Raw genomic sequence first — 144,179 nt, forward strand, 5'->3', positions numbered from 1 at the left:
AAAAAATCACTAAATTTGCATTTAAGCTGAAAAAAATATAAAAAATTGAAACAAAATATATATAAAAAAATTAAAAAAAAATAATAAAAATTGTAAAAAATCACTAAATGTGCATCTAAGCTGAAAAGAAAGAACTAAAAAAAAATGAAAAAATATGTTAAAATAATTAAAAAAAAAATTGTAAAAAATCACTAAATTTGCATTAAAGCTTCACAAATATTTTTTTGCTATCACATGACAACTACTTTGTTAACAAATTTTCAAAAACCTTGTTTTTTTTTGCTTTTTACAATTCTTGCAACAAGCAAAACTTGCTAAATACTTGCATAACAGCAACATGCCACACATCACTCAGTCGTTGCTTGAAGTATTGGCTTACTGATTTTTTCAGCCGAATTTTTGTTTTTCGTCACATTTGTCGCTGTGAAAGTCATTTCTGTTTATTTCATCAAAATCATACAAGAGATTTTCTTCCTGAAGTTTTGCTAAATCTTGCAATATGTTGACATGTCCAGCAACGTGATGGGATTTCTGTCTTGTGCCACTTCTATTTTTGTTTGACACATGCCCTCTACACCGTCATTTGTTGCATAAGTGTTGAGAGGCAAGTAGTTGCAAAATGTGCTAAAGTATTTGCAAACATCAAACATGGGAAATCAATGAAGTGAAAATGCAGCAAGAGAATGTTTAATGTATTATTGTAAATAAAAAAAGTAGTTGCCCCATATTTAATTTACACGATTTACCACCTAAATAGTTTTCTGGTATTGCATTTATTTGTATGTTTCATTGCATGAGTACATTCATGTATGTATGTGTGTAAGCAGTCAAATGCCTCAACTGGGTTTGATTTTTCATTATGTCAAATAGGTTTTTGGACGCTAGGTGGTTTGGGCACTTGGATATTTCGCCATTTACCAGCGGCTTGTTATTGTTGGGATGGTGTGCCGCTCAGAAAGTGACGAACTAACAAGCTTCATTTTTGTTCCAGTGATATGCCATTTGATGCAAGTAAGTTATGGTAATCGCAAAAGCGAAAGGACTTCAGAAAAGTGTTATAAACCAAAAGTAGGTATTTCTTTTTCTATACTTTGCGATAAACTCAAACTGTGTGATCGAATACCACTTTTTTCTAGACGCGCTAAATTATTTTCTTATAAATTAAAGTGGCCTATATGCGTGTATGTATGCAATTGTGAATATAAGTGCTTTGAAGTACTTCAAACTGTACTGACAAGAAAAAATTAAAAAAAAAATGATTGTAAAAGAGATTTAAAAAAAAAATTTTGTTTGTTTGTTAAAAACTTTTCTTTTGTTAAAATGTTTTTTGGCAAAAATTTTTGTTTCGTAATTTTGTTTTTTTCGTACACATTTTTTTTTGTAAATTTTTTATTTTTGTAAAAAATTTTTTTTCGTAAAAATTTTTTTTGGAAAATTGTTTTTTTTTATGTAAAAATTTTTTCGTTAAAATTGTTAAAAGTAAGAAAAAATTCTGAGGGTGGTGTTTTTTAAAAATTACCAAAAACATTGCTTATCCCAAAATACATTTTAACAAAAACAAAAATTTTAAGAAAAAAAGATTTTAAATAAAAAGAAAAAATTAAAAAAAAAAAAAAATTAAAAAAAAAAATTTAATAAAAAAAAATTTAAAAAAAAAAAAATTTTTTTTTTTTTTTTTTTTATTACAAACATAGATACAATATAAAATACATAACAATGTTTGTTGGCACTGCAACTAGTTACAGATAAACTAACGAGCAGTACAATTTTGGTAACATAAATAAAATTTTGTGAAGAGATTTTCATAGTCCCTTCCTTAAGTTAACAGCCATCATGCCAGATCATGTGGTTTAATTCGATGCAGTCGTCGAGTTAGGCCTGAGGTGTTGAGCAGATTGCTAGCTTCCTCGTTCACGTGCCTTTGAAGCCTATGGGAGTGGGCTTCTGCTTGTTTTTTAATTTCTTCAGCGACCGTAGGGATATTGAGGTCACGATGAATATCCTTATTGCGAACGAACCAAGGTGCGTTGAGAATATCTCGAAGGATTTTATTCTGGAGTCGTTGAAGTATATTTATATTACTTTGACTGGCGCAACCCCATAATTGCGCGCCATAGGACCACACTGGTTTTATAATTTGTTTATATATCGCTATTTTGTTATATATGGATAGCTTTGATCTTCGTCCAATTAGCCATTTAATTTGTATTACCTTCAGATGGATTTCATGCCGTTTAAGTTTTATATGCTCCTTCCATCGAAGCTTAGCATCAAGCGTCATGCCAAGGTATTTTGCAGTGTTTGCATGTGGTATTGCGGCACCTAGCAGCATTATTGGATAATGATTCACTTTTTTGTTGGTGAAGTTTACATGTATTGACTTGGTATTTTTTGCGCCAAGTCTTCGTCCATTCTTCAATAGCGTTTGTTGCAATTTGAAGTTTGGTTGCAGCTTCTTCAGCACTTTTTCCAATTGCTAGGATGGCAGTGTCGTCGGCGAAAGTGGCGATCAAGCTATTCGAGGGTATCGGCAAGTCTCTGGTGTATAAAAGGTATAAGAGCGGACCAAGAATGCTTCCTTGCGGCACACCAGCATTTATTTCTTCAAGGTCAGAGTATTCATTTCCTTGTTTAACGCGAAAGTAGCGTTCACTCAGATACGACTTTAGGAGGGCGCAAAAACCGCTTGGAAGGCAGGTATTTAGTTTGTTATTTAAACCGTCATGCCAAACCTTGTCGAAAGCTTGTGCGACGTCCAAGAATACTGCTGAACACACGTTATTCTGTTCAAAAGAGTTTTCAATTTCGGCTGTGATTCTATGCACCTGATCGATGGTTGAGTGCTTACACCGAAAGCCAAATTGATGCGAAGGTAACAAATCTTTAGAGTCGATAATTGGCGTCAACCGATTGAGGATGAGCTTTTCAAATAGCTTACCAATTTGAGGCAGCAACGAGATTGGTCTGTACGAGGAAACAAGATGTAGATCTTTTCCCGGTTTCGGAATCATTATCATTTCCGCAACTTTCCACAGGGTTGGAACATAGTGAAGTTGAATTGAATGATTAAATAACTTTACTAATTTAACCAAACTTATGTAGGGTAACTTTTTTAAAACCTCAGCTGTAATTAAATCGAATCCGGGCGCTTTTTTATCTTTTAGTTGTTTTATTTCCCTTTTGAGTTCTTTTATAGTAATGAATGAAATAGGAGTGTTTTCATCTACAGTATGAGTATACAAATTGTCAGATTGATTTTCGTTGGGTTGGAAAGTTTCTGTTAAGTGTTTTGCAAAAGCTACTGCCTTGTCTTTGTCACTTTTTGCCCATGTATTATTATCTCTTTTGATTGGAGGAACATGACAATTTGGTCTTTTCAAATATTTAGTACACTTCCAAAGTGAGTAGTCACCTTTTTTATGAGATCTCAAGCTTGAAAGGTATTGATTTATTGATTCATTTTTAATACAATTTATTTCATTATTTAATTCTTGTGATGCTTTGTTGAGCTTGGTTTTGTCACTAGGGGAACGAGTATGTTGCCATTTTCGCCGTAATTTTCTTTTGTTTGTGATGAGCTGCTTAATTTCTTTGGGGTAGTTAGCTCCATTTGTTACCCTTTTGAAATTGGGTGTACTCATCCAGGCAGCTTTCTGGATTTCTTGGACAAACCTTTGAACTTCTTCTTCTAGTTGATCTTTGGTGGTTACTAAGAAGTCATTTTGTTGAATGTTTTGAAGAATTTTTGCAAAGGATTTCCAGTCAGTATTTTTATTATTGAGCGTCGGTTTACTTTCTTTCTCGATTATTGTTTCACTGATAGTTAAGAATATTGGTGAATGATCAGAATTGAGATCAGAACCTTCGGCTATTTGAATAAAATTCGTTGACAGTTTTTTTACAATGAAAAAGTCGATCAGGTCCGGAGTTTTATTGACATCAGTTGGCCAATATGTTGGTTTCGCCGTAGAAATGAAGTCACATCCAGTTTCTCGCGCTGCTTTGTACAACTCACGTCCTTTCACTGTGGTTAAACGTGATCCCCAATAAACATTTTTTGCGTTAAAATCTCCACCAATTACGAACTTAAATTTGTGCATGTTGATGAGTTTCTTGTATTCTTCTGAAGATATATTGTATCTTGGTGGACAATATATGGCAGTGATTGAAAGTGGTTGGTTTTTTGTTTGGATTGTTACAGTTGTGGCTTGGAATATTTCTGTACTTAAATTGAAATCTTCGTACTGCTCAATATTTTTCTTAATAATTACGGCACTACCACCCCTTGGACAGTTGCTTGGGTGTGTAGTGTGGTAGATATTATAATGCTTGAATTCAATGTGCGATTGTTTGCTAAAGTGCGTTTCAGAAATAAGACAGACGTCAATATGTTCTAATTCTAATAAAATTTGTAATTCATTTTTGTGATTTTTTAAGCCGTTCGCATTCCATGCCATAATTCTCAGCATATCAGTCATTGTGTTTGTTACCTTTGGACAGTATTTGTTTTTCAAGATCATTTAACCGTTTATGGAGGCTTTTGTTGAAATCTTCTTGATTATTCAATTTGAGAAGTATTTGGGCAAGAATCTGGTCATTGTTTGTTATTTTGTTTGATATCGCAATCTTCTTATCTTCTTTGAGAATTTCAGCAAAAGATGGTTTTTTTGTTTTCACAGCATTTATTTTAGTAACTTTATTTATAGTATCGATAACTTTATTACTATGATTTGGCATTTGTTGTTTATTCCTGTTCTTATCACGGATTTTTTGCAATTCTTTCGCGACTATACATCCCCTGTAATTAGCGGGATGGTTTTCCCCGCAGTTGCAACACTTTGGGTTTTGGTCTGACGGTTTTTTACATTCAAATGTACTATGTTTTCCACTGCACTTTACACATCTTGGAGTTTTGTTACAGTAGTTCTTGGTATGACCAAATGCTTGACAACTTTTGCATTGGGGAATCAGATTTGATGCTTTGACAGGTTCAATAACAACGATTGAGTGGAGGACATGGTTTATTTTGTAAATCTTGTTGATATCTTCACTGGGATCAAAAGTAACCATAAACATATTTAAAGGTTCTTTACTTTTCCATTTTAGCTTGTTCACAGCATTTAAAACGTTAAAGCCTTGATCATTTAGGTCAGCTATAATTGCTTCAGGTTCACAAGTGTGATGCAGGTTTTTTATCATCACTTTAATTGGTCGCGTTTGCTTATTTTGGTACGAAAACCAGGATATTTCTGATTCTGTTAGCAAAAAAAAAATAATAAAAAAAAATTTACAAAAAAATGTTTTTTCTTAAACCTTTTTCCCAAACAATTCTTTTAATGTTTGTTTTTTCAAACAATTTTTTTAAGTATATTTTATTGAAAAATATAAAAAAATTATAAAAATGTTAAAAAAAATTGACAAACCATTTTTCCAATGTGACAAAGGCAATTCAAGCAAAAATAGTCAAAGGTGCTGAAACTTCAAACCGTAGTGGGAAAAGTCTACGCTTTAAATAAAAAACATACGAAAAAAAATTCTGAGGGTGGTGCTTTTCAAAAATTACCAAAAACATTACTTTTCCCAAAAAAAAGTTTTAACAAAAAATATTTTAATAAAAACAAAAATTAAAAAAAAATTGTAATAAAAAGAAATAAAAAAAAATTTACAAAAAAAAAAATTTTACAAACAAAAATTTTAATAAAAAAATATTAAAAAAAATGTTTACCAAAATAAAATTTTCCAAAAAAAATTTTTTACAAATTTTCCCAAACAATTTTTTTAATGTTTTTCTTTCAAACAAGTTTTAAGTACATTTTATGAAAACATATTTAAAAAAATTGTAAAAATGTTAAAAAAAATCTGACAAACGATTTCCCCATATGACAAAGGCAATTCAAGCAAAAATAGTCAAAGGTGCTGAAACTTCAACTACTGGGCAAAGTCTGCGCTTTAAATAAAAAACAATAAAAATATCTGATCGGGGTGTTTTGAAAAATTACCGAAAACATTGCTTTTCCAAAAAAACTTTTAGGAAAAAAATGTTTATAAAAAAATTCTAAAAAAAGCAAAAAAAATATGTTAACTTTTTTTAAAACAAGTTTTTTAATGTTTTGGGGTTTCAAACAATTTTTTGTAAGCTTATTTTATTTAAAAAATTCAAAAAATTATAAAAATGTTTAAAAAAATCAGACAAGCCATTTTCCACATATGACAGACATTTGAACAAACAAAAATTAAAAAAAAAATTGACAAAAAAAAATGTTTCCAAAAAAAAAATTTTATCAAAAAAAATTTTTATTTTAATTTTTTATTTTTAATTTTTTTTTAACTTTTTTTTTCAAACAATTTTTTTAAGCTTTCGTTTTTCAAACATTTGTATACAACAATTTTGAAGTATATTTTATTAAAAAACTTACAAAATAAAAAAATTATAAAAATGCTAAAAAAATCTGACAAACCATTTTCCCCATAAGAAAAAGGCATTGCCATCAAATTTTCCCAAAGGTGCTCAAAATGTCAAAGTGCTATACGTTTTTTGTGAGCTGTAGTCTAGCAGTGAGTTTAAATATAATACTAAATATGGCTTTAACAGTTTTACTTGCTTAACAGCTGGGGTAATGGCGTCATAAGTTGCGCAAACGTTTGATTCTAAAAGCAACTACATAAATGCAATCCCTCGATCATCATAAATTAGCAATGGCAGAGATACAAAAAAATGTACCTGTGTAAGTACTTATATTTATGGAAAATTAATTAGTCACCTTTTTAGTAGCAGCACTTAGCGGCAGGCGATTTCCCACGCCGCCAACGCCAACACCAACACTAAATGGCAGTTAGTTGTCGCGTGTCACTTAACATAATTACTAAGCATGGGTGGCAAAATCGAAATCACGCTAATTTTACACACAATTTCAACACTCAACAACATCAAAAACGTCAAAAGCAATAAATCCCAAAAAAGCAATAAATGCATATTTTCGTTTAAGAGCCATTGTGACACATATCAATTTCGATGCGACCACGCGACGACTGACTCATTAGCTGGGCGTTCTTTTTCTTCATTTTCATTCTATGCAAACACCTATGTATGCGTGCATGTGTGTGTGTGATTGAGTAAATTCAAAAACGGTACGAAAGACTTAAGCAACAAACCTACTAATTAGTTGAGCCAAAAATACTTTTTGTTGTAGGCAAAGAGTTGTTGCAAATGGTGACGCCGAAAAACCTTGACGTCACCTCCGCTGGTTGGGCATAGGCTGCTTGCTGCCTAAGATTTTTTTGCTAAGTTTTTCCTTTTGTTTTTGTTTGTGATTTTATTTATTTTTTCTGGGTTGCCTAAGTTTTGTCCCTCACCTGTAGCCCAAAAACTGCTTTTTTGATCCGATTGAGCTAAAGTTAAGATAGCTGTTTATTGCTTGTTGCTGTTTTTGCATATAGCAATTGCTGCCACGTCATAGCTCTTGCAATGCTGCTGCCCTCCACCGCTCGCTCGCCTTTGTTTGTGTGTTGGAAATTTTTGTTTTTTGTTGCTTGCTTAGTAATGCCACACTTTTGCAGTCAATTTGTTGCAGGCAATGCCAGCAACAAATGTTTCAAACAAATTTAAAAGTAAAAATAATGCAAAAAAAAACCACAACAGTCAAACGTAAATTGCCAACAAATTTTCGTTGCAACTTGCAATTAATGCCACCTGCTGCCGCGCCTGCTGACAGCTATGACTGTGCTGCCCGTTTCTGTTTTCATTGTTGTTATTGCAGTTTCTATGGCAGCAGCTGCCATGAATTGCGTCTCCTAGTGCGGTTAGAGATTTTTCAGCATTGTTTTTGTTATTGTTGCTGGTGCTCCCAACTGACAACCAACAAAATTGTACGCTTAATTATTGACACCTACAGGCGCACACAGCAGGTTAAAGTCGAACAAAAAGCCGATGCTGATGGCAGCAGCAATAACAGTAAAAACCAATGCCTCACCAACAACAACTGCTGCAACGCTGCTGCTGAGTTAAACGCCACACAATTTGCGTCGGTCCAAAATGAGCGCTCACCCAAATGTCGAAGCTCTCGACAGTCGACTTCAACGGCAGCAACGGCATACCTTCAAGTGTAACTTGTACTCCAGCCACTCTTAGTGCTGTACAGTGCTACTACTGGCTGAGCAACAAAAACATTTATATGTATGTTGTTGTTATTGTTATGGATTTAATATAATTTGGACTGCGTTATTTTTTCTATTTTTTTTAAATATTTTCTCTATTTTTTTTTTTTAATATTTTTTCTTTCTATTTTTCCAAACATTTCTGTCTATCACCTAGATAACGGTAAGCGACTACTAAAAGTGTAACTAAGGAAAAAAAACAGAAGAAAAAATACCAATAAAAATAACAACTTCATTGTTTATATTATATTTGGTTTTTTTTTTTTTACATTTTAAACGCGATAATCGCAACATTTCAACTGCCACAATTATCACATCGCGAAACGAAACAATTGTGCGGCGATTAAGTTTTATATGCCCAGAAGGGCACACATCAACGATGCACTGTAGGCCAACTCAGAGTTACCAACTCAACATTTTGGGTTTGGGGCGAGGTACTGGGCGGCGCTGATTATAGCAGCGTCTAATTTTCATTCGCCTTTGTGGCACACATGCTCACTAACACTACGCTCCTGGTTCAGTGTTTCTGTCCTCTTGGTATGCTAATGGAGACCTCGACTTCGATTTAATTGCTGTTTGGTTGATCAACAACTTGCCGATGAATATTTGAGTGTAGATTTTTGTAGTTTGCCTATTTGCGAGCGCAGATTCGAGGACTGATGAAATGAGCAAAAAATTGTGTACTCTAATTGAAGATGTGGAACCAGAAAGCTATGCAGGCATCTGGAGGAGTTTAATAAAAGGCTGCAAATTCATTCATTTTGACCAAAAATTAGTCAAAATTAATTTTTTGAGCACAATAGAAAAAATCAGGAAGGTTAATTTAGGCTGCACTAATGAGGGCCCACTTGAACAAGGAATCAAATTCGCGCAATGTGTTGCCATAAAGAGGCAAAAAAAAATTCATTTATTTACTTAGTTTACAATATTCTTGAGTAGCATTCAACTTTCATGGAAATGGAGCACCTTATTTTTTGCTAGTCTGGAAAATCGTAAATCGTAAAAGACAGCGCAAGCAAAACGAATGCGGAAAACCAATTTAGCAATTATCTAAATTCATGGCTTAGTAAATATTCTGTTGCGCTATATTGAAAATCACCCAATTTACGCTGTCAATAAATTAAGTATTTACAAAACTAAATACTGATAAAAAAAAAATTTTTTAAAATAGTAAAATGCACAAACGACATCCTATTAGTGATATCCAATTATGTGCTCGTAAATTAACGAGTGAATGTGCTTTTAATGCTGCCGCGCCTGCGCGATAGTGACCACTGGCACATATTTACTTATACTACATACACCGATGAAGGCAAGCAAGTGATATTCGTGTATATATGGACGTAGTTTTGTTGTTATTTTGCCAACATTTTTTCAACGCTTTGTTGTTGCCTTTCCTTTTATGCTATTACAAATGTTGCACAAACGCTACAAATCACCGAATGGCGCTAATGAAGCCAAAAATAGGTGACACTGCGCATACATCAAAGTCAACATAGAAAACTATACATATCGACATGCACAGGAGTAAAAATGCTAAACCTTATAGTTATATATGTAACGACATGCCTACACATGTAAATGTATCGGTAAATATATTTCTTTAAAAATAACGATTGTAAAGGGTGGTTAAATTTCAAGGGCCGATATTGAATGTGAACCACACCTAAATGTCAAGCTTTTTCTGCATTTCATTCCACATTTTTCAATTTCAGACTAACTCAATTTGAACCATGGAAAGGTACACACTTGAGCAATGCGTTCAAGTTATTCAGGAAATAGCAACGGTGAATGACCAATTTTCGAAGAAAATCATCTTCAGTGATGAGGCACATTTTCACCTCAGTGGATTCGACAATAAGCAGAATTGCCACATTTGGGCGAATGATAACCCAAGAGTGATTGCCGAAAAACCAATGCACCCACAAAGAGTGACTGTTTGGTGCGGTTTATGGGCCGGCGGCTTCATTCGGCCGTATTTTTCGCAAAATGAGGCCGGTTAGGCAGTTACTGTGAATAGTGTTCGCTATCGTGAGATGATAACGAACCTTTTATGGCCCGAATTGGAAGATATGGGTGTGGACGATATGTGGTTTCCACTTGTCACACAGCTAACGAAACAATGGCTCTATTGCGCGAAAAATTTGTTGGCCGAATAATCTCACGTCGCGGCGATGTCAATTGGCCGCTAAGATCATGTGATTTGACACCGCTGGACTTCTTTCTTTGGAGTTATTTGAAAGAAAAGATGTACGTCGATAAGCCAGCAACAATTCAAGAGCTAAAGGATGAGACAATTCGGCACATTAACGGCATAGAACCTCAATTATGCCTCAGGGTCATCGAAAATTTGGACCATCAGATGGAAGTGTGCCGCTGAGGCCGTGGCGGCCAGTTGGCCAATATTTTGTTCCATGCGTAATTGAGCCATACCAATATTATCATAATAAAGAGAAATGACAATAATTTTTTAAAAAAATTCTATTTTATTTAAAATCAACACCGGCCCTTGAAACTTAACCACCCTTTATATTTCTTTCAAAGATTGTATAATCAGAACAATCGTCAGTTGGCTGTTACAATATTTCCAAAAGAACAAGGAACTGGCACTGCCTGCCACATGTTTAGCGCTCTAGTTATAGTCCCCGGTTAGTGCTCGAACGTGGACGCGATAAATAAAGCAAATTGCAATACATGAAATTGTGTGTGTCTGTGAGTTTGTGTGCCACTCGGTCAGAGTGCAACGCCGAAAATGAATGATCGGCGGCGAATTTCGTAACAAAATATTACGGTTACAAGAAAATGCAAAATGACAATAAATATACACGAGCCGTACAATAATTGTTTAGCGCGCACGTTTAGCGTAAAGAAAAGAAGGTGTGTGTGTGTATGCATATGTGTGTGACATTGTTTGAGTTTTCGAAAAAATAAGACAAAACAAAGTCAACGCGCGTCAACGAAACACAAACTGAGCAAAGTTCAAATACCTATGCGCTAACAGTGATTGTTGTTGGTGGCTTGTAGGAGTGGGCCAATATAAGAAATGTCACAAAACAGCTGTCAACTCAACCAACTGTCAATGTGCGTTTGCCGCATTCCCAATTCGCTGCCGCTGCCGCTGCTCGCCGCAACCACAGTCGCTTGACAATTGTATGCCAGTTGACAATTGACGCCTGTGGCAATACAATAACAGCCACATCTACACACACATACACACACACACACACACAGGCGAAACGCTTAAAAATGAAAGTTTATTGTTATTGTCAATTTGGCGTTTTGTTTTTCGGCTGTCATGTTGACGTTTTGTCGCCGCTAGACGCTTTGTACATTAATTTTTATGAAAAAAAAAACACACACACAACTCATATAATTCAGCACCAATAATATAAAAATTGTTCATGAATGACATATTTTATTTCATAATCCAATTATAGTGCAGGAAAAAATGAATTATTTGACAGTAGACAGTCGCTAAGAGCAAAAAGGGGGGAAAGCTTGAGGATCGTTAGGCGCACTAGCGAGTAATTTACGCAATAATTTGATCGTCAAAACCGAACTGTCAAATGTAGTTCGAAGTAGTGTGGCAACCACGCCTGAGAACGTAATAAATCTCAAATATATTCGAATAATGTGGGTGTGTACGCCGGGATGAAGAAGTATGGCAAGAATAGCTTTAGTGAGAATGAATTTGAAAATGATTTCGAAAGATTGTTTCAGGTCAGTGACCGGAATGTCCTTCAGGATGTCGATACAGGCCTTCTGGATGCCCTCTATCGACGCAAAACGTTTTGCTTTCATGACCAAATGCAATTTCCCGAAAAGGTAGAAGTCACAGGGAGACATATCAGGCGAATACGGTGAGTGATTGGTGGTTAAAGTGTGATTTCTAGTCAAAAAATCCGTCACAACAGTGGATCGATGAGATGGTGCATTATCATGCAATAATCGCCAGCTTCCTCCTTCGCGGTATTCAGGGCGAATTCGAAGAATGCTTCAAAATGCCAAGATAGAAAATTACATTGACGGTCAGGCCCATTGGCGCGAACTCCTTGTGGACAATTCCCTAGGAATCGAGACTTCTTCAAACCTGATTTTTTGGGTGGTGGCTCGTCTGTGGCCTGGAGCGGTTCAACCAATTTTCGAAAAGGAAAAGCCAAGTATTCAATTCAGTATGAAAATAATATAAGTAATACGGAGAAGCTACTTTGGACCAAATCAGCGTTTATCGGTGGTACAAAATGTTCTCAGAAGGCCGAGAAGATGTGAACGACGAAAAGCCTGCCGGACGCCCGAGCACTTCAACAACGGACGAAAAAATAGATGAAGTGAGGAAAATGGTCAATTGGCTAATCGTCGAATCACCGTTAGAGAAGTTGCTGGGGATCTAGACATATCGATTGGCTCGTGCCATTCGATTTTTTTCAATGATTTAGGCATGAGACGAGTCGCCGCAAAATTCGTACCAAAACTGCTCAATTTCGACCAAACGCAGCATCGCATGAACATTGCTAATGAGATGCTGGTAGTGCTAATATCTCATGGGGATTGCTTTGAAGGCGACAAAATAGATATTAATGAGTAAATAAATAATTTTTGAAACAAACACAAAATTCGCGATACTTTTTGAACACACCTCATATGAACATTGAAAGCAAGATAAGAATATATAAGACATGTTTTCGACTGATTCTAACGTATGTGGCGGTAACAAGAGCGAAGTGTCTGTCATAACCCAGTATTGTTGAAATGAAAAAAAAAATACGAACAATAACAGGTTACCCATTACATGACAGAACACCAAATGACAAAATTAGAGATATCTGTGATGTAACAGACGTAAGCCGATGGATAAGAGGAAGGAAGAAAATGTGAAGAGATTATGTTTGTAGAATGTCGAGCGAACGCTTGACAGCTATGGTGATGGATGCTAGAATAATCCAGACTGAACCACACGAGCGGCCACCGAAGAGATGGTACGAATGCATCCGAATCCACTGAACTACAGTAAAAGTTATCCAAATGTATTGTTGTAAATAGCGATTTTGCTAAATAAACGAAGAGCAAGAAGAAGTAACTTAATAAATTTATAAATTGAGCGCTGATGTTGCTATGACAAGGCATTCCTGACCAAACAGTCGCGCACCCTTCGCCACAAATCATCGCAAAGGTTTCAAATTCATGAAACTCAAAGCCACTCTTTAAGCTACCACAACGTAATTGTCATTATTACTCGTTTCTAATAGTTCCCCTTCGTGTTATAAAAGTTGAGTTTAACTTTACCGACCACATATTCATACATACATACATACATACTTACATACATACATACATACATACATACATACATACATACATACATACATGCATGCATACATACATACAAACACAGATGCAAGTAAGTACGTGTGAGCATTGCTCTTATTATTGGGCTTCTGAAATCAACAATCATTGTTCAAGTTAATGTTGATGTTGCTACTGTACGCGCCCATGAGCTCAGCAAGCGCATACTTATGCACATATTTACAAACACATATACCCTATGCATGTAGGCATGTCAATACCACTCAACTACTTTAAAAAGATCGACAGGGTGGTGGCTACTATTGCGGCACTGGCTTGACTGGCGACGACTCGGTGAATTGGCGAATTGGCGGCATTCATGGCTTTGACTATTTTAATTGGTAATTTGATTTCAATCGGTTTCTATTTCGCGCGCAAAGAACCAAAACCAAGCGCAAGTTCAAACACATACACACACACACACATATATATACATATGCCTCAAGCGTGACAAAAATAGGCGGGCCGCAGGGTTTAGTAAGAAATAATCACAAATCAAGCCTGCTTTGATTTAATGAAAAAAATTTAAAAATAAAAAATCCACATAACCGGCAATATTTAGTTGGCAGAGAAGAGGTCAAGGCTAAGCATTAAGTAAAAGGAAAACTGAAAAAAAAATTTTATACGACAAATAGCACAAATACTGTCGAAGAAGTAGCAGCAAAGGCAGCAGGAATAGAATTTGCGCCAAGAGCTAAGTCACCGCGCTACCCGCACATTCCACTTCAGGTTAAGGAAAAATACACCGATTAACGTCATTCAAACGTAGATGCCAGTTGACGACTTCTGGAGGATGATGACTGCGTTGTTTCTATTTTAGTGTTTTTTTTCCATAATCATCGGTGACTTTGATTGATTAAGTAATCATCACCACTAATGGAGATTAATTCCAATCACTCGATTTGGCTAAGCCCAACGGAGCATTTGAAGCAGTTGAATGTATTAGACGCAAAGGCTTACACGTCTGGATCAGTGTAAGTAGGCAAAGCCAATAATATCCCTGTAGGAAAAATCTGAACTAATGAACACAATTGTGATGCAGCACTAGCGCTTACAGTCATGTTCAAAATAATAAATGCAAGATATTTTGACCAGCTTCCACTACTTTTATTTTATTTTATTTTATTTTATTTTATGACCGAACAATTTTAACAAATGCCACAAGAGACCACAATAGGCCAGATATTTTCCTTATTGATAAATCTCAAGCGACTGGTTATATAGTTGATATTGCTGTTCCTCTAAACAGAAACATGCAAAAAACATATGCAGAAAAAATATCCAAATATTCTGACTTAGGCATTGATGTCAAACGCCAGTGGAAGCTAAGGAAGTTGCACATACTACCAATTATCATCTCAGCCCATGGACTAGTGCATAAAAACTTAGCAGACAATGTCAAAACTCTTCAACTCCCAGAATATTTAATTTTCGACATGCAGAAAGCAGCTTTACTCAATTCTTGTCATATAGTCCGAAACTTTTTACAGTAAACGTTTTTCTTGTTAGTAAATTTGTTAACTATATTGTATAATATTTATATATATATTTAATTGTAATATTTTGTACCTGTTATAAATTATTGGCTTGCAGCTAAGCTGTCGCCAATTAATGTAAAACACTCCTTTTTTGGGATGCAATAAAATATTTTTTTTTTTTTTTTGCATCCCAAAAAAGGAGTGTTTTACAAAATATTTTATTTTATTTTATTGTATTTTTTAATTTCCATAATTTTTAAAAATATTGTTCACTCTACGGCAAATATCGTACGATGTAAAATTTAAACTTAGTACCAGATTTATAAAAAATAAAAAAAAATTCTTTCAAAACTTCAAACTTTTTAATGAGCATAAAAAAGAAATTAGGTTAAATTGGCTCCAAATTAGTTTGAGTTTTGATAATTTTCCCCGCTGACGGTATTGCAGATTTTGTCCTTACAGGATTACCGCCAAAGTCGGCCGCGCTACTTAAGGACATTATTATTTAGGTAACTTCTGATTCGAAGGGCCTGAATTCAAAAAATCGATTCAAATGAGTTTTTAACCAACAATTTTACCGGAAGAAATACACGCCATTGAAATAGGTTTCTACGTAGAAAAATAAGAGGAACCCACATTTACATACTTTCAGATAGTCAGGTGGCCCTTGAACGCCCTTCTATCAGCTATAGTCACCTCAAAAATGGTATATGACTGCCTGAACGATCTCAGCATATTAGAGAACTTCAACACAGTATTATGAGGTTGGGTACCTCGACATGAGGAAAACGAAATAGCCGACCATACAGAGCCTTTCTTTGGACTTACAAAGCGCCACATTAACAAACATCTCAGCAGGTGGGAGGAGTAGAAATTGAAACAATTACGTTCTGGATATTGTAGCAGGTTAAACTCCTACTTATCCAGAATTGACCTCGTCATACCAAACTTATGTCCGGTATGTGAAGGTACCCCGCACGACACTAACCCTACGATATACCCTAAACTGACGGGGCTTCTATTACTGTTAAAACAGCAACAACAAGTAGAAAATCGTTAAACACCTGCGAAATTTTATACGTCAGCGACAAACGAAAGAAGAGGACAGATGACAGAGGAATTTCTGATAAGCAACTTTCACTCAGCAGAGTAGACTTAAGACTTTTAAATGGTTACTTATTTATATCCGGCACTTTAGTGGCATTCCCCATTTTTGTATGGAGAATGTTTATGCTGCTTACAGCAATAACAACAGCATACCACTTAAACAAAATTTGTCTCTCATCTGCCGAGTTATCAAATTCACAGACTTGTGACCAAATAATTCATTCAAAGTCACTTTTTACAATATTCGAAATATTTATTTATTTATTTTTATTTTATTATTATTTTGTTATTTTTTATTTTTATTTGAATTTATTTTTCAAAAATTAAAATTCAAAATTGTTTACGAAATTTACAAAAATTTAACAAATTAAAAAAAATAATAATCAAAATTTTGAATTAGAATCTTTCGAAAACTGTAAACTGTAAGTGTAAGCGGCCGCCGTAGTCGAATGCGTGACTAGCATTTGACAGTGCGTATGGTCGAACCCCCGCGTATGAAACGGCCAAATGATAGGAAAAGTTTTTTTCTAATAGCGGTCATCTCTCAGCAGGCAATGTATCTGAGTATATTTCTGCCCTGAAAAAGTTCCTCATAAAAAAATATTCTCCGTTCGGAGTCCGCTTGAAACGGTATGTCCCTCCATTTGTGGAACAACATCAAGACGCACACCACAAATAGGAGGAGCAGCTTGGCCAAACACGAGCTCTGAGGCCAGCTTCCTTGCCCCGGAGCCCGTTCAAACTAAAACTTAGCTGGAACAACATTAAGACGCACGTCTCAAATGGGAAGAAGACCTTAGTTCAACACCTAACAGAAGTGTACGCGCCAATTGCTTATTTTATTTTTAAATTTGAAGTTACTCAAAGATTGCGTTGAGTTTTGACAATTTTTTTTTTGTCACTATGTTGAGAATTTTCAAATGTGCGAAATTTTTTTTTATGAAAAATATTGCGAATATTGGAAAAAGCTGCAGTTACTTAAGTAAGTGAGCACAAGTGTATCAACTACAATAACTTAAAAAAAAGTTAAAAAAAAATAATAGTTAAATTTTTTTTTTCAAAAATTTAAACTTGGATCACCCGACTGTTTTGAGTAACGCCAGCGATATTGGCGAGTTTGGCTATTCTGTTTGACTGCCAACAAAATAACCTAACGCTAGTGATCTACCTTATCGAATATTGCTCCAAAAAAATACAATCACGTGAGCTGGAATCCTATTTTATTTCCCTTAGAAATAATTCATATGTCGCATTTAGAAGCAGTTCCACACCATCGATAATGAAACGCAGTGGAACACTATTGACACTCCCTTTTTATGCATGATTCACTAGTTGCTTACCATACAGAAAGAATATAGAGAAGCGCGAACTATTCGTGGTCTTCACTAAACTGCAGCAGAATCGAATTTTTTCGCTACTAATGAGTTTCTCTGCAGGGAAGCTTGATGATTACATGTACAACCATGCCTACATACACACACAGGCAGACGCATTAAACGAGTCGTGTACCTTCATACGTGGATAAATTTAAAATGTAAGAAATCTTAGTTGGATTGCGGAGAATTTAATGCGGCTCTTCGTCTATGCCAGAGATTTACGTCAGTGGAGTAGTTGGTGATTGAATTTGTATGCTTACGAACGACCTTATATGTCTAGGCGTCTTCAAGCTTGCCCCACTTACTACTCACTTACTTAAATGAAGTTCATTTACTTAAGTGAAAAGGCGTCAGCAAAGGTATTTGGCCTATATGAAACTTTTCAAATGGGTTATTGGAGCAACTGAAGGCTGGTAGAAAAATGCATTATTCATGCAATGTATGAGGTCTCGTGTCTATTATTAATTAAAAAATTGTGGGCATATGAGATATATGAGTCACTTGTTTAATTCCAAAATCTGAAAGTAAATACAGGCTCAAGTTTTTTTTTTTTAATTTTTAAAGTTGATGATGCATATGCCGTTACGTGGATCTAATTAGCAATGCAGGATTTTGATCAGTTTTGACAAATTTTCTTGTGTATTTTTATTTTCATTAATTTTGTATAAAAGTATAATTCATTCGACAACAAATAACTTATAAATAAAAGTTTTAAACTTTGTGCAAAAAATAATAAAATAAAAATAAAAAATAAAAAAATAAAAATAATATAAAAATTCGACAAATTAATACATCAAAATTTCTAACTTTTTGATAAGAGTTTCAAACCAAATTTGGGTACATTAGTTTTAAGACGCATTCATTAAAGGTAGTGGCACTAGACCAACAACACTATTCTGTACGTTTGATTGCCAAAGCAAAGTAGTGGGAAACTAGAAAAAAAATAATGAATTCGCCTTGTTTCATTCCGAGCTGACAGCCACATGGAAAAGGCGAAAGAAAAAAAGAACTCAGCTGATTTACCAACACCACCTTTATTAGATTCGCCTTGATGATTTTACAGCCCATTGAGTTTTGAAGTTTTGCCTTGGATTAGTTACAGCTAACGAGGTCTATTTTCATTCGACAACCATACTTTCTGCTTTCGGTCTTCTGAAAATCCAAGAACGTGGTTTGGAGGTGCGATTGGGCTATTTTTTCGAATATTTGTTAGTAATTGCGATTGGGTCAATGAATTACGCTAACTTATGATTTAGCTGTTAATTGGCCGCCCTCTTATGCGATTTAACATCATTGGATTATTTTTTGTGGCGCTACGTTAAAACTCAAAATCCGTCAAGGCGAAAGTGATTGAAAATTTTTGGGAACGATGTGACATCTGTAATCGCCATCGTGGTTGGGTTTAATAATAATTAAATTCGCCTTGGTGGTTGGCTTCTGTTCGACATAATTCTTCACTTGAAATTGTCAAAGTAACTTAGTTTTTCTAATAGCGGGTGTTTTTTTTTGCTGCATGAGATATATTGATATTGTTAACTATGGTTTGACAGCTGAGAATGCCATTTCTGTTCAGTAAGGTTTGGCAAGTCATCATGAATCGCTTCCAAATTGTGGAAATCTACTTTAAAAAATGTATCTGTTCATGAGGTTCATACCGTGAAGTGTTGAAGAAGACGTCGAAATGTTGATTCGTCGTCGTTCTCAACTTGTTGGTATTTGTTCTTTGACCAGGTGATACATTTTACTTAAGGATCTAGGCTTACGTACCCGTAAAATGCAACTCGTGGAAAAAGTGAAGCCATTTTGCGGATTGGATTCATTTAGATTTATTGAAAAAATGAGTCAATAATTGGGCTGATCGAATGGTCGCGGCGGACATATGCCGGATATAAAATTCCAAAAACAAATAACCTGCAATTTATTACCAGTTCATAATAAATAAAAAAGTAATAATTCCAATAATATTTCTGTTTTGTATATTAATATATTATTATTTTAAGTTCTCAAACTCTGAATAGCCGATAAAAAAATTTTTTTTTGAATCATTTTAAATTCTTTACTTTATTTTGTTTTAAAAAACAAAGCTTCATATCACTTTTCTGATGCTGGCACTAGACCAACAACAATGTTCTGTAAGTATTGGCAAAGTAGAAAATAAATAATGAATTCGCCTTGTTTAATTCTTTGCTGACCGCCACATGGACACGGCGAAAGAAAAAAAAAAACAAATCAGCTGATTTACCAACGCCACCTTTAATAGATTCGCCTTGAAATTTTCTGAGCATCAATTTCGGAATTTGAAATGAACATTTTTTGAATTTGAATTATAACTTTTAGTATTAATTGCACATGGAACGATTTTATGCGATTTAACATCATTGGATTATTTTTTGTGGCGCTACGTTAAAACTCAAAATCCGTCAAGGCGAAAGTGATTGAAAGTTTTTGGGAACGATGTGACATCTGTAATCGCCATCGTGGTTGGGTTTAATAATAATTAAATTCGCCTTGGTGGTTGGCTTCTGTTCGACATAATTCTTCACTTGAAATTGTCAAAGTAACTTAGTTTTTCTAATAGCGGGTGTTTTTTTTTGCTGCATGAGATATATTGATATTGTTAACTATGGTTTGACAGCTGAGAATGCCATTTCTGTTCAGTAAGGTTTGGCAAGTCATCATGAATCGCTTCCAAATTGTGGAAATCTACTTTAAAAAATGTATCTGTTCATGAGGTTCATACCGTGAAGTGTTGAAGAAGACGTCGAAATGTTGATTCGTCGTCGTTCTCAACTTGTTGGTATTTGTTCTTTGACCAGGTGATACATTTTACTTAAGGATCTAGGCTTACGTACCCGTAAAATGCAACTCGTGGAAAAAGTGAAGCCATTTTGCGGATTGGATTCATTTAGATTTATTGAAAAAATGAGTCAATAATTGGGCTGATCGAATGGTCGCGGCGGACATATGCCGGATATAAAATTCCAAAAACAAATAACCTGCAATTTATTACCAGTTCATAATAAATAAAAAAGTAATAATTCCAATAATATTTCTGTTTTGTATATTAATATATTATTATTTTAAGTTCTCAAACTCTGAATAGCCGATAAAAAAATTTTTTTTTGAATCATTTTAAATTCTTTACTTTATTTTGTTTTAAAATACAAAGCTTCATATCACTTTTCTGATGCTGGCACTAGACCAACAACAATGTTCTGTAAGTATTGGCAAAGTAGAAAATAAATAATGAATTCGCCTTGTTTAATTCTTTGCTGACCGCCACATGGACACGGCGAAAGAAAAAAAAAACAAATCAGCTGATTTACCAACGCCACCTTTAATAGATTCGCCTTGAAATTTTCTGAGCATCAATTTCGGAATTTGAAATGAACATTTTTTGAATTTGAATTATAACTTTTAGTATTAATTGCACATGGAACGATTTTGTAGCAAATCCATTCATTGCATTAAAATCAAAATGGAAGTTGTTCCATGCGGTATGCAGAGCGATACAAACCTACGCAGCGCAAGTTTGGGGATATGCCTTATTCGATGAGGTAAATAAACTTCAACGTTACTTTATTAAAAGATTCCTCAAACTACCCGAGTTCACTCCAAATTATGCAATAACATTAGAAACTAATATAGAAGATAGCCACATGTATTCTCTAGAACTACACATGAAGTATATCTGGAAAACTATTTATAAATATAATTGCAACAGACTCCCACACAAACTAACACAAGGCATCTTAAGTAAAAATGTGTTTTGGCTTAAGCATCTGAACGACATGGGAATGGAATTCACTCTGAAGTTTGAAGAAAACATCACCGCTACAGACTGGCAAGATCGCTGTGTGCAACTTCTTACCAAAATGAAAATAAAAGATCTCAACAGGGCAAGGCAAAAAACACAGTCAAGCGCGACGCGAATTTATGAACATTTTGACTACTCAAAAGGGGAATCATATATTAAAGAAGATATGCGGCTAGCTGATATTACGACAATTTTTAAAGCAAAATGTGGTTTACTGAAGCTAAATGCAACTACGTATGGAAATGCTCAGAAAATATGCACCCTTTGCAATTTAAACGAGGAAGAAGATATGCAGCACTTCTTAGGAATATGTCCGGTACTGAAGGAGATCAGAACAAAATACCTAAACGCAGCGAAGCTAAATGAAGCAGAAGTAATAGATATACTTAATGGCCATAATTCGAAAAGACTAACTTGCTTTATACACTCAGCCTTACGCTATAGAAATTTTCTTATTGCAGAGTTTAAGTTTTGATTAATTTTTGAGTTGTGACAGACAAAATTGTTATTGCCACAAATTTATTATTTCTTTCTTTATGTATTTATGTATTTAAACGAATTATTGTAAAAATTATTGAATTGTAAGATGAAATATTTATTTAAATAAAGAATTACTACTACTACTACTACTTATAACTTTTAGAATTCGATGACAATTTTGAACTTGAATTGCAATTTTCTAAATTTGTGTTGCAGTTTCCAACAAAATTCTGAACTTTAAGTTCCAAAGGTGTGGAATCGATCGCAACCTGAGGGTTGTTCGTACCTCTAAGCCTATTGGAGTGAACTCGTCTTTGAACAATAAATATTTATTAATGTGACAATTCACTTGCAACCCGAATCTTCATTGACGATTGGAAAGTGACAACTGTTACTAAAATCTTTAAAGGTAGCAACAGGAATGACGTGCGTAAGTATAGAACAATTTCAAAGCTACCCACTACTTCGAAATTACTCGAAATTATTATTAAAGAAAAATTCCACTTTGCTACGAAATGTCTAATTTCTTTCAACCAGCATGGTTTTATAACAGGAGTAAGTCCACTGTTTTCAACCTGGCTGTTTTCTGTGAATATTTCTTTCAATCATTTTTGTGTGGATTTCATGTTGTTGAAATTCAAGCCATTTACTCTAAATCTTTGCAGCCTCGGTAGTCCAGCGTAAGTGCATTAGCCTGCCATCCCAGAGGTTGTGGGTTCCAATCAAACGTAAAGCACGGTCCTCGCACTTTTCCAAATTTACCTACTTTCCCTGTTTCTAAAAAAAAACAAAAAATCTCATTCCTCAACCCCAAAACCTTACCCTTTTCATCCTTACTCCCGTAGAATAGTCTGCGCATTATTTGCATTGGACGGCTAAAACAAGCAAAAACAAAGAAAAAGACACAGCTACACATTGCATCAGTGGCGCCAGCAAGAGAAAGCGGGCAATCGCGGTAATAGCGCAGACACAACAAATTTAGCGAAGTACTCAACCATCTGTGCGATTCTTCTGGCAGAAAAATGTGAAACACAGATGGCGCTTCAAGCAGTAAAGAAGGCGTTTTTCCTAAGCAACGGCAGGTATGCATTCCCCCTATTTAGGACTGGTAGCGCAGGCTAATCACCTACCCTAACAGAAAGCAAAATAGATTAACGAAACCAAGACTGATAGATTAACGAAACCAAGACTGAGTCTTGTCGAGGCCCTAGCTCCCGGGAGGAGTGAACAAGGAAAAAAAATACTCTAAATCTCGTGATGTTCTACGATCATCGTATCATCAGAAGAATAGAATGAGTACTAAAGATGTTTCTTAAATATGCCCTGGGATCTCTACAATTTCTGTCCAATATTTCTCTTATAGCTCTCGCTTGTTATTAATTGGATTTAAGTCGCTTGAGTGCAGAAAGACGATTCTATTGCTTTTTTTTTGTGTGTTTAATTTAACATATCGCAGACGATGTCACAATGAGCTGTATGAGCTCTACGGCGACATAGACATAGCGCAGCGAATAAACGAAGGCCTCCTCCTCTGCTTTCGAAGGATCTGGTTGAGAAGGACTTGGCTTTACTTGGTGTGTCCAACTGACGGCGGTTAATATGAGAAAGAAACGACTGGCGCGCTTTGTTAAACTCGGCCAAAATCGCGTAAGCGATTATCGCGCCAATTAAGAAGTAGAGAAGAATTTCATTCAAGGTGACATTGATTGTGCGTTTATTTTGCAACGCATTAACTTTCTTATTCCGGCGAGAACTTTATCTCAAGATATTCAAAACGAGTTTTGAGTTCATTGCACCTATTAGTCGAACTCTGCGGGAATTTCAAGACATCCCGAATACCATATCGTTAGATTTTTCAATAGCTAGGTAGGTGAAATGGTTGAAGTGCCGGTCTGTCACTCCTCAAGTAGGACTGAAGCGCCGTTTTGATACCATTTTGAGACCTCAAACAGGCAGTTATCTACAGCCAGCCATGGAGCTCCACCTTTTCTGCGCTTTCCTGAGAAATTATTTGCGCAGTTCCCCTTTAACAACTGTCAGAGGGATGCCGATGACCGGGTAGGAGGTCTCTGAGGCCAATTCAGTCCCCTTCCTGTCAAGCTCATCAGGAATTTCATTTTCCTCTATGCTCCTATGTCCTCGAGCCCAGCTCAGAGAAATGTTACTAGCGCACCCAAGGGATTTGATCTCCTCCTTACAGGAGTTTAATAATTTCGTTCTGCACTATGGCGTCGTCAGAGCCTTACTCACTCGCTCCCGCGTTCCCTAAGCATTCTGCATGTCTTCAGGATCGCAAAGACTTATGCCTGAAAAACACTCGTCAGTTTTAAGGAAATAGATTAATTGGCTGATTTAGAGACTCCCGATTCCAGTCGAAGAAAGATTCAGCATTCCTAGCAAATGGCAGCGAACGGATCTGAATGAATCGTGATAACTTTGTTCAAATTTAAAAAGTGAATATGGGTCTCTTATGAGATTGGAAAAGGGTACTAGGTTGTTGGCTATAGAGCGAAAGATTTTAAGCGCTTCATAATCATTACTCTAAGAGTAGTTAATGCCGATGAATTGGCCAACTATGGATCAGCGGTTCCTCCACAAGAGCCAGAGCCAAAAATCGAAATCAGTTCCGCAGGAATCATGAATTGGATCAGCCTTTATGTAGGTAATCTACATAAAGAGCGATGGTCCAGTCTAGAGAGCTGCAGAACTGCAAAGGGTTCTGTGACAAATCCGAACAGAATACTGTCAAACTTTCTACTAAAACTTGGATGGAAAGACATTCGGTTGATGGTCGGTACTATTACGGGACACAGCCCGTATTCAGCATATGACCTCGATTGGAATCATTGAGAACCCGATGTGCCTGTCTTGCTTAGAGGAGGCGGATAGCAGTGGGCTCTTTCTCTGTGAGTGTCCAGCCTTTGCTTGAGCAAGGCTGCGAGTTTCGGGTTCCAATGTCATGAGAATGAGTAATATTTCATGAGAATGAGTAATAGTTCTCTAAAACTGCAGGGCACTTACAGATTTACCAAAGAATCGGGAAAATTTTCAGAGGACTAACTACCTTTATCTCTGTCTCTATTCTTTCCTATCTCTTTCTCTGATACTTTTCTCGTTTCCTCCTTGACTATCCTCTTACAATGCGCTTTTTAGCCTGAGCAAATTTCTTGGTGCTCCTTGGCTCGACCAATTCAAATTTCAATTTCAAGAGTAGTTAAGATGGAAAACTTAACGCCTCTTTATTGAGGCGCCTGTTTGACACGGCCTAAATCTGTTGAAATAATTAACCGCCGATAACTTAATATTTTATATTTGATTACTGACTTTCTTCTTTTCTTTTATAAATCTTCGAAAGCCTTCAGTAAATCAATTTGCCAGCGCAAAGAAATATCTACAAGTGCAGCTCAAGCGCCAGGTTCTTTCTCATATCTTCGCTCCTTTTTCATGCTTACTCATCCCACAGTTCCCCGCCAGAATTCTTATCAGGCAAATTGAATTCTTCGGCATAGCCGCTTGACCTCAAAAAATCCCAGCAAAAGTAACAGCTACTTTTCAGGTAAATTTACAAATGTTCCCGTTAAATCGGATTGAATGACAGCTTACAAGCTGAGTCACTAACTCGTTGGCACAGGCTGGAAAGACCTTGCGCGACAGCACATGTGGATGTGACTATGTGACTACCTACACACATTCGTATTGACACCTACTTAAATTTCGCAAGTATTCCGTTACGAGGCACTTCATCAAAAATACCAAAATGTAACAATAAATTCAAATGCAGCATTAAATAAAAAAAGGATCAATAAAATCCGTATGACAAACGGTAAACAAACAAACGGATGTGAAGTTGAAGAAATCGAAGCCAGAAGGAGAAGCAGAGAGAAACCGCGAGTGAGTGAATACGAAAACGTAAAGAGGCCTGAATTTGCATTTCGTGTATTTGTAGCATGGAATGCAATAAAAAAGAAAGCATATAAAGTTCGCTTTACATACAACAACAACAACAACACTGCAGTCAAATGTGTGAGCCAATAATTACAACGCCACACAACATTTAACACCAACGCGCAGGCGGACGAAGGCGGAATGTGATTGTGAACGCTGCGCGCGATATTGGCAGCCTGGTGGTGGGTCTTTGGCAGCCAATCACTGCTGCTGGCCTGAGCCGGTGTGCTACGGCTTGAACTGGACCAAATTCCAGGCAGTCGAGCTGTGAGCAAACACGTAGGGGAGTGTTGCCCGAAATGGTTGGCACTGGTAAAGAGGCACTGAAGGCTATTCGTGTGGTGGGATGTTGGTGATCGCGAGCGCGCACATTCCTGTCAATAAAATGCGATTGCATTGCAATGTGTCCGCATTGCTGCGAGCTATTAGTTGACTTACATAACCGATGGAAAAGCAAGAAAGAAATAGGCGAAAAAAAAATAACAACAACTTTAAGGCAGAAACAGCGAGAACAGCACACAATGCGTTTTGATAGCAGTGACGTTTGTGCGGCTATGCAGCCACCAACTGCCACTTTGACCTCAAACAGCACGAGGAACTGGAAAAACGCCAATGTCGACCGCCTAGCTGGCTGTCTCAAGCGCACAAATCAGTTCTGTTGCGCATTTGTGTGCAACTCTGATAACCTGCGAATATTCTGAATCACGCCGGCGGTCAGTGAAATGCACACCGCCATACAGCGGCTATCGCGTGGCAGCGCTAACAGTATTCGCATTGCAGCCAGCCAACGCGCACACTTTAAATGCCACCCAACATTTTTGACAGCGAGTTGATAGCACAGCGCGTGCATTTCTATACTTTTTCACATATAACTTTTTCACACAGCTTTCAAAACTTAGCCAAAAGAAATTTATATTTTTTATGCTAGCCCACTTACCTTGCTTTACCGCTGATGTTATTCTGGCTGTTGTTATTCACTGACGTCTGATTTGGCATGCAGCGCGGCATTAATGGAGGCGGCGGTGGCGGTGGCGAAGACTTCAGTATAGCGTTCGTGCTTGCCGGCGATTTGCTGCTGCCCAACTGCTGTGGCGGCTGCTGCACATTCTCCATAATCGGCGGCGGCACATTGAAGCTGCTCACCGCGGGATTGTGCGGTCGTTTACGATTGGCTGACAGCTTTGGATTTGCTGCGCTCGCCATTGCAGACTGCGTTGATGGCGGTGGTGGCGAATGTTGCTGCGTCTGCGGCATGCCACCGTTCAATAGCAGCTTGGCGGTCAGCTGTTGTGCGTGTTGGTGCTGCTGCTGCTGCTGTTGACGCACTGCATGCAGCGCGTCAATGTTATTTGGCTTCTTCGGTATGAGCGGCGGCACTTTTGCGGCTGATTGTGATGATGACATCTCGGAACCAGTGCGATTGAAGTACGCTTTACGCGATGAAGAACCGGCGAAGCTATTGCGCCGATTGGGCGAGGGTGCTTTCGGTAGCAATTCACAACTGGTGTTCATCGACGCATTCAGGTCATAGTACTGCTGCAGCTGTTGCTGCTGCTGTTGTTGTTGTTGTTGTTGTTGGTATTGATGGCGTTGTTGTTGCAGCAGCTCAGGTGGTGGCGGTGGCAATGGCTCGTCAGCGAGTTGCGTATCCAAGTCCGCACTGGGTGGCAATGGCGGCAAATCAGGTGAAGGCACACGCAGGTTCGGATTCTTTGGCGGTCGTTCGGGCACCCAACCGGGTTCAATGGCGGCCGCCGGCAAAGGCAGCGCTGGATTGTAGTATTGTGGCGCATAGTTGGGTGGTCGCGCATGTTGATGTGGATGATGTTGCTGATGCGCCAAAGCAGCCGCTTGCTGTAGCAGCGCTTTCTCACGCATAGCAGCCGCATACTCGGCGGCGGAGGAAGTGCGACGAGTGGGTAGTAGATTGGTGGGACGTGCACCACGTGGTGGTGGTGGTGGCGGTGGCATGCCACAGTCATTGAAGGAGGACTTTTCAGAGCTAGAAATGTTCTTCACGGATTGCGCGGCGAGTTTCTCTTGCGTTGCGCGCGTATACTGATCACGAAATTCTGCATAATCTGAGGCGGAAGAGGAGCGTCGCAACAGTGTGTGTGGCATGAGTGAGCGCGAACGTGGCGGCGGCGGCGGTGGCGCAGGCGAGGGCGGCTTTGTAACCAGGGCGCTGTAACTGCTAGCTGTGCCGACGGTACCGCCTAATGGCACTGAGGTGAATGCGGTGCGCTCGCTATTGCTGCCATGGCTACTGGTGTGCTTCTCTGGTGGTGGTGGCGGCGGCGGTGCGCACAAACGCATAGGCAGCTGTTGTGAGGATGTTTGTTGCTGAAAAACGCCGCCAGTCATGTGATTGTGCTGCGCACCATAGGAGTTTGGCAGCGAGCTGCGCATGATTTGATGTTGCGTGGCAGATTCTTTCATGTTCGACTGATAGGAATGCGGACGTAAAAGTGCTTGATGTGCTGCGGACGATGTGTGATGCGATGACTGTGACGGCGAATGTTGCTGTTGTTGCAGTTGTTGTTGTTGCGGTGGTGAATGTTGCTGTTGTTGTTGCTGATGGTGGTGCTGCGCATGCGCACTAAGTGGCTGATATATTTTTTGCGACTGACCATGTTCTTTGGCATGTTGCTGTTGTTGTTGTTGTTGTCGCTCAAAATACGATTGCACGGCATTCTTTTGGAATGCTTTCAGCGCTGGATTTGAGACGCGATGCGTTTTGCTTGGATCCATATAGGTGTACTTCTGTGGCTGTGGTTCATTGTTAGTGCGCTCGAAATCGTTAATCAGCTCAGCGACAGATTGCCAACTCGGCTGGGGTGGGCTGGTTGGCGATGCCAAGTACCTTAAACGAGGAGCAGAGATAGAGAAAGAAAAAATGGAGTATTAACTTTGAACTCTACAACAAAAAAGAGACATATTGAAACTTACTTTGCTGCTAATGTCGCTGACCCTGGCGGCTGCGGCGCCTGTTTTAGCGGCAGCTGTGGCTTCTGTTGCTGTTGCTGTGACGGTTTCGGCAAGCCCGCGCTATACTGCGGTTTGGGATGCAGCACAAATTGCGAGGTGTTGTTGTGCACCTTCTCAGTGTAGGTGCTCACCGGAAAAAGCCGATGATTGCTACGATAGGATTGTGGCAGCAACGCGGATGCCGAAGACACTGCCGACGCTAACGAAGTCGTGGATGCGTTGAGCTGAGAATTGGTGCTGCCAGGCGAATGCGCCGAGCCAACCGCGCCAACAGCAATAACTTCCACAATTGAATTGGATACACCGCTGCTGCTGCTGCTGCCGCTGGCGTTTGGACTTGTTGCTAAGGCAGACATTTGTGACGCAGGCGCGGTGTGCGTTTCCGCTTCCGGCTCCTCTTGCGTCATTGTCACAGATATGCTTGTGTTTTGTGTTAGTGATGGCGCTGAATTTGGCGCATCAGCCAGCGTTGCCGCCAGCGGCGACGTCTTCGCACTGAGCGCGCTAAGTTGGCCACTATCGGCACTGCTCGCACTCAAGGAACTATTTAACGCCTCCATTTGTGGTGAAACGGCCAGTAATTTATGCGACAATGATTGTGGTTGCTGGCGCACCGCATACTGGGGATGTGGCTGATAGGGATGCATGGCAGCGGTGGCGTGTACAGGCGGGTAGCTGGGGCTATGACGATGATTGGGTAGCAACGCGGCTCTTTGAGGCGCCAGTCGTGTGGGCGAATGTGTGCATTCTGACGCGGACAACGTTGGACTGATCTGTTTGGACGCGCTGGGCGAGTGCTGTTGCGGCGACGACAACAACGACTGTTGCTGCTGCTGCTGTTGGTGCTCGTCATGCAGATACAATACGCTTTCGCTATGATGCCGTTTCGGGGTCAACACGCGCGAACTATGCACAATCAGCTGGGACGAGGAAACTGCAAAGAACCAAAAAAAAAAAAAAAATAAAGATAGATTAACTTTAAAAGAAAACCAACAAAAAAAATTCAAATGAGTGCAACTGAGATAAATCAAAGAACGCTTGCAGCGGCGTGCGCCCCTCAAAAAAGGTGAATGAAAATGAATTGCAAATCTATAAAATGATCCTTGAACCAACTGCGCAAATCAACAACATATAAATCACATATACAGCCTGCAGCGGCGCGTTCGACAATCGCCTTCATTACCGGCATCCAGTCAATCGCCTCATTGCCGGTCGTCGCTGCCACTGCCGCTAGTGGCCACTGGCTGTGGTCATTGAGGAGCCGCTTAGCGGCCAATATTCGTCGAAAGCCTGTGGTAGACGTTAGCGGTGCGAGGGGTGTGTGGCTTGTAGCGCGTATGATTAAGCGGTTGCAAGTGGTGGACAAGCAGCTATCCATACGCTTGCATGCCGCTCACATTTGCAACCTTCCCTTAACGGCCTACTCGTCGAGCTCCTGTGCAAACAAGGTGTCAAATCAGGCGCACCAGCAGCTCGGAAAAGAAATATCGCTGTTGCTATTGTCGCATTGCTAGTCAAGTAGCCGGGGAAACTGTAACCAACCAACCAGCTAGCCTGCCAGCCAGCCAGCAGCACATGTATGCATGTGTGTTTGCTAGTTGTCATAGATAAATGGCCACTACATGACACAGTGGCAATGCTGCAATGTGGCAACGCGGCCGCTCTTGCAGTTGCGCTTGTGGCGTTCGCCGTGATTGTGTAATCTAATAGCCAATTCATTTAACGGTTTTGTACTTGATTTTGTTGTCGCCGCCGCCGTTGCTTAGCACATTTTTCCTGTCTCTGTTAGCGGCAGCCCGAGTTCGTGCTTATATTGCAATTATAAAAGATTGCCAAGCAGGCATGGCTGGGTATTAATTTTTTAGAATCTCGTTTTTTTTTTGCATATTTTTTTTGCAATTTATTTTTCTTGTTTTTGTGTTCTTACGCTCGTATGTGCTACTATGCTACATGCCGCACAATCCAAGTACGAGCATAGCATTTTTCGTCGCCTTCGGGCGTGGTGGGAGTTGCTTTGCTGTTGGCCGTCAGCCAGGCTGATACGATTAAATTTGCACCTACTAACTACCCACTTTAGTATGACAAATATCTTGCGGCCAAGCGAAAAAATAAGAAGGTAAACTAAACTTAACTTAGGTTCTGACGTTTTCGAAAGGAAATATAAAGGTTAGAATAATTTTGAACCCAATTAAGGAAACGCAAAAGCTGTAGGCCATGGATTATGTAACTACATATGATTATGGCTTGAAAAAGTTCTGCCAATGCTAAAGTTGAAAAATGAGCGGAAAATCGCAAGTATGTTGAAATTGTTAATTGGTTAAATAGGCCGTTCTAGAAGAATGCGCATGAAAATTTCAATGTGGGCATAGAAACTTGACATTTTCGTAGAGAATTCGCTACTCGGTGCTGGAAAGTTTGCTATAGGTAAAAATAAAAGACAGTCCCAATATCAAAAATGTTTAGTTTTTCTAGAAAAAAGTCTAACGTAAGGTATCGATGGCGGTGAAGAAGCTCAACGCGCCAGTGGTAACCAAGTCAAAACTAACTTTTTTATTTTATTTTATTTACTTTTTCCTCGTTCACTCATCTCGGGACCATAAGGCATCGGCAAGACTCAGTCTTGCTTGGTTTCGTTAATCGGTTTTGATTTCTGACAGGATAGGTGATTAGCCTACCAGTCCGAAGTGGTGAAAATGCCCACCTGTCGTTGTGTCGTTGCTTAGGAACAACGCCTTCTTACTCTTTGAAGCGCCATCTGTGTTTCACATTTTACTGGCAGAAGGATCGGACAGATAGTTGTGGACTTCCCTAAATTTCGTCTGTCTGCGCTATTACCGCGGTAGCCCGCTTCTTTTTGCTGGCGCCACTGATGCAATATGTAACTGTGTGTTTTTCTTTGGAATGGAATTGGAGGATTTTGTTTTTCCAGAATCAGAGAAAGTAGGTAAATTTGGAAAAAGGCAAGGGCCGTTTTTTACGTGGGATTCGAACCCACAACCTCTGGGATGGCAGACTAGTGCACTTACGCTAGACTACCGAGGCCGGTCAACTTTTTTATTTTATATAAATAAAGGGTGGTTAAGTTTCAAGAGCCGGTGTTGATTTTAAATAAAATACAATGTTTTTAGGAAATTATTGTCATTTCTCTTTATTATGGTAATATTGGTATAGCTCAATTACGAATGGAACAAAATATCGGACAAATGGTCGCCGCGGCCTTGGCGGCACACCTCCATCCGATGGTCCAAATTTTCGATGACGTTGAGGCATAATTGAGGTTCTATGCCGTTAATGTGCCGAATTAACTCTTGAATTGTTGCTGCTTTATCGACGTACACCTTTTCTTTCAAATAACCCTAAAGAAAGAAGTTCAACGGAGTCGTTGACGTTTACTTGTGGTTCACATTCAACATCGGCCCTTGAAATTTAACCACCCTTTATTATAAAGTAGATAAAATTGAGAATACTGTGAAGGCCGGACGTGAACAAATTCTGTATAAAATTGTTCTCAATCACTTCCAGAGTTTAGGTGTGGGGCACTCGGCCATAATAATCGTTCGGGGTCCAAATAACCCTGTTGACTATCGTTTGAATGAACCAAAATTAGAAGGTTATTTAGAACTAGAATTCCAACCAGATGTGAATGGGTCGAAAATAAACTTAGTAGGAAAAGCTGCTTACGGTTCTGTACAGATGGCTCAAAGCTTGACGATAAAGTTGGCTTTGGTGTTCACGGTGTAAGAAGACAAAAGTAAGAGTTTCGGTTCGTATTTATAATTACTATGGCGTATTTCAGGCTGAAATTCTAGCCATTAACCATTAACCATCTACCTCTGTCTGGTTGGGCGAAAATGTGACTATATTTGAAGAAGTTTCCGCATCCATTTCATATGGGTGCCAGCGCATAGTGACACACCAGGGAATTTTAAGGCAGAGTAATTAGCGAGAGAGGGCATGACCACTCGCCTCCCCTTGATATGGATATTGTAAGTATACACCTTTCAATTTACATGAGTAGCCATTAACGAAATAAGCTGTTGTCAGAGCTTCTACACCTTATCGGAGTGACTGGTGCGTTGCCAGATCTGTGGTGAATGAAGCCACCATTCGATTTGCCATTGAATCTTTTGGCGGCTACAAGTCCCTCGGACTAAATGGCATTTATCCAGCCATGCTGAAGGAAGACATAGAGTTAGTGACTGCAGCCCTGAAGAAAATCTTCACTGCATGCCTGGAACTGGCTTATATACCATGCTCGTGGAGGATGGTGAGGGTCGCCTTCATCCCTACGGTTGGAAGAGATGACTACACCAGCTCCAAAAGCTTTAGACCTATCAGCATGACCCTTTCATGCTGAAAAGTCTCGAACGGTTAGTGGAGTTGCATATGCGTCAGAAGTCGCTGAAGGTTCACCACCTCTCTCCATTTCAGTATTCCTATCAAAGCAGAAAATCCTGCGAGTCGGCACTGCAAAACCTTGTTGCTAGGATAGAGCAGGCCATCGACAGGAGGGACTAAGCTATGGGCATCTGTTTGGATATAGAGGGGGATTTGACAATGCCACTTTCGACAGTATGTGCAGCTCTGCTAGTAGACACGGCGTAGACCGGGTGCTAGTGAATTGGATTCGTTCCGAAGAATCGTCACGGTGCGGGCGGAGGAGGATTTGCCGGTTAATAGAGGCTGCCGCCAAGGTGGTGAGCTGTCTTCATTGCTCTGGTGCATGGTGATCGGTCCTCTACTCACCACCTTAAATGATGCTGGAGTCTACGCACAAGCATATGCGGACGACGTTACCTGCTTCCTAACGGGCCCTTCGCTTATGAACATCTGGAAAAGTGGAGAAAGCTCTGGATATGATTGACACTTGGTGTTGTGCTAATGAACTATCGGCAAACTCCACCAAAACTGGTATTGCCCTCTTTACCAGAGGGAGGAAGCTTGATGGACTCGTCTTGCCTAAGCTAAAAGGAGTCACAATCCAGTCAAGACTACAATGCACTGTGGCCATCTGTTGCACCGGTGCTTTTCCGACAACTTCAGGCCTCTCACTAAATGTTCTGGTTGGTCTACCACCACTTGATGCTTTCATTCAAGGAGACGCCTTGAAGGTCACCTGTAGGCTGAAATACAATGGGAACTGGTTCGGCCGCTCTTCGGCATTAGAAAACAGAGAAGGCATGGACTTCAATCCAACGATTCTCTACGTGCTCCTTGACTCTATGCCATCAAGAGTAGTCCTTGAAAAGAGATACAGTGTGGTGCTGCCAGAGGCTCAATTATGATCAAACTCTGAAAATGAGCCCGGCAAACACTGTTTTCGCATTTTCACAGATGGCTCCAGGATCGAGCACGGCTCCGCGTTCCTTTAATTGGGGGCTTCTAAAGAAGACAAGAAAGACTGGGTTTTTTGTGCTCTGGCGTTCTGTCATCCAGCTCGCAAAAACGTTAGATGCTTTTTTGTACTAATTCCAATTACCTGAAATGATAACGAATACTGTAATGTCTCGTATAGTAGGCAGTAAGAGCTCGTAAGTCCTATCTATCTGGGTTTAGGAGCCTATTTATTGCTCTTCTAGAAGAAAGGATAAACTGTTTTGCTTGCGTCTGTCCATGACTTCCCATCCGGTCTCTTATGAATGTCTTGCTTTCCTCTCGTTGATAATTTTCTTGATGTGAGCTTTGTTAAGTTCGCAAAAGGGTTTGGCCTATAGGATTTCGATGTAGTGCCCAGTTTCATCTAGGTTATGCCCTGGCATCCATCACAGTAAGACGGCATTCTTTGCTTCCAGGGAATTGAGGACAGTGAAAAATCAGTGGAAAATATCGCTGCAGTGATGCGCTAGCAAAATTAATCGTATATTACGATACGTCAATTTGCAAATCGATCGAAGCGTCGCTAAGCGCATTAATAAGCAGTTACACAGAATTTTTCACTGGCTTGCTGTACCTATTAGATTATAAAACGAAACTGTATGGGGATCCTACTATGAAACTGTCAGGGATTACTGAGCTTAATCTGAGCTGCTAATGACAAAAGTGAGGTTGGAAAAACAGCCTTTTTTTCAAAAATTACAAAAAAAACTGTGATTAAAAATTTTACAAATTTTACATCAAACGGCTTATGAGTTACCCTTTATTCTCCACAAACCCCTACCGCTCTTCTACCTAAACTCAGACCCCTACTCTACCTAAGCAAAATATTCCTATCGTTCTATGTACTTCTAATCCTACACTTTCTCTTTGAGAATTTTGCTATGCAACAACAAAATTTACACAGCAAATGAAGCACAAATGCCCTTAACCATTGCGAACACTCCCAAGAATTTAGATATCCCCTAGTAATCTTCTACCTGCAAATAGTTTCCCACAGTGCCAGCAAAAATAGTCAATTAGAATTTACGTTACTCTGTAAAACAAAGTAAAAGACTAATCGAAACTGTAGCACTTGGTCAGACAAATGAACGAAAACGATTATTGCACGAGCAATGGCTTGCGTCTAATCAAAGAATACCCATTAAAAAACCGTTATTTTAACTTAACAAACTTATCAACAGACCGAATGGTTATACGTTTAGTTATTCTTTTTTTCTCGGCAATTGCTGGTATAATTTTTGCTAAGTAATTTTGAACTTTGTTTAGCGAAATTGGTTTAAGGCGCGGCAGCCGCTTGGTCGGCCTGCAAAGTGGCAAAGAAGGCAAAAATAGTAATTATAGGTATGTAGACGTGTGTGAGTGCCGTGAATGCCGTGATTGCTATGAGAAATGACAAACTCTATTCTGGGCAAACGTAATACGTGATGTAATATCATTGACCTGTGCGAGCGGTTGGAAGTTGTCGAAAAACGTCCAATCATCCTATCGATCAATTTAACGCGGGCGATCGGTGATGGCGATACTTTTAGCTGCTGCAAAAGAGAGTAGGGAAAAAAATCACAGAAAAAAGTGCTAACTTAAAGCAACAAAATTAATTTACAAAATGTTTCAGATTCAATGGATAATAAAATGGAATGTTTGCTTCAGCAAAAAGTTCTTCCCATTTGGTTTTTTTTTGTGTGGTTGTGTTACAAGTTTTTTTGCGCTTCTTCGTGTTGGCGTTCGTATTGGCGCATTCATTCGAGGAGATCATTAATCATGGCGGTCGGCTGGCCGCTGGCAAAAAATATTAGTAAATGAAGAAAATAAGAATTATTGTAAATCTAAACCGTTAAACGATTGAAAAATTGTTTCGACAATCGCCAATAGCTGACGCCGGGGTTGTTGAACACATGTTGATACCATCATAACCTCAAATAAGCGCACGCTTTATTGGTTAATAGGATTTGGCTAAAACGTAAAGGGATTATTCAGATGAAGGGGAAGTGTAAAACCTGGTAGAGTATAACTCTCCTAAGCTTTGGTTATCCATTGAGAGGGAGAGAGAGAGAGAAAGAGAGAGAGAGAGAAAGAGAGAGAGAGAAAGAGAGAGAAAGAGAGAGAGAAAGAAAGAGAGAGAGAGAAAGAGAGAGAAAGAGAGAGAGAGAAAGAGAGAGAGAGAGAGAGGAAGAGTGAGAGAGAGAGCAAAGCAAGTTTCATTTCGATTAATAGGTTAGGTTAGGTTGACCTGGCTGGTTGAAAGCCACCATCCCATGACCTTTAGTGCTACTAGATGGAGATTAACCCTTACGTTTCCCTGTTGTAGGCTTCTTGTAATAAGCCTGCGTCTTTTGCGAATCTAAGTAGGTTATGAAGCTCTAACCCCGAGAGACATTCTAACCTCTCAAATTATAGAGCTCCTAAGCATTTGATTCGGGTTCTAGATAATGCAGGGCAAGAACATAGAAGGTGTCCAAGAGTTCCCCTCTCTTTTCATTGCAAAATCTGCAGCTGTCATTGTTTGTAATTCCCTGATTTTAGATGAAATTTCATATGAGTTTATTGCCTTTATAACCCCTTGACTGTCAACGCATATATTTATGTTGGAGTTGCGCGATGTCCCTGCTAATGCTATTTCTGCAGTCTTTCCTACTGCTAAGACTTCTGCTAGAAAAATACTGCAATGGTCAGGGAGCTTAATTGACCGTCTGATGTCCAGTTCTGCGCAATAAATCGCTGCATCTACTCCGTCCATCATTTTCAAGCCGTATTGGGGCTAGATTTCATACCTCTTTCCAACCCCTCTTCTGCTATTGTTGTTCGGAATCTCTTCACCCAATTGTATTTCGGGATCATATAGTCCGCAATGGACCGATAAGTCATACCTAAACCGGGCACTGCGAAACCCCGGGCACTGAATGCAGTTGATAGAAAAAGTTTTTTCTAATAACGTTTTTTTTCTTACTGTGCGTCTGCCCTTCGCTCGAATCAGGCTTGAGATCTTTGGCACTGATGTGTTAAGAAGCGACCACCTTGGCGCCACAAGATCTACTCAGATTTCAAGTTTTTACCCTCATGACAAGAAAATTAACTAACCGACATTCGGAGGTAATAGAAAAACTCCTATCCGCTGATATAATTTTAGCGGTAACTTTTCTAAAACTGCAGCATTTGTCTTTAATTTCCCCACCCCAATCATCTTACCCTCCACCCTACTCTTAACTTACCCGACTCCGAGATGGCTGAATAGCCAGTAGCATGACTGGCCTCGGACACGTCGCTCATGGACCCCAGCCATTTGAGCGTCTCCGTGGATGAGGTGCTCTCCGAACTATTATTGTGTTGCTGCTGATTGCCGCCGCTGTTGCTACTGCTGCTCCCTGTGACCGTTGCGTCACGACCAATTGTGGAGAGCAGTAGCGGTGTGGGTGAAGGTGCCATCGAGGCGCATGACACAGAGGACAAGTCATTTTGCGACCAATGGTGGGAGGATTGGCGTGACAGCATTTCGCTTTCCTGGCGTAGCCTGTGCAAAAGAAACAAGAAGAGGAAAATCAAATAGAGGGAATAATTAAAAACTTAGAAGTAAAATAAAAAATAAAAAAGAATTAAAAGTAAAATAGCAAATAATACTTAATGCACAAAATTGGCTTTATGAATAATCATGCGAAATTAAAATTAATTAAAATACGAAGATATAATAAAGTGAATGAAATAGAGTGAAAACAAAATGAGCGCGAGAAAAATATAACAGAGGTACAGTGAGTGTCACTGCATATCGTACAACTGTGTTTGTTTGCAATTTTCTATATTTGCTTATTTCGGATAGTTAATTATAAAAGTGCAAGCATTAATCTGCATAAAAATTCAATTTTTTTTTTTAGAAAAATTAAAAAAAAAAAATAAAATTTTTTGGAGTTAAAATTTTTTGAATTTGAAAAAAAAAATTAAAATTTTTTGAATTTGAAAAAAAAAAAATTTAAATTTTTTGAATTTGAAAAAAAAGAATAATTTTTTGGTATTAAAATTTTTTGAATTTGAAAAAAAAAATTAAAATTTTTTGAATTTGAAAAAAAATTAAAATTTCTTGGAATTAAAAGTTTTTTAATTTGAAAAAAAAAATTAAAATTTTTTGAATTTGAAAAAAAAATTAAAATTTTTTGGAATTAAAAATTTTTGAATTTGAAAAAAAAATTAAAATTTTTTGAAATTTTTGTTTGTATTTTTGTGGGTCTATTGTTTTAATGTTGTTTTTGTTTTTTTTTTTTTTGTTTTTGTAAGTCCAGTGTACTATACGCAACATAAAAAAACTCGTTTTATTAAGGGGAGAGCCTCATGTAGAAGCCTAAAAAAATCGCCGTTTTTTTTTGATAATCTGAAAATAGTATCTTAAGAATATACTGTGAAATTTTCATGCCGAAATTCCCAATACTATAGCTTCTACAGGCCACTAACTAGGTAGACAGCGGTCCGCGCGCTCCTGTACCTCAAACTTTAAACTCAATTATCTCGAAACGACTTTTTTAAAAACTGCTCGTGTTGAACTCAAAAAGTTATCGACCGATTTGTTTGAAGTTTGGTGAGGCCTTTCTGTACATAACTATCGAAAGGATAAACCTAAAATTTCAGATATTTCACGTTGATAAATTACTTTTTGGGGGTTAAAAATGTCAATAAAAAAAATAAAATAAATAATTGGCGCGTACACTTCTGTTAGGTATTTGGCCGAGCTCCTCCTCTTATTTGTGGTGTGCGTCTTGATGTTGTTCCACAAATGGAGGGACCTACAGTTTCAAGCCGACTCCGAACGGCAGATATTTTTATGAGGAGCTTTTTCATGGCAGAAATACACTCAGAGGTTTGCCATTGCCTGCCGAGCGACAAAAAATGTTTTTCTTGATTTTGGTGTTTCACCGAGATTCGAACCAACGACCTCTCTGTGAATTCCGAATGGTAATCACGCACCAACCCATTCAGACAAAAATGTCAATAAAGTAGCCCTAAATTCTGACTTTTTTTTTAAAGTCTTATTTTAAAATTAATTTCAGACTCGTTTTTTAATTTTATAGGTTCATCCTTTCCGGTAATATGTTATAAAAAAAACCAATTTCATTTTTTCGTTTCAGATCGATAGAATAAGAGTAATAAATAGAGCAGTTTGGGACCTCGCGCCGTAGGCAGCCGACAAGAAATGATCCTTAGCCGCCATTTTGGAAAAATGAAAAATTTTGATTTTGTACTCTCGAAAGGTTAAATAAAGTTGTGTTAAAACTTCAAAATAATATAATTATTTTATCACCTTTAAAAATATGTTTAAAAAAGACCGATTTTGTAGAAGAGGCTCCCCCCTTAAAAAAAACCGCATTAATTTGTTTTTTTTGTGTGCCCATTTAAGTTTAGCGCGATAGGCGCAAGGTTTAAGTTTCAGTAGGTAGGTAACTGGGTAGATAGAAATGCCGGTCGGTCTCTAGACCAACACACTTAGACCGTTGCCGATCCATTGTGATACCGAACTAGCAGTTAATGTGCTACTCCTCGTGAAACCATCTGGCGTCATTTATATCCCCAAAATCATCAGTATCATTTAAGAACGATGAGTCAAAGTACCTACCATAAACCTAGTGACATACCATGCGTGACAGTAACAGAGAAGGTATCTAACGGACTCTTCTTCATGCTCTTTCTGATATTAGAAATTTAGAAAAAGAATTTCCAAAGCTCCTAACAAAAATTGAGCTTACGTACTTCGAGTTTGTGCCATATTATTATATTAAGGGGACAGATACCTGTAAAATTTCGAAAAAAAAAGTTTTTATAAAATGTTAATATAATTTAAGAATATTTAAAAAAAATTTTAGAAAGTATATTTAAGTATTTCTTATATTATAGATCGTCAACCGTGACGACTCTATTCTTTGCGCTGGGAGAGGTATAGTTACGTTGCCGACCTTTTACTCGTCTCTTGAATCTCTTCACCTTTCCACCTGTCCATTATTGAAAATTTGTATGAGCAGAAGTTTTAAAATATTTTTATTGACAAATTTCAGTGCGAGAAAATTATCCAGTGCTATTAGTGCCGACATTCATTATAATAATATGCATTGTTATAAATTTATTGAGTTTTTTACGGCAAACACCGTTGTTGAACTTTTTGTGTGTCGCGAGTGTAAACAAATAGTGAAATTCGAGGAGGTCGGCAATCGTGAATTGGGTTTCAAAATAGTTTTACTGTGTCGTTGCGGTCGTACTCGAAGGAAGAGGAAAACTCACTCAAGCTCTCATCAACAAATTATCAGTATACTACGGGTTAGTTATTCGTAGAAATGTTGACAGCGTCGAGAATATGAAAAAAGCTGTAATGGCCACCTATTATCATTTGTGCTCCACGCATGAGAAGCCAAGCTATGAGTACTGTCCACCTAGTTCTGACAGCTGATGCAAATGGCAAAAAGCTAAAGCCTCTGGAGAAAATTTTAATCACCCTGCATCACTACATCCAGATATTCAGCAGCACGTAGAGCCAATATTTTTAGATTTATCACGAGATGAATTGCTCGAAAGATGCTAGGGTGGTCACACGCAAAACGCAAATGAGAGTTTCAACTCTACCGTTTGGCGTCTCGCTCCAAATCACCTACCTCCGGGGACAAAAATTATTGAAATGGTCTCATACATTGCTGTTGGGTTATTCAATGAAGGATATACATCGATTTTAGAAACAATGAACTCCTCAAGTATAATAATTGGCCGAAAAACTGGATGAAAAGAGAGTGATTCAAGGGAATCGGCTCAGCTCATTAGCCACTAAAGGAGCTCGTAAAGCACGTCAACAGACACTAATTGAACAGAATGAGTTCTACGAGGTTTCAGGAGGACAATTATATGGCGCTGGAATTGCTGATTAATCGGTAAGTCACAACAATCATTGAATTTTCATGTATTCAAACTTTAGAAGCGTTTTTCTCAAAACTATATTTTTCGAATAGGCCTACACGATAACTCGAAAAGTTATTGACCGATCTCCGGGAAATTTTGTGCACATCTTTTTTATGATATTACTTTCTATGTGAAAATTTTTCGAAAAAATAATTTTTTCGTAGCAAAAATAGTAGGAAAACTCGCCCCAAAATTCATATTTTTTAAAGCATTTTATTCCGCAATTTTTTCCCCCATTTTTGTTTAATTATGACATTAATAAACAAAAACAATTTTTGGTTTTTTTGTATTCAGGTCACTGACGCCGATGCTACAGTGCCCCCCAATTGAGAAGCCCCGCTGCGACCTTCCTGGAACAATTGAGTGTAAATCCGTCATTTTAAGTGATACAAATAGAAAAAAGTTGATTATATTATTTTAATATATAAATAAACTGTGTGCCAATTATGAAAAAAATATATTGACTTCTTCATTTTAAATAATTTTAATGAAAATCAGGGAAAATATGGCCGTTTACAGGTATCTGTCCCCTTAAAATTGAAGGATATAAAAAATGGCACATACAAAAAAATTCTAACAACTTTTGAGGAATTTTTCCTATACTTTTTTTACTCCGTGGCTCTGGTGTAAAATATTTTTGTTATAAAACAAACCATATTTTCGTTATAAATGAAGAAAAAAAATAAACCTTGAAAACTAATTCATGTGCGATTTTCAGTGTCACTCAGTGTAGAGCTAAACAAATTTCACATACACACGAACCCGACGAGCTCTTTTGCGCGCGCACACATTCAACGCTCACATGCAGCCACGGGCAATTGAGTTTTATAATCCAAAGTAAAAAGTAGAGTATAACAATATTTTAACGATTTTTTAAGCAGTCAACGCGGAACTGAACAAATGTCTAGCCAAAAAATAAGTTGAAAAAAACAAACAAAAAAAATTTTATTGAAAATAAAAGGAAACAACTGATGTATTTTTTAAGAACGAGCCATTAAAATGGTTTTAGTTTATATGTGTTTTGACGGCAACATAATAAAATCACATAAGTAGTAAATCACATAGCCACTTTGTCAGCTATTCAGTCTGTCAGTCAGTCAGCCAGTCCGTTTGTTAGTCAGTCAGCAACCAGTCAACCAGTTAGTGACTTAAGCTGTGTGTATCGGCTGTTCGATCTGCTTCCACATGATTTGATTGGTTTTAACCCCAAGGCGTCGTCAGTGCCAATAATCAATTGTGGTTTAAAACATACGTCATATTTATATAAATAAATAAATACATACATACATGCAAACTCATATACTTGTAAAGTAGTGCCAGACATGCATAGCTACGCTCGCATTAAAAAAATGTATTTATTATGTTTGCCACTGCGCCAATAATCGCATGTGTTGATGTTTAGATATGGGCTTGTTCAAGTGTATTTGCTCTGAAGGCTGCTCACGAATATAATTTTTGCCCCAATTGACAGGCGCGCAAACCTATTGACATAAAGACAGCTGGTTAGACAGGCGACCAGCTTAACATAAAATTTAATGAAGTGTGTTTATGTAGCGCTGACTTTTGACAGGACTCCGGTACATACAAACAGCGCGAATAAATAATAATTTCCAGAGGCAAATCTATCGACTATGGAATGGAAGTGGAAACTACGAAATTTTTAAATAGATTAACATAATACATACAGTCACTCACAGCTTATTTGATACAGATATATATTATTTTTTTGTAAAGTGTTCTATATCTCATACCAAGTTGGGTTTGGTATTCACGCAAAACTAATACGGCTGTGTAAGATGACGTTGCGCGCTACCACAAGCGCCGTCAGAATTGGAAGTAACCTCTGCGAGCCGTTCGATACGAAGCGAGGTTTCAGACAAGGCGAATCTCTACTCTAATCTCTTGCTGGAAAAAATCTTTTGCGCTGAAGAGCTGATATGCAATGGTACTATCTTCCACAAGAGTAGTATGCTGCTAGCTTACGGATATGCCGTTGACATCATTGCATCGTCATTATCGGCGAAACCAATCGCGCTGTATTGCGGCATACTCCAGTTTAAAGAGAGAGGCGAGCAATGTGGGTCTTGCGGTGAATGAGGGTAAAACAAAGTACCTGCTGTCAACACACAGTGAGTCTTCACGTCTTGGACAATATTTCAGTGTTGACGACCAACAATTCGAAGTTGTGAAGGACTTTGTCTACCTTGGGACCAGTATTAATAACAGTAATGACGTCAGCCTGGAGATCAAATGGAGAATAAGTCTTGCCAGTGATACTTTGGGCTCAGTAGGCAACTGAGAAGTAGAGCTCGCTCTCGAAGGACTAAGCTGGCACTCTGCAAAACGCTCAACATTCCCGTCCTAATATATGGCGCAGAAGCATGGACGATGTTAGCAGCGGATGAAAAAGTTCTGGGAGCCTTCAAGAGAAAAATTCTACGTAAGATCTTTGACCCCCTCCGTGTTAGTGAGGAGTACCGCGTACAGTGAAACAGCGAGTTGTATGAGCTATATAGGGACATGTACATAGTTAAGTGTGTAAAAATACGGCAGCTACGCTGGTTTGGACATGCCACCCGTATGAAAGAGGTCGCTCCAGCGAATCCGGCGAATTTACGACACAGTACCCTAAAAAGGAAGGCGTGGAAGAGGAAGGCCACATCTCCGTTGGAAAGACCAAGCGCTGCAAGACCTGTCTTCATTTCCAACTGGCACCAACGAGCGCAGGACAGAAACAGCTGGCGCGTCATTTTGGATTCGATTGTAGCGCGACATAAGTAAGTAATTAAGTTATATATTATATTATATTTCATAATATTATATTTTTCGAATATGGAAAAGCAGAGCAAGCAGATATTTTCTTTATTTTATTTTATTTTTCAATTTAAAATACAAGAAAGTGACCACCCATTTCAGTGTAATGCAAAATAAATAAAAAATCACAGAGAATTCACGCCGTAGCTTAAATGATGCAGTTAGAGCTCCCTTGAGCTTTTTATTTCTAACTTTTAAAATTTGAAGGTATTTAACACTTTGTTGGACATTCTTTATTATGAATTACAAGTCTTTATTATCAATTGAAGTCTACATGGCATATATTAGGTTAGGTTTGGCAGCCGTATCGCACATTGAGACAGCGATGCCACTTAGACCACGAAATGGGTCCGTTGTGCGTCGCAAGGGCTGGGCTACATTTCCCCTTCCCATATTGGACGGTCCTGAGCTTTGGACAATGCGTAAAAGGTTGTTGATATCTAAAGGGCATAGATTATCTATATTCATCAAGAAGTAGCATCTAAAATATGGGTTCCTGCTTCTGGCTAGAGCCGGGCATATGTACAAAAGGTGTTGAATTTTTTTCCAACTCCTTCCCATTCCTGCAGCTGCGACGGAAATCATGCACGTTACTGACTAAGCTCCTTGCATGATTTCCTATGAGGGCCCCTACTAAGGTCCTAATTTGAAATCTATTCAATCTTGTAATATTCTTGGACAGACGTAGATTTAGCCTTGCCCATGTTTGCCTAGCAATTTCACAGGTATTGACACTCATCCAGCTTTGATTTACAGAACTGATTAGTGCGTCCATAACAAGAAGCTTACAAGTTGCGAGAGGTACCCCCATAAAATTACTTATGTTTGGCTTATAGGTACCTTCTCTTGCAAGTTGGTCAGCCCTACGGTTCTCTGGTATATCTTTGTGGCGCGAAACCCAGCATAAGATTATACGATATTGTTTGGTCATCTCATTAAGCGATTGGCGACAATGTAAGACACCCCTTGATGTTATTTGAAATGCATCCAGCGTCCGCAGGGCAACTTGGTTGTCTGAAAGTGGCATGGAGTCAATCAATTTTTTTGTGCGTTCACTCTTCAGGTAACGCCTTTTTAAGATCAGATTTGTTATGGATGCCATATTTTCTTCTGGCTGTTTTCAAAACCGACCACAAATGTTTGATGACGTTCAAATTCGGTGATTGTGCAGGAGTTTCAACAGTTGTGCCTTGTGCATTGGCTGGTTATACTTAAATAATCATATTTAATAAAGTATTGATTATTAATATTTCAATTTATCCCGAGTATAGTAGAATTTCAGCAAACTCCGTAGTTGAGTGCTTTGTACGTGACTATTATTCGGTTATTCTCTGTTATTCTCTTTCAAAAAAGACGCCTAGATGTCAGTAGTGAATAATTCCTAGACGGTACTTTTTTTTTGTGTCATTTTTGATATTTGATAAAATTATTAAAACTTAATATGAAAAAGAAAAGCATATCGCAAAATCCGTGACTTTATTGGTGGAAATAATCATCCAAATGAGTCGACAATTCAGAGATTGGTGAAAAAATTTGAGGAAACTGGTTCTATCAAAGATAAAAAAAGGACTGGCAGACCAAAAACTCGACGTTTTCTTGAGAATATTGCTGCTGTAGCGCAAAGTGTTGCTAAGCAACCTTCAACATCGACGATATGTTGACGTTCTCAACAATTAGATATTCATGAAGCGACTGTTTGACGGATCTTACAATATTTAATTAACACACGAATCTATGGCAATAGATCACCATCAGCAGAGAAATTTCGTGAGTTGGTTCAATGACTATGATGCTGGTTTTCCGCGCAAACTCATTTATAGTGATGAAGCTCATTTCATTATGGCTGAATTTGTTAACACACAAAATTGCTGCATCTGGCTACCCTCAAGTAATTTCAACAAAAATAACTACATCCACTAAAAAGTACTGTTTGATGTGAAATAATACACCCGTTTTGCTCGAAGATGAAAACGAAAGAGCTCAATAGGCTTTCGCTATAGACAACTGGTTGAAGACAAACCGGAGCTTGAAAAAGACACAGCCATAGACGAACTTTACATACAACAGATTGGAGTCACAAGACACATGACACTGGAAACTCGTGCATTACGAGCTAAGTTCCCGGTCGATTAATTTCACGTAATTGTGACATAAACTGGCCACCTCAATAAACTACTTTTTGTGAGGTTTTTTGAAAAGTAAGGTCTATAAGAATAAGCCAACAACAATTCCAGAGTTCAAACACAACATTCGGGTCGAGATTGCTGAGCTCAATGCGATAAATTATGAGTGAGTCTTTCAAAGTTTTAGTTCTCAGATAACAGCCTGTAGGCGTGCCATGGTGGACATTTGTTCCAATTGTTCTTCTTCTTTTTTTTACTTGCTATTCGTAAGGAATGTAAGCGTTTATACAATTTAAAAGCTATACAATTTTTTTTTTGTTTTTTTTTTTTTTAATTTAAATTTTAAACTTTATGTTCCTCAACCAAGAAAACTGCTTACGCCTGAAACCTCTTCTTCCTTCAGTCTTGGCCTGCAATATGAGTTGTAACAGTTCATATTTCGGCTTTCTCTTCGCAGCACTTCTTCTTTAGAAACGCGGTCGGTCCATGGTATCTTGAGCAATCTCCGGAGCAGCTGCATTTCAAATGCTTCCAGTCTATTCATGTCGGAGAGTTTTATGACCATACATCGCATTTTATGAAGCACATTTTTAGTTGAAGATTGAAAGTCGCGATATTTTAGGACATTGAAATATTTAAAAAATGCGTATCGTGCCATTTCGATGTGACATCTTATTTCTGTTGAGGCATTCCAGTTTTCGTTGAGAAGGCAACTAAGGTATCTACATTTATTTACTCTTTCTACAGGAGCATTGTTGATTGCTAAATAAGTGTTGTTGTATTCATTTTATTTATTATTATTTTATTTATTTTTGTTTGCTGTTGTTGATTTTGAGGCCGTTTAGTTGACTGTGCATTTCAACTTTGTCGATCAGTTTTTTGAAGTTTTTGTAACATAGTAGAGGTGTATCGTCGGCGTACCTGATGTTGTTTATAATGACGCCATTTACTTTGATACCATCCTCAATGTTTTCTAATGATTCCTGAAATATTCTTTCGGAGTAAATATTAAAGAGCACTGAAGAGAGTATGCAGCCTTGTCGAACACCTTTCGAAATCGGTATGTCTTCAGTGTGGTCACCATCAACTACAATATACGCTATTTGGTGGTAATATTCAATTGCTTGGATATCCTTTTCATCGATATTCAGACAAACTTAAAATATTGAACAATTTGTCATGCTGCACAGTGCCAAATACTTTTTCGTGGTCTATGAAACATATAAAGAAATCTTTTTGTACATCTCTACAATATAATTGTTAAGAGCCGTATTTTGGGTATAAACCTGAAAGGATCTAAATTTGTATGTGTTTTATTCTAAAACAACATTCAGGCCCATCTCTTGAAAGGTTCCAGGTTCATCCTTTACTTATACCTGAAATAAAACAATTATGCTTTTCTAAAGCTGTAACCCCTAAGCATGTGTTGGGGGACGTCCAAGCGCAATTGTGAAGTGAAAAAACATCTTTCTTTGAGGTTATTTGAAAGAAAAGGTGTACGATAAGCCAGCAATAATTCAAGAGCTAAAGAATGAGATAATTCGACACATTAACGGCATAGAACCTCAATTATGTCTCAGCGTCATCGAAAATTTTGACCATCGGATGGAGGTGTGCCGCCGAGACCGCGGCGGCCATTTGGCCGATATTTTGTTCCATACGTAATTGAACCATACCAATATTATCGTAATAAAGAGAAATGACAATAATTTCCTAAAAAAATTGTATTTTATTCAAAATCAACACCCGCCCTTGAAACTTAACCACCAGAAACCAGCTCGAACGCGTTCGAAGTGCAGCAAAACAAACTTGAATTTTACGCTTTTAAGCAAAAAATGTGGCATGCGATTTCCAAGCATGAGAAAGTGTTAATAAATACTTTAATACGAAAATTGAGTCCACTTAATTTGCGGAAGAATTTCAATTGCAAACATCACAATACATTTTTTTTTGGTGTTTTCTTTTGTAAATTTATATAAATATGGGTTTCAATTATTATTTTTTTTTTCCGGTTTCTTTCAATTCAGTTTTTATATTACAATACACAATAAGTATGTTAACAACTATAATTACAGCGCATTGTTTGCGCAGAAGAGGCCAGCAAAACGCCAAGAAGGCAAACAGTAAAAATCAATAAATGGAAAGACGGAAAAAATTTATAAAAATATTATTGTATATTGCGCAAAAATAGCAAAAATAATAATATAAAATATAAATGAAAAAAAAAAGCCATTAACTAGACTTCAATAACGCACACTCGACATCATCGAGTGTGGTGAACACTCAGCGCAGTTTGTGGTGGCTTGGGTGAGTTGCTGTGGAATGATCGGTAGCCGCTAAGACTCTATTAAATATAGCAGCACATTTAAATATCATTTACGTACATAAATAAAATGTATAATATTAAAGCAATTATTACTCAGTGTGAATAAGAGAAATCAGTGTAGGTTTGCTTTGTTGTTGTATGAGGTGTGAAAAATGCGAAATAGCTGACATTAGTGGCCGGTTGTGGCGAGACTTAATGACTTGCTGATTAACTCGCTGCGTTCTTTATTCTATTCTACTATTTTTATTAAGTTATTTCCTTAGATATTATTTTTTTTTTTGGATTTTTTTTTAAATTTACTTTGCTCATACAACTGATCGATATTAAGCGCTTTATGTTAGTTTATTTGACAGGTTGCAAGGAAAAAACGCTATCAAAATTAAACAAAGCGTCTTATAAACAAGAGAAATGAATACACAGGGCGTGCCATTGGCTGGTTTCCGTTCACATCACACATTATTTTGACATTAACAGCCAATTTGCGCTGACAGAAATTTAATATCACATTTCCGCGACGCGAAATGGATCACCTAACGCTTGAAAAAATCACTTCTAACTTGTATGCAGTTACTTCTAACTTACATGCTGTGCTGCCGTAGCTTTGCGAATTTAAAAACCATATTTCTGTGAAGGTAATGCACCTACTACGTAAAGTTAATATACGAGGAGTCTTCAGGAAATAAGGTTAATTTTCATTTTTCTCAAAAAATATTTATTTATTCATCAATTTCTGTGTTATCTCCTTCAAAGTAGTCCCCCTCAGATACAATGCACTTGTGCCAGCGTTTCTTCCAATCCTCGAAGTGGTACTGATATGCACTTTTTGGTATGTCCTTGAGCTCTCTCAGCGATTCGGGTTTTATATACTCAATCGTCGCAAAACGTCTTCCTTTCATGCGTCTCTTCAATCTTGGGAACAGGAAAGAGTTGCAGGGGGCCAAATCTGGTAAATACGGTGGTTGAGGCATGATAACGGTGTTGTTTTTGGCCAAATAATCTCTCACAAGCAAAGGCCACGTGTGGACCGGAAGGCCTTGGGCGAGCTTCTGAGACTGACAAAATATCAGCTCTCTAATCTCGTGGGTTCTCTCAGAGGTCACGATGCGCGCAAGGAATGCATGCTGTGAGACTTGGAATCACCTCGAGTCCTTTTTGCGCTGGATGTATGGAGGATGAGGTGGAATCATCTCAGCACCTTCTCCTTAGCTACTCTGCTCTGGCGGGGCTAAGATCCAGGCATCTTGGCTCTTACTTCTTTGCCACACCTGCTGATATAGCTGGCGCTGACATTAAAAATCTGATGAATTTCATCAGCAGCACAAAGCGGTTGACGCAAACATAGTCTTCGCTCGTACCACCTCTCCCAACCCTCTCCCTACATCCCATCGGTCTTTCTCTTTCACCTCACCTCCTTCATAATGGTATCACAAAGGACGAATCTTTCTTCGTCCAAGTGTGCTCATTCCCTAGGCAACCATGCCAACTTAACCTGCTGCAAAAGCCATGCACATAGTTATCGAGGAAATAATTCAAAAAAATCACGATATAGGTGTGTCGACCGGAATGGAAATTAACATTTTACATTATAAGTTGGCGATGAAAAAACTGCCGGTCCGATGGGTGCCGCGATTGCTCACGATCTGAAGGAATTTTTGCCACGAGTTGTCATCCTTGATGAAACCTGAATTCATCATTACACACCAGAGACTAAGCAACAATCAAAACAATGGATTTTTCTCGGCGAATCTGCTCCAAGAAAGGCGAAAACAGTCCTATCGGCTGGAAACTCATGGTGACGATGTTTTAGGATGCGAAAAACGTCATCTGTATGAATTTTTTAGAAAAAGGAAGAACGATCACTGGATAGTACTACAGTGAATTATTGGACCGCTTCCACAAAAACTTGAAGGAGACTCGGCCGCATTTGGCGCAAAAGAAGGTGCTGTTTCACCACGATAAGTGCTTCCGATCTGGCTCCCTCCGACTTTTCCTTCTTCCCTAAAATGAAGAAATGTCTCGCGGGGAAAAATTTAGTTCAAACGAGATATGAGATGTGAGATTTTAAAATTTAAACTCCTCATCTTAATTCCTGAAATCCATGAAAATCCACTATTAATCTGCATTGAAAGCTGTGAAGAAATCACATTTTGGCACTCATTCTAAATACATAGATTTTTCTTTTGTTCTACTTTTGTGTGCCTTAAAATTTTTTCACCCGATTAATTTGATGAACGCATTTTCAAGCGATCTTCACAGCGTTCGACAAACCAGAAGCAACGTGAATGGAAATTCCTTTCTCTGTACGCACCACCAGTGTTTTCACCTATTTCTAGCGAACACGCATCCGGTTTACTTAATGCAAAGCGCAAATTAATAATGCGTTGTATGTATGTAGTTGACACTATACACTCGACAAATTATCTACGAATGTACCATTTCACACCCACTCGGCCGCGAGCCTTATTATTCAAATCCAAGTGCGATATTTTATAGCAGACAAGTCATAGGTAGATAAATGAGTGGCAACATATTGAAGTACCCACATTCATACATATCTAATTGGTGTTACATATGTGTGTATGGACGAATTTACGTATATAAAGGGTGATCGGATTGGAGGTAATTTTTCTAAGAGGATTTTTTTTGGCAGTCCGCGCGTGACTACTGACAAACTAAGTACATTTTATTCAACATTCATTGGCATTTTCATCATGGCAAGACTTACGCCTCAACAACGTTTACAAATCGTAGCATTGTATTACGAAAATCGACGCTCTGTGAAAAGTGTTCAACGCGCGCTCAGGCCAACGTATGGTGTGCATAACCGCCCCATTGAACGCAGTGTTCGGCAAACAATCGGCAAAATTGAGAACGAGTTTACACTATTGGTTGATATTCGACCGCATAGGCCATTTACAGCTCGAAGTGAAGAGAATATTGCGGCTGTAAATGAGAGTTTTGCCAAAGACCCGAAATAAAATTAGACGCCGAACTCAATTGGCCTAATTTGTAGTACTCATTGGCAATTTTACGCAAAAAATTTGGTTTGAAAGCGCATAAGAATTCATTTCAGAAGCTGTGGAGACCTATCAGAGAAGGAGGAAATCTTGGTTTGAGAGCGTATAAGAATCCATTTTAGAAGCTGTGGAGACCTATCAGAGAAGGAGATTGTTACGCACTTTCTTTGTAAATGCCGTGTTTGGCAGTTACCTTACTTTGACACCCAATATAAATGCCATCAGTCTTCTCTATTACACCAACAGCTCTGGCTGGCTGTAGATATCTGCCTGTCGGATGTCTCAAAATGGTATTAAAACGGTGATATAGCCCTACTTGGCGACTGCCATTTCCCCAACCTACCTACACTTTGTCCTATAAATATGATAAACTCAGAACGATCATTTGGTTGCCTCTTTGTTCTAATAAAAATTTTGACTTTTTGTATTCCGCTATTAAACTGGAGTTATTCGACCTTTTATGGTCAAACATTCAACTGTTTTACGTGTAATATCATTTCACGAAATATAGGTTGTCAGAAAAATCTTGCGATATTTTATTGAATTTTCAATTGTTCATAAAATTGGTTATAATAATGCGATTTAAGTCAAATATGCGCCGTTTTGTTCGATGACGAGTTCTCGACGAGATGCCAACTTCATAATGCCCCTCTTATAGAAGCTCGCTTCCCTATTGTCAAAAAACTCGGAGAGCCAATTTTCACAGGACTCTCTTGTGGACAACTTCCGACTACCAAGCTCGTTCGTCATGGACAGAAATAGGTGGTAATCACTTGGTGCGAGATCCGGACTATACGGTGGATGCAAAAGAACCTCCCATCCGAGCTCCCGGAGCTTCTGGCGCGTCACTAAAGATGTGTGTGGCCTGGCGTTGTCCTGATGGAAGACAATTCGGCCTCTGTTGATCAAAGATGGCCTCTTCTGCATGAGTGCTGCATTCAAGCGGTCCAGTTGTTGGCAGTACAGGTCCGAATTGAGCGTTTGGCCATAGAGGAGCAGCTCATAGTGGATGATTCCCTGCCAATCCCACCAAACACACAGAAGAACCTTCCTGGCCGTCAATCCAGGCTTGGCCACCGTTGTCGGTCACGTTGTCGTAAGTGACCCACTTTTCATCGCCAGTCACCATCCGCTTCAAAAACGGGTCGATTTTGTTGCGATTCAGAAGCGATTCGCATGCATCCATACGGGCAAAAATGTTTTTTTGCGTCAAGTCGTGTGGCACCCATACATCTAGCTTCTTTTTGAATCAAAGCTTCTTCAAATGGTTTATAACGGTTTGATGACTCATGCCCAGCTCTTGGCCGATGCTACGGCTGCTACTATGCCGGTCTCTTTCGATCAATTCAGCGATTTTATCGCAATTTTCGACGACAGGCCTTCCGGACCGTGGCGCATCTTCGATCACCTCTGCACCAGAACGAAAACGTTGAAACCATCGTTGTGCGGTGGAAATGGAAACTGTATCGGGTCCATAAACTGCACAAATTTTATTGGCAGCATGAGATGCATTTTTGCCTTTATCGTAGTAGTACTGTAAAATATGCCGTATTTTCTCTTTATTTTGCTCCATGTTTGCGACGCTATAACTCACGAACGACTAAAAGCAAACAACAATTAATCAAACACGTGTTAGCACGTGAAAAGACCTTTCCAAAAAGCTCTAGCGTGAACCGATGCGACGAATACAATTAGAACTACGCGCTTGCAAAGACAAGCTTGCGGAAATACCGCAAGACTTTTCTAACAACCTTTATTAAGCATTGAATCTTCCATGCACTTTCCAGTTTATAACGTTTTTAAATAACGAAAATATATATTCAGCAATCGGGTTCTCGTCTCGTCCAGATCCTCTTTTCATATTCTTACAAAAAATTATGGAAAATAAATATGAAACTTATAATCATGAACATATGCAATATATGAAACAAGATTAGCACTAAGCATTGCTTTCGGTAAAAATTTTCATTTTTACAAAAAAAAATCGAATAGAAAATTCTACTTCACTAAAGTGCAAATTGTTTGGTGAAACTCATTGCCTCAATTGCTGCAAATATTTAAGTGAGCATTCCTTGCCGGCGGATTCGAAGCCGGCCGATCTTCCGAAGCGTCATAATTTCAGTCATTTGACTCTTGAAAAACTCGCTAAAGATGCGCATTTTGGGATCCGATTTTTGTTCAGCGATGAGGCCCATTTTGGCTTTATGGCTACGTTAATAAGCAAAATTGCCCTTTTTGGGCTGAAGAGCAACCCGAAGTCATTCAAGAACAGCCATTTGGTACGGCCTTTGAGCTGTAGGAATCATCGGAATCATCTTCTAAGACGAGGCTGGCGCCGGTGTAACAGTGATTGCCGAAAACTATCGCACCATGATAAACGAGTTTTTGACCCCAAATGCCGGAAATTGAAGCGCGTTATAACCACAACAAGGTTAACTTTTGGTTCCAACAAGACCGCGGACGGCGCTACTTGCCCGTGAAACGATGGATTTCTTGGGTCGTCGATTCGGAGCGCAATTTATCTCTCATCTCGGGCCAGTGGATTGTCCACCAAGACTTTTTTTCCTTGCTCACTCCTCTCGGGAGCATAGGGTCTCGACAAGACTTGTCTTGCGTTGGTTTCGTTAATCTATTTTGATTTCTGACAGGGTAGGTGATTAAGCCTGACGCTACCTGTGAGGATGTAAAGTCTAAATGCTTTGTGAATAAACCAGCTTCAGTTATATACGCGAGATACCGACCGACCGATCGCAGTCCTCCAGCGAGTCACTCAAAATGGGTGTTTACGGATGACCGAACTACGACCAACATTTGAAAGGGATTATCTTTAAAAAATAAATGTCATGAATGGTTCCACACAAAAATAATAAAGATGGCTTAATAAATTACAATTTTCGTTATTTTATTTCAATTTAAATTGCGTTAACTCCAAACTGATCACCCTTTGCACATGCATACATATGTCACATGCTGCATAAGCTTGTAAAGAGCTTTACTGCACGGTAAAATACCAGACAGGTAAACAAACAGACAGACAACAATAATAATCGGCGCAGTTGCAACAACAACAGCAACAACAACAATTAAGTGCAAGCAATATTCATAAGCATGTTTGGAATGCGGCTGCTTTGGGCGGCAATCTTGTTGCGCTGGTCGACAAGCAGACACACAAATAGACAAACGTACAGAGTGGCTGTGAACTGCAGATCAGTCGGCCGATCGGACGTTGCTTATCCAAAGTCCAACTAAATGTGAATGTATATGTATGTGTGGATACGCATGTGCATGTATGTATGTACACATATGCACGTAACAGTATTTATGTAAAATAAGTGTAGAAATCTATGTAATAAACATTGCAAGGCGCTTAACATTAGAATGAAATTTGTTGTGCGGTGTTGCAAGCACACAATACGTAGCGAGTACTTAGACATTTATTGATGCCGGGGTATTTGGTTGATTTGAATTTATTTTTATGACTACAGTTTATTTGCAAATTATGGCCATAGGTTGGACGACCGAATCACCGACTAACTGGCCCGACATTTTCGCGCCACTTGTGGCATAAATGCTTATATAAAAATTAATCTGTGCCGAGCTATAGATGTGGCTGCAAGGGGGAAAAAAATAAGTACGCTATAAAAATATTTATGTATTTTAAAGAGATTATGTCACAGCGTTTGAGCGAAAAAATTTACGTCATTAAAATATATTTGCATCCCTTTGAGTGTTTTAAGGAAGTTAACGGTGTTGCTAACGTTAAAATTATAATGGAATGTTAGGCTGGCTGTTGCGTCCAATTTAGTATTCGTTTAAAATACTTTATTGTTTTTCAACTTCTGTTATTCGTTATAATTTTCTGTGAAAATAAGTAGGTTTGTTTGAAATTAAATGTAGGGAATATTTTGTAATAAATTGTGTTAGAAAAATTGTAATTTTGAATGTAAAATAACGAGTTTTTAAATTTGGAATTTTGTCGCAACATCATCGTTTCAATAACCAACAGAATTTTTGTGTTCATCATTTTTGGTCCTTCGAGCCGGATAATTTATTGCTTCTATGAACTGGATCCTCTTGCAACATATTTCGGAATCTCCCCGCAACATTTTTTGTAAAATTCAATCGGACGACCCAACGCTTTAAGCTCGCGAATATGCTGTTGGAACGCATCTTTACACCTTTGATTGCGTCAGCATTGTCATGCGTAGCCCTTTTAATATCAGCCAACGCTCGAAGATGGCATTCCACAATTACACGAATAACCTTACACCGCGATGTTAATAGACCTCAAGCTTCAACGTAATTTGCGTCACATATTTTAAAACCACTGATAATATTCTACGCGTCACGTTTCAAGCAGCTTCGGAGATAGTGCAACTTTTGTCCACCCTGCTTTATCGACTGCTTTACTATCGAGTAACGAGGAAAACGCGAAACGAAAAAACCAATCCATTCTGTAGAGTCACCGGAGAATGTGGGCAACTCCATTTTCGGTAATCGTATAACCGTGGATACAGGTGCCTTTGTGGAGCTATCTTGCTATTTAGTACGACAATTTTTCACGGGGCTAAAGTTAGCTGAAGCTGTAGAGTACCAAGTTTCGGCTTGGATAGGCACATTTTCTTCAATTTCAGTAACATCGGCACTACAAGTAATTTCTACAGCGTCTTGAGCAACGTTAAAACTAACCCACTGTTCACTCAATAACTGAAGGTAGCTTGCAATATTTTCTGCATCCATAGTGAATGCCTCATCAATACTTTTTGCCGCTGGCTATTGAGAGAATGATGACGTTAAGGCGAGTGGAGTGAAGTGGAGACCCGTACGGCCTACAGAAAAAAATATATGACGCAGACACAGCGAGTCGCCTAGATTTAAATCCCTAAAAGTTGTCTAAGTTTAGGTTTAAATTGAGCTTAGTTTTTTTTATTTATTGTGTCAGAAGAAAATAACAGCTTTTTTCTCGTAACTTCAAGATATATATCGTTCTGTTTTTTGCTGCGTAATAGTCCCACTCCAGAGCTACGACGCCAGTGCGAACTCAGGTAGAGTCGTTCGGAAGCTTTCCCGTAAACGCAACCAAACAAAAATGAGTGAAAAGTACGAGAAGCGTTTCGAGGCGGTATTTTTGTGCATGGAAATTATCTTACGCCGCGGTTACAAAAGTACTTAAAAAATTAAAAAAGTTTGCTGTGATGTGGCATCAGCGGTATAAGGTGCACATTGCGGTATAATGTTGATGACTTTTCCGAGCGCGGCTTGAAGCGAGTGACGACAAAAAAGCAGGATAAAGTGATCGTCCAACTTTTTAAGCGGGACCCTTCTTGTGACTACGCCAAACACACACAATTCTTGCTAAAAAGGGAATAGAAGTGAGCATCAACACCATCGAACGTCGACTGAAGAGGGCGAACATATCCTACCGTCTTACTTCATCAAAACTATTGCTCTCAGAAAAATACATTGAAAAACGCAGGGTTTGGGATACCGAACACATGGAGCGCGATTGGAGTAAGGTTGTTTTCTCGGATGAATCAACTTTCTCGGCTTGGGTTCCAATTAAGCGAGTTTAGTCCACGAGCCATACTAAAATCGTAGAGCGCATAGTGAAAGTGAATGTTTCGGGTTGCTTCACCGAGTGCGGTTTCGGATGTTTGGAACTCTTCGCGCAAAATTTGAACGCCAAAAAAATTATCAAAATTTACGATCGAGAATTTTTAAAGTCGGTGAAAAAGACCCAAAACACAAAAGACTGCCCTGTAAAAAACATGTCTAAAACAAAACAATGGCGTCACAGTAATGGACTGGCTTTGCTAGTTCCCAGACGCCAATCCCATTGAAAGCCAGTCCACGACTTAAACAGCTCGTGCGTTAAGTTCGCAAAATCAGGTCCTCTTTGCCGACGAGCTACGCAAAAAAGCTGGTTTAAAGCATGCCGAGAAGATGCTAGGCTATACTCGACAACGATGGAGACTTATTGAATAATTGCGACTCGTAGTTTTGTACATACTTTCATGTAAAAAAAAAATTTATTATAGATGGTATTTTCGAAATTCTCCGTGCCCTGAAAGCAATTGTGTTAGGTGGAAGTTTGTTTCCCTATGGTTCGTTTCTAACTACGTCGTAAGAATGGGTATTAGCCCATACGCCCATCTACCTTTCGGTGATCTGTTTCACCGGTCTTGCCAGTGGACGATCGAACAACGCCTTTCATCTTCTGCAATAGTTTTACGACTTGCTCTACTGTAGTGTTCAGATAGCCTTATATACACTCTCTGCATTTCTTTCGCCAAAATGTCTACGGCGACTAGACCGGCTATAACGAAGGAAGCATCGTCCGAAATTGTACGGAAGCCGCAGATAGTCGGCAAAGCACTTGGCCGATAGACGGCTGTCAGTTGTTTGTGCATCAGCTCAGATCGCTGCGGCATACAAAAGAACCGGGCTGATTAGCCTGCTACATAGTATTATTTTGCTGTGGCTAGGTTCGTCATTATTTGGCATTATTAGCGACAAATAGGATTGCTCACTCGATGCCATCTTCACAGCACATTCCAGGTGCGTTTTGAATTTTAATCGACTGTCAACCGTCACTCCTAGGTATTTTATAGCGGATTTTAAATTAATAGCTGCAGTCCCAACATTTAAACTTATAGTTTCTACAATCTTTCAGTTGCTTATTAGGAACACATCGGTTTTATGCTCAGCTAATTCCAGCTTCACAAACCTTAACCAAGACTTGCTCCTGCTTACTGATTCGCTGGCGATCCTCACAAGTTCATGGATATGTTTTGCTACCATTACCACCGCGATGCCATCCGCGAATCCAATGTCTTTAGTTCTAGGTGGATTATCCAGTCTTAGAATCCCGTCATACATTAGGTTCCATTGCAGTGGGCCCATAACTGATCCTTGAGGAACCCCTGCTGACACGATATACTCTTCAACGTCTTTCTAAACCTCAGTTTACGGTCCGTGAAATAGCTCTCAATTATTCTGATAATATAACTAGGCGACCCTATTTTTGCGACGGTTTCCAGTATACCCTGCCAGATAGCTGTGTTAAAAGCATTTCTAACGTCCAGGGGTACCAAAGCGCAGTGATCTCTTTTCCCGCCGCGCCATCTCTTGCCTTCAATGGCTTCTGATGCTAAATCTACCACGCATTTGATAGCATCCACTGTTAAGCGAGATTTTCTGAAGCCAAACTAGTATGTGGATAGAATACCTTTATCTTCAGCGAAAGACGACAACCTGTTGCAAATAATTCTCTCCAGAAGTTTCCCTATTGTGTCTAGTAGACATATTGGTCAGTAAGACTAGGGCTTTTTGTTACCCTTGGGTAAAAACACAAGTGTTTGGTTCTTCCACCTCATTGGGAAAGTGCCTTCGTTAAGGCAGGATTGGAATACTGATAGAAATATGTCTGGACGTTTGGAAATTCCTAATTTCAGGGCCCTATTTCATATACCAACTGGACCTGGAGCTTTTTTAGACTTTATTTTATTACACGCCGATTGAAGTTCTTGTTCGATGACACGAGGGATTCACCTGCTCTGTGTTGTATGTAGGATGACAACGAGTGTGCGAATACGTGTGAAGTAAGCGGGCAGAGAACTGTTGCCGAATCGCCGGTGACGTAGCAGCCGAAGTTACTCTCACAATTTTGCTTCAGATGGCGAAACCCGGGAATCGGTAATCCTTAATTGGAAGGTCATCAAAAAAGCGCATCGAGAGCTACAAAAAGTTTATTGGAGATGCTGCTTTAAGTGAAACAACGTGCCGAGATTGGTTCTGTCGCTCAAAGACGGTGGTTTTAATGTTGACGACCGTCCGCGTGAAGGAGGGCCAAAAACCTTCGAAGACGCTGAATTGGAGGCATTGTTCAATGAGGATCCGTGTCAAACGCAAGAAGAGCTTGCTTCAGTATTAGGAGTTACCCGCCAATCCATTTCCAAACGATTGTATGCTTTGGGAGCGATTCAGAAACAGGGGACTTGGGTTCATTATGAGTTAAAACCAAGGAATGGTGAACGTCGTTTTTTCGACTTTCGCATGTGGACAACTGCTCCAGCGGCCAGCAAGGAAGGGGTTTCTTCATCGCATCGTAAAATGTGATGAAAAATGGATTGATTACAGCAATCCAAAGAAAAGAAAGTCAAGGGGACTGCCCGGTCATGCCGCCGTCACCTCGTCCGAATATTCACGCTGCGAAGGTTATGATATGTATTTGGTGGGACCAAGTTTGTGTTATTTATTATGAACTGTTAAAACCAATCGAAACCATCACTGGGGATCGGTATCGACTTCAATTGATACGATTGAGCCGAGCACTGCTCGAGAAGCGGCCGCAATACGCGGAGAGGCATGAAAAAGTGATTCTACAGCAAGACAACGCTCGGTCTCACGTTGCCAAAACCGTTAAAACCTACCTGGAAACACTGAAATGGGAAATCCTACCTAAATTTGCGTGTATCTATTAACTCGACCTTCAAGTTGCTGCGTCTTCAAGTTGCTGCTATAGCAGAATGACAATTTCGGGGCCTTGCTTAAGGACTTTTCCTTCATTATCGCTATAGCTGAGTATTTGGCCATGTGCGAGTACCTGACTTCTTTTGCGGGCATCTGCTCTTGCTGTCCTTTGAACTGCACTGCCTAAGGGCACTCGCTAATCAATGACACACTCCGTACCTGTGTACAATGAATTTTCCATGTGAGGCCTTACAAGTCATTTCGTTTGAGAATCAAATTAATAACATTCAACGTAATTTGAATATTTAACACAAAAAGAAGGAGAAGAAAGTTTCACAATATTTCCTAAGAATGCCTGGTATTTACTCGGTTTAGCTGAAACTTGCTCTGCTAGCCACATTTCAAGTCCAAGTCTTCGTTGCTTCGAATTAAAACAAGGAAAAATGCGTACAAATGCGGACAAACGGGTGTTGTGAGGTGCAACGCACAAATTACAAAATCGAGGTATTTAGTTTAGTGGCAACAAAAAAGACATGCAACACAGATAATATTGCAAGCAATTTGAACGTGTTGAACGACAAAAACATTACATTAATTACACAAACGCTATTAAATACATATTTATGAGCAACATTGTTGTTACTGTTGCTTGGTGCTGTTGCTGCTACAGCCGCATACTGTTGCCATGGTCAAGCGCCAAACGGAGTGCAACCATGACACTGAGAAAATATATTGTAATTTTTTATAAATTTACACCAACCGCTTGTTTGATGAGCTAACTTGAAGGAGTAAAAACAAAACAAAAAAAAAAAAAAACAAAAAAAGAAACAATAACAAAAAAACTAGTCACATGGAGTGTCTTTGGCGTTTGCGCCACTGACCACTAAAACCATAAACCTTTGACGCTGTCACATCGGTACATTTACACACGCAAGCCAGAAGCAACATATTTCCGAACACCACCTCATCATGCCAAGAGCAAGCGCTCGGCCGGCCACCAGTTTGTCTGCGAGTCATTACTTGTACGTGCCTCATAGAAACTTGAGTGCCGCCTAAGTGCGTTAGACACAATATGACTGGTATTTGCATATTAAAGTGTGTGTATGTATGCATACATGTACATATGTTGTATGCTTGTAGAAGTGTGTATGTACGCCTGAAACATATTCATTTAAGGTGAATGGTACTTGTGGTACGTGAGCTTTTGTTTGTGGTCATATGGTTAGTAATCATGCAGAGCGTATACAAAGTATGTGTGTATGTGTGTATGCGTGCACGCATGCGCCTAAGTGCTCTGCTAAGTGCAAGGCAATTGACTAGAGTGACAGAGGAGTCACAGCTGCAAGGCTGGCTCAACAAATCATTGAAGTGAGCTTTGTAACACTATCTGGAACAATTAAATGCAAAAATGTGTGTATTTGCGTAGAATTTATGTACCAGTGGCGTCAAGAATTTCAAAAGAACCAACACTTTTCTCAGAGAAAATTCTCTTAATATAAGCATAACTATCTACTATGAGCGATTTTCCATGTATTTTGGACATGGTGTTGAATTTTTCTGAAATTTGTTTGGAAAAGGTATAATAAGAAGTAAAATGAAAAAAAAAAAATAGAAATAAATTTATGCAATGTTGAAAATTTTAGTATGGAATTTTTACTATTGAAAAAATGTGGTTTTTTTTTTAATTTTTAGGACTTTTTTGCATTTTTTAGCATAAAATATTCTTTCAAAGATTTGCTTGTTTTTTGATAAAGTATATCTACTTTTTAAAAAAAAATTGATTTTTTTAATTTTTAGAATAAATTTTTTTTACACTTTTTTTGTATTTTTTAGCATAAAATATTCTTTCAAAGATTTGTTTGTATCATGTTTTGATAAATTACACTTTTTAAAAAAAGTCAATTTTTTATTTAAGTTTTCTGATGAAATTTTTCGAATTTTGGTATTGAATTTTTCTGAAATTTATTTAGAAAAGGTATAATAAGAAGTAACTTGAAAAAAAAATTTAAATAAATTTTTCCAATGTTGCAAATTTTGGTATAGAATTTTTAATATTGAACAAATTTCGTTTTTTTTTCTAATTCTTAAAATTAAATTTTGTTGCAAATTTTGGTATGGAATTTTTAATATTGAACAAATTTTGGTTTTTTTTTTTAATTCTTAAAATAAATTTTTTTTAGACTTTTTTGTATTTTTTAGCATAAAATATTCTTTCAAAGATTTGTTGGTTTTTTTGATAAATTATATATTACTTTTTAAAAAAAGTTTATTTCTTTATTTAAGTTTTTTGGTGAAATTTTTTGAATTTTGGTATTGACTTTTTCTGAAATTTGTTTGGAAAAGCTGTAATAAGGAGTAGAATGAAAAAAAAAACAAATAGAAATAAATTTATCCAATGTTGAAAATTTTGGTGTGGAATTTTTAATACTGAAAAAAATTTTTTTTTTAATTTTTAGAATAAAATTTTTTTTAAACTTTTTTTTGTATTTTTTTAAATAAAATATTCTTTGAAAGATTTGTTTGTTTTTTGATAAATTATACTTTTTAAAGAAAGTTTATTTTTTATTTAAGTTTTTCGACGAAATTTTTTGTGAAAAAACTTTTTTTGTCATAAGCCATTTTTTCATTTTTGGTTTTTCAACACAACCTGTACTTTATATATTCCTATATATTTTATGAGCGATTTTCCAAACCATTTGGATATAGTCTCGAATTTTCCTCAAAATAGGTTCTTAACCAAATGTCAATTAAAAAAACTTTAATAATTTTGATGCAGTTTAACAAAATTTATAATAAATCATATAATAAGAAATAAACATTTTTTATATGTAATGTTAAAAACTGCATACCAAAATTTTCCAAATTCAATAATTTCAAAATTATTAAATTTTTTCTAATTTTTTTCATTTGACATTTGTCTAAGATAATAAAAAAAAAATATAGATAAAAAAAATTTTTTAAATTCTTTAAATTTTTTTGTTTGTATTTTTTAGAATAAAATAAACTTTTAAACTTTTGATCCTTTTTTGATAAAATATCATCAAGAACGGATAATGAAATTCGTTGAACTAATAACTAACTGTGTTTATAGATGATGAAGCGTCCCGAAATTCAACATCCAACTTTCCTTTTATCTCCTCGCATTTTTCAACATCCAAAAGGATAAAGTGATTTGCCGAACGACCCTGCACTTTTTCCATCTAAGCGAAAATCACGAAACACGTCTCACTCGAATAGCTGCCAAATTTAAACTAACCCATCAATCAGTCTGAAATTTGTTTTGCCGTCCTTTGAAAGATGTCAACATACGATGCTAACACCAACTTCTTTCATGGACGCCCTCTGTCATCAAACACGGGTACTTATTCAGTCACCCTCGTAAACATCCATGATCAGAAGTGAATGCCTAGTGGGTTTAGTTTTTTATTCCTTTTTACCAGCGAATGTTCAGAAACTATTTTTTTCATTGGCGAATCTAGCAGCTCTCAACACCCGACTTCGGTCAAGTAGCAATAAGTTTAGCTATTAAGCACTTGTTTAACGGCAAGTTTGTCAGAGATTCTAGCCCTATTGGAAAGCCCCTTTCAACATATTCGACTAAAGTGATTAGGAGGGTTTGCCGCGTATGTGCACTAATAGGTTTGGAGTGGTGGTATATCTTGGGACAAGTGACCACGGTCCACTACAAAAACGTGAATCTAAAAACATCCTAGGCTCTTGCTGTGCTTCGGGCTTCGAATCTTTCTCGTAAATACTTTTTTGATGAATGCATAAAGCCTCGAATGAACCCTATCGTTTTTGAGGTCAAAAAAGCTACATATCAGCAGATAATGCCAAAGCAGCATATGCAGTTCCGCCATAAGAAAACTGCTGCCAGAACCAAAATTATGCTGCAAGGTTCTCTATTAATAAGAGAAAGTTCAATAAGCATAGATTGATTTGAGGTTGGCACTTCGGCCTCATAGTCTTTTGTGCATACCAAACATTCAAGGAGAAAATTTCTGTCTAAAATCTGACTTTTAGGAGGGCTGATATTACACTGGACTAAAAAATCTTATGACCTTTATCTCAGGCATCTGCAAGAGCGCCATTTGCCAGGGACAAAATGTATAAGATGTTGTGAACGGGAGTGCAGACAACTGACAACGAAGCTTGCAATTTTACTTGATCATTACAGATGCTTCTACAAAGGGCTAACAAGCAGTTCTTAATTACTTGAGCCCTCTGTGTTAGCAGAGAAAAAAATATCTTAAATGATTTATAGCTGGCGAACATCACAAAGTCATCACCCAAAAGAATATCATTAGTTTCAGAGCAACCGTCAGAAGTTTCGCTCAACTATCAGATCTTCGGATATATTCACAAGTTGGCCTATTACAAATATATTTTATATTATGTTACATACAACATCTGGCTGATACTTGCAATGCTCAGAATGATAGAATTTGAAGGCAATTAAAATATAAATTTGGGGAGAACGTTGATTTGAAACTACCTTTTGCAAGCCCAAGAAAGGCTCTTCTAGTGCAGATTAGTGTAAAGGAAATCACTGTCACGTTCAGGTTTCTTTTTGCCTGCTATACGAGATACGTAGATGGTATATAGAATGCTCATTGGACAAAGTCGGTCTCTATATAATAGAAACAGCTTTGGAAGTAGCCTACTCTGAAAGCTTGAAATGAAATTTGAAAAGTCGAGCCAAGAAGCACCGAGAGATTTGGTAACTCTTAAAACACTCAGATTAAAAAGCCCATTATATTTGAAGCGCTGTAAAGGGAAAGGTAGATGGACAAGGAAGAAAGGAGAGAAGCACCAGAAGGAAAAAGTTTGGATATAATAGTGAAATAGGGGGTGGTTCGACCTGTGAGAAATTTCCAGATTCTTTGGCAAATCTGAAAATATCCTCCAGTTTGAGCGAACGAAAATTACTCGTTCTCATGACATCGGGACTCAAATTCGGCGCCTTGCTCTAGCAAATGCAGGACATTCACAGAGAAGTCGCCTTCTTAAAAATAATTACTTCAAGAAGTTTAAATCTACGAAGAATCATTTGTACTTCGTTAAATATAAGCAAGCGTTAAAGGATTTCAACGATTTAAATAAATCTCTCTATAACAGCTATATTACCAATATAGAGTTAAACATTAAAGCGAATCCCAAAATCTTCTGGAAATACATAAAATCTAGAAGGAGTAGTGCCAGTGTTCCCACTGGTATGTTTTTCGATAATAGCCAAGCGCGAACCCCAACTGAAACGGCAAACTTGTTTGCTGAATTTTTTAAATCTAATTTTGCTGACGACGAACTTGATTGCCCATCCGACTTTTCTTCTGACTTAGATTATGCCCTGAACTTTGGAGGTCTTTGCCTCTCTTCTGAGGATATTAGTAATGCTTTAACTAAATTGAAATCATCCTCTCAAACTGATGCTGATGGACTTTCAGCAGTTTTGATAAAAAACTGTCCGGCCTTCGTCTATCCCCTGAAAATTATTTTCAACAAATCTTTATCGTCGGGTGTTTCATTGACGCATGGAAACTCTCTTTCATTACGCCCTTCTTTAAGAGTGGCAATAAAAATGACGTTAGAAATTATAGACCTATCTCTAAGCTGTCGACTATCTCCAAAATTTTTGAGCATGCGGTCTATGCAAAGCTGAGTTTTGCCGTTAAATCTTTAATTTGCCCTAATCAGCATGGGTTTATTGCTAACAGATCTACAGTATCTAATCTGGCCGTTTTTAGTGAATACTGCATTGATTCTTTCTCCGCTGGCTTCCAGGTCGACTGTATTTACACCGACTTTTCGAAAGCCTTCGACAAAGTTTCTCATAGAATCTTAGTTAAAAAATTAGCTAGTCTTGGCTTTCATTCTACATTTCTGCAATGGATAAACTCTTATTTGAGCAATAGACGCTGTGTTGTAACAATCGATGGTATTTCATCTACTTCCTTTGCTGCCATCTCAGGTGTTCCGCAAGGAAGTATCTTGGGACCGCTTTTATTTGTGTTATTTATTAATGACATCAAAAGTTGTTTCACATTTGCTAAATTTTTACTTTATGCTGATGACCTTAAGATCTTCTCAGCGATCAAGACGCAAGAGGATGCCATTAAACTTCAAGCCGATATGAATAGGCTTTATTTCTGGTGCCAGAATTCACGACTTTCGCTGAACTTATCTAAGTGCTTCCAAATATCTTACTCTAAAACATCTAACATTTTGTGCACTAAGTACAGGATCTCGGCATGTGTCCTGCAGTGTGTTAGTGAGTTTAAGGACCTTGGCGTCATCTTCGATAACAAATTCTCTTTTAATAACCATATAAATTATATTACTTCTAAATCTTTTTCGATGCTGGGCTTCGTCAGACGGAACGCCACTAAGTTCTCTGATCCCTATACCATTAAGTTACTGTATACATCTTTTGTTAGATCTCACTTAGAATATGCTGCTTTTATATGGAGACCTTGTAGTCAGCAAGCTATTAATAGAATCGAACGTGTGCAAAAAATATTTCTCAAATATGCCCTTCGGTCCCTGAATTTTACTGATCCCATGCCATCATATTCTGCTCGTCTCATGCTTATAAGTCTCAAGTCCTTAGAGATTCGTAGGACTATACTGTGTCTGTCTTTTACTCATAATATTATTACTGGAGTAATTGATTGTCCCTACTTATTGGAAAGAATTCGATTTAATGTTCCCCAGCGATCTCTTAGGAACTTCTACCCTTATTATGGGGGTAACTTTAAAACTACGTATGCCAGCAATGCTCCCATTACTCGTGCTTTACGGGAATTAAATGCCGTTCATAATGATGTTCTTCTTGATTTCTCGCTTTCAAGAACAGCACTTTTAAATCTTTTGAATTCTATATTATAGTTAGTTAGTAGCTAGTATAGTTTTTAAATACATATAATATATTTGTAGCTTAATCTAAGCAACTTTTGTATCATAGTCTGTAAGGATTGTAATTCATAGACTTAAATAAATAAATAAATAAATAAATAAAAATAAACAAGACAAGCAAATCCGGTTCTCAACGATTCCAACGGTGGTCATGTGTTAAAAGTTGAAAGCTTACTTTGAGAGGACTTTAGCGTAGGAAAAATTTACGTCCGTGGGGAGATCTAAACACAGATATTTATAATTATTTTATTTATTACTTTATTCGAAGGTATAATATTTGACTGAAAAGATAATTTTAAGTACTAATAAAGGGTTTTCCAATAACCGGTGTTATTTTGAATATCCGGCTATTTCGGTAGATGTGACTTTTGAAGCTGTAATTTTTTGACATTTGACTAGTAGAAACTACGCCATTAATAAAAATGGAAAATATTGCTGTTGTAGCCGAAAGTGTTGAAGAAAACCCAGGTTTGTCCATTCCTCGTCGTTCTTTGTCATTTGAATTAGGCATTCCAAAAGCGTCATAATACGTCGTGTTTTTGCTGATTGGGCCGTTGAAATGCATGAAAATGATCCGGAATTCCATGGAAAAATCATCTTGAGTGATGAGGCCCATTTCTACCTCGGTGACTTCGTCAACAAGCAAAATTGTCAGATGTGGGGCTCAGAAAATCCAATAGTTATTGTTGAAAAGCCTCTCTATCCTCAACGTGTGACTGTTTAATGCGGTTTATGGTCCGGCGGAGTCATTGGACCTTACTTTTTCGATAATGAAGCTGGAGCAACAGTTACGGTGAATGGATTGCGCTGGAATTGTATGGTATTGCTCTGGAAAACGTTTATTTTCAACAAGACGGCGCCACGTGCCACACAAGCAACGAAACCATTGATCTTTTACGGGAATAACGCCTCTTATTGGAAAACCCTTTATATAGAGCTCTTGCTTCTGAAGACAGAACTGATGCTAAATGCTTAAACTTATGGAGAGTCAAGTTGCAGGAAGGAGTAGAGGAAATTTGAATTTGGTTAACTTTAGAACTCTCCAAGCACACAATTTTCTATGATCCTAAAATCCGCTCAAATCCCCTTGTATGATCTTGGCATACGGCTGTGAAATGTGGACGATGAAGATGAGTGACGAGAACCATATAGCAACGTTCTAAAGGAAAATACTTCGAAAAATTTATGATGCAATTAGGCTGGAAGATCACATATATCATATCAGATACAGCGCTGAACTTGAGCACCTCATCCAAGGGCAGAACATCATAAAATACATTAAAGCCCAACGAATTTGCTGACTTGGACATGGAGGAAGAATGTAAAGCGCAACAAATGAATGAATGAGTCTTGAAGAAACTACCAGCGTTACATCCAGAACTGTCATGCTAAGGGAGAAGAAGAAGAAGACGAAAATTCTCTCAAGGTACGTGTTTTCAAACTTGTTGCTGTAATTGCTAGCTTATTTTAGCAACTCAGCCCAATGCACATTTCCATAAGCAGCAATGGCCTGATGATTGGTTTTTTGGTTGAGGGCTCCAAAACTGTGATCCAACAATTCTAGTGAGCGTTGAAAACATATCCAACGTTTTGCAAATATTTCATAAGCGATGCTACTTGTGAACACTTTTTAAAAAAAAGAGTAGTTTCTGAAAAATATAAAAAATATAATTGCAATCAAAAACCAGCTGTATGACAAACATTTCGTGACAGAAAAAAGCGATTGTCACATTCCATGCAGCCAATGTCTGTCTCAATTGACCATAACTTGTTGCGACTAGTGCGTTGTACATTAGCAGCCGCTTGGCATGTACGGCTGCGAACGTGCAACAAATCACTAAACAAGCAACTAAACAACGTCAATGATCCTAAAATAAACTCAAATGCCCAAACGACAAATGACAAACGGCCTGCAGCCAACAGCCAACAGCCAACAGCCAACAGCCAACAGGCAACGGACAACAGACGATAGATGGCCAACGGCCAGTTAACAACGTGTATCGCCCAACAGGCATCAGGCAATGGGTAACGGGCAACGTGCAACGGGCAATGGGCAACGCGCAATCGGCTATCAGACGCTCCAAATGTAGCAACATCTATTCACATGTAGTGCATTGAACGTGGCATGAAAACTCACCTGTCCAGGAATGGTGTGGCCGAACTGGAATCTGAACTGGAGACATAACTGTGATACCCCTCCGATTGTGCATACGACGATTGCTTCTGATGATGGAACAACATCGCTGGCTGATCGTAATAGGATGAGGCGCGTATGTTGTACTCTTCGAGGCCGGCCTGTGTGAGGCTGCACTGATCGCTCATGTCATCCTGTAAATGGGCAGAGCAAAATAAGAGAAAAACGAATCAGTATAAGATGTTGCTAAGTGCATGCACGAGGGTTAAAGATTGATTGAGTTGGTGGAAAGTTGTTGGGTATGAATACGCGCAATATGTATGTGTATGTGTGTGTGTGTGTGTATGTATATGTTTATGTGTATGTTATGTTGCATGTGGCACTTATAAACTAAAGTGGCAGAAACAAGCAGTTAACCGGCTAACTGAATCGTTATTATTTGTCTGTGCGTATGCCGCAGTCACCGTCGTTGTGGAGAATGTCGCTGCAACAACAAAAATTAATAAAATGCGTGTTAGAAAATAAACAAAATAAATTGGAAAAATGATGCTTGCAACAGCAATCGCAGCAGCAGCAGCAGCAGATGGAACGGTTGTAGCTAAACCATTTACAACAACAATTATAACACACTGCTACAACCGCCACAACAGCTACAGATAATGAAGCGGAAGGAGTGGCAACGTGCGATGAATTGAGGAAATTGCGCGCATCACTGGCAACGCCAATACTTATTGGGTTAGTTTAGCTGCAATAACAGACAACACACATACCAACAACAACGACAGCAATAAGAACAATTACGCAACACTACGCTGGCTGCAGGCTGCGCGACGACAATGATGACATTGCCAATATTGATGCTGATTCAAGTGTCAGCGTCGCTTAGACTTCTCAACGTGGTTGTTGTTATTGTGATTTCTGTTTCTTCTGCCCATCCACCGCAGGCAACTTGATTAAGGTGGCCTCCACCAGCGTTGCACGGGCGACAGTGGCTTCCGTTGTACAAAATGTGGCTGCCCGCAACCGTAGCCGGTCAGTAGTGCGTAATCGTGCTTTTGTTGTTGGTTTTGCTTCTGTGGCTACAGTGCGTATGTGTTTGTTGGTGCATAAACGGTTATAGGCACACTTGGAATTCTTGGCAGCATACCTCAAACCATAGGCAGCTAGAACAACGTAGAGCAACAGCTACTTGCAACAAAGCTGCAGCAACAGCAACAACAAAATGCTCTAACTTGAAAGGTGAGTGCGTGCTTTAGACTGTGCTTTGTTACTATTATTATCATTGTTATTCTTACAATCACTGCCTTTGTTGTTCTTCTATCTTTTACTGCCTTAGCATAATAGCCAGTGTTGCCGCTTTCTGTGTATTTTTCAAGGTGGCAACAGCCGTTAGAAATAAATTGCTACATTGCTGCGCATTTGGTTGGAGACACTAAGCACTTGTCTTTGTTGTTGCATACAAACACAGCGACGTGTGTTAGCAGTAGACCAGCGCTCTTAATTACACCACTGCCACATAAATACGGGGTTGAATTTTGGAGATGACTTAATACAGGGTGTTTCTGAGTACTTGTATGTGAGGGGAGGGAGTGTGGCTTGAAATGATATTTTTTATTTACGATAATAGAGTTTCGGACTAGGTGAGCTAGTGAGCTAGGTGAGCGCTTCAAGGGAGAGATACAGGGTTTGGTTGAAAAGTAATGAGCCTTATATTTTTTAAGCAGTTTTATTAAACCTTTTGGCTTATACAACTAATATTCTTCAAAATAGGACCCTTGAGCGTCAATACACCACTGGTAGCGGTCCTTCCACTGCAGGAAACCCTTTTTTAAACTCATCCGCCGGAGTCGCGTTCAATTCGGCTGTCACAGTTTTTTGGATCGCCTCGATGGAGTCGAAACGCCTCCCCTTCAGCTTTCTTTTCAGGCGCGGGAACAAGAAGAAGTCCGGAGGGGACAGGTCTGGGCTGTAGGGAGGGTGGGGAAGCACCGAAACCCCCATCTTGGTCAAAGCAGAGGAGCAGAGGAAGGCGGTGTGCGCCGGCGCATTGTCGTGATGAAGGGTCCAATTGTTGACGAGGTCGGGCCGAACCCGGACGACGCGGTTTTTCAGCCGAAGTAGCACTTCTTTGTAAAATGTCTCGTTTACAGTGCTTTCTGGAGGTACAGACTCCTTGTGGACGATGCCTCGAGAGTCGAAAAAGTTGATTTGCGTCGTCGAAGGCCTTCCAGATCGCTGTTCGTCTTCGACGTCCTCCCGGCCTTCCTTCAACGACTTGTGCCACCGTTTTACCTGGGCACTGGACAGAGATTGGTCCCCGTAAGCCTCCTTGAGTAGCCCAATGGTTTCGGTACTCGATTTGTTTAGCTTTACGCAAATTTTGATCGAGTAACGTTGCTCCAACGATCGCTGCATTTTCGTCACTGCAGAATCCTAACACACTTTTAAAACAGCTTTCACGCGCGGAGCAATGTTGACTGCACCGCTGTCGTCAGCGAACTGGGACCGGTTTCTAGTGGAAGGGGAAGGTCCAACGATCATTTTCCCCCGCCAGCCGATTCGGTTGATCGCTTAGCAGACGCGCGGGAAGGCTCATTACTTTTCAATCAAATCAGGTAGGCCAGTCAACGAATACCTGTACGCCGTGTGGTTCTTGATGTGAAATTTGTAATTTTTTTTTTAATTTTAACAAATTTTGAAACTTGGATTTATATAGTTTTTGTATAAAAATGTACTACATTTTCATATAAATTCTTGAGAAATCCTTCCATTTTCCTGTGTGGAAGGAATGAAGCAGCTCGATTTGACGATATTGACGACCGAGACGGCCAATAAAACGACCAACCAAAAATCATGCTTACAGTCTTTCGTTCTACATGACACAAATCAAGTTGTATATATTCCAGAGTTGTCATTTCAGTAGTATTTCGCAAAGGTTTACAGGGTATATTTTATGATATTGCAATAAGAATAAGAAAACCCAGTTGGTATACAACTTCATCTGCCTGCACTTGATCACTATTGATTTGTTATGTTTAACCATCGCTTCAATAGTTAAGAAAGGTGGGGTGTGGGGTGTACAAAACCGCGAAAATGTCAAAAAACTGACGCAAAAGTGTACCAAAAGGCATGTCTTATAGGCGGAGTGAAGAATTTAAAAATTATCTTCTTTAATGAGGAACGCTGGGACTTCCCACAAGGCTATGCACCAGCACATAAACCTAGGTAAGTAGGTAGGTAGGGTGGCTGTCGGAATGACCACCTAGACCTTTTGTAGGTCAATTGTGATACCACTAGAACTTATCCTTACCTAATGGTTTCTTTTTCAAACCATGCAGTATCTTTAATAAACAAACAAAGCTGCGTTAGTTTTAGATGCGCTATGTCCGCTACATCGTGTCCGTATCAAGAGTGCCCAGCCTCCTCATAGCTAAGCTTTTACACTCACTTTTCACTTGTCAGACAAGCCAAATTTTAATTTAATCAAATACAACATATGGTCGGATTAAGAGGGCATGACGCGCACATTTTGTCACCTATATTTGTAGTATATCAAGCGAGTACTTATTGCAACAGCGCCTCCCATATCTATGGAGACCACACGAGCTGCTGTAGTGGGATGATTAAAGAGCCTGCATCAAAGCAAAAGGTGGTTCGAATAGATTAGGTTATGGTGGTAATCGGTGGGGTAACGATGAACTCACTTAGACCTTACAGGTCCGTTATGACAGCAATCTGCGACACGGGAACCTTATTTATTTTTCCTCGTGGAACCATTTACTGGCTCTTATGAAGCGCAGGATTGGTCCCATTCCCACGTTAAATAGTTCCGTGATTGAAAAAGTATCTACCTGGAAAACATGTTAAGATTTTAGCTAAAGTCGGACAAATACCCGAATTTTAGAGTGTCAAATTCAAAACCGCGCCATTTAATAAATTTTTTTTTATGGTTTTTTTTTGGTTTTCGTGTGTCAGATAAAAAGAAGAGCCAAAATGGACAACACCCTCCAGATCCAATTTTTCATGAGGGCCAAATTCAGCACCATTTTTTAAATTATTAAAATTAAAAAAAGAATTTTCTTTTTTGTATGTAAAAGAAGTAAAATAAAAAGCCTAAACAATTTAAAAATCGTTTTTCATTTTTTCTATTGTAAAAAAGAATTCCTGAAAATACTCTTAATTTTCCAGCTCTAGCCCACCGGGACCCCTTAAGCAAATTTATTTTTGATTTGCTTACATTTTAAATATTCATAGCTAAAATTTTTTGTTAAGAAACGAAGTTAGGAATTCCCTCTTTGCATACGCGCGGCGTTTGAGTCTCCGGCTCAGTGGTTGTCTGACTATCAACACTAAATATTTTTTTATAAACTGAGATATTTAAATTGCAATCAATTTAAGTACGCATTACTCTAATTAGTTGTGTTCCAGTTTTGCTCGAAGGTATTTTGTAACTCTACTCACTGCGCACCCAATATCTTGCCTGAAGCATCTGCGCCATACAGTCCGCCTTACCATCGTTACCAATCATACTTAAATACAGCTTTACTTTTTTTGGAAGACACCGTGTGCGGAAACTCCACTCCCCTCCACACCTAGCCGATTAATCACTAATGAGTAGCGTCCGCGAATGATTTCTTGATTGGTTGATGATGATTACAACCGTTGGCCACACGAAGTGCGTAGCCAAAGCGGATTAACGCAGTTGCAACAAAAACTTAAAGTGCTCCTCATAAACTTCAACTATTGCTGCGCTCTTCCTGCGACTGTGGCTGCGACTGTGGCTGGCTGCTTGCATTACATTACATCATACTGATGCAACAAATTAACGCCAAATCATAAACAACAAAAATGTGGAACAACAGCAACAGTCACTTCCTCAGTAAATGATGAATGATGACTACAAAAGCAACAACAACAACAACAATTCAACAACTACGAAAACAATAACATTCTCTGACAGCCCAATGACCTAGCAAAGAAAAGCAATAGTGCAACGAAGTGGCAAATAAGCAATAACAACGACAACAGTAAAATGACTATGGGAGAAAAAAAGGAGTATTGAAATAAAATCTATAATAGTGTTGAAACGGACGATGAACATGGCAAAGAGTGCATACATACATACAATTTGTCATGCACTTCAGCCCATTGCCAGCTGCTGTCGAATCGTCAACTATGACGACTATAGAAACGGCAACGTCGGTAGCAGTCGAAGAGGCTACAGCAACATCGCTTACCGCAAAGCAAGACGGACATTAGTGATGGCCAACGGTCAGCTTTTCCAGCTGCTGCACAAACTACTCGGCCGCATACAAAGCCCCAGACCCCCATAGTCTGAGCAACGATACCGCAATCAAGCAATGAAGTGTGAAAAAATATCGGAAAACTTGTGATTGTAATAATAAAAACGAAGAAGTAAAACTATGAAAATCAGCAAAGTAAGCTACACTGCGTTGAATAATTATAGCACCTGGACTTAGTGAAAAGTTCTGAGAATTTGTTTGTTTCTTATATCAATTTTTTTATGAAAATATTATATAATATAAATCCGCATAAATACAAGTTTCCAAGTGCATGACTGGCATAAAGTAAAACAAAAAACAATAAATTTTCATCAAAATTTTGAAATTTTTAATCAGAATTTTTAGAAAAAAAATCGGGTATGCAGTTTTATAGTTCATTTGCACTAGTTGATACTAATCGGGCGGATGACATGCGCAGATTTGGGAGAAAGATCCATTAAGAAATTTCCGTTCAGGGGTACACCACAGGGTGGGGTAATATCTCCACTTCTGTGGAACCTGACCGTCAATAATTTTCTTAAGAAACTTGAAAAATGGTAGGTAGGATAATTTCATATGCCGATGATATTGTAATAGCAATCTCGGGCAAACTCCTTCCAACACTGTGTGATCTTCAACAAAGAGCTCTCAACAGACTATCACTTTGGTACAAAAGTCGAGGACTAGAAGTAAATCCAGAAAAAAACGGAACTGATACTGTTCAGCAGAAAACATAAAACACCTGCTCTTCAACAAATATTTTTAGAGGGAAAACCCCTTAAAGTAACAGAAAGCGCTAAATATCTAGGACTCGTACTGGATGCGAAGCTAAATTGGAGGCTCACAGTCGCAGATAGGGTACACAAAGCTACGACGGCGTTATACTCCTGCGGAATGCTCATTGGGTAAAAATGAGGTTTGAAACCCAGAATGATACACTAGTTGTACACAGCAGTAATTGGGACTAATTCTCTACTACAGTATTGCAATATGGTGGAATGACCTTGATAAGGACGTGAACATTAACAGAGTTGACAAAGTCCAAAGACTTGAATCTGTTCTTATAACCGGCGCAATGTCCACCACACCATCGAAAGCACTGTTCGCGATATTAAACTTCCTTCCGGCACCCCTCCAGGCAAAGTACATTGTGCGCAGTGCACTTTAAGTAAGTGGTCAAACACAGACTATAGCCACGATAAAATCCTGAATGACAAATTGGGGCTTTCCGGACAGGTGGACTATGCAGTCCCGCCTACACTTACCATTACAACGTTCACGACTCTCCTACCCCCCAGGGAAGAGTGGGAACGGGACGAGGTAAGACAGGGCGAGGGCATCCATGTATACACAGATGGCTCAAGGCTCGAGGGCAGGGTGGGCAGAGGTGTATATTCCGAGCATCTGAGGATTTCCTTCAGTTTTCAGCTTCCCGACTACTGTAGTGTCTTTCAGGCTGAACTGATGGCAATAATGAAAGCCGTGACACACCTCTACATTTTCGCTGACAGCCAGACGGCGATAAAATCCTTCACAAAACAGTCGACAACCGCCTTGGTAGCCATGAAATACCGCACATCTTTAACGAGCTGGCTGAGTCATTTCACCTAAAGGTAACATGGGTCCCAGGCCATCGCGACATTGGGGGTAATTGTAGAGCCGATGGACTAGCGAGACTCGGCACTAAATTGACTGATGAGTATATAGACAATGACATAGGGATACCCTTATAAACATGTAAACTACTCATCCTTGAAGAAACTGTAAGAAAGCAAACGAAAGATGGCGCAATGAAGCCACCTGCAAAATCGCCCGTCAAATGTGGCCGACTCTAAATTTTAAACGCAAAGAATCTCAGCTAAGCCAAAATAAACAAAGTCTTAGCACACTGATTTCAGTTATTGCGGGGCACTGCCTAATCGGTAGGCACGCCCAAAGGATGGGTGTGCAAACACATAACTTCTGTAGAAGTTGTCTAGATGAGAAAGAGGAAGAGACGATCCCACACCTTCTGCGTCACTGTCCTGCTCTAACGCGACGTAGACTCGCCATTTTGGGTAGACAATCCTGTAATGAATTAGAAGATCTCGGCTCTGTCGAAATTAAGAATTTTAAAAAATGTTTGATAAGTATATATTGGTTTTAGGAGGGATAAGGACTAGTTCCCTACCGTCATCGCAATGGGCCATTAGCCTGAGTGCGTCCCACAGTGGGCAACCGCTTCAACCTAACCTCACTTAAACTAGTTGATGGGTTCAAAAATTGCGTTGATTTTTGACATTTTTTCTTTGCTGCCTGTCTTAGGTATTGGGTGTTTTCTTCTAAAGGGTGATTAGATTGGAGATACTTTTTTCAATTGGGGTGTTTTGACAGATCACGCGTGACTACTGTCAAACTAAATACATAATTTTATTCAGTATTCAAAGACATTTTGCCATGGAAAGGCTTACGCCTCAAAAAACATTTACAAATCGTAGACTTGAATTAGACAAATCGACGCTCTGTAAAAAGTTTGCAACTTGTGGTGTTCAGCGATGAGGGCCTTTTTTGGCTTATTGGCTACGTCAGTAAGCAAAATTGCCGTATTTGGGTTGAAGCGCAACTCGAAGCCTTTCAAGAGGAGTCAGAGTTTTGAACTTGTGCACTTCCTAATGGTACGAGTGCACTAAATGTACTCAATGCACTAAAATGCAAAATGCTGTAAAACTGCATACTGAAATTTTTTTAATAGTTCTGATTCAAAAGTGGGAAATGTGGGATGAAAATTTGTTGATTCTTTTTAGGTTTGCATAAAATTTGAAACCTAGATTTAAATGTTTTTTATATGAAAATTATTTATATTTTCATAAAAAAAATTTTCAAAATTAAATGAGAGACAAATAAATTGATAAAACTTGTCAATAAGTGCTAGTGCTGTAATTTTCTCACGCACTGTATGAAGTCTATGAATAATTTCATGCGATGTGTATGTGTGTCTGTATGCGCAGCTGCCTCTTTGTAGGTACACAAAAGAATATGCAGTTATTTATTTTCGTTTTTTTATTTTTTATGCAAGTAATCTTGTTTTTTTTTTTTGATTTGTTGGCTTATGCAACTTCATGGCAAAGGCAATAAATAATCAGTTATGATCGATATTCAACGCAAATTGTCCGACCGTTCATTAGCGGACCTTGACCTCACTGCCATAGATGTGTACTAAATGCAAGTCTTTACTGGCTGCCAACAAATTAATTTATCAATGATTGTCCGAGTTTTTATACCCGCTGCATAATAATATATAGCAAGAGGCGTGGTTGCACACACTAGTGCATATGCAAAAGAGCTTTCAATGGGAACATGAAAATTTTGTATTTGAATATTTATTAAAGTTTTTTTCTTTTTACGATCTAGAATATTTATTAAAGTTTTTTTCTTTTTACGATCTAGCAAGGCCGTAATTTCAAGCCAAAGTTCCAAATAAGCCAAATCAGTCCATTCTAAGCCGTTCACAGGAGTTCAGAATAGCTCAGCCTACGTGGAAGAAGTGAACCTATTGAGCTCTTGAGGCGCCAAAACTTCCACGATCGCGTTGTTTAAAAATCATTTTACATCTTTCCTGAAAATTCCTATATTTGTAAAAATCATAGAAACTGCCTTAACAGTTTCAAACGCGGTATAGTTTCCCATGCTCTGTTGCATATAAAATTTTTTGGAATTTTTTTCTTTTGTTTAATTCAGACACTTATCAATTGCTAATTATTTTGGGCCCATCTCTTTCAGAACAGCCTCCTTGGGAAGTGAAAGAATAGAAGGAAATATTTAAACTAAAGGTCAAAAGTGCTTTTACTTCTTTGCTCCTCATCCGATCGCTTTTTAGTTTTGTCATCAATGAACAGCAAATATCTAAACAATATCGCTGCATTGGGTGCAAAAAGTTCTATTCCGCCCAAAAATTTAGATACTCTTATTTGCATTAACTTTTTATCAATCGCTTCTCAACTTGCATTCAACCTTTGATTTGTGTATACAGCAAAGAGCATTTTACGATTGCATTTGACTATTGTTTTAAGGTTTTTATATTTAGTAATCTTAGTTTCAATTCATATAACGGTCGTTATTTTACGACTCAAATAAAATCGGTGTTAAAGTTCAGTTCTAATGGAAGCTGCTGTTACCCGCCCGAGAATATTTTATGATATCAGAATACTGTGTGTATATTTATTATATAGCTACGAATATATATAGCATAAAAATTGTGGTATATAAGTTTGTATGTATGTAAGTACAAGTAGGTTTGATGCATTTATGGCATTTGCTTTTTGGATGCGCACTTTAGTGCCCCTCGAAATGGTTGTGCAAAAGGTCGTAAAATCGTATGAATCAGCTGCAATTGTTTATTAAATTTAGCAATGCGATTACAAAACTGTGGCAATTAGCATAAATAAATGCAAAAAGTGATTTAACGAACACATAAAAATGCGTATGTATTAAAAAAAATAAATAGTACCTAATTGTGGAATTTGGAAAATTGGAATAAATGCCATAAATGCCATAAATAAATATTGCCACATATTTGGAGATTCTACATTTCCACGGCCATAGAGTTTGGCATCAAGATAATGAAGCAATCCTAAAAATAACAAAACTGAAGCCCCCATAGGAGAGTCCAGCAGTAGTAACCGCTAGCTGTTTAAGCTTGAATGTAGTGGCTATCGGTTCTCTAAACAGCCTTTGTGTAGTCATAGCCTTCTATCGCATTAGAGCTGAGTGTTTTTTTGTTTCGCCGACAAGAGCTGGCTCATTCCGCACTATACATGTATGTATGTCTAGAGGTTTCTATTCAAAGACATGCAGCATCCCAACGTTATACGAGTCGCATTATTAGCTACATCTAAGCGGCGCTCCGTTGGTGCTTACTGACAAGGTTCAACACCTACCCTTAATACTGCACAGAGAGCTAACGTGGAAGGATAAGGAAGCCAGTAATCGCCTTGAATGGGTGTAACGGCGCTATTGGCAAAAGATGAGGTCTCTCGCCTAAAGTTGTATTTTGGCTCCATAATACCTTTATAAAGCCAATTTTGTTGTATTCTTTGTCATGTGCAACTCATTGTCTGGTGGAACTCACTAAAGAGTATAATAGTGAGAGTGAAGAAGCTTGAGAGAGTTCAAAGAGTCTGCATTCATTATAATCAGCGGGGCGCTTCGAACTAATCTTATCCTAGCTCTAAACCCAATGTTTAACCTGGCTTCTATATAAGTAGATATCCCGGGCAAAACTGCCGCTTCACGTGCCGAAATCAGGTTGAGAGGCTCGGGCTACGTGCTCGACCTCACTTACGGACACTCAAGAATCCTTAAAAGCTTTGCGTTCATGCCCTTGACGTCTGATCGATATACACCCTCTCAAGCGATACCCATATATACCCCACTCACATTCCATCAAGGGCGGAGTGGGCGGTAGACAGAGCCTAGTGAACCTATTCACCGATGGCTCGAAGTTGAAAGGAAGAGTTGCCTGAGAAGTGTTCTGCGAGTAGCTCCCCATCAGACTCCAGTTCAGGTTGGCCAATCAATGCAGTCTGTTCGAAGCAGAGCTAGCCGAAATCAAAGAAGCACCTGATTGGCTACTCACTTCCGTGTTAAGTGTTACGAAAGTAAATATAATATTTGCTCCAATAGCCAAGCGGCAATGAGGATTCTGGGCTTCACTTTCGAACGCATTCGAATTCTTTAATATAAGGCTCATCTGGGTACTTGGTTATAGTGAGCTTGCGAGGAACTGCGAGGCGAATGAACTGGCTGGACAAGGGACATGTGAGGTAGTTTCCCCGCGAAAAAAAGGATTTCGATCCCTTTGTTCCTCTGTGGTCTGCTCCTGGAAAGATGAGCTTCGCGTCAACTCAACGAGTTCTGGGCAAGTACACAAATTTGTGAGGTCATGATATCCTTCTGGCCACGTGCGGATCGGTGGTGTTCGACGGATCTTGTGAGATTGACAAAATCTTAGCTTCTCAGTTCGAATTTCGTTGGTGTTCTCGCAGTACACAATACACGAGGTATACATGCTATCAGACTCGGCTTTGCTTCGAGTTCTTTCTGCGTCATTTATATGGGCGACCACCGTAGCCGAATGAGCTGGTGCGTGACTGCCATTCGGGAGTGCGTCGGTTCAAATCTTCGTGTATGGGCATCAAATAATAGAAACGTTTTTTTTTTTGCAATAGCAGTCACCTCTTGGCAGGCAATGACTAACCTCTGAGAGTATTTTTGTCATGAAATATCTGCTCATAAAAAAACATTTAACGTTTGTAGTCGGCTTAAAACTGTAGGAAGCCGAACAACATCAAGATGTATACCACAATAGGAGCAGGAGCTCGGCCAAACCCCTAACAGAAGTATACGAGCCCTTTATTTCTTTAATTTTTTTATATGGAGAATGAGGAGAAATCATCTCAGCGCCGTCTCTTTAGCTGCCCTGCTCTAAGGGGCTAAGATTTAAGATCACTTCTTTCTTATGCCTGCTGATATAGCAGACCTTGATATTAAAAATAAATATAATAATAATAAAATAAATAAATAAATAAATATTATCAGCAGCACAACAGAACTCGGTCATCTTTTGTAACTCTAGAAATACTCAAAGGGAGGGGTTACAAAAGCAGTAGAGTGCGTAAAGTTAAAAATGAAAATTTTCATCACTCAAAATACTTTCTTTTTTTATTTAGTAAAAAGTTGTTAAAAAATGGATGATTAATTTTGCGCCACCTTATATGAGTATGAACTACGTTTATATATTTTCATAAAAAAAATGATTAAAATCAAATAAGAATGAAATAAACTCTCTGAACTTCTCAATTAATCCCAGTGCTTCAGTTGTGAAACGCACTACTTTTCTAATCTAAACGTCAAAACATTTCAAGAGCTCTCCCAGTGCATTTATATTATTTTATTCCGCTATTCTTGACACTTAACAAAGGAGTCATAGGATTGGCATCCTCTGTCATATTTAACTCGAAATAATCGTAGAAAATATAAATATTGCCATATTATTATTTTCGCCAATTAAAAGTCGAATTTTAAATAAAATACTACGCAAAACGTAGTTATTATTTTGGCTACAATTTTTCCCCAAATTTCGAGGTTAATGAAAAAATTAGTAAGCAACTATTATAGCTACAAGCTCTACCAGCGCTTGATCTCTCCTCCGTTTAAGCCTCCTGCCCACCTCTCTGTGATTATGGCTAACTTAATCCACTTTATTTGCATTCGCAATTTCAACAGAGCTCCAACCGCAGTTGGCAGTGGTGATCAACGTGATCGCTTGGTCAGATACCCGTCAGGCAGTCGATCTGCCAGTCAATCAGTCGGACAGTCAGCACAGCTAGCTACCAGCACCAGCATCGCTATACGATATTCGCATTTGTGCCACAAAGTAATTCAATAATACATGACAATTGAGTGGAAAATCGAAAATCCAATTCAAAAGCCATTTAACTAACAAATACGAATAGAGGATCACTTTCGCTTACAATGATCCCAAAAGAAAGCAGCAAAACAAAAACAAATTAAAAAACAAAAACCTCAATAAGCAAATTCGTAGATGGACTGTTCACCGATGTCTTCTCGGTCGCCTGGCAATTGATGTTATTAAAAATGTTATTTTTGCTTTTGTTACCCTGACCACCACTGCTGCTGCCATTACCAGCATTGTTTGCTTTTCTCACTAATTTTCAGCACTTAATGATCACTTGGAGCAATGGAGCGGGCAAGCGTTCGAACAAATTGCGTATGCCGCAGCTATGGCTGACATGCCGGCACGACAGCTCCCACTGCGCAATGCTGCTGCTGCCACACAATTACATATGGCAGTGGTTGAATAGAGTGGATGGGAGAAAGATTACATGGCGCGACATGAGAAGCGGCGCGGCTTGGCCTATCATCGCTTTGCCTAATGAACTTTACACTGCAATTTCTTTGTGACGCAGTACAAGCGTGTTGTTGTTTTTGGGTGTGCTATTTGTATTGAAACCAAACAAAATACAAAAAATAAATGAAAAAAATATTATAAAAATAACAATAATAAAAATATTTGAGTGCGCTTATAGGCAGCTTCGCTCAGTTGTTGAGACTTTGTAAAGAGTTTTCATAAGTAAATAAATTCTTCAAAAAACAAAGCTCGTGAAATAAAATAAAGTAAAGTAAACAACTTTCAGTGCATATAAAAATTAAACTAAAAACAAACTTCGTTGCGAGCTTCAGTTTTGTGGAAAAAATTGCAGTGAAATTTTCGCCACTTAACTATTGGAGATTGAAGTTGTCTCTGGCTGCTTACCAGTGAAACTATACTTTCTGAATTACTTATTTATATAATTTAATTATTTTGTTATTATTTACGTATCTAACAAATGGATAATTATGGCGCCGTCGAGTCATTTGAGTTAACATTTGATGCCTTTTGAGAGGCTTTATCAAAATACGCAGAGATACGAAATGAACGAGCACTTCAGTACAGACGAGTATATAATTGCATTTATACTTATACTTATACTTATACTTATACTTATACTTATACTTATACTTATACTTATACTTATACTTATACTTATACTTATACTTATACTTATACTTATACTTATACTTATACTTATACTTATACTTATACTTATACTTATACTTATACTTATACTTATACTTATACTTATACTTATACTTATACTTATACTTATACTTATACTTATACTTATACTTATACTTATACTTATACTTATACTTATACTTATACTTATACTTATACTTATACTTATACTTATACTTATACTTATACTTATACTTATACTTATACTTATACTTATACTTATACTTATACTTATACTTATACTTATACTTATACTTATACTTATACTTATACTTATACTTATACTTATACTTATACTTATACTTATACTTATACTTATACTTATACTTATACTTATACTTATACTTATACTTATACTTATACTTATACTTATACTTATACTTATACTTATACTTATACTTATACTTATACTTATACTTATACTTATACTTATACTTATACTTATACTTATACTTATACTTATACTTATACTTATACTTATACTTATACTTATACTTATACTTATACTTATACTTATACTTATACTTATACTTATACTTATACTTATACTTATACTTATACTTATACTTATACTTATACTTATACTTATACTTATACTTATACTTATACTTATACTTATACTTATACTTATACTTATACTTATACTTATACTTATACTTATACTTATACTTATACTTATACTTATACTTATACTTATACTTATACTTATACTAGGGCTGGTTATAACTAATTATGCTTCCAATGCTCCGATTTCTAAAAACTTTGATTTTTCTTCAACAAAGTACCAATTAAATTGTTACTAAATGAATTTCTTTCATTAAATTCTAAGCATTCCCTATATTCTTTCTATGCAAATTATAAGCAATGTTAGTACTTTATAGCCTAGACAGTCGGTGAAGTTAATTCGCAATTATCTGAGGAATTAAGTGCAACTAATGGAGATTGAAAGCTAGATTTAATTCTCATAAGATAGCGGTATTTGCGATGGCAACATTGCCGAAAAATGAGAGTTAATTTCCATGGTCAATGAAAAACAATTAAACTTTTAACGAGAAGAACAAGAAAGACTGGATGCAAATTACATTAATTGTTTTGAGATATTTTTAAATAAATATTTAATTTTTAATATGAGGACAGCTAATACCCGCTCATCTTTTACTGACAAAACGATCCCACTAACAAATCGGCTGTTCAGTAATCCGTGTAACAACCGTATGTCACACTGCAATTTAAATCACAATTAACGCTGCCGTATGTTCAGGTTATTAGACGGATAGTAAGGGGGCAAGTCAAAAATTCCACTTTCGTTCGTTTGAATCCCCAAAATAAGTAAGAAAATACTATATAATTCAATAACTATTATAACTTTTTAAATAAAAGTTTTAAGGGGTGTTATTTTCTTGCAGATAAAAACTAAATCAATTTCATTGTTTGTGTTTTTCACGAAAAATAATACCACTGGCTATCTTTCGGTTGGCCGATTGTCTGAGTAGATAGCGCAGCTCAGTTATCCAACATCCTACCATATTTTGTTCTATTGTAGCTCAGTATTATCGCCGGCTTCCTATTGCCTTCAGATTTTTTTCTAGCGATCGCAATGCATAGCCGTTGCCAAGAGCGCACCACTTTATTCTGCGTAGAACACTATTTTGTAATCGAGTATCGCCGGGTTAATAGAAATTGTTACCCAATGGGAACTTTTTGAATAAGAAACGTATTTTTATTCGAAACGTATACTTATGTCATTATGCTAGAACAAATTTTTTAAATAAAAAAAGGAGCGTGTTTGACTAATTTCCCATTATATCGGGAGCTAAACGGGGAGACGTTTTATAAACATTGATATTCAACCTGGTCGGTCCTACACCCAGCAATTACCGAACTAAATCCAAATGGGACTATATACAACAAGCATGGCAAAGAGCGGAAGTGAATTACAGAGTGGGTTTAAAAAACTAGGAAAAATAGTACGAACTACTGGGCTGAGAATTAATACAGAAAAAACAAAGTTTATGGTCCGGTCTACCTCCGGCTTAAGGCATGATAATCTGCTGAACTGAGACTATGCATACGAGAGTGTGCAAGAATTTACCTATTTGGGTATCAAAATATCAGCCGATATGGATGCAACATTGACAATAAATGATAGAGTTCTAGCAGTAAATAAGTCTTATTTATTACTCTAATTTAAAACTGCTTAAGTCAAAATTGGCGGCCGCCGTAGCCGAATGGGTTGGTGTGTGATTACCATTCGGAATTCACAGAGAGGTAGTTGGTTCGAATCTCGGTGAAAGCAAAATTAATAAAAACATTTTTCTAATTGCGGTCGCCCCTCGGCAGGCAATGGCAAACCTTCGAGTGTATTTCTGCCATGAAAAAGCTCCTCATAAAAATATCTGCCGTTCGGAGTCGGCTTGAAACTGTAGGTCTCTCCATTTGTGGAACAACATCAAGACGCACACCACAAAAAGGAGGAGGAGCTGGGCCAAACACCTAACAGAAGTTTACGCGCCAATTATTTATTTTTTTATTTGTTTTAAGTCAAAATTATTCTACGACCAAAAGTTAAGGATATACAAAACCTTGATCCACCCTGTGCTTACCTATAGTTGCGAACTATGGACGCTAAAAACTACTGACTTTAATCAGCTAATGGTTTTCGAAAGAAACGAAAATTTATGGACCAATAAGACTATAGGACGGTATTTATCGAATAAGATGTAATCATGAGCTGGAACTTTTAGCAAAAAATGAACGAAAAACGAAAGATGGATTGGTCACGTGTTCAGAATGCCCAAGGAGAGAAAAACTCGAAAGGCAGTTGAATTGCGCCTCGTTGGAGGCCGAAGAAAAGGACTCCTCTGCAGGAGATGGCTCGAAGAAGTTGAAGATGACCTTGCAAAGCTGAACGTGCGCCGGTGGAAGGAAGTAACCTTAGATAGAGACGGGTGGCGAGAGGTTGTGAATGAAGCAACGGTGCACCAAGGACTGTGATGCTAAGAAGAAGAAAAAGTGACCAAATGGAGCAACATGTCTCGTCTACTAATAGAAAGTTAGATCGAAGTAAGTACTCTTTTTTTATCACTTAGGGAGATATTTTCCTTTGCTCCCTTATAAGGGAGTACAAAACCGAAAAGTCTCGGTATTGCGGCAAAATCCTGTCAAAAGGAGTGCTCTTTCACTACTCGCTTTGTGAGCTCTCACGCCTAGTTCTACTAGCATCGCACATGTCGTACAGACATACTTATGTATATACTCGTACTAGGTATGCTACGTCTTTGCCACCGTGGCAGCAACAAATGAACAACAAATACTCGAACTGCATATAAAGTGGCAGTCTCACACAACATCAGTAACAACAGCAGCATCATTGACGCCACCAGCAACATTCTAGGTCAACTATGTTTGGTATTGTTGTTATTGCTTTACAAATTTTTCCTGCTTTTCAACGTTGGCATTGTTGATTCCGACGTTTCTTTGAAAAATGTCTCTATTCGCACTTCCCATTCATCAATGTCCCGACAGCCGGCTAGGCAACAACAAAGTCTCCAGACAGCGACGGCATTAAGCAACAGTAATCCTATGCAACAAATAACCGCTACAATAGTAAGTAGTCACTGAAATAAAACACAAAACAAAAAAGCTGAACACTAGAATGCTGCCGGTTGAACAGTGAGAACCAACAGCAGAGGCGCACAACAAAAAGGCAGCAGCGAAATTTCTAGTTACAACAATATGTGGCAACAATGCTGTTAGCGCCATTGGCAACATCATTCACTGGCAGTTAGTAGTCGCAGTCATCCTTTCGTTGTTGCATATGCAATCTTTTGTTGCAGTTGCTTTTGTTGTAGACATTACTTTCTGTCGCAAATTGTCGCTTTTCCCAGGGTTTTTACTTTGACTAGGTTGTTGTTGTTGTTGTTGAGTTAGACTTTGCTGCAGTTGTTGTCATCTCAGGGAAAATATTGTTGTATATATTTTTTCCGTGGAATTTGTATCTGATTGGAGTTGTAAGAATAAACGCGCCAGCTTATTTGTTGCATATTGAAGAAATGTTAAATAATTCAATCGATTTGTTTCACTTAACTTTTAATTAGATGTTGCGCGCGACTTCACCCGCGCGGTTTAATTGTTAGGCACAGCACAGCTGGAGGTACAAAATGTGTTGCCTAATAAACAAAATTTCTTTACACCCAACGCACATGAAGGATAATTGTTCTTCCATGGCACCTCTTGGCTTTAAGAACTAAAAAATCCAGTAGATGTACACTTAATGGTTAGGCTATTTGGTACTCAAAAAGGTTTGGTTTCATATCACTCTGTTGCGGCTTAGCTAGAACTTGAGAATACTCGTTATAGAGATAATGATGAAAATGCTTCCATCTCTGTGGCTATGGTGAAAGTAGGTAGAAATGATGCCCGTAATCCTACTGTATGTACTAGAAATGACAGTTTTTGATCCATACTCGTACCGTTCGTACTAGAGATGGAATTTAATTTTTTTATTTTTACGATCACAGAATTTTTGGGATCCCGGTATTACATTTTCGGCATCACGGAATTTTATGTCGGGTTTCAGATATTCACTATTTTGTCACAAGTTAACTCGAAAAAAATGTCTCAGTATTGTTTGAGACTTTCTACTATCTTTTTTTTTTTGAAGTGAAAACTTCTTTAGAATCTTTGGGAGTGATTTGAGAAAAAGTGAAACGAAAAAGCGACACCAAAAAGAAGAAGAAAAAAGAAGAAGAAAAAAGATATACGTATATATATGTATGTATAGAAAATGCTTCATTACCAGGCACACAGAAGGATGGCATAAGCAAATTTAAATTTGTGAATTTATATATGTATGTATATATGCGGATATATGTATATATGATGTGTGTATGTACATATGTGCCTCGCCACAGCAAAACATACGGTAAAATTTCTCAAGAAATCCAGCGCGCATTCATAGGCACAGCGCACATTCATAGGCACAGCATTGCATGTACAGTAGGGCGGGTCGATTTAAAAATCGCTCATTGCTCTATGAAAATCGTATCTAGGGATCAAAATAAGAAACTTTGCCGAAGGAACCATACCTCTAAAACGAATTCTGATGTCCCCCAATTTCAAAATATCACCATTTTTGGCCTTTACATGAAAAAATCAGCTAAATGGCCATGTTTTTTCTTTATTTTTATTTATTTATAATATTATCTATTTTTTCTCTTAAGAAATTTATTTAGTCAGAACATATGTAAATGAATGAATGTGAGTTATAGAAAAAAACTAAAAAGTTCGACCCATATTGGGGGACATCAGAAATCGTTTTAGAGGTATGGTTCCTTCGGTAAAATTTCTTTTTCTGATCCCTAGAATATGATTTTCACAGAGCAATGGGCGATTTTTTTGCCTTCCCACAAATCGACCCGACCTAATGTACAGTAACCTTGAACAGGCAGCTGCGGTTGTCGAGCCTTTAGAAACATATATTTACATACATATATGGGTGCAAACATATTTACGGAGCCGCGGGCACTCGACTTGACAAAAATTTAATATTGGCAAATAATTCTACGCGAAATATTCCAATATTGACTATTTTCGAATTGTCGAGAAAATTAGCATATGGGCGGCTCGTTTTATGAATGAAAGTACTTGCTCTTAGAACTATGAGCTCGAATTTATAAATCAATTTTTTGATGATGAGTTTTTGTTGCACAGTACAATAGTTGAAACTGTTCGGCGCCGCCGCGACTGTTCAGCGCTATGGCAACTAGGATGATGGCCGCTACGCCTGCGCCTATTAATGCATTTTGTTCTTGTAGTCGCTAGGCATAGAATTTTAGCTTTGGACGACATACGCATTTACAGGAATAAAGTGAGTGGCCTGTGTGCGCGCTTGTATGTAGATGCATATGTGTATATTAATAAGCATTGTTTTGCTGGAAGTTCAGAACACAAATATGTATGTACGTACATAGGCTAGGCCATAGTATAGCATACATACATATGTATAAAAAATTCAAACCAAGCGTCCTACGAATGTTTGTGTGTATGTTAGTACGTCTGTGTAATATACGCGCTACGACGCTCATAATAGCAACAGCGTGTGCTTTATTGCGTCCGTATTTTTATATTCGTAAATATTTTCATTTTTAAATGTTTACCGCAATTATGCCGAAAAATAATGCAGAAAAGTGTCGTGAATATCGACAGAAAAAAACAACAATTGACACGGTATTTCAAAGATATGTTGACAACATCGAAACCAAAGAATTTGTATCATATTTTAGCTATCATAAGCCACTCATATCATTTGTTGAAATTGAAAACATTGAGGATGAACAAAATATGAACTTTATAGCAATATTATCATGAACCTATAATTATCCCGCTCCTAATGCTGCCTTCGTCTCATTCTCTCTCAGTTTGTTTTACGGAAGGTTTCACTTCTATCGCGTCTAACCGTTAGACTGGTATTTTTTTGTTCTTTTTTTTTAGTCAGGAGGAGTAAATCAAAATGTCTGAAACATCATCAAAGGTGCCGTCACACCAATGGTATGCTCCCACTAACACTAAAACATTCCTCCTCCTCGGCTGATTTCCATCCTGGAACCGCGTTAACATTTCTTCAAGGTGGAGCCGCGCTAATGTCTATTGACACAACAGGTTCCTGCATCCAGGTTCCGCTCCTGTGGGCGCATGGAGATTTTACGCCATCGATAGTATTCACTCCTCCCACTGTCTTCGAAAGCGGTTGTCGGGGGAGTGAAACATCGGGGAATATGCAATAGCCCGATGCTCACAAACTATTGTCTTGTTTTCAGTTCGGTACTGTTGTGAGTGTTTGGCTCAAGCGTCTGTGTCTGTCGTCGGTTTGACTAAAACAGTTTATCTCCACTGTCCATCTGCTAGCAAAGGTGCCAAAAACTTTGCAATCAACGAATAGGCTTTATATTTATAAGGTTGTTTTCTATTTTTTAGTTTTCTTTTTTCATTCCTTTTCTCCTAAGAACTGTCGAATTATGACTTAGCTGGATTAAGTACATTACGTAAGAAATTCTAGCTGGCCTCTCTACCTAATTAATGCAATATTTTTAATAGTATTGAATGCTTATCTATCTTTCTGTTTCTACTGCTGCTGCCGCTGTTGTTGCTGCAGTAGCAACTGCTGCTGTCGTTTCTGGGCTTTCCTTCTCCAGTCAATGCGGTTGAGCCCCGTCTCGACTGTAGCCGCGAACATTTTTGCGGCGTCCCATTTAGTGATGGTCGAGCCCATATCCTGGACAAATCTTACGTGGGATGGCGGGTGTTTGAATGCCTTCGCCAGCATTGCTCGTTCTTCACTGAAACGTCTGCAGTGAGAGGCCACATGTTCTGCGCTCTCGACTGTATTCGAACAACTCGGGCAAAAAGGGCTGTCGACCAGCTGGAAACGGTGTAGATATTCAAGGAAGCAGCCGCGTCCGGTGAGTGAGTTTCTACTATCTATCATTTAATAAATAGAAAGGTTTTAAATATAAAGACGGTACGTTTTTTATGCAATCTTTGACTTCTTATTTCGAATATGAATCTGAAACTAAGCGGCAAAGTGCCCCAGACAAGCCACCACGCGTTTGGAGAAGTCAAAAAGTGAGTCGATGCTCATTTGTTTTTACGATTCCAAGGGAATTGTCCAAAAAGAGCTCGTCCCAATGGGCCAAACCGTCACTGCAATTTTCCATCTGGGCCTTTTGAAGCGTTTGTTGCATCGCATTCGTCGAATTCGCCCTGAATACCGCGAAGGAGGAAGCTGGCGCTTATTGCATGATAATGCACCATCTCATCGATCCGCTCTTGTGACTGATTTTTTGACTATAAATCGCTTTTTAACCATCAATCACTTACCGTATTCGCCTGATATCCCTGAGATCCCTGTGACTTCTACCTATTCGGATTGCATTTGGCCATGAAAGGAAAACGTTTTGCGTCCGTAGAGACCATCCAAAAGACGTACTGACATTCTGAACCGGAATGTCCGGTCAATGACCTGAAACACTCTTTCGAAAAGCTTTTAGCTCGAGCAAAATAGTATATCGAGGCCAGAGGGGACTATTTTGAATAAATAAACTCGAAGTTATCAAAACAAATCTCCTGTCATTTCTGTTTTAGCTCAGTCTTGTTTTTTTGCACTTCACCTTGTATATATAAAATGACATACTTGAGATTTTTCAAAAATGGAGATTGAAAGGTCCAAAATTTATGTGAAATTTTCTAAATTTTATATAAAGTTTGAATTCAGTTGAAAAACATTACAAATATCACAAAAAAACTCACCATATACTTAATTATGCCCGCTAATGTACGAGGGCGGGTCAATAAATCCGTGACTTTTTGTATTTCTGACCTCTTTATTGAAAAATAAGTACTGCTCCTGTCAACAGGCATCTGTCAGTTGACTCCTGTCAAAATTTGAACGCGCTGCGTCAGTTAGTTTGTGTTTTACAGCTACCTTTATCAGACTACCCAGTAATTCACAGTCGACCACAAACGCAATCGTGTAAAAACTTCACAGGAAGATTTGGCGTGGTTTAATCACAATATGGAGGAGTTTTTGCGCCGTTTTGTAACCGTGGACGAAACATGCATCCATCACCATACACCAGAGACCAAACAACAGTCGAAACAGTGGGCTTCTAAGGGTGAATCGGCTTAATAAGCACACGAAATTCAGTTTTTTCCATTTTCTCCTCAAATTACTGGGTAGTCTGATATTTCAGCGGTATTGTTGTTGCAACTAGTGTTGTTTGTAGCGTGGCACTTTAAGTCGCTGGTGTTACTGTTTTTGTTGTAATCGTGATAGTACTCGTCGCTGTGATTCTACTCACATTTCCTGCCGCCCACTCTTCCGCCTGTGTACTGGCGTCAGTGTTGTTGCATTGGCCGATGCATTGCTGCATTTCGAATTGCCGGCAATTATGTTGTCGAAATGTGAAATTAAGTTGCCAATAACTTTGGCAGCTGGCGCCGCAGAGGATGGCGAGCAGCGAATTGTGCACAGTGAACGCCGTTGCAGCTGACTGAGTGCCCTTTCGTTGGTTGAGACATGCGCCGCAGCACCAGCAACATTCCCGTTACACATCTAGCAGCGCATTTAGCGTGGTTGTTATTGTTGTTGCTGTTTGGATTTCAACTATTTCCCATGCCACTGCACAAAGCGTTAGAATGTTTCCCATTTTAAATTTTTTTGAAAAGCAGCCACACGACTGCAATGACTAACTACGAGTACTTGCAACACGCTGCCACAAATTGCCATGAATTGCATACGCTCGGTAGTGAATATGTATGTATGTAGCACAAGGCAGACTGGGTCAATTGGTCAGCTGGGCGAGAGCATACGCTAACACACCCCTACCATGCATCCATCCATCCATCCATCTACTATGGCACTTGCAACATGCCCCATTGCTGAATCGTAAAATTACTTTCCAAAAACTCAGCCGCTACTTAGAACTTTCCCAAGCGATTCAAGTTCACGTGAATGCCGGCGAAAATCCATGTTGCACATTGTAGCGAAACAAATTCTCAACTCCGCAATCGCTCACAGCTACTTGCAACATATTTCATTGCTGCTAAGTAGGTGTCGTTTATTGCCAAATACGCCCATGGCGACAAAAGCAATTGCAATGTATTGGCAACTATTTAGCGTTCTATGTATTTATGTGTGCCTATGCGGTGGCATGTTGCACAGTTGCATAGTTTTCGCGGTTGTTGCTTTTGTTGTTGATTGCGTGCCTTAGGCGTAACGGCACAAAATTGGTTGATTGACGGCGTCTACGAATTACGAGTGAATTTATGCGTGCGTTGGCAAAACTGTGCGGGAAAGTTGCTGTCGTTGTTGTTGTTGACTCTTTGTTTGTTGCATTGTTGCAACAGGCATAATTCATTGGCGATTAAGGTGGAGTGGCTGGAAGGGCGGTTGGTCAGACTTCCTGTGACTTCCAGACTTGCCATAACAGTGGCAAGAAAATGTGTGGCAACAACAAAAACAAGCCACAGCTAATGCAATTTATGACTGCAACACCCTCGAATTGCTGGCTGCCGCTTAACGCTGTTGTTTACTAACAAAGATGCAACAATCGGTGTTTGTGTAGGAAGCGCATTGTATCTTGTTGCCACATAAAGCATGCCCCATATGCATATATGTGTGTGTGTAGCTAAAGTAAACGCCAACAACTATGCAACTATGGAAAGCTCATTTTCCACTTTTGTTAGAATATTCTGCTTTTACTATTGACTGCTCCAGCTACGCCAGCTGCTGTAGCGCCACAAATTGTGGCAAGCTTATTGCGCCGCTAATCATTGATTCCATTCGAGTGAATTATTGTGCAATTTGCCGCGTTACTGGTACGCAAATAATTCGTTCTCATGCTCAAAGTTTGTGCATTTTTTGGAGTAGATTTCTGTATTCTTCTTCCTCTTCCTCTTCTTCAGCTACTTGCTACTTACCGCTTGCTACTTTGGCCTGCAGTTTGTTGTAGTTGCTGATGTTGCAGCAACGATTACCAGCGAATTTATTGGCTCTACATCGTTGCCACATGCCCTCAGGTATTAATTAAATTGCATTTGAATGGCAAAAATGGCCAAACGTATGACCCAAATTCATTTGAAAGTTCGCGCACCACATAGCCAAATGCACAACACAAACAAGCAAACCCTAATACAAACATACCGAATCCGTAATATAGTCGCATAGTGCAGCTTAGCGTACGACATGTTGCAATTGGCTTAACGCTTTTTTTCACAAAATTCAAAGCATTTACCATTTGCAAATTTTGTGAAAGTGCAGTTGTTGCACTATTTTTCCATTTTATTTAACTGTATAATTTTTATTTTTATTTTTATTTTTCTTCTTGTTCTTGTTCTTTTCATCTTTCAGCTCATATACGGGCCACTCAACAATTTATTTAAGGGTCCTCTCCTTGGCAGCAGACACACACACTCACACATACACATACAATCGCATACCTCTGTAGTGACTTAGTTTAGAAGTTAGAGAGGCTCTGTTCGTCTGCACCAATTAGTATTTGTGACAAATGGCTTCGAGTTAGATTTTGTGTGAGAATAATGGTTATGCTTAAACGTGTATGCATACAAAAATGCATGAGATGTGTGCTCGCATACATACATACATATGTACGTGCATAAGAAGTTGCTTATAAACATTTTTGGGTCAGAAATGACAGGTCTGAAATTTAAATAGCGTATTGTGAAAATAATATTTTTTAGGATATTAGGTTATACCGAGCATGGCTTGTTTAACATCTGGCAATGAATAATGATTTGAGACAAATTTTGCACTTTCTAATCCGATAGTCGACGCATAGCTAACACTTGGGCTGAAAAGTCCCGGGAATAACACATAGACAGCACTAGTTTTATTGCATACACCACTTTTTCAGTTAGTACTAACCTTATAAGGTCAGTTGTTAACATTTCATGATAATCTATTCATTAGTTCGTGAGTTATTGTGCTAAGAGTGACGCTAATTTTTTTTTATTTTCAAAATCACATGGATCAAAAAGAATTTCGTGTTTTAATTTTGCAATGCTTCTTTAGGGGGAAAAATACCGTGCCTGCAAAGGCATGGCTTGAAAAGTGTTATGGAGACTTCGCTCCTTCAGAAGCAATAAGAAAACGATGGTTTGCTGATTTCAAACGTGGTCGTAGAAGCGCCGATGATGCACAAGGCAGTGGTCGTGAAAATGAGGCGGTAACACCAGAAAACATCAAACAAATCCAAAGAATCGTTTTGAATGATCGAAAAGTGAAGTTGCGTGAGTTAGCTGACATCGTTAATATATCAAAAGAACGGGTTGGCTTTATATGGCATGAGCATTTGACTGTGAGAAAGCTCTTTTCAAAGTGGAGGCAGCGTTTGCTGACTGTTAACCAAAAACAAGAACGTGTTGATGATTCTGAGTTGTGGCAAAACTACATGAATTGAACTTCGAATTGCTCTCACATCCACCGCATTCACCTGATTTGGCTACCAGCGACTACTGGCTGTTCGCATATCTAAAAAAAAAGGTAGCTGATAAAAAATGTCGCTTCAGTGAAGAGGTTATCGCTGAAACTGGGGCCTATTTTGAGGTTGTATCTTCTACCGTTCGTTTTACAAAAGTGGTACTGAAATGTTAGCGCGGCGCTTGAGTGGTGGCGTTGTTCTTGATGGAATAAAGCTAATATTGAATAAAATGAAGTGTGTTTTTCTTAATAGGCCAGGGACTTTTCAGTCCATGGGTTATATGCTACAGGTTGGGCCGTGTAAAATTTGTTTCTTGAATCGGCTATAAAAAAAAAGCTAATCAATATTTTCTCAAACTTTTTTTTTTATTTTGAAGATTGAACATTGCCATTGATGAATGAAAAAAATATCGTTCAAATGACTGCCACGACTGGCTTTACAGTAGGTCATTCGATCAACCAAATTTTTAAGCACATTTTCGATTGTTTGGGCTCCAATTTCATGAATGGCAACTTGCCATTTGCTTTAGAGCATCAATCGTCTCTGGATGGTTCGCATAGCATTTGTCCTTAACGGCTCCCCACAAAAAATAGTCAAACGGGCTTAAATCACAGCTCCATGGCGGCCAATTGATATCGGAATTTCGGCTGATTATTCGGTTTTCACAAACCGTAGCCAACAGTTCGAGTGTAACTTTGGCAGTGTGACAAGTTGCACCGTCCTGTTGAAACCAAATGTCGGCCATGTCATCCTCTTCAATTTTTGGAATCAACTCGTTCAGCATGTCACGGTAACGCTCGCCATTTACTGTAACCGCGGCTCCTCGCTCATTTTCGAAAAAAAATGGCCCGACGCCATTGGGGCCAGACCAAAAACAGCACCAAACAGTGACTCGTTGTGGATGCATTTGCTTCTCTACAGTAACGTATGGATTTTCTGAGCCCCAAATCCGACATTTTTGCTTATTGACGTAGCCACCGATATGAAAATCAGAAAAGAAGAAGAAGACTCACCACTTTGGAAATAGGTTTTCAATATTTCCCAATTTTGTTCAAGCGTATAGCGTCCCATTTCGTAAATGTCAAACCTTTAAGTAAATTATGAACACATTTGACATGTCATTTGTGTTACCATTCTCAAAAACACATTGAACTCACTGGTACTCAATAATATAAGTCAAATTGTCTCCTGATTATTTAATTTGCTTATTAATGTTAAAATAAATTGGAAATAAAAGTCGTAATACAAAAAAAAAATACTAAAAAAAAACAAAAAAATACGATTGCTTAATAACTTAGAAATTGGAATTGATTTGATTTTGGTACAGGAATGGCCTATATGTTCATAAAACAATTATGAAAATTAAATACGAAAAAAATTATTTGTTAAAAGTTGTCAATCAGTTCTGATGGTGGCGGTGGTTGAGGTGTTGTCTGAATGACACATCCCAGACCCACTAAGAACAAAAGAAGCCATTTTGCTGTACCCCTTGTAGAACCACTGGATTGAGTTATTTAGTTTTTTATTAGTTTTGAGGTTTAGATATGGAATACCCCGGAGGCAAAAAACCACATTTTCGACCCCCCTTTTCACTTTTGAAGGTGAATGGCCGAAAACCAGTCGTATATTGACGAAAAAAAAGAACTGCGATTATAAAACGATTCTCAATCACATTCATTCAATGTGATTTACTGAAAAATAGGAAGCTGGGAATCTCTCGAGTTCAACGAAGAAAACAAAGAATGTCGCCTTCAAATTGTTTCTTAGCATCTCGTCACGCGGTCATAAGCAATGCTTTTTGTACTGAATCGTCACGGCAGATGAGAAATGGTGCCTTTACTTCAATGTGAAGCAAAGAAAGGAGTGCATGGCTCCAAGAAATTCGCCAAAGCCGAGAGTCAAACCGGATCTTCATCGAGAGAAGATCAGGATATGTGTTTGGTGGGAATGGGAGGGCATGGAGCACGGGGAAATGCTCGAAAATAATGCCACGGTCAACAAGGAGCTCTACATTGCTCAGCTACCCCGCGTGAATGAGGCCATTTGATTGAAAAGACCTGTTCGCCATGGTCGAACCATACTCCTCCACGATAACGCCAGGCCCCATGTTGCACAAGTCGCCTTCCCCAGATATTGCTCCAACCGATTACCATCTTTTTCGCTCCCTGTCAAACCATATCAAGACCTATTTTTCTTAAAAATTGGCTCAACAACTTCTTTAACACCAAAGTGGGCGATTTTTGGCGACACGTATTGTGATTATGCTCTTTGTTGGGCCAAGTTTGTTTACTTATTTTGCAGGTATCCGTGTTAGTCCATCTGTCAATGACTTGCTTCTGGGAAAGCGAGAAGATTTCTCTTTTGCGCATGCCTTGGTGGCAATCTATTTTTACCGCTTTGGATTTGCTATAAGATGGCCCCTATCTTGCCAGTTCATTCGCTTTCTCCTTTCCTTCAATGTTTCTATGGCCAGGTAGCCAAATGAGAGTAACGTCTGTCGTGGGCACTAAAGCAATAAGTTCTTCTTTGCATTTTAAGACGATTTTTGAACTTATTGTAGGCGACTTTAAAGCTAAGAAGGCTGCTTGACCATATGAAAAAATATATATTGTCTATAGTTGTTATGGATGCCTTCGAATTATCCTTCAGGCTTCCATCAGTGTAAAGTGCAGTTGTATCCTCTTTGATTATCTGAATTCAAATCTCATTCCTTTCACGTAGAACTACCTATTCTAAAGTCTCGGGTGGTGTCAACCAGTCCTGGTGATTTGGTTATTTAACACCGGGCGTTAAAATTGCGCATACATTTTGATACAGAGTATCACTTCAAGCATTCAAGTATGGATTTAAGTATAATTAACGTAAAATAATTTGAGCTTACAGCACTTTCATATCAAAAACGTAGTTTCACCTCCCAACATTATTTTATTTAATGTAATTTATTTTAAATTCAAGTCACAAAAACGAGTTGATTTAAAAAAGATGAGTACTACAGTGCCTGAACAACCTGAACATAAGAAAAACTTACGGAAATTCCAACACCGCCTCTCTAAGTTATTTAGCCTTGAAGTTATTAAATTACACATCCAGCATCAAAAAACCATAAAACTCCTCTCTGCATTGTTGCCACAATTCATCAAAACCAAATAAAGTTGCATCAAGTCCTCAAATTACAATTTTTTATGTCCCCATAAACAGAAAACATTTTTATTACATGCACGAATTTTTCTTAAATCATTAATCAAGTTGACGGACGAGACCCAAAAGCCATAATGCACTCAAATTTAACAGTTGATTATGGTAAATCTTTATGTAAATCTGCGCAAAACCAAAAATGAAAAATATGAAAAAAATATTAAAAAAAAAAAAAAAATCACAACAGCAACGCGATTACAACATAAAAGTGTGACAATAATGAAAAATTACAGACATAATTACCAAGCGGTGCGGCAACAATAAGCAGCAAGCAAAAGCATCGACAGCAGCAGCTGCAGCATCAACGCCAGCACCAACAGTTATTAACACTAAACAACATTTATGGGTGCCAAAAGAGCCGCCAAAAATATAATAAAAAAATGCAACTACGTTGAGGGAAGGGAATTTACATGCAAGTGGGCATATAAATGTGGAAGCATAAGTAGTTCCATATGTATGTATGTGTGAGTTGGATGCATGAGTGTGAGAAGACTTTGCAGTGAACGGGTAATTGCGCCTGCTTAATTGAGATTAATATTCGTGCATGAGTTGACAGTGTTGCAGCCAAAAAGAATAGCATAAAAAACAAGAAATATGAAAATATTGTAATGACTTCGCTGTTAAACGTTTACAATGACAATAAAACGCATTCGTACAAGGGAAAACGAAAAAATTAATACACACCACTGGGTTGGCTGGCTTGAAAATGAAAGTCATTTTTAAACGAGTTAAAAAAATAGTGAGGAATACCAGCAGCGCCGAAGCGGAAGAAGAATTCATCGAGCCATTTGATAGTAAGCGAGGTTTCAAAAAGGCGACTCTTCTAACCCGATGCTATGAAAGATTGTGCGAGCCGCAGAACTTCAACGCTCAATGCACAATTTTCTATAAGAGCGTACAATAGTTGGCATATGCCGATGATATTGGCACCATCGGCCTTAACAACGGCGCTGTTAGTTCTGCCTTTTCTAAGCTGTATGAAAAAGTAAAGGGAGTTGGGCTCTTGGCGAACGAGAGCAAAAGGAAGTACCTCCTGTCATCAAGCAAACAGTCGGCGCACTCGGTGCATCGGCATCCACATCACTGTTGAGAGTTATAACATCTGAAGTAGTAAGAGACTTCGTTCATTTAGGAGCCAGCATTAAAACCGGCAATAATACCAGGTTTGCAAATCATCCGTTGCCAACCAGTACTACTTTGGACGATGTGGGCAATTGAGTTATAAAGTCCTCTCAACGAAAAAACTAACAATCTACAAGGCTCTCATCAATTCCGTCCTATTGCAGTGTTTTAATCGCGGGAGGAAATGTAACGTGCTTCATAAAGTCACAAAGCGAAAGAGCGACCAAAAAAGTATTTGAAGCAAACCCTGAAGGAGTAAGAAGGAGAAGCCGGCCAAGGAGATGGTTGCAAGGCGTAGAAGACGATATAAGAGAGATAAGATATCTCACAACATAGAGCGAAAGCGCACAGTCGAGAAGAATGGGAACGGATTGTAGAGGTGGAATGGTTCACCCCGGACTGTACTGCTCAGATGATGATGTATAGTGCAGCAGCCAAAACGATAACAACATCTAATGAGGCGTCCGTTAGAGTGTTTGAGAGAAAGATTCTGCGGGAGATTTTTGGACACCGCACGCAGGCGACGGCAAGCAGCGCTTTGAGGCGCATAGTGGAACGAATAAATATCCAGCGGCTACGTTGGCTGAGTCATGCCGTCCGAATGGATATAAGCACTGCGACTCTCAAAGTATTCGGTGGTGGTAGCAGAGGAAGAGGAAGACCTCTTTTGTGTTGGAACGATCAGGTGGGGAAGAACTTGGCTTCATTTGCTATATCCAACTGGCGAATGGATCCAAACACTTCGGCTCTGAAAGTATTCGATGCGGTACCAGTTGGAGATAGCAAAGGATGGCAGATCAGGTGGAGAAAGACATGGCTTCACTTGGTGTGTCCAACTGGGGCCGGTTATCACGAGAAAGAAACGACTGGCGCGCTTTGTTGAACTGGGACAAAATCGCTTAAGCGCTTATCGCGCGATTCAAGAGGAGGAAATAAGGCTGCAAGAAGTACTACTCATAAACATAAATAAACATAGCCAGTGCGAGTAGGCTTAAATTACTTTAGAGTCAAAAATGACGTTATCCGAGATTATTATTTTGAGGTAACTATTTCGAGATTTGTGTTAGGGTTATCTTTCCAAGCAGTCTGGATTGGGAGGAGGGAAAAGTCTGCACGGAGATAGGTACCTCTATTTTCACCGACGGATCCAAGATGGAATGTAGAGTTGGAGCGGAGGTTTTCTCTAAATCAGCCAGGTTGCAGCTCTCTTCTGGTCAACTCCTGTAAGCAGCAGATCAAACGTCTCGAACGTGCAGGAAACATTTCTTTTATCTGGGTTCAGGGGCATAGAAACATCGAGGACAATCAAATTGCATATGAGTTTGCCCGGAAGTGGTCCATAGAACCGCAGCTGTCCCCATCTCAGACATCGGTGTACCCGTGATCGTAGTTAAAGGGAAACTGCACGATTTCTTTCTTAATAAAGCGCAAGAGAGACGCAATTCTATCAATCTGAAGAACACCTTAGCCTCAGTGCGACAGAAGCAGGAGGCTTAAAGTGTTCATTCAATTCCCTAACTCATAGCGGTGTCCACCGGGCACTGGATGAACGGAACTCATGCCGAGAAGCTTGGACTGCCGTACAACCCCGATTACAGAATCTGTGGGAATCTTGCACAGAAAGATACTGTTGAACACTTTCTCTGCAAATGCCCAGGTCTGGCGACTGGGCGCTTGAGGTTCCTTAGTGTGCCTTTTGGGGATAGTCTGGGGCGGTTCTACAGCCTAAGTCCGTTTTTTCTGCTCCATTGCATCAACAACAATGGATGGCTGTAGATGGTTTTTGCTCCTTTAAGTTTTGTATTATATTTTTTCGCAGGTAGGCCACGATTTTGGTATCAAAACGGAGCTTGCAGCTTTTAGTGTATCGGTGGTACTCTTGCCATCTAACGGAACGACCTGACTATTATTTGTTAGTGTTATTATTACTGATTAATTGTGCACTACTAACTCTCATGTGGTCTATTTTGCTTTGCAAGGGAGCCTACAGTTGGTAGCTTCTTATGAATTGAAGCATTTTCTGAGGGCTTGCGTTCCACGCCACGCTACATAAATATGTGTCTGAATGTTCATCTTTTTCAGGGTATAACTCAAAAATGTAAGGAAAAGTGTCACATCATTATTTTAATGACCAACACCCAGAACTAAATGTGAATGTGTAAATTTGTCTGCAGTAAACGGACAATGCCAGACGATGCGTGCATGCAAAACAACAACCACAAAAACGCTTCTTCAATTAAAGGTGTTACAAATTTATTTATGTATGTCCAAATATCCACACGTATACGGGCAGCCAGTCGGCTGAACATCAATGATTAACAGACTGCAGCAGTGCTGGCGAAAATCTCCGTTAACACTTCTTAAAAACCAAATCTCCAACTGAACGCTACCTTCAGCTCATCGTCATCCTCAAAGTTCATCCATTCGCGGCAGACCAACTATAAAATATTTAAATTTATTGCAAAATCAACACAACTATTGTTGTTGTTGGTGGAAGTTATTGTGCGCATATTTTCACTTTTTAAATGCGTTCGGACAAAAGAAATTAAAAGTTTTCGATTGCTGCAGCCGCCTTTAATGGTATTTTTTCTTCGTTTTGTGAATTGGCCGAAGCGAGTTGCAGTCAAGCAAACAACAACAATAAATGCAAATCGCCACAGACAGGAGTGCAATAAGACTTTTAGTTGGAGATGATCGACTGCTGAGTTTATTTTTTTTTCATTTTTTTTCGATTTTTTTTAATTTCGTTTTTTTTGTTTGTTTTTTGCTCTGTGGTTGCAGTCTGTAACTGTTGACCGCTGTCGGTTGTCAGCGACATGAATTACGCGTTCTGGCCCTGACCACATTAGTTAATTTGATTATGGCCAGTCATTGGTGGCGGCTGGGCGGATGCGATTTTATGTCGTTGGCCAGACAAGCAAAACAGAAAAACACACTACCGTTGTTGTTGTTGTGACATTATTGTTGGCGACTGCCAATGTGTGGCATTGCTTTTGTCCACTAATTAAATGCGTTGTGTGCGTTGAAAGCACAGAGCGGGAAATATGTCGAATTTGATTTGTGGCGAGTGGTGAAGGGCAGTAAAAATGTGATAAAGGAAATTGACCCAGAAAATGGTAATTCAATGGATTTGGATATAAAGGAGATTTAAAATTGAAAGTAAAACGTCGAGTTAAGAAGAATGGGTTAAGAAGAAAGTGTGATACGGTTACAAGTCATAACTCTAAAAATATTAAATTACTCAGAACTCAAATCGGGTAGCCTCTACCAGGGTATAGGTAGTACATAGTAGGCTCAGTAGCCTTGGTATACGAGGTGAAGTCCAAAATAAATAAGACTGGTGTTATAAAAATGTTTTTTGATATTCCTCGCTATGCAGCGACTCGGCGAGGACGCAGCGCATGGAACGTTTAGCGCACGGGTACAACAATTCAACAATTACAATGTGTTGTGAAATCACATATTGTTTTGTGTTTTCTTTAAATGCTGAGACTAAGTAAATATTCCCATCCCATCCAACAGGTGTAGATTTCTCAAAATTGCCTCTTTACGCTATCAAAGTTCGCGCGCAGCTATTCAATAAGCCTGTATAATCTTTTTGTTGCTATATGCGCTTTTGCATAATATTTTTTTAGTATTCCGCTCAAAGATGTGAATAAGGGTTATTGAGCTGAGGCAATCAAATATTCTTTGGCTGCCAACTAAGAAGACCTTCAATGATTCACTTGTCGGCCATGCTCTTATGCGAGTGCATATGCCGAAACAGAAGAATATTTACATATTGACATACGAGAATATTTACCACTTAACCTCAATAATTTACGAAGAATGAATTTTCGTAAGTTTTTTAATGAGAAAATTCTTGTATGTATGTATATATAATATATGTATATATACATAATAATATAAATTTTTGAAAAACTATGAGAAAAACTAATTAACTGCACTTAAGCAAGAAAATAATTTTTTTTTATTTCGTTTTTTTGCGCTGTGTGGCATTGCAATACAATTTTTTGGATTCTTATTTAATTTTTTTATTTTAATTTTTTTTATTTTTTTACATATTTCTTTATATCAATTTAAATTTATCCATATTTTATATTTGGTAGCATATCCCTTATATTCTTTTAATCTTTTTTGCTTAATTTTTTTTATTTAATTTTTTCTTTTCATTTTTTGCATTGTTCATTTTTTACATATTTTTCTTATATTTATGTATATTTTTATATTTGGTATCATATTTTTTTTACAATTTTTTTTATTTAAGTTTTTTATTTAAATTTTTAACATTTAAATTTTTTTTTATATTTAATTTTTTTATTTTAATTCTTCTATTTTCTGTTTAATTTTTTTATATTCATTTATATTTATCTATATTTTTATATTTGGTGGCATATTTTGTACTTTCTATGGTTGGTTGGTTGGTTTAAGGGTGACCCCGCATCGGAGTGCCACATAGACCGCAAGTTGGGTCCGTTGTGTTGCCCTAGAGCTCATTATTTTAAATGATTTCCCCACCTAACCGAGATTTTTATTGTAGATTTTGGTCAAAGATATTAATTCGTTTCGAAAATTTGATGAGAGATTCGATTTTCAGGTCCGAGAGTACTGAAAGATTGTCAATTGTTGGAGAGCCTAGAAGAGCGAGTCGACTTCTGGCTAGACCCGGACAACTGCACAGCAAATGTCTGCTCGATACTTCCTCATCTTCGTCCTCGCAGTATCTGCACAGGTCGTGTTGAGGAACCCCGAGCCGACGTGCGTGAGTGCCCAAAAGGCAGTGGCCGGTGATAAGAGATGTTATATGCCTTAGTTCGTGTTTCGAAAGACTTATAAGGGTTTTTGTCTGTTTCAGATTGTAGGATGGCCAGATTTGTCTGGTCGTAACGCAAGTAGTTTCCACTCGCCACCTCCGATCAGCAATGCTGTGAAATTCTCGATCGATGAGCATTTTACATGTTGAGAGCGGAATGTGGATTGTGGGTAAGTTACTAACATTTGATTGCGCAGCTCCAGCTCTTGCGAGCTCATCAGCTTTGCAGTTACCTTCGAATCCACTGTGACCTGGTATCCAGATAACTTGGACAGAATTCTGAACACTTATCTCGTTAAGAGATAAGAGACAGGATCGAACCACATCTGAGTGGGTATAAGAGGAGCTGAGTGCTCGAACGGCCGCTTGACTGTCGGTGAAAAAGCGGATATCCTCTAGTGATATTCTATTTTCTAAGAGAGTTTTCGCAGCATACCAGATAGCGCATACTTCCGCTTGGAATACGCTACAGTAGTCGGGTAATCTAAATGATAGATTGATGTGAGGGGAATTGGAAAAGATTCCAAATCCCACTTTGCCGTCTTGTTTTGAACCATCTGTATATATAGTCAGAGGGCCATCGATTTCGGTAAGATTTGTCTTCCATTCTTCCCTAGTTGGGAGTGAACAGGAGAATAGCAAGGGTGGTGATGGAAGACTTACATGATAGTCTATGTCGGAAGAGATAACAGTGTTCCTGTTCAGTATGGCCGAATGGCCAAGATACTTATTCCATTTCGATATAGCATTCATGCGTGTCGCTGCTTTCGCTGCAATCGCTTTGCCAGCCAGATCGATAGGGAACAAGTGAAGCAGCGTGTTTAGAGCCTTAGTAGGTGTTGTACTTAAGCATCCTGTTATCAGAAGGCAGGCTGTTCTTTGAACTCGATCAATTGTGGCTACTCTACACCGTTTTTCGAGTGCTGTCCACCATACAACCACACCGTAGAAGAGTATCGGTTTGATGATCGAGGTATATATCCAATAAATGATCCGAGGTGAAAAACCCCAGGTTTTGCCTATAGCTTTCTTACAAGTATAGAGAGCTATGAAAGCTTTTTTACATCTGTTTTCGATGTTCAATTTCCAACTCAACTTCCTATCTAGAATAACTCCTAGATATTTAGCTGAATCAGATAGAAGTAATGATTCCCCTTTTAAAGTTATTGTTTGCAGTGGAGGAGATTGTTGTTTCCTATTGAAGAGAACAAGATCTGTCTTTGCTGGATTCGCATTTAGTCCGCATTCGGTGCACCATTTTGACAGAATATTGATTGAACGTTGCATGAGCTCAGTGAGGGTATTCAGGTGTTTGCCTGACACGCAGAGAGCAATATCATCTGCATAGGCTACAACCTTGCAGCCTGCTTTTTCGAGATTTCGAAGCAAACTGTTTACAGCGAGATTCCAGAGAAGGGGTGAAAGTACTCCGCCTTGAGGAGTGCCTTTGACGGCGTACATTCTCATGCGGCTTACCCCAAGCTCTGAAGTGATTATTCTATTTTGGAGCATTTGTTCGATCATCTTTCGGATGGAGTAATTGATACCCAATTTGGCAATTTCAGACAAAATAGCGTTGGGTTCAATATTATTAAAAGCACCTTCTATGTCCATAAATGCGACAAGAGAGTACTCTTTATTGTGAAGGGAAGTTTCCACTGTTTGCACCAGTGAATGAAGTGCCGTTTCAGTCGATTTCCCTTTAGTGTAGGCATGTTGTGCCTCAGAGATCAACTTAGTATCAAGTTGGGTTTTGATTTGCTCATCTAAGACTTTTTCAAAAGCCTTTAAGCAAAAAGAGGTTAGGCTAATGGGCCTGAAGTCGTTTGGTTTGCAGTGTGAAGGCTTTCCCGTTTTCGGAATGAATACTACCTTCGATTTCTTCCAAATTGTCGGAAGATAAGAGAGATTTAAACACTTGTTAAAGATCCTTGTTAACCAAGGCAGTAGAATTTCCAGTCCTTCTTGAAGTTCTGCTGGAATGATGTTGTCAGGACCTGGTGATTTAAATTTTTGAAAGCTTAGTATTGCTGTGGAGATGCTATTAGAGCTGATTAGATCTGATCTATTCCCATAATTACTCTGAAGAGTGCTGGGAAGTGCAGGTAAGTTGGCAACACAGCCTGGAAAGTGAGATTCTAGAAGTATTCTAAGAGTGTGGTCAGTTGAAGTAGTCCAAGTTCCATCTTGAGTCATGATAAAACTGGGAGAGACTGGGTTTGATGCAAGAATCTTGCGTAGTCTGCTTACTTCTGAAGTGTTCTCTAATTCTTGAGTGTATGATCGCCAGGATGTGCGTTTTGCACTTCTGACAGCTTTCTTAAAGTCTTTGAGACATTGTCGATATTCTTCCCATTCGTCTGTTATTTTACATTGGTTAAAGAGTTTCCGAGTTCGATTGCGAAGTTCTGAGATTTCTGGAGTCCACCAAAAAGGTTTATGCTTACCTCCTGTTTTTGTCAGGGGGCAAGATTGTCGTGCTGCGCTTTGACACGTCTTCGTTATCATGTTGACAGCGTTTTCGATATCGTTTTTATTTGCCATTTCAAACTGCCTGATATCAGGAAGTCCATTGGCAAGATGTTCTTTATATTTGATCCAATTCATACGTTTTTTGTTAAGGTACTTCATGGGTTTTGCCGTTTCGGCTTTTAAAGTGAATGTTATATATTGGTGGTCGGAAAAAGAGTGCTGTTTATCAACGCTCCAGTCCTGCACCAGTTGTGTACATGATTCGCTAGCAAGAGTAATATCGAGTACCTCTCTTCTAGACGAGTTAAGAAACGTAGGGACATCACCTCTATTACATATATCAAGCTTATTCGCTAGAATATAATCAAAAAGTTGCTCACCTCGTGTGTTGTTGTTTGTACTGCCCCAAACAGTATTATGTGCATTAGCGTCTGCTCCAATAATGACGCGTTTCTGGATCAGATGCGCCGTATTGACGAGCCTCCTCACTGCTTCAGGAGGAGGCGCCTCCGCTGCGTCGTAAGGCATGTAAGCCGACACAATCCAAATCGGGCCGTGGACTGCTTCAACCTCAATGGCAGTGGTGTCAGCATTGCTAAAGGGAAGAAGAAAAGCATTAATATGTTTTCGAATGAGAATACAAGAGCGCGATCTAACGTTAGCCTCACCTTGAAACAAGGTGTAGTGCGTATCTTTCAGGCCGCATATCTTGTTGTTTGATATCCAAGGTTCTTGGATGAGAATGATGTCTTCTCTGAGGTCAGAGAGACGAAGAATGAGGGCTGCCGAGGCAGCCTTAGAGTGGTGCAGGTTAATCTGCAGCACTTTTAGACGGACATTCAACGACTGTGGCGTTCGCGTCATCACCGCTATCTAAAAGACTATCCTCGTCCTCGAGTTGAATGTTAAATAAGTTTCCCACAAGTTCGCTGTTTGATTCCGAGTCGGACTCAATCGTCGAAGCTTGTGAGAGAGGCTTATCGACATCCATCTTGGGGGCCGCCGTACTCTCTTCGCTGGGTGCGAGGAGGTTTTTCGGCTGATAGGTCCAGATGGTAGCTGTAGTGAACCCGAATGCCACAATCCCCTTACGGTCGTCCAGTGCTTTAACGCTTTCCTGGTCCAGGAGCAGCGTGACATGTCTGGAGTTTCCTGAAGGCTCTTCCACCTTAACTACCCTCCAGTTTTCGGTGGGTAGGTTCGGGTTTCCGACCTTCAGTAGCTCCAGGATGGTTTCCGGATCGGATGGCTCTACAGGTATTCTTGCTCTGCCGCGAGGTTTGTTGGGAATTTCGCTCTTCTTGATTAGTTGGAGCTTCGCTCCGGGCCACACCTCGCCGAGTCGGTCGAGGGCCTTGCCGTACAGGCTGACAGAGCGTTGATCTGAGCAAGCGATCAACTTGACCCTTGCTTGGAACCAACCCGCGTCAGAGCAGAAAGGAGGGGGTCCTGGGTTCTGCTTCAGAACGTCCAGGTAGCCCAACTGAAGTTTTCTCTCCACAATCTTCCAGTTTGATGGAGAGATGAAACCGTCAGGGTGGCTCTTATCCACCACCGCCATGACCAGACTATCTCTGGCAACTTCGCAGAACTTGCGTAGTTTGACCTCAGAGGAAACTTTATGCTTCTTGGGGTCGTTGGAGCTATGAGGATCCTCTGAAGACCGCTGCCGCTTAGCTGCACTCGGTTTATCTTTGGACGCCTCATAACTCCGAAGGAACTCCCGGGCCCAATCGAGAGTTGACTTTTGCTGGTCGGACAGCTCCTCCTCAGGGGTTTTGCCGAACTTTTCCATAAGGAAAGTGGCGCGTCTTCGATCTCTATAACTCTTTTTATTTAGTTTGTTATTTTAATTTTTAAATTTTTGTTTATTTAATAATTTTTGTTATATTTAATTTTATTATTTTATTTTTTCTTTATTTTTTTTTTATATTTATCTATATTTTTATATATGGTATCTTATTTTTTATTTTCTATAATTCATTTTTATTTAATTTTTTTTTAAGTTTTTAATTTTTTTAGATTTAATTTTTTTATTTTTATTTAAGTTTTTTTATTGTTTCTTTATTTTTTTTTTATATTCATTTATATTTATCTATATTTTTATATTTGGTATCGTATTTTTTATTTTCTATAACACTTTTTGTATTACATTTTTTTATTTTAAGTTTTTTTATTTTTTAATTTTTTTTGTTTTTTCACATATTTTTCTTAAATTCATGTATGTTTATCTGCATATATTCCTATATGTGGTATCATAGTTTTTTTTTATAACTCTTTTTTATTCATTTTTTTTATTTAAATTTTTTTATTTTTTATATATTTTTTAAATTCATTTATATTTATCTACATTTTGTATTTGGTATCATATTTTTTATTTTCGATTACATTTTGTTTATAATTCACTGAGTAAATAAATAATAAAAAAAAGCGAAATAGAGAAGATAAGGAACTTTGAGAAATGCAAAAACAAACAAAACCAAAACAGAAAGAAAAATATACCCAACATCATTTGACGCTTCCCCGCTTCATTAAATATTAATTTGTTTTTCAAATTATGAAATTTTTCACGCTGAATACTTCAGCTGATTGGAATGCGCACTCGCTTTTGTTATTGTTTTTTTTTTTTGTTTCTTTTGTTTAAATTGTTATTGCTTTGCAGTTTTTGCCCCAATTTCCAGTACAGTCTATAATTTTTATTTTTATTTCTATTCGATTTTCAGTTCTTCTGCATGCCGCTTAAATGTTTCTGTCAACCAGTTCTCTTTTGCACTTCAGTCGGCCAGAAGTATTATTATATGATTTTGTATTAGCATAAAATAGTAGAGCAATTCGAGACGGAAAACAAATCGTGCATCATTAATCACGCTAATGGATAGCGGGCGCAGGCACAAACGCCGCTAAATGCATTGTCATTTAAGTAGAGCGAAAATCGACACAAAAGAAGTTTGTGAAGTAAACTTGCAAAGCAGACAATGAAGGCCTACTATAAATATGTATGTATATGCATGGATATGTGCGTGCATGTACGTGTGTGTGTATGTGTGTTGGTGAAATGTGAACCCGCTTGCTGTCAATCTTTATTAAAACGAACGCCATCAACTTCATTGACTTGCTTGAGTGCTTGTTATAGCTAGTATTTTAGTTGTTGTTGTTGTTACTGTGATTGTTACACAGCGCATAGTGAAACGTCAAAGTCAATTTTGATTAATTGCAAAAAATAAAAAGCACTGCAATAAGCGGCGCTCTAAGGCGGCCATTTGGCCAATTTTATGCTAGCTGCCTGTAGGCTGTGCACATGGCGTATGAGCGACTATTTGGCAAAGATGTAAAATGTGGTATGAACATATCAGTAGCTATTTTTAGTTCATACTTAATTGAGGCTTTTATTTTAAATATATATATATACCCTTAGAGAAAACTGTATAAATTTAAGAAGCTAGAAAAAGGGGAAAACAAGAAAGCTGACCTTCAGGCTGCGCCGCATTTTCTTGTTTGGCGGTTCGCATCACAAATTAAAAATAGTGCAGGAGATGTGGCGTCGTTGCCCTCAGCAGCAAAAATATCTTCACGTTTGAAGAGTTTTATGAAAACCATGTTTTTTGTACCGTTTTAATGGTGTCACTTCAGGCAGTAAAGCGGCGCCATTGCCGGTGGCGTCACTTCACTTGCGTTGCTTCCAGCTCTAACTAAATCTTAGCCGTTTAGAGGCCGCCGACAAAGCCATTTGCAGGTAACACATGCATGTGCATATATATTTCTGGCTACTACTGCTGTTAATTTCACACATCTATCCAACCATGCCGCATGGCTTCTTTGTATATATTATTATTAGAAGGCCATTACGCACTGCGACCAGAGTTGATCTATTGTGCAAGACCTATTTTTGTAACCCTAGATTTTAAGGCTTTTTATAAATTTTAGCACTATTGTGGGTTTGTTGTTCCAAAGATTACATGGAGATACTACGATACCACCAAGGTGGTGAAGTCTTTGTCTGCCCAGCGCAGGACATTCACAAAGCACATGTTCTGAGCTTTCTATATCCATTTCGCAAAAGCGGCAGACATTGGTCTCTGATAGACCAATGTTATTTAAATGATACCTCAGGCTGCAGTGACCTGTGAGGTATCCTGTTAAAAGACGCAGATCTACTCTGTTTAGTGAGAGTAGCTTGTCTGATATTCCTTTGTTGGGACTAAGAAATTGTTTGGCTTGACGCTGACCGGCACAATTTAGCCAGTGTGCAGCAAATTTCCTTTCTTCCCATTTCCTAAGGAATTCATTAATGTGGCCTTTTGTTAGTCCACAGAAAGGCTCAGGACCAGTAAGTTGCATATTTGCTCCTTGTTTTGCAAGGTCATCAGCCATTTCATTTCCCTCATGTCCTTCATGTCCCGGAATCCAACATAGTGTTACTGTGTTGAGGTTTCCTAACGTATTTAGAAGGTTTAGGCAATCATTTACCAATTTAGAGGTGATAGTTGTTGATAGAAGGGCTTTTAGAGCCGCTTGACTATCTGAGAGTATGTAGATGTGAGTGCCTCTCATTTTCCTGCGAAGGCATTCTCTCACACATATTTCAATGGCATGTATTTCTGCCTGGAATATTGTTGGGTAGAGTCCCATCGGAATCGATTTTTTAAATTTAGGCCCATTGATTCCTGCCCCTGCTCTACCATCTTCCAGCTTGGATCCATCAGTGAACCATAATTGAGATCCAGGCTTGAAATTGATAGAATTAGTTCTCCAAGTTGTTCGTTCATTAATAATAATTCGGAAGTTTCTGTAGAGAATGGGTTTGGGAGATATTGTATCCACCCTGTGTAGTATAGGAGTGTGTCGAAAGTCTTCTAAGATCTTTAGATGTCCTCTCATATCTCCACTTTTAAGATCGGCGTTGCCTTTTAGTCTTAAGGCACTCAATCTTGCTTCTTTTTCAATTAAGATGGGAAGCGGTGGTATACCTAGGAGCACGCCCAAAGCGTCAGTTGGGCATGTTTTCATTGCTCCTGTTATACCGATGCAGATGAGGCGGTACAATTTGTTAAGATCGCTTGCCGCCTTTCGTTGCTTAACTTTGGGCCACCATGCTATGGAAGCATAAGTGACTATAGGCTTAACAACTGTAGTGAATGTCCAGTAGGTCATTCTGGGGCTGAGCCCCCATGTTTTACCAAAAAGCCTTGTGCAGGCATAGAATGCCCTTGTGGCTTTTACAGTAACTTTCTCAAGATGCGAGTTCCAGGTAAGCGCTTTGTCAAGGTTGATACCAAGGTAGTTCGCCTCTGTGGAGAGTTGTAGAGTCGATTCATTCAGGACAGGACATTTGATGTTGATATTCCTTTTCCTGGTGAACGGCACTAGCGCAGTTTTTGATGGGTTGATAGAGAGCCCTTTGTCAGTGCACCATTTGTTTATTATGTTGAGGGCTTGTTGCATGCGGTTAGAGATGGTCTCTTCATGCCAGCCCACTATATATACTACCAGGTCATCAGCATAGCCCTGGGTGTGGAATCCTAGGTTGTTCAGTTTGTGGAGAAGTTCATCTATTACTAGTGTCCACAGAAGAGGAGAGAGTACTCCCCCTTGCGGGCAACCTCTTGTGGCCTTGATAGACTTTATTCTTCCTCCTAATTCTGTACTGATCGTTCTGGATTTCAGCATCGATATAGTCCATCGTCTGATGGGTTTAGGTACGTCCTTTTGAGATAGGGCATTGTTGATTGCCTCATAGGACGTATTATCGAAAGCTCCTGTTATGTCAATAAAAGCGCAAAGTGCGATTTGTTTTGACTCAATAGCTTTTTCAATAATGGTTACCAGACTGTGTATTGCAGTCTCAGTAGATTTACCTTGTTGGTAGGCAAATTGAAGTTGGTGCAGTGGGAAATTAACCAAGTTATTCTCCCGTATGTGCTGATCCAATATTTTTTCCATTGTTTTTAGGAAAAATGAGCTGAGGCTAATCGGTCTGTATGACTTAGGCAATTGTTCGGGTTTTTTCCCTACCTTTGGAATGAATACGACCTTTACCTCAGCCCATTTCGTAGGGATATAACCTAGCATTAGGCTTGCTTTATATAGTCTGGACAAAGTAGGGACAATGTATTGGCTTCCCTTTTGCAGAAGGCAAGGGAATATCCCATCAGGTCCAGGAGATTTGTATGGGCTAAATGTAGATATAGCCCATTGTACCCGATTTTCATGGAATAGCTTATTTGCCAGCTTTAGGTCCTCCCTGTCAGCATAAGTGGTAGGTTCTACCAACATTGTGGACTCATGTAAAGCATGGCATCCCGGGAAATGGGTGTCCAGTAGAAGTTGGCTAGTTTCTTCTGGGTTTTTAGTGTAGCTACCATCTGGCTTTTTCAGGGTACATATGCCGTTTGAGTGATCCTTTGATAAGGCTTTCTGGAGGCGGATAGCATTAGGAAGATTTGAAATCTTATCACAGTGATCCCTCCAGGAAGCTCTCTTAGATTTCCTCAATTCTTTGTTGAAGTTGGTTAGAGCTCTTGAGTAGGAGTCCCAGTCCCCTGTTTGTTTAGCTCTATTCCATAATACTCTGGTTTCATGGCGTAGTCTTGAAAGCGTACTATTCCACCAAGGGACATCCCTTCGTGGTTTTTTCACTTTTTCCTGACAGCTCTCATGAAATGCAGACGTAATGTTTGAGTGGAGTTCATTTGCCTCCATCTCAAGCTCAGATTTAAGCACCAGGTGATGCTTAGAGTAGTTAGCACTTTGTTCTAAGTTAAAGTGAAAGACATTCCAATTTATATTCCTTGGATTTCTGTAAATTGTTATGTGCGGTAAGGTAGCACCTAAGTCAAACCTGATAAGACTGTGGTCCGACATTGATGCTTCCCCGGACACATGCCAATTTGAGACTTCTGATAGTACATTTGGACTACATAGGGTAAGATCAAGTACTTCCTCCCTTATTGCATTCCTAAATGTTGGTTCATTGCCTCGGTTTACTATTGATACATTATATCTAAGTAAGAATTCAAGAAGGCACTCACCTCTCGCATTGATGTTTGTGCTGCCCCATATCGTATGATGGGCATTCGCATCGCATCCTATTATCCAGCGTAGGTGGTTCTCCTTGCAGTAGTTGACTAGGGCTACAAGTTCCCTTGTTGGAGCAGTTTCCTCATCTCCTGGAAGGTATGCAGAGGCAATGATTACCTCGTGCTCGCCTTTGTCTGTTGGCACCTTGGTCCAGATCGCAACGAGATCGGTGGTAGTGAACTGCGAAATGGGAATGAAAGTTAAATTATTGCTAATTAAGATTGCCGCTCTAGGGCGATCATTGTTGGCATAGATTAACTTACCATTAACATCTTGGAGTCCCTCAATGACTCTCTCACGTACCCACGGTTCTTGGATTAGAGCTATATCCAAGTTTTGTTTGTTAAACCTCCTTGCTAGTTCAGCCGAGGCAGCCTTTGCATGGTGGAGGTTTAATTGAAGGCATCCGAGTTGCCTTCTATTGTTGCTTAGGTTAGCGTGTGGCATTATCGCCTCTGTTTTTTGGCACTGGCTGCCTTTTTCTTGCCTCTGTTGCTACCCAGCAAGGCCGCTTCCTCAGCAGAGTGACGCTCGCCTTTTTTGGTCCTCTTTGGACCTTTATTTTTCTTGTCGGCACGAAGCGGGGGTCGCATTCTTATGCCTTCCTCTACCCTTTGAGCACTTGACATTGGTGCAGGCTTGGTGGCGTGTGGCGCATCTTTAGAGCAACATGGTTGCTCATCAGTTTGCGTTACGCTCACTGCGGTTGCTGCGATCGCCGATGCCGAAGTGCAGGGTTGTTCCTCGGTCCGCTGCAATGCGGGAGGCTTGGGCGCTTCTGGTTCAGCATCCTTCTCCGGGGTTTTGGCCTTAGTTCTAAGTTGAACTGTGCTAAACCCATAGTTCAACCCGTAGTGATGTTTTTTGATCACAATGGCGGAGATGGGGTCGATTGCGATGGTTAGCTCCGTCACCTTACCCTTTTGTACTCTACGTAGTACCCGCCATTCCTGAACGTTCAGGCCAGAGTTTTGCCCATCCAGGAGGTTGAGGATGTCCTCTGTGGATGTGCTGTCCAGTTCTGGAAAGTGGCATGTGAAGATCAAAGGCCTTGGTATGTCCTTTTCCAAAACGATCTTAATTTGCGCATCTTTCCATGGTTGAAGTTTAGGCATTGCTGCCTTTAACCAGTCGGTAGTTTCATCGTTGCCACATGAGACAACTATGTATCCTGCGCGGAAGGTGCAGCTATTAAAGAATGGCTTGGCACCACCAGTCTGCTTTTTCCTTATGCTGTCCAGGATAGCGTGTTGAATGGCCTTTAGTTTATCCGTAGGCCATATCGTTGCCGGATAATCAGGTGGTATGATACCCAGCTTGGTGCTACATGCAGCATCTTTGTAGGACATTTTAGCCGTCCCTTCTTTCACCTCCAGGTTAGGCACTGCTGCCTTTGCCCTTTCGGCTTCTGATGGGTCAGTTGTCCTTTCCACTAAGTTAGCTCTTTTGGGAGATCTTTGCTTAGGGGTGGTGCTGCTGGAGCGCTGACGCTTTAAGTTCATTGGCTGCTGTGCTAGTTGTCGCGCTTCTTCAATGGAGTGACCTTTACCCAGGTGGTACCTGAGTCGCTTTCTGGCGGCACCGCTGAGCCGCAGCTTCACTTCCATTTCCGCTCCATTCTTAGCCGAACTTGTGTTTTTTGAGGGAGAAGTTAAGAGTTTCTCCTCTTCCTCTGGTGATAAAGCGGAAGTTTTCCCGATGGGCCCAAGGTCCATTTCGTCTACTTCCATCTCTAATTGCGCTATGGCAGAGGTCGGGCATTCGCTGCCTTTTGTTGCCTGCGGCAATTGTTGTTGTTCGACAGTGGCTGCCGAAAGGTCACTGCTGACCTGGTTTGTAGAAGGCATTGTTGCCTTTTCTTTGTTTTCGTTAGTTTCAGACATAAGTGAGTCCCACGAGTAAAGGGGAATGGAGGTCGAGCCGCAACAGTGCCCCGGTGTTGCGGTAAGGCTAATTACAACCAGAGGGCGCCCGGTATCTGGAGGTCACCGTTAAAAGACACACTGACGTAGTGCCATTCATCACTTAGGCACGGTACGAATAACACCTGTGATTACGGGTTTTTTCGAGTTTGCCTCTCTAGATCCGCCATTTTCGGTCGAAAGCAGGGGCACCTCGTGCAGGAGTGGAATATTACCACAATGGTCGGTCTTTAGGCTTTAGGCAGTTCCTGCCAGTCGCCTCTGTGTGCCCTACCTCTATAATAGAACCAAACACACATTGTATATAATGTGGCATGTTGCAGCAGCACAAGTAGCTTCGTTGCATTTGAACAGAATTTCGCATATCAACTCGAATGCAGTTATCATAGGCCCATAAACAAGCAGATGCGAGATGCTGACTCAATGATTAGCGTACAAATATGTATGTATGTGCATGTAGGTGTGGTCATATAATTGAGTCACTTCATATTTTTAGAATGTACGTCAAATTTTCTATGCCACAGATTTTTCGTAAATTTTTATAAATTTTTATATTTTTTATTTTTTTATTTTTATATTTGGATACAATTTTTTTTATTTTCTATTACTCTTTGTTTATAGTCGACTAAATAAATAATAAAAAAAAACGAAATAGAGAAGACAAGAAAATTTTAGAAATGCAAAAATGAACAAAAACAAAACTATAAGAAAAATGTAGCTAACATCGTTTGACGCTTCCCCGCTTCACTAAATACAATAAATTAGTTTGTTTTTCAAATTATGAAATTTTTCACACTGAATACTTAATTTGTCGTAAATTTTTATAAAAGCGTGGTTCGTTCATTGTGTAACAGAAGCTTTACAAATCAATGTCCCAAACATTGCACAAAATTCACAAAAATTTGAACAATTTCTAAAAATTATTTTCAACGTTTTTTCCGTTATAATACAATGTCCCAAACATTGCACAAAATTCACAAAAATTTCAAAAACTTCGAAACATTATTATCAAAATTTTTCCCGTTATAAATCAATGTCCCAAACATTGCTCAAAATTCACGAAAATTTCAAAAATTTCGCAAAATTATTTTAAACATTTTTTTCGTTATAAAACAATGTCCCAAACATTCCACAAAATTCATAAAAATTTCAAAAATTTTGAAAAATTATTTTCAACATTTTTTTCGTTATAAATTAGTGTCCCAAACATCGCACAAAATTCGTAAAAATTTCAAAAATTTCAAAAATTTATTATCAACATTTCTCCGTTATAAAACAATGTCCCAAACATTGCACAAAATTCAGAAAAATTCGGAAAAATTTTTTTTAATTATTACCAATATTCTTCCCGTTATAAATCAATATCCCAAACATTGCACAAAATTCATAAAAATTTCAAATATTTCGAAAAATTATTATCAACATTTTATCCGTTATAAATCAATGTCCCAAACATTGCCCAAAATTCACAAAAATTTCAAAAATTTCGAAATATTATTATCAAAATTTTTCCTGTTATAAATCAATGTCCCAAACATTGCACAAAAATCATAAAAATTTCGAATATTTCCAAAAATTATTATCAACATTTTTTCCGTTATAAAATAATGTCCCAAACATTGCACAAAACTCATACAAATTTCAAAATTTCCTAAAAATTATTATCAACTTTTTTCCGTTATAAAACACTGTCCCAAACATTGCACAAAATTCACAAAAATTTCAAAAATTTCGAAAACTTTTTACTATCAAAATTTTTCCCGTTATAAAACAATATCCCAAACATTGCACAAAATTCATAAAAATTTCAAAAATTTCGAAAACTATTATCAACATTTTTTTTGTTATAAAACAATGAATGTCCCAAACATTGCAGAAAATTCGCAAAAATTTAAAAAATTTCGAAAAGTTAGTATCAACATTTTTTCTGTTATTAATCAATGTTCCAAGTATTGCACAAAATTCATAAAAAATTCAAATATTTCCAAAAATTATTATCAACATTTTTTCCGTTATAAAACAATGTCGCAAACATAGCACAAAATTCAGAAAAAATCGCAAAAATTTCGAAAAATTATTGTAAACATGTTTTTTCGTTATAAACTAATGTCCCAAACATCGCACAAAATTCACAAAATTTCAAATATTTCGAAAAATTATTATCAATATTTTTTCCGTTATAAAACAATGTCCCAAACATTGCTTAAAATTCACAAAAATTTTAAAAATTTCAAAAAATTGTTTTCAACATTTTTTCCGTTATAAATCAGTGTCCCAAACATCGCACAAAATTCACAAAAATTTCAAAGATTTCAAAAAATGTTTCAACATTTTCTCCGTTAAAAATTATTGTCCTAAACATTGCACAAAATTCACAAAAATTTTAAACATTTCGAAAAATTATTATCAAAATTTTTCCTATTTTAATCAGAATTTCTAGAAAACATCTCGCACTTCAAATCATACTTCCCATGTACTTTTTTCTTTCACTTGCCCTTCTTTTTCTTAGAAATATTGCATTTTTCTCCCGCCCTCTACTTGCAACTCTTTTTTGCCATTTAAATTTAGTTAAGTGAAAATTCGAATCTTACTTCTATTTGTTTATTTTCTCTTTTCATTTTTTCTTTCATTCTCGCAACTTTTTTAAGCATTTATTTTCCTGAAAATTATTCCCTGTATGAGATTTGTGTTGCTGTCCCCGCCTGCTGTGTCTGTTGTTCGCATCAAAAGTGCCACACAAGCAGTACTGCGATTGACCTCCTGACCTCGTCAAGCTTGGCCCTCAAGTTAGATTTCTCGTTATATGGAAAACAAAGTTTTACATGCATAAACACTCGTGCACATATCTACTTGAACGCTTATAAGGAAGGGCAAGGCATTCACTGGTCGTGACGAAGTGACAAACAAAATTGTTTGGTGTGACAATTTAACCATTTGAGACGTGATTACTGCCAAAATAATGCTTTTTGCAGGCATAGCCACAGCCTCACTTTTTTCCTGTTTTTTTATTTTATTGGTGTACCGATTTCCTCATTCGTATTTTTTTTTAAGAAAAATTAATTGGCAGCTTAAAAGTGTAAAGTTTCACCAGCATATCCTAATAAAATAAAGTTTTTCTTCAGCTCTCTAATTTTCTGCCTAATTTAGGAAATGTTACAGAGTATTTGTGATTATAAATTGAATATTTTGGCTGTAAAATGGATAAAAAAAAGCTCGGCCTATAAATAGTATTACAGAGTGATAATTTTTTCAACCCATAATATTATAAAAAAAATATATAAGAATAAAAATAAAATACTAAATTTATTCTCTATTAGAAGCGTCAGAGAGGTAGATTCGTTACCGATATACTGCCAAAATTTCACAAGAATTACTTGGAAGAACCTCATCATGTTGGTCTCCTTGCCGCGGGGATGAGGCTTAAGTGGTGGTTTGACCGCCATATCATGGGGACCAACCCAACACGAACTAATAGGGAAGCTCCATATGAGGATTGGCTAGCCATCCACCCGCTTCAAGGCAAAATTGGTGGCCATCCAATCACCATATGAAGATCACCGTACCGACGTACCTGTTAATCCTTAACCCTCATCATCCCATCTTCTCCTTTCCTCGCGATGGAGTCCCGTCGGGGTTCTGAACCGAACCCAAAACGTCAGTTGTCGGACGACCCAGCAACCCCAGCACGTTGAAGAAGCCCCGAAACACCAAGACTTCTCCAGCTACATTCAGCGAAGCTGTCAGAGGCCAACAGCTATGGGCGGTGGTTGATAAAAACAACCCTGACGGCACTATTTCACCTGAAAATTGGAAGAAAGTGGAAGCCAGGCTCTCGAGCGTTTTCTTCGAAATTCTGAAGGAGAATCCTGGTCCAGCTCCTTTCTGTCGCGATAGTGGATGACAGAAACCCAAGCCTAAGTGGTGGACGGCTGAACTAAGCAAGCTTCAAAAAACAAGCAGAAGCGCTTTTAATGAGGCAAAGAAAACACGTCTCGAAGAAGATTGGAAAGGCTATAAAGATGCTCTGAGAATCTAGCACACGGGCTACTAGCAATCTTCAAAGGTTGCATTCTTTACGGTCATATACCTCTTAAGTGGAGACAAGTCAAACTTGTTTTCATTCCAAAAGCTGGTAGAAACTCACATACCCATCCAAAAGACTTAAGACCGATATTTCACTTAAGCCTAACTATAGATAGAAATCTTATCTCTACGTCACAGCATGCCTACACGAAAGGGAAATCGGTAGAGACAGCTCTACATAACCTTATTTACACGGCAGAGAGTTCACTGCACAAACAGGAATTTACTTTAGCCGCTTTCCTTGATATTGAAGGGGCCTTTAACAATGTTGAAGGGGGGGGGCAATTACTGCAGCACTCACTGATCTTAGGGTATAACCGGGCTTGGTAGGCTTCATTGGCAAAATGCTAACTAGGAGAATCGGTGCTCAGGAGATTGGTAAGTAGAGGTACACCGCAGGGTGGAGTCCTCTCACCGTTTTTATGGAACGCAGTTGTAAACAAACTTCTGTTTATACTGGAATCGGTGGGCTGTAAGGTGATAGCTTACGCCAACGATGTTGTTATTGCTGTCTCTGGTAAATTTTGTATCTACATTAAGAGACCTAATACAAAATGCTCTAGATATACTTTCTAGGTGGGCAGAAAAGTGTGGTCTAGGAGTCAACCCAGACAAAACACAACTCATATTGTTCACTAGGAAACACAGAATCCTCAGCTAAGTCCAATTATGCTCAAAGGGGAAGCTCTTGTGATTTCGGAAAAAACCAATTACTTGGAACTAAACATAGATAGGAAATTGACTTGGAAGTCAAACACCTTAGAAAGAGTCAGGAAAGCGAGTGTACAAAGTTAAGGGATTCTTCCGAATCAGAAGAAAGATTGGACTTGACGAGGCGTCTTGCGCACAGAATTTTTAGGTGGCTTTTTAATTTTAAGCTTAGATTTCTTGGAAGTAGTTGCACTCTCCTTTAAGTTAAGAGATTCCTTCGAATCAGAAGAGGATTTGTTTTGATGATTCGATTTGCGCACGACATTTTTCGCCTTAAGTGATTTTTTAACTTTATGCTCAGTTGTTTTGGAAATAGTCGCACTCTCTTTTACTTCGTTTACTACGTTAGAACAATAGCTCTTCCCTTTTTTCTTCCACGGTTTGTAAAAGGTTTCCTTATCTTCGGAACAGGAGATATTTGCCAAGATGTGACACGATTTGTGCCAGCAGCTGTTGAAGATAAATTAGTTTCATTGCTGGTAGATGCTGAAGTATTTTCTGTTTGTGGCATTTGTTCATGTAATTCACTAGCAATGAAATCAGAATCAGAAAATATATTTCCATCGAAAGGATATATGCCGGTGCACTTAAAACCATTTACGGCTATTTGTCCAACTTGAACCTTGAGATACGCTTTGGTAAATAATTCAGTAATGTCAAAATGTGTACCCTTTCTCTCGTTTTCTCGAACAAACCTACGTATTTCTTCACTGTAGTATGCTTTTAATGGTCCCATAAATGTTTTGTCTAATCAATGCCGCGGTCTTGAGCGGGAACTGTCAATTAGTTAGTTTTTCACATTTAATTATATCAGTCAACCGCAGGTGCTCTGCGATTTTCACTAGAATTTGTCTTCAATTTTGTGTTTTGAACGGGATTTCGTATGCCGTATCGTTGAAAATGTTGCAGAAAGCCTATGGCGAGTATGCCTTATCAAAAACAGGGGCATATAAGTGGTATAAAGCTTTGGCAAAGGGCCGAGAAGTCGTGGAAGATTTGCCCCGATCTGGTCGCCCATCAACGTCTTCAACGGATGAAAACATCGACAAAGTCAAAGAAATGGTGCGGGAAAACCAGCACTTAAGTTTGAGGAAGGTGGCTCGTGACCTTAGCGTGTCTCACGAATCAATTCACAATATTTTACACCATCAAGTGGGCATGAGACACGTGGCTGCTCGACTCGTTCCAACAGAGTTGAATTTCTTTCAAAAAATTCATCGGAAGAAGGTGGCTGAAGACATGCTAGAGTAAGTGAATTCGGACCCAACGTTTATCCAGCGCATCATAAGAGGTGATGAGACGTGGGTATATGAGTTTGACATGCAAACCAGTCAACAGGCGGCCGAATGGCGCTATCCACATGAGCCGAAACCCAAAAAATCACATCAAAGTCGGTCAAAAATGAAAGTCATGCTACTCGTTTCCTTTGATTTTCATGGAGTTGTGCACTCGGAATTCGTTCCAGATGGTTCTATGGTAAATAAAAAATATTATTTGGAAGTTATGCGACGTTTGAGAGAAAGAGAGAAAAATTGTGCGTAGGGAACGGCTCAATTTGTGGAAAGAAAACTCACGGATCTTGCATCACGATAACGCACCGTCTCACAAGGCTCATATTGTGAACACTTTTTTGACCAAAAACTCGACAAATATCATCGAATAACCACCGTATTCACCGGATTAAGCCCTCTGTAACTTTTTCCTGTTCCCAAAACATAAATTGCCGCTCCGCGGACACCGCTTTGAGTTGATAGAGGCCATTAAGGAGAATTCGCTGAAGGAGCTGAAGAAGATCTCTTCAAACGAGTTTAAAGGTGCTTAGATGACTGGACTAATCGTTGGCATTTGTGCATTGCTTCGAATGGAGCCTACTTTGAAGGCGACAAAATAAATTTTGATGATGAAACAATTACTTTGCGTTTTATTGAACAATTCCCGGTACTTTTTTGACAGAATGTACTTTTATTCAAAAATAATGAACATTCACAAAAAAATGGAAAATAGTAGGAATGAGCAAAACAGTTGTTAATTAAACATCGCCAACCTTGTTTAGTTAGTTCGATGAATAAGTTTTTATAAAATATTTGCTTTTCTTGAGTATTAAGCGTGTATTAAGCGAAAGGTAGCTTCAAAAAAACCCTCTGAAAATGCCATTAATATAATTTTTAACTTGGTATACTTTTACGAGTGTTATTTATTTAAAATATGTTTATTTGTTTGCTCATCATATTGCCAAATTTGAATCTCAGCACGATTATACGCTCACGCTCAGAAGCTTGTGGCACCAAATTCAGACCAGCAACAACAATTGGGCGAATACGCGCGTGCGCTTTAAATCTATTTGGCGCTGGGTTGTCGTTGTCTAAACTGCTAACTGTTAACTGTTGACTAGTTGACTGTTTGCACAGACGACGGACGACTGGCTTGCCATTTGGTGGAAACGTGATTTGTGCAACTGGCACGTTTGCTCGCATTTCGATTGCAATTTCTCATTTTGCGCAGCGCAAACAAACAATGGTTAGAAAAATAAGCGCGAAAAATAATAAAAAAATAAGTAAATAAACAATCAGATGGAGATACAAATACATTTTTTTCAACCAACCACTCTTTGACTTTTTCTACATTTTCGTTTTAGGTTTACTGTTTTCTGTTTTCTGTTTTCCTTTTCTCTTTTTTTCTGTTTATTGCCTCACTTAGTTGCCGCATTTGTGTCAGCTTTCGACCACGGACTATCTACCGGCTTCCACTTCCTGTTTCGACCTCAAAAACGAAATTTCGCGAATTCACACACAAATCCGCAATCGAAATGTGAGACCATTTGACCAGTCAGAATGCCTTTTTCACGCTCACCTTATTATTATAAAATACAATGCAATAATAATAGCAACAATGGGAAACCGTTAGACAAGCGTAAAACTTATAATCTTCATCACGATTTTTAATGGCGAAAATATGCGCATCGCGCAATAAAAAATTGTCCCAAGAAAAACAAAAAAAAAAAAAATCAAATGCAAAGAAAAAAATATGAAAGAAGCCATTAAATGTTAAATAAAGTTAAAAAAAGAAAAAAATTGATATTAAAAATAAATCCGAAGATGTTAAAAACTTGCGAAAATTACATGAAAATCTGAATAATGAAAGGCTTAGTTAGATTCTTATTCCCCATTTTTTTTGTATGCTCATATAAGTTCTTACCACTTTTTTACAATACTGAATTGGCTGTGGTTATTTCACTTTTCAAATTTACCTCCAAATTTTTTTTCTTTCAAAAAATGCGCTATCCTTTCAGCTTGGACTTCACTACGTAAGCAGTAATCGTGTTGCAATAATAATTTTAAGTGCCCCATAGCAGTTTACATATTATGCACACAGATAGTAAAGCTGCCAGCAGTTGCTGCTGCTGCAAAAAAAATTTGCAACAATGACCACGAGATCGTGTCACCGAAAGTGTGGAAATTAAAAGTTGTTTCTTTGCTAGTCATTTGTCGCTGCTGCTTATTTTTGTAGGCGGCAAGAGGATGTAAGTCAACCGACTGTCTTTAGCGACTTTAGTGGTCGGAAATTTGATATCATTCTAAGCGATAGCGGCACTCCTATTTTTACAAACTCTTCAAGGAAGACTGTGGATGAGTATTTGGCATCTGCACAAATCAACTCTCATTGAGACAAGCTTGCAGAATTTCTGAGTTGTAGACTTTCAGAGGTCTTCAAGCCAAGAGCTATGCAATTGACATAGCCTTCAAAACACGCCTTCAAAACTCAACTCCTTTGCAAATAGTCAGGCAATGCACAAACACCACGCAATAACTCGAAAAGTGTTCCCAAATTTTCGACTACCTACAAAAACTCTTCGGCAGTATTGCGCCAATCTGCATTAGGTCGTGGAACACAGTAGCATTTCGGCAAACAAAGAAACACACGAGGAAAAGCTTTCAGGCAGGTATTGGATGTTCGAGTTCAAGCATACAAGTCCCTTTATATTAAGTTGTTTTACAAGCTCAGAAGAAGGCTACAGCTGGTGGACTAATATGATTAACTGCTAAGCATCATCTTCACATTGGCCAACACTGATTGGAATACGAGAATATCAACTGGTCACTGATGCCTCAGCCTACTAACTATTCGTTATATTAACTCTAGATGCGAAATTTCTTAGAACGATTTCTGTAGGAGCTCCAGAAAACAGGAAGAAATAGAGTTCGTTCAGTACTTGGAAGGTTTATCAGATTTGCCGGAAGATCGTGGTGCTTTGTGTATACTTATATACAAAAATATATTGTGGAAATCATATATAGCCAACTAGTGAGCTTTTTCTAAGAATAACCTGCCTTACATATCCTATCCCGTCTTACTAATCAATCAGCGAGTACACCACTGACAGAAAATTGTTCACTACTTAAGTTGCTCTGTTCCGGTAGAACGTACCATAAAGCTGCAATTAGTGGTGCCGTAGCCATAACGCCATAGCCGTAACCATAACCATAGTCGCAACATTCCAGCATTTGTCGATTAGTCATGCCGTAACCATAAACAGCTGATATTGGAATATAATTCATGACAGCATTTGCATTTTTTTTATAAAAATATGGGTTATTTCCCACTAAGTCAATTAATTTTTCGTCGTTAATTTCTATTATTCAAATTTGTATCGCACCTTTCAAAACAAATGTAAAGTATTTCACAGCTGCTTACGGTTACGGGAAAACACCAAATTGTACCAAATTAAGCAACCATATAACATATAAGTATTGGTCTTACCTGCGTTTGATACATTACTATGTTGACTTTATTGTGCAGAAGTTTTGATGAAAATATTTTTTTATAAACATGGAAAGCTTTTATGGTCTTCTCGATTTGGAGGTTAATGTGATTGTTAAGTGTAAACACTTAATTATAAAAGTGGATACCTAGATATTTGACTCTCTCATTAGTCTGTATAAAGATTATGGTTTCGTTCGATATAATATTTAGGTTCTTCAGTTTTTTCAGATATTTCAGTTGCATTTTTTTCTGAGTGCACGAAAGAAAATGTTTTCGCTATTATTAGAATCTATTTGAGGATACCAGTTTGCTGAAAAATCTTCCACAATATTATATTTCAGTTGCAGGTTCCTATTAATATCGCTAATTGTTCTGCCTGGGTGGCTAATGACAATATCATCAGCTAAACTTATGATGTCGTCTATTTGATGAAGTATTGCTGAGGATTGTTGTAAACCATTTGTTACATTACTTGATATCGAATCGCTCTAGAACCCTTTTACTGACGTCGCTATGTTGTATGTTAAGAGAAGAATCAGTAAATGCGATCGAAACCTTTGGCCTATTTGTGGGTCAAAAGAGACTAAAGGATTTAGCTGAGTCGAATAGGTTAGATTAGGTTAGGTTAGATTGGTTGCCCAAGGAGAGGGATAAGAGCTTGCAGAAAATCAGCATAACTTCAGAAAAACTCAAGGCGTATAAAATTCGTTACTACAGCTAACGAATGCTTAAAAAGATATTGGTGCAGTTTTTAAGAATAGCCAGTGTTGATATTAAAAATAAAAAAAATTAATAGTCAGCTCGTATACTTCTGTTGGGTGTTTAGCCGAGCTCCTCCTACTATTTGAGTTTTGGCGTGAGTTTTGAGGTTTTACAGCAAATGAAGGAACCTATAGTTTTAAGCTGCCTCCGAACGGCAGATGAATTTTTTTATGAGGAGCTTTTTAATGGCTACTACACTCGGAGGTTTGCCATTGCGTGTCGAGGAGCGACCGCTTTAGCAAAAACTTTGTTGATATTATTTTAGTTAAATAAATCTGAACACTGCTCCAAAAAAATGTGAAATTAGTATTTTTCTATACTCAAACAAAACTTAAATCAAACCACTGGCCTTCAAGCGAATTTGAGGCCCGCTGCTACCTATAAAGAAGTCTATTGAAAAAATATGATGTTTTCTAAAAGAACAGCTATAATTTTTATAGCTTTGACTTATTGAGGCAATAAAATCACAATGCAATGAAATAATAAAAAATATACAAAAATAGCCTTGAATGCGCGAAATAGCGCGAAATCATTTTTAATGTTTAGTTTTAGGACCGAAATGCAAATGCAATTTTTTGTTTGTTTTTGGTGCAGGATTTGTATATGAATACAGCCCGCGAAAAATATATATATACCACCTCAATATTTGAACACATTTTTTGACTATTTATTTAATTTTAGTTATTCTAAAACAAATAACGCTCACTAAAAATTTTTTTTAAATGTTGATGAAAGTTGATCAATTTTTTTTAAGTTTTGCACAAAAATTGTAATTAAGATTTATATGTTTATTTTTATTTTTATCAAGCCAAATCTTTATAAAAAAATTGATGAACATAAAAAACAGAAGAAAAATAGTAAAAACTGGTCAAAATATTGAGGTGCTATATATATTTTTTTTGCGGGCTATACCTAATTTGTACACACTTCCATTGTTGCTCTCTTCGTGTTATCAAGTAATATCTACACGCGCTCGTAAAAGTGACTTAAGCATAAAAATGTCTATATGTACTTAAATTTATTGTTCTTTCATCATTACCGGCGCCTGATATGTACATCCATTAGGGTGTGGCGACATTTTTTAAAATCATTTTTGACCTGCAGAAAGCTGTATTTCTAGCGCAGAAATAAGGGTTTTTATATGTTTTTTTATATATTTTTTTGTCGTCGTGGTAACACGCTACTCTCAAGTAATCTTCTGAAATCAGGCTGAGCCTATTTATTTCCATCACCTCTCACCGTGGGACTACCGACAAGTATTACTTCGCGGAGAGGGAAGGCAATTAGCCGCCTCTGCTTTGTCGCAGTCTTTCCAGACGCCTCAGCTCCTTCATAATCTCGGACAGAAAATCGCATGCCGCCTTCCATTTTTCCTTCGGGCGCAGCATATGTTGCACGAATGTTTCCGGCGAAGGAGGTTCCCCAAAGGGCCTTCGAAATTTCTCTTTTGCTTCCGTTCTGCACGAGCATGAGAACGTCGCAGTAGTCACAATAGGGATTGTCGTCATGGTTAAACCTGTATAAATATGCTTTGAAGCATTTATGTCCCCTCACAAACTGGGTCAGGTAAAAGTCCACTTCTCCATGTGACCTCGTTTGCCAAAGCTTTAGGTTGCGAATGCATTTGTGCGTCCAAAGTCCTTTTGTAGAGAGATCCCTCTCCCCTTTTGCCACTCACCGACGCAATTCTCTCGTAACGCAGCACGAGTATACGAGCTTATAGGCCTCTGTGTTCTCGCTATTTCGACAGCTTCCACTCCTGATATTGCTCACGGTTTCCTTGATTGATTGCCATATTGGAGTCCACGACAAAGCCGTTTCGCTACAAATGAAAAGTACGATGAGAGGACACGGAAGCGCTTGAGGGAAATGTTCGCCGAAAGAGGGCGACATCGAGAAGGAACAATTTGTAGTTGCTTCATCACGACAATATTTCAGATCAAACATCTAATAAAGAAGGTTTGAACGAAACAATATATCGAGCCATAAGCTTTGTTTTCACCCGGCAAGGCCTCGTGCGACTTTTTCCTGTTCACCTCCTGCAACTTGGCACTTCGTGGAAAGCGCTTTAAGGCGTTTGTGGCGGCAAAGGAGTTTTCATAGCGAAATCTGAAAGTGACTCCAAAATTGGTATATGAAGGCATTGAAAATCTGAAAGTGACCCCGAAATTGGTACATGAAGGCATTGTAACGATTGCAAGAAGTATTGGAAGATGTTTACTGATTACCATAGAGACGATTTTACCTAACAAATCTTTAATAAATCTATACATTTTCTTCACAAAAACAAATGAAATCCCATCATATCTGCATTTATAAGCTCTGCATTTATAAGCTACGCCAAATAACGGATCAAGCGTGATTTCTGCCGCTGAAAAATAATTTTTTTAAGAAAATATTTTCATTAATGGCATTTGTTTACCGAAATCAAGGAATGCGGAAGCGTGGAATAAGCATTTTCGGCATACAACTTCATCTAAGTTCGTATGTGCGCGCAATGCCGCGAAAGAAAGTTTATTTTTCTAGCCCAGTGTTATTAGTTTTTTGTGGAATATATAAATTAATTTAATTACCTTTTTTTGTAATCACTTTATTATTATGTTTATTGTTTTTTTATTTTTAAAGATCATACGATACCCTTACTGGTCAATCTGTCTGTATGTCAGTCAGTCACGCAATCTGTTAGTGGGTTAGTCGAGCATCTTATCTATCTTAGTTTATAGCTTTTTTTACAATTTTTCATATTTTCGCCGCTTGTTTTTTTCCTTTTTTGTTTTTGCTGGCATTTGCTTTTGCTTTCGCTTCATCAAATGGAGCTCACTGAAAATTTACGATCGTCTTGGCACTTTATGGGTCCATTAGTGAATAATTTCGGCACATTTATGCTGCCGATTACGAAAAATTGCTGTCATCAGCATATAAACTCACAGCTACTCACCGCACATTCCTACCCCTACATATTTATTTATGGCTTATGTATGTACAATTCACCACTTTCGAAACTTAACACTCACTCTCACTTACTGATCTTTGTAGTTCAACAACGGTACAAGGTGATTAGGTCAGTTTGAGCTCGTGTGAGACCAGCAGCTATTACTTATTGGCTTGCCTGGCAGATGGATGAAAATATACGTACATACATACGAGTATATGTAGTGCCACTGTATGTATATACATACATACATATAAATACAAATGTGTGTGTGAACGGAGGTGACCAAATTTATTTGCCAAGTTGTAGTTGACATGCATACCTGCAAAGATACAAGGAAACAAGAAACGGTAAGTAAATGTTTAACGAAAATGTTGAAAATGAGAGTAGATATAGACAAATATATTTTCTAAACTAAATTATTGGGACGTTGTAAAAATTTGTAAATATTTGACTCTACTTTATTTCTTATTATTTTAAAAAATTTTCATAGATCTGGTCACAAAATTTTCGACTTTTTATATAATAGTATTTTCAAAATCTTTAGAAATTTCAAAGTATGCAGTTTTAAGGCCAATTCAATTTTGGTACAACAAAGTGTAAGCTTTAAGTCGGCCAAACATCGCGTCAATTTTAGAAAAAAATTTTATTCCCTACCAAGCAGAAGTTCCCAGGCCTTTTACATGGGAAAAAATGCTCAGCATCTCAGCAAAAAAAATGGCAAAAATCAACGAAAATTTTGAGCGACTTCAAATTTATACTTTGCTATACCAAAATTGAAAGGTCTATACAACTGCTTACCTTTGATATATAGAATAAAAAATTTGAAATTTTTGATATTTGATAATTTTTTGTGAATTTTAAAATTTCATGAATTGATAAATTTTTGAGAATTTTGATGCATTTCATGATACTTGAAAAATTTTGTGAATTTTGAAATTTTGATGTATAGTATTTCATAAAATTTGATAAATTTTAGTGAAATGTGATACATTTTTTGAATTTTTAAATATTCATGTATTGTTCATTGTATTATTCATGTATTAATTTGATACATTTTTGTGAATTTTTAAATTGTGACGTATTTCTTGAAATGTTGTAAATTTTTGTGAATTTTAAAATTTTGATGTATATTATTTCATGAAGTTTGTTAAATTTTTGTGAATTTCGATGTATTTCATGAAATTTGATAATTTTTTGTGAATTTTAAAATTTCAATGTATTTCATGAAATTTGATAAATTTTTGTGAATTTTGATGTATTTAATGATACTTTTAAAAATTTTTTGTGAATTTTGAAATGTTGATGTTTTTCATGAAATTTGAGAATTTTTTGTGAATTTTGATGTATTTCATGAAATTTGATACATTTTATGTATTTCTTGAAATTTGATACATTTTTGTGAATTTTGAAATTGTGATGTATTTCTTGAAATGTAGTAAATGTTTGTGAATTTTAAAATTGTATATACCTATACCTATAAATAAATATATTTTTGTGAATTTTGAAATTTTGATATATTTTAAAAAATTTTTGTGAATTTTGAATCTTTGATGTATTTTTTTAAGTTTGTAAAATTTTTGTGAATTGTGAAATTTTGATGTATTTCATAAAATTTAATAAATTTTAGTGAAATTTGATACATTTTTTTGAATTTTGAAATTTTCATATATTTTTTGAAATTTCATTAATTTTTTGTGAATTTTGAAATTGTGATGCATTTCTTGAAATGGGATAAATTTTTGTGAATTTTGAAAGTGTGATGTATATTTTGAAGTTTGCTAAATTTTCGTGAATTGCGTACAAAGTTTGGGGTTTTGAGTTATAGGGTTTTTGTGGTAGAACAAAACCATAAAAAAAATTACCATATATGTATACAAAAAAAACCAAAACATAGTTAAAACTTGATAGCTCGTCATGTTTCTGTTATTATAAATTATTTTAAGCACAGGTTTACATACAAGTTGGCGCAATTTAATCATCCAATTTTGTTTTTTACATTTTTTTTTACTGAATTCTTATTTTAATATATTAGGGTGATTAATTTTGCGCCACCTTGTGTAGGCGTATGCATATTTTAAAAAAATCTAAAAATTTTCATAAATATTTCACGTTTTTCAAAAGAATTTCTCGAAAACTTACGAGTATGCAGTTTCATTTTCTCTTTTTTGTTTTTTTTTTTTTGTAGCCGGTCTTTTGCATTTTCCATCTATATAAAGCATTTCGAGCATTCGTTTTATGGAAGAAAATGCATAACAACTTGAATGTAAAAAATTGCAAAATTATGAAAATTTTTAGATTCCGAAATATAAAGTTTGAGACTTTAAGTTGTATGGTTTTTATAAAAAAATAAAAAAAAATTTCCTGAAATTAAATAAATTGTCAAATCTTTGCCATATGCCGCATAACTATTATTGAGAAACACAGCTGTACCTATAACTTTCATAGCCCATTGAAGTTTGATATAAAAAAGGCAAGTTTGAAGTGCTTCAAAAATCGCGTTAATTTTTGACAACTTTTTTTTTTTTTGTTTTTGGGCGGTTTTGTGCATTTTCTCTATATAAAAAACTTTCGAGCATTCGTTATATGGAAGAAAATGCATAACACCTTCAAAGTAAGAAATTGCCAAATTGTGCAAAAAAATTTTTTTTTGAAAGTTTGAAACTTTAAGTTGTAAGGTTTAAGAAAAAAGAAAAAAAATATTGAAATTAAATAAATTGTTAAATCTTTGCCATATGCCGCTTTACTCTTATTGTTTAACACAGCTGTAAGCATTATTTCCAAACTCTTTGAAAAAAGTCCTCCCAATAGCTCAACAGCACACAAGTTACGCCCACTTTTAGTCGCTCTAGAGTAAAAAAAAACTAGTCTGAAAAATAGTACATAAACCGTAGCTTGCAGCTAAATTAATTAGAAAACAATTTTCACCAACGAGTGTGGCTTGTTGTCACTGATACTACTAATAACTACCAAGTCGGTGGCAAGCAACTGCCGGAATGGTTTACCTTGCAATCTCTGGAATGTCGCACGTTGCAATCACGCGTTAATTTCCGAGCATACCAGTTTTCAGTTAGCCATATAACTGATTTCTATATTTATGTGCTTATATCCGCTGCTCCCACTCCACAAGTGTACACGGCAAAGCTATCGTATGAAGGTATCTATTGTATATATATTCGCCCTGTATCCCCTCTCCTCTCCGACGAATGTAAATTTTTTATGGAGCGCTAAATTGTCGCTGCTTTTTATACATAAAATACTTTGTAAATAATTTTATGCTGCATAAAAACGCATTCCTGTGGCGATTGTTTTTGATTACCTCCATATTTCTTGGGCAGTTTATTTTATATTTTCTTTTTCAACCAGTTGCACCACTTTCTATTTCTTTGCCACTCTTTACTAGAGGTCAGTTGGGTTTGCATATATTTCTTGTTAAGTAAATTAGAGTGATTAAGTGCTTACTAATGCTTTATCACACAAACACATACATACATACTCGTACATATAAGTGCATGCTTAAGTATGGAATTGAGCTGAGACCTTAGCATGGCTAAGATATGTACTGGTTTATGGTGGGAATCATATTGGCGATTGGTGAGTGTCATTTTTAACTCCTATTAACTGGAGATTTTTTACTATTGATATTAAAGGGACAAAGAAGTTATTAATTACTTTCAAAATAGTCTGAAGTTGTTACGATCTACAAGAAAATTGTATGGCATACAATTTCAGATATAATAGAATCTTATACTGGAAGCGCTTTTTCCAAGATTCTCCTGTTCCTGATATGAGATCTCAAGACTGAAACTAATGAATAAAACCGGTGGCACAAATCTCACTTGAGTTTACTGTCTACTGATGGCATTGGTATGGCGTACAAACGCATATAAGAATCAACATACAGGGTCGGGCACTCGAAGTATAACCAACTTCAGACCACTCGCGCAGCTGTCTGTTAGTTGGCGAAAGAACTGAAAATATCTGACCGCAGCATCCGCCGCATACTGAAACATGATCTCAAAGTCAAGCCTTACAAAGTCAAGCCTTACAAAAGGCGTATGATCTCACACCAAAGCAGCATCAAGTCAGACTTGAGAGAGCGAAGGAGTTGCTTCGCTTGGACGAAAGTGGTCAATTTCCGTGCTCCGAACATTTTGTTTTCTGACAAGAACAATTTTCAAATTGAGTACTTCGAAAACTCCCTAACCGATGGTGTTTATTTAACCGACCGTTCATACGGGAATTTGAGTCATCGATTGGCCACCAGGAGGCAGCACCCGCCACAGGTTTGGGCCGCTGTAACCGCAGATGGGCGCTCTCCAATCGCCTTCATCGAGCCTGGTGCCAGAGTAAATGCGAAATATTATGGAGGTTTTTTTGAAGCCGTGGGCAGACAGAAGAACTCGGCACCATCTCACAAAGCTCGAGTGATCCAAGAATGGCTAAAAACAACGTTCCGAACTTCATAACGTCCACACAATGGCGCTCAAATTCACCAGACGCGAATCCCAGGCATTATTCTCTTTGGGCCATTTTGGAGAATGAGGTCCGAACTAAAGGTTTCACCAGTATCGAGGCGCTGAAAAAAGCCCCTGGCTGCGAGTGGGCAAAAATACCTGCAAATCACATTCGGGCAGCTTGTGATTCGCTTCTGGACCGCCTCAAGGCCATAGTCAAGGCAAAAGGTGGTCGTACTCGTATCGAGCAAAAGTAAATTGATTCTTAATTTTGTATTATTTTCATACATTTTTTACTTTGAATTCAATAAAGGTATTATAATTTTCCAAACTAGTTTTATGGCGTTTACACTTCGAGTGCCGGACCCTGCAGATGGCTATACAGTCTGTCTAATAGAGGCCTGACCAGTAAAATTCAAACTTAGTGTACCGTTTAAAAAAAAATTTTAATGCCGCTAAATATGTAGGTACCTCCCTTTTTTGATTAATACTGATGATTTTAATTAATCCTCCAAACAGCTGCCGCAAGAAAGACTCAAATGAGTTAGAAACCTTATGCTTAACGAACAGAGTCCAGACGGAACACCCACAAAATTTGACAGCTGAGCCTCTGTTAAACTTCAAAGTTCCCTTCCTGCCTTTGATACACCTTTGATCTGACCTTGCAAGTTGGTATCCTTGCCCCTGAGTTTACACGAAGTCCACCCATCCACGAATAGGCAACAATTAGTCAAGGGAATCCCGAATTTCTCATTCCGCGACGGCAACATCACCTCGAGCTAACTCGTTCGCCCAGCTTTGATCAGTTACACGAGGATGCATTCAAATTTCTAAGAATGATTGTAGCCGGAGCTTCGTAGCTTGACTTGAGTGCGATTTTTTTTACTTTTTACAGATCCAGCAACATTTCAAGGAGAAATGATGCAGGCCGTGAAGCAACTTTTTTCATTGCACTTTGGGTCACGTGCTTTTTCATATACTAATTTTTGTAAAGAAAAGTTAAAATAAACTTTTTTATAAAATTTTAGTAAAGGGTGGCTAATTTCAAGGGCCGATATTGAATGTAAACTACACCTGCACGTCATCTTTTTCCTGCATTTCATTTGACATTTTTCAATTTCAGACTAACTCAATTTGAACCATGGAAAGATACACAATCGGGCAACGCGCCGTTATTTAGGCTCATTATGAAAACGGGCGTTCAAATAAAAATGCATATCGCGCAAAACATCTTCAGTGATGAGGCACATTTTCACTTCAGTGGATTCGTCAATAAGCAGAATTGCCGAATTTGGGCGAATGATAATCCTAGAGTGATTGCCGAAAAACCAATGCACCCACAAAGAGTTACTGTTTGGTGGGGTTTATGGGCCGGCGACATCATTGGGCCATATTTTTTCTAAAATGAGGCCGGCCAGGCAGTTACTGTGAATAGTGTTCGCTATCTTGAGATGATAACGAACTTTCTATGGCCCGAAGTGGAAGATATGGATGTGGACGATATGTGGTTTCAACAGGACGGTGCCACTGGTCACACAGCTAACGAAACAATGGTTCTTTTGCGCGAAAAATTTGATGGCCGAATAAGCTCACGTCGCGGCGATGTCAATTGGCCGCCAAGATCATGTGATTTGACACCGTTGGACTTCTTTCTTTGGAGTTATTTGACAGAAAAGGTGTACGTCGATAAGCCAGCAACAATTCAAGAGCTAAAAGATGAGATAATTCGGCACATTAACGGCATAGACCCTCAATTATGCCTCAGCGTCATCGAAAATTTGGACCATCGAATGGAGGGGTACCGCCGAGGCTGCGGCGGCCACTTGGCCAATATTTTGTTCCAATATTATCATAATGAAGAAAAATGACAATAATTTCCTAAAAATATTGTATTTTCTTCAAAATCAATACCGGCCCTTAAAACTTAACCCCCCTTTATTAATAAACAATGAATAAACATTTTTATAATTATTTCTATTTTTATCCCTTCTAAAAACAGTTTTTCGTTTAGCGCATTTTTGGCGCTGCTGGACATTTGTAACCCCTTAAGGCCATTGTTTGATAATAAATTTTCGCAATATTGGCTATACTTTTCATAAAAAGCTAAATTTGGGAATGCAACTTTTCGAATTGATTTGTTTTCTAATATTAAAGTTAAATTTTCGAAATTGTTTGCTGAAAGTGGAAAAAAATTTCGTGAACTATTGTCTGGCATTCATAGGAAGAAGTAACCATTTTTGACAACGAAATTAGTTAGAAAAGTGATTTTCTAGCTATTCTTGATTGCACTTTATGAGCCATTATCTTTTTTTGCTTTTGTGTTTTTTTTTTTTTTTTTTTTTTTTTTTGTTTTTTTGCTCTTTTTGTGTTTAATTGTATCAATCACAATAATCGGATTAATCGCAACAGCAAAGCAAACAAATAAATCGGGTAGCAACTAAATGGTAAGGCAACTAAAGTGAGAGGTAAGGCAACTAAAGAAGAAGAAGAAGAAGTTATACACATACACACATATTTATAATTATACATACGAACCCAGTTACTTGGATTAGATTAATAAACTAAAGCTTTATCGATGAAGCCGCATTCTCATCTGCGGTAGAACATTTCAATGGTCGACTGCTACGGCGAGCTGTAGGTTGATTGATATGCACCGGCAGGCACACAAACAATGCACATACATATACACATATATACAGATATAAACACATACATATACACATGTACATGTAACGTGTGTATGTGCATATATTGCAGATTTATTGAGGATGATAACTGGGCAAGCAGCCTCGAGTTGACGGCTCATGTTGACTGAGACTTGGGCCAATGTCAATGTCAGATCAGAGGCTAGCGGAGCGGCGACAAACTGGAGAAAAACAACAATCAAAGGAGTGGAAAAAATGTTGTCGCATCTTTGTGTGGAGAAACACAAATAACACTTGCAGGTATGTGTAGGTGTATGTGTAGGAGTATGAGTTACAGTGAGCCCCCCACACACAGAGACCAGTGACACAGCACAAAGAATTTTATAAGTAAAATTTTCATGGAAGAGTAATCGCAGTGAAGAGTTGGGAAATAAAATTAAAAAAAAATATAAACTGAATTGCAACAGAGAACAACAACAACAAGCAGTAAACATCGAGCACAACAACAACATCACATTTAAAGTGAACAAAAACACACAAAACTATCAAAAAATCACATTTTGTCCGCTACATTTGTGCTTGCAACACATATTTCCACACTTGCAACAAACTAACGATTGCCTTTGTGCGCCTTATACGTTTATGTGCTTGCAGATTAATCTGGTATTGATGCAACAACGTGCTGGCTCATGTCTACTTACACATTCATATGTGTGTATATGTGTATGTGTGTATGTGCAAATACGTGCAACATATAACAATGCTGCGAATTAAATACAATGGTGGCAATTTTGTTGCAGCTATGTTTGTGTGTGTGTGGGTACTCGTGAATACAACAATGTTGCTGGCGGCACAAAAGCCGCAAAAAGCACAACAGCAAAGACAAGCTTAACAGCAAACAGATTGAACAAAACAGAGTTGCGCGAGCAGCAGCAACCACAAATAAAAAAAAGAACGAACGGTTGCCATGAGGCATGTTTTTGTGATGAAATGTGAATTCTCGCAGGTTAGTGAAGAATTTTTACAGCCGTACTCACACTCATACACACACATGGACACACATTCACAAGCCGCTGACTTCTTGCGGCACCACCACCACCAACAATAGGAACTCCGTACAACAATCAGCGCAGCAGTAATGGCCAACAGCAGCCGCCGCTGCAAAGCAGGTGCGATTAGGCAGAAAAATGTAATGCAGCAGCGCGCACCAGCTGCTGGGTATGCACGAAAGTGTGCGCGAGTAAGTATTTGTGTGCGTGTGTGTGTGTGTGTGTGTGTATAATTTTTACAACGTTGCCAAACTGGTTGTTGCATGCTGCTGACGTTTATGAGACCACAAAAATATGTAGCAGCCACATCAACATCTCAACTCTTCTGCCTGTTTCTTTTCCCCTCCTTCCTCTTCCTCTCCTACATCTACGAGCGCTCATCATCTACGGTTGGTTGATGTGGCAGCGACGATTTGGCCTTCGCTTATTTACTCTTCGTGTTGTTCTGGACACTGGCTGTCTTTCTGAAGGTCATTGCGACCAATTGTCGGTGAACTGTTCTCGAGAGCAGTGAACAAACGAACAGAAACAAAACCAAAAAAAAATTATAATAAAAATAACAACAAATGTAAGACAACAAAAACGCATTGCTGGTATTTCTGTGTATTTAAAAAAGAGGAAAAAAATGTATAAAAAGCCAACGCATGAACTGCTGGTGAATGCAGCAAATCTATGTGTATGTGTGTGTGATGAGCAACTACGGCACAGGGAACAAGTCGATTTACATATCTACACAAATTCACATAAATATTTTCATATGCAAGTGCTTAGCATGAATTCGCCTAACCACAAAAGTTGTTGTGGTGCACGCATCTCTCCCTGGTGCAACTTCAGAGTTTCCTTTCTTCCCGTCGTTAGACTACTTTTTGCAACTCTTGCAAAATGAGTTTTTTTTATTATTACACTTCCAACTGCGATTCTGTACTTCTGTATGCAGGCTGTTTATTTGCTTAAAGGGACAGGTTGCGAGCTGCTGGGCAGGCGTATTAGCTCCTATACACACACACGCACGCAAACGATTTTTTATTGGTCACATAGTTGTTGTAGTTATTTCGCTTGTTGTTGGCAGTTGTGATTATCCAAAGAATGCCCGTGAGGCGGTAAAAAATAAATTAGTCATCGAATGATGCGCTGTTAATTCCTTTGCCGGCTTTTGGCTGTGTTTTGCCATATGATCGGTGGTACACATGTGTGTGTGTGTGTGTATGTAGAAGTTTTATGGATCCCTTAATCCCTTCTTGAATATGTTTTTACTAAACACTGAACAACGTTTTGCGAATGGGACAAACAAAAAAAACATAAGAATACAAAAAATATAAAGAGCTCAAAATAATTTACATACGTTTACATATACGTACTAGGTTGTTCAATAAGTTTTGTGATGCGATAAGAAAAACATAATTCTGTGTTTCAAACTATCACTCTTTATTATTCAGTAGAGTCCCCCTGAACATAAATACATTTGTTCCGATTCCAATTTATGAATTCCATCACTGAAGCGAGAATCTGGAAGGGCTGCAAAAAACGCTTCCACAGCTGTTATGACTTCATCACTTGATGAAAAACGCTTTTCACGCATGAATTTGTTTAGGTTTTGAAACAGATGGAACTCGAACAGACAGAAGGCCATAAATCTTGCGCGGAGGAGTTTTCTAGAATGCACTTTTTCTTTCTCATCTTTGCTCGACATCACCGTGAAGCAACGGTATTAGACGTAGAACTCATTAACGAGTCAAGTCTTAAGGCATATCGAGTAAGCCAATGGTAAGGTAGGACCAGAAATCGTCACCGAGGTCTTAGAAAACTGGGTTAGCAGGCGAAGCCAGACGAAGCAACCACATCATGTTCCAGAAATGATGGGAATGTTTGCTACTTCGAATAAACTAATAATATACCGAAAAGAATTATTTAAGTTTTTTTGTTTTTTACTAGTCAGTATTTTTGGAACACACCCTTTAGTTCCAAAAATCGAAAAAAAATTATTTTGGTTAAATTTTTTTATTTTATTTATTTTTTTTTTGATTTTTCGATAACATCCATTATATGCACACCCTTTAGTTCCAAAAACCGAAAAAAATTATTTTGGGTAAATTTTTTGTTTGTTTGTTTTTTTTTTTATTTCTGGATAAAATCCACTATATGTACACTCTTTAGTTCCAAAAACTGAAAATAATTTATTTTGGTAAATTTTTTTTTTTGATTTTTCGATTTTCCACTATATGCACACCCTTTAGTTCCAAAAACCAAAAATAATTTAATTTGATTATTTGTCCTTTTTTCGGATTTTTGAAAGAACCCACTATATGCACACCCTTTAGTTCCAAAAGCCGAAAAAAATTTATTTTGGTTAAATTTTTTCTTTGTTTTTGTTTTTTTTTTTGGATTTTGGATAAAACCCACTTATGTGGACACCTTTTAGTTTCAATAATCGAAAACAATTTAGTTTGGTTGATTTTTTTTTTTGGATTTTCAGAAAGAGCTCAATACAGCACCCCGTTTAGTTCCAAAAACCGAAAAAAATGTATTTTCGTTAAACATTTCTTTTTTTTTTTTTTTTTTTGAATAAAATCCACTACATGCACACCCTTTACTTCCAAAAAACGAAAAAAATTTATTTTGGTAAATTTTTTTTTGTTTTTTTTCAGATGTTTAGAAAGAACACACAATATTGCACACCCTTTAGTTCCAAGAATCGAAAAAAAATTATTTTGGTAAAAATTTTTTTTTTGAATTTTTTGATAAAATTCACTATTTGCACACCCTTTTATTCCAAAAACCAAAAATAATTTATTTTGGTTATTTGTCCTTTTTTTTGCTTTTTTTTCAGATTTTTAGAAAGAGCCCACTCTATGCACACCCTTTACTACTAAACACCGAAACAACTTTATTTTGTTTCCTTTTTGTTTTTTGACTTTCAGAAAAAACACACACCCAGCATGCACACCCTTTTACTCCAAAATGAAGCTTATTGTACTTAATAAATTTTAGGAATATTTACAGTAATTTTCGTAGGAATACTCTGATCATTTTCATTTACATTTATCTCCAAATATTACAAAAACAATAGCAAAGCCTCCAGGCAGAAGACGTCGTTTATTAGATTTCCAGTTACCCCACTTTCGTACCATTTAATCTGGCAATAAAAAATGCATATCTTTAAAGCTTAAAGCAATCTTTGCCTTTGTACGCAACTGCACAGCCCCCTAATTAACTAATTTCGATTCCTAATTCCACATTTTGCGTTATTTCTTATCGAACTAGATTATCTCAACTAAATCGATCGCTTGAGTGACTGTCTTGAAGCCGCCTGATCTCATTCTAATTCTCAAGCTCCTGCATTTTCCAGTTGAACTCATTTAAAAGCACGCTCTCCACTCGGCGCTCAATCATGATTTTGCTCTGGTAAAATTAATTCTTATCCAAAAGTAATTTATTGCTTTAGACTTGTAGCAATGCAACCACCGTACCGTACAACCACCACCGCTAGAGCACTAAATTGTGCGCCAATCAATCTAGCGTCAATGCGGCTGAAGCTGCCTGCTCGGCCTTAGCTCACTGAATGCTTCCTTAGCCACGCACGCTATCACCCATCTAACATCGAACCATATCATCATTGAAATCACCGCCTCCTAATCTTTTAACCGCTGACCAAAATGACCGAGCGTTGTATGGAAGCCGCTGCTGCCAGAACGTGCCACAACAATGTGGGCTATACTCACTGCCATTGCATGAGCATACATATATTTTCCCTCATTCGTCTGCTTGTCTATTGACTGCATTTGATAGTGAACGTCGATGTGCGCGCCACCACCGCGCATGCGTGCGTGCTGCAAAATGCATCAGGCAATGCGTACCACACATCTGTACATAGGTACTTACATACTTACACTACTTGTTCTGCTCTGCTGCTTCTTCAGCCGCCAGTGCTGTTGATTTGTCTTTTTCAGCCTCATCACTTGTCTGTGATCATTCATCAATCTGTGCCTAAGAATTTTGTGATTAATCAGCGGCTGCGAACATTGTGGCACGCGCACTAACAGTATCTGCATCAACAACAACAACAACAACAACAATGTGTGTTTGTTTGTATGTAGCAAAAATGCAACAAGTGCGTTAATCCCTGGTGGCCGCAATTTGGTGGAAACGTGTCATGCCTCAGAGTCAGTGTTAGCTCTAGACGTCGATGGAATCGGTGCAGAATGATGAGACTTTGTTGATAGAAAGCAGGTCAATAGGCAGTAAGTGGGGGAAAAAATTAAAAATAATTTGCCACAGCGTTGCACATACTACACACTTTCATGCACATATTTACATTTTGCGTACACTTATTTGCGTAAATTTTGTGAAATCTAAATTGGTATATAAATGAAGCAACAGGATTTGCGGACTAAGACTTTAAGTGGGGTGGAAATTACTTAAATATAAATTTTATATGATGATTTTTTTCAGTATTTACAATGTTTTTTGAGCTAGAATTTGTTTGTTCTTTGTTGCATTTTTTTACCAAAGCCGAGTAAATAAAATTTAGAAAATTTCAGCGGTTAAAAAAGGGCGTTGATTTAAAAAAATGTTGAGTTTTTCGTTTTGAGTTATGCTCGCTACTGTAGGTATGCGCTTTAGGGATCCACTGACCAATTTTTGTTGTTCTTGTTGATGCACCAAAATTATAAATTAAGTTATAATGCCAAAGCAGTTAATTACCTATATTTTTATATATTTATTATACATATTTCTTTGTATGCCGGCCCTGCCAGCGTTTTGAAAGTTCCCATCGCTTTTGCTTAGGTAAAAATGCACTTTTCCTGCGTTTTATTAAAATGAATCCATTTTCACTGTTTTATATAATTAAAGATTAATTAATATCGACCTGTAATATTCTTCTATATACCAACTTAACGGAAAGTGAATTTTTTCCTGAGAAAATCAATGATATTAAAAAAAAATCTACAATGCATTTTATAGGGACCCTGAAAAAACAGTTTTTCTGTACTATCGCACAAGTATATCTTTGGAAAGTGGAATAAGTCCATTCCTGAGAATTTTAATTAAAATATTATCCAAAAACTGGATATATTATTCCTACTAAGAAATTCGAAAATAAGGATGGCAGATGTAAGAAATTGTGCGAGAAGCGTATTACAGAGAGTGATCGAATATCACTTTTTAATTTATTTTGGAAAACAAAATACATATTTTTCATAAAAAGAAGACGAGGCAGACATTTTAAAGAAAAAGTCAGAGATTGAGTTATTAATACTTTTTTTAATATTGAAAAGGAAAGCATTGAGGTATGCAAAAAGTTCTTTATAGATGCATTTCATATATATATCTATAGGCAGACGACATAGGGCTCTCAAAGCAAAGATTATGGGAAATGACTTACGTGGAAAAATGAAAGAATCTTGCAGAAGGAGTGATGAGAAACCAATGGTTGTCATAAAAGATCATATAAAAAGCTTTCCACACTATGATAGTTTTTACAGGAGTTCTAATAATCATGAGCGCTGATTTGAGAAAGAAAAATGTACAACTTGTATGTTGAAAAGTGCGAAGAAAACCATACATATTTCTCAGCGAGCGAATATATAGGAAAATTTGTAAGAATTATTTTAATTTAAGTTTCATCCCCCACATAAAGATGCTTGACAAAAATGCGATTACTTGAAAATTGAAAATTAAAGCTACCTCAGACCCTAATTAAAAAGCAGCCTTTTAGAAGAACCTAACATACATTTTAAAAACGCAAAACTGGCTAGAAAATCTTTTAAAGAAGATCAAAACTTAGCATCAATGAACACAGATAAATTTTTCGCATTTTCCTTTGATCTACACAAGGCCCTTGCATATCCCAAATTAACAGTTTCTGTTGCGTACTATAAGCGAAACATGTATGTTCTTAATGAAGGTTTTCATAGTTTTCATGACAATAGTAAAAATATGTATGTATGGGAAGAAACTGTAGCATCTAGAGATGCGGAAGGTATAGCATCTTGATATCTCAAACATATTTAGGCGATAACAACTCAAGATCATATCATAGAACGTAAATTTAAGTATTTCTTATATTATAGATCGTCAACTGTGACGACTTTATTCTTTGGAGAGGGAGAACTATATTTTTCGAATTGGCGAACACGATAACTCAAAAGTTATTGACCGATCTCCCTGAAATTTTGCACACATCTTTTTTATGATATTACTTTTTATGTAATTTACAATTCGAAAATTTTTCGAAAAAATAATTCTTTCGAAGCAAAAGTAGTAGGAAAATTCGCCCCAAAATTAACTTTTTTTTTGAAGCATTTTATTTCGCGAATTTTTTCCCCCCATTTTTGTTTAATTCATATAGAAATTATGAAATTAATAAACAAACAAATTTTTGGTTTTTTTTTCATGTCACTGACGCCGATGCTACAATGCCCGCCCGACCTTCCTTGAAGAATTGAGTGTACATCCGCTATTTTAAATGATTAAAATAAAAAAAAAATTATATTATTTTAATGTATAAATAAACTGTATTAACATTTTGAAAAAATCTATTGACTTCTTCATTTTAAATAATTTTAATGAAAATCAGGGAAAATATGGCCGTTTACAGGTATCTGTCAGCCCATTCATTTTTTTCAAACGACAGAGAGTTTGCAGTTGTGGAAAGCATTAAAGAAAGAGGATCAATTATACACTGGCGAAGATTATTATAATGCAATAAAGCCTTGCCGAAAAAACCAGCTTTATTTTGTATTAAATGAAAAGAGAAGACTTTGTCTCAACCAAATCTCCAGAAGAGGCAATGTCAAACAGAAAAAAAAATACCGACGGAGAAATTGTTAACTGGCTTAAAATATGTTCGATGAGGTTCAAAAGAAATGAACCTCACAAATTTTTTTATAAAATTAGTATAGAAGAAAATGCTCCATTTAAAACAATTTTTTTATTTGGAAAAAAGGGAAGACCAAAACGTCTCTGCACAATTAATATGTTACCACTTTATAAAACTTCAAGGAGCATAACAAGAGAGAAATATTACGATATGACAAGTTTATTACCCTACATACCGCCTATTCACCATAAATACTTCAATATGTTGACTGTGAAAGAAAACTAAGTTAAACATTTTTTTTTATTTAAAGATTTTAATGAAGTAATTTTCATTTTTATATTTTTAATATAACTGAAATAAACTCTTAATAAACTTGGTTATTAATCCCGCTTTATTTATTTTTGGCATCATTTTGGACCTTTATCAAGGGAAATTAAAAAAGGCGACTAAATAATATCGATCGTTTACATTTTATACCAAATTTACGGAAAGTGTATTTTTCCCTATGCAAAATGCAATGGTAATTTTGAAAAAAAAAAAAAGAAAAGAAAAAAAATAAAGTTAAAAATAAAAAATAAAAATAAAAATGAAAATAAAAATGAAATTAAAACTAAAATAAAAATATAGCTCACTCCCTTTCTTGACAATAGAACAAATTTAAGGGCTTGCATAAACCAAGTATT

General features: G+C 38.0%; 1 protein-coding gene across 1 annotated transcript; it reads right to left on the reverse strand.

Annotated features, from left to right (window-relative positions):
- Window positions 1-25,809: 25,809 nt before the first annotated feature.
- Window positions 25,810-108,072, reverse strand: LOC129243425 (protein Shroom-like). Its single transcript, XM_054880411.1, has 8 exons — window positions 107,111-108,072; window positions 106,658-106,872; window positions 69,203-69,261; window positions 68,781-68,971; window positions 37,271-37,569; window positions 28,650-29,622; window positions 26,638-28,563; window positions 25,810-26,074 (listed from the first exon to the last, which is right to left on the reverse strand). The coding sequence occupies exons 1-8, from the start codon at window positions 108,070-108,072 to the stop codon at window positions 25,810-25,812; spliced, it is 4,890 nt and encodes a 1,629-aa protein (XP_054736386.1).
- Window positions 108,073-144,179: the final 36,107 nt, after the last annotated feature.

The sequence above is a fragment of the Anastrepha obliqua genome, chromosome 4, assembly GCF_027943255.1.
Source record: "Anastrepha obliqua isolate idAnaObli1 chromosome 4, idAnaObli1_1.0, whole genome shotgun sequence".
Classification (NCBI taxonomy): Eukaryota; Metazoa; Arthropoda; class Insecta; order Diptera; family Tephritidae; genus Anastrepha; species Anastrepha obliqua.

Bases quoted from the DNA above. Each gene is read 5' to 3' on its own strand.
- LOC129243425 (XM_054880411.1), bottom strand. From the start codon at position 108,072: ATGGAAAAGTTCGGCAAAACCCCTGAGGAGGAGCTGTCCGACCAGCAA. The intron at 106,873-107,110 runs GTCTAAAAGTGC...TCTTCCCTTTAG, and splicing joins GCCACAGTCGTTGAATGTCC to CAATGCTGACACCACTGCCA. The intron at 69,262-106,657 runs GTGAGCAACTTT...TTGTTGTTGCAG, and splicing joins TACAAACAACAACACACGAG to CGACATTCTCCACAACGACG.